The sequence below is a fragment of the Chanodichthys erythropterus genome, chromosome 23 (genome assembly GCF_024489055.1).
Source record: "Chanodichthys erythropterus isolate Z2021 chromosome 23, ASM2448905v1, whole genome shotgun sequence".
Classification (NCBI taxonomy): Eukaryota; Metazoa; Chordata; class Actinopteri; order Cypriniformes; family Xenocyprididae; genus Chanodichthys; species Chanodichthys erythropterus.
The window spans coordinates 31,804,882-31,949,060 of NC_090243.1; the positions used below are offsets into that span (position 1 = coordinate 31,804,882).

A 144,179-nucleotide genomic window follows, 5' to 3' on the forward strand; every position below is an offset into this window, starting at 1 on the left:
TTCTTCTTTTTTACTGAATCAGATCTTAATTTAGAAGATATAAATTTGAATTCAGATGTATATCGTTGACTTCTGAAAAGTCACTATTTTTTGCCTAATGTATTCAAACATAATTTTATATATATATACATACATACATATATATATATATATATATATATATATATATATATATATACATACATACATATATATATAAATTCAATGTTAATCATGTTGTTAATCACTGTTGTAACTGTTAATTATCATCAAATCAGTTAGTCATCAAATCCTCACTGTTATTTCACTGTCTGCAGACTTTATAGGCATGCTTTATTCCATCACAGACCTATGGATGAACTCATATGATTATTTTGGCATTATTCCCACACATCACATCATGCTACGGAATCTCAGTGAGAACACAATGATCTCAAAAGAAGGCGGAAAAGAGATGCTGCCTCCCTCTGCATTATTATCCATTGGAGTCGCCATTTGACAGTGTTACATTAAGAAAGTTGTGATTTACTTTATTAAATTTTATAACAATCTCACATTTATTTTTGTACTGTCAGTTATTTTTATTACAGTTATTACAGTTATTTTCTCATCCAATTTTCATGGACCCCCTTCAATGGACCCTTGATTCTAGACAAATTGTGTGCGTTGTTTTGAAAGGTGGATGTGTCACTTTGTGTCTTTTGTTTTTATTGGCAGTATTTGGGTTAATGAAAGTATATGTTAATAAATGTGTGCTGCAGAGGATGCGCTAGTAGCACCTCTAGTCCATCAGTAAAGCGTGCACACTTTGAGTGATGACTTTCCTACAGGAACCAACAGCTGTATGTGCAAATCATGCATATAAATCAATTACCAGAGCCTATGTACTTTAAATGCACCCATTAATTAAGCAATGTCAGATACAATGGAGCGTGAAGTTCATTACATTTTTAGCATTCACGCGCAGGATTATTTGAAGAGAAGACGGTTTTACCTAATGATCAGTGCCACAAAGACATGCTGCTGCCAGAGACAGAGAGAGAGAGTGAGCGTTTTGATGGGACAAGTATAACAGCGGTAGGACAAACATTGAGCTTTTTTTTTTTTTTCTTCTTCTTTTTTTTTTTTTTGGGGTGAAAAGCCTGCGAGGGATGGATGCACCTCCATCAGGTTTATTCTGATGCACTGGTGCATTTGCTCTTACTTGAGCCGTGTGTGTGTGTGTGTGTGTGTGTGTGTGTGTGTGTGTGTGTGTGTGTGTGTGTGTGTGAGGTTGTGGGTCTCTGCCTTCACTATGCCTCACTGCAATTCTGTTTTAATGGCAGGAAAGTAGCTATAAGACAGCGGCCTACATTAGGCATTGACCTCTGCTTAATGAAATACGAGAGAATGTTTCTCGCCACTACAAGTTCAGCGTTGTGACAAGATTTGCATATTCATTTATTTTTTTCTTCCTCTCCTTGCAAATATTTTTTCGTTCTCAGTGAACAGGACATCTGCCTCTGCCACTCCAGAAATAAATAAATAAGACAGGGAATAAACGAGCAAAATCCACATGAAACATCCAGATGTTCATAGTGTGATGAGACACAAGATTGTAGCATTTCCTGTTTGTGCAGCAGACCTCACTGAGAGCAAGACACAGCCACCTCACTGGACAAACATTAATGTCATGTTTCTTCACATGAGAAAAGCATCTCTTATGAATGCAAAACAAATAATCGCTTTTTTTTTTGTCTTTTGTTTTTTTACTTTAATAACCAACAATGTTTGCAATTTTTCAGTTCTACTTCTCAAATAACGAAAGGATCTTTTTTTTAATGGTATTATTAAAAGCACTGAAAAGCTTAAAGGCAGGAACACACCAGGCCGTTGCCAACGAACTAGTGGTGACGAAAGCAGACTGCGGGGTTGGCTCATGTCGGCAGCGTCTGGGTCCAAAGTTGCCCTGACACACCAAACTGATGCTCGACGGCCAAGTAGCACGTCCATTCTGCACCTGCGTAAGATGAAATGCCTTTCCGTACCAGCAGGTGGCAGTATCTGAACAGCCAATCAGAATGATCAGATGGCCTGACGGACCAACGAGTTCCGACGCTGATTCAACATGTCAAATTGGCTGGAAAAAAGCCGACGAGGACCAACTTCAGCCGACGGTGCGGAACACACTGAGAAAACTTAGTCGGCCGACGAACAAAAACTGCCTGACGGCCGACTGTCGGCTTGGTGTGTTCCTGCCTAAAAGGGTTAGTTCACCAAAAAATGAATTTTTACTCACCCTCATGTCATTCCACACCCGTAAGACCTTTGTTCATCTTCAGAACACAAATTAAGATATTTTTGCTAAAATCTGATGGCTCAGTGAGGCCTGCATTGACAGCAAGTTAATTTACACTTTGAAACATCCAGAAAGGTACTAAAGTTAAAACAGTTAATGTGAGTGTTTCAACCTTAATGTTATGAAGCAACGAAAATACTTTTTGTGGGCCAAAAAAACAAAACAAAACTACTTTATTCAACAATAGCCGATTTCAAAACACTGCTTCATGAAGCTTCGAAACTTTACAAATCTTTAGTTTCGAATCAGTGGTTCGGAGCGCCAAAGTCATGTGATTTCAGTAAATGAGGCTTCGTTACATCATAACTGTTTCGAAATTTCAATGGTTCACGTGACCTCACTGAGCCATAGGATTTTATCAAAAATATCTTTGTGTTCCGAAGATGAATGAAGGTGGAATGACACCTTAAGTAATTAATGACAGAATTTTCATTTTTGAGTGAACTAACCCTTTAACAGTCATAAAATCAGTGACGCACATTGCCTCGAGTCGCTGACTGTTTTTATCTCTTCTCCTACACACAGTTAATGTTTTTGGGACCTAAAACGGGGTTTATGCAGTAATTGATCAAAATCTGATGATGTTTAAAACCATTCTTACGAGTATACCTAAATTCCCTCTACACATATTCTCCTGACATAGTATAAATCTTAATGCATTTTTTAAAAAGTTCTTCAGCTGACATATCTTAAATAGAAAGTGCAAAGAGCTCCTAAAGTCAAATCTGAAAATTTGAAAAGGCTTTGTGTAGTTTAATTCAACTAAGCAAAGTCAGAGCACAATAATGCAGCCTGCAGAATGGCCTCTATCATACCCACTGCACCAATCATCTTCTCTATATATTCAATACCAGCAGGGCTGGTTAAATATTGAATTACACAAAGTGTTTCCTTTTCATGTTTCCCTCCAAGTACCAGCAGGACTGTGTAGATGCAAGAAAATACTTCAAAAAGTTGCAGTTCCTATATCATGGTTTGACTTCTCTTTTCACTGAAATCAGCAAATACACAGAACAGAGAACCCGCCGGCATCTTTCACAGAAATAACTGCTGCTGGGAAGCCATTTGAATTTTAAATCAAAATGAAACAGTATTTGTCATTAGCAATCAAATATTTGAAGTGCTGGTATACCTTCTGACATATGGAAGGAACGCCACTCTCAGAACAACTTTATTATTATTATTTATAGTACAAAGGTCATCATCATAGAAGAGAATTCAGACATTCATACACCACCTATTAAAATGTTGTGGTCAGTAAGATTATTATGCTCAAAACTTATGATTCTTTAATCAAAAATACAGTCAAAATATTGTGAAATATTACTTAAATTGAAAATAGATGTTTTCTATTTTAATATATTTTAAAAGTGTATTTATTCCTGTAGTGGCCAATTATCATCCATTAGTCCATTCTTCGGTATCACATGATCCTTCAGAAAGCGTTCTAATATAGTGATTTGATGATCAAAATTATACACAATTGTAAATTGTTGTGTCCTTTTTTGTAGGATTTTTTTTTTTCCCAATCAGAATGTTTAAAGTTTTCAAACAGAAGAGCATTTATTTAAAATATATATATTTTTTGTAACATTATAAATTACCTGATTGTAATTTTTGATACATTTAATGCATATATTCTAAACAAAAGTAACAACTTATTTTCAAATATATAATTTGAAAAGTTTTATATATATATATATATATATATATATATATATATATATATATATATATATATATATATATATATATATATTTTTTTTTTTTTTTTTATTAAATATTATATTAATAATTTCTAAATACATAAATAATAGTGACCCCAAACTTTTAAATGGTAGCTTGTATAAACTTCCTATACAACCTGAATATTTCCCCTTAATAAGTTATTTAACTTATTTCCCCAGACCACATAATGGTTTTGTTTTTATTAGGGATATCAATTTAACATATTACTGTACATTGATAAGATTAAACTAAACTACATGTCCACGGTGAGACATTTTTAAAATGAAAAATAATTCCATGTAGTATTCTTAGTATTCTAATTTTCTATAATCAATAATAATTTCAAAAGAAATATAAACAAATTGTTTAGTATATAGTACATATCGCTCATCCACTATCCGTTGTAATAAAATGCAATAATGCATGATGGATATGAATGAGTTTAATGGACTGAATGTGTGTTTCTGATGCTGGTCAGGGAAGAAACTCAAACTGTACACACAGACACACACACAGAGAGAGAAATAGAGAAATAGAGAGAGAGAGAGAGAGAGAGAGACAGATGAAGGCTCATCTCAGCTGGGCTGTTCTGAGCTAAAAGCCCTCTGGTCACTACTCACTGATGCTCTCTCGTCGCATAAAAGACAGAAAGTTCAATGAGCACACGAGAGTCATAAGCGCTGAGGTGCTGAGAGTCCCAAACAGCTTTTCCCTAAACAGCCGCAACTTTGGACCATAATGGCCGCCCATAAAGAAAATCATCATCAATGAAAATGACAGGTTATTAAGATCTGATATTAAGCAATGGGGTTTAATAATGATAGGTTATCTATAAAACCTTTACAACCTGGCTCCGTACGAACAGATTCAATCTCACCCGGCCGCCACCGCTGACACATGTTAATAAGCCCACAACCTTTAATTAAGCAGTATATATAAGTAGGGCCCCATTAAGGGCTGATTTGTGGGCGAGTTCATTACGTCAAGCACCGGGCAGCAGACACATACTCAATACAAATCAAGGCAGACAGAATATTATCCTGCTTAATGTGGCCCCAATATTGATATTTTATCACTGTGTCTTGATAAGTGACTTTTAGAATCATCATTTTTCATGGTGTTGAAGCAGCAGTGAAGACCAAACGACCCGCGTTCATGTCTTCATGGAACTTTTACTTTACATTGTTTTCTGGGTGATGAACTGCCTTGCTTTTATGTATTGCACTTTTCTTTGACGTCTGGCATTGGTTTTCTACTTCTGTCCTTAGAGATCTGACACAAAAACCTGAAAATATGAAAGCCACAATATTTTTTTTATTTTTTTTTTTTTTTGTTCTTTTTATTACTGTAGGTAAAGTTGCATTCAAATATTCATTGAAATCCATGGTTGTGAAAGTTTCATTGTAGAACATCAGCTTACATTAAATCTTTCTTAATTAAAATGTTTTGTTAATATATCTGTTATATTATATATGAAGATTATCTGTTACAATAGTCTTCATTGTTAAATGATTTTGCTACCATTTTTTATTGTTTTTTTTATTATTATTATTTCTAGGCATACTGTATGTAAGGGTTATGTTTAGTTTAGTTGCCATTTTGCCTTTCTGTTGTCTATATTTAATTTAAGGGGGCGTGCAAGTTTTTGTTTTTGTGTAAACTACAAAAACATGAATTTGTGAAAACAGTGACGTCATGTTAAATGCTTATTACATGTTCAGTCTATAGGTGCGTAGTGTTTTGTTTTTTTTTTTTTGTTTTTTTACAAAGTGACATCGCCAACTACTGGCCTGGCATGCATAATACAGCAATATTTTTTAGTTGTTTTCATGGATCCGTGTGAACGGGATAGTTTTCACAACGTTGTTGTCTATATGCGTACAAAATCAAAGGGAATTCTTTTTTTATTTTTTCTGAGTACATCATTGTTGCGTAAACATATCCTCAGTTTAGTTCTTTATCACGGCATGTTAGTTGTCTTAGTTACCAATTAGTCAAACCTGTTTATCATTTAGTTGCCTGTGTTCACCCCTTGCATGTATGGCCATTTTTTTCAGTTGTGTTTGTCGGTTCCCTTCTTTACATGTGTTTTGTATCTCCTGTAATGTATGTTTTGGTTTTCATTATTAAATATTTTTGATTATTGAAAATCCACTGGTCTTCATTGTGTGTGATTGACTACCCCACAATGTGGCAGTATACAGTATTACAAAAAAATAGTTAGACACTTAAGTCACACTTGTCTAAATGTCATCAGGGTTCCTACACATTTTCCATTCCACCATATTTAACAAATTGTTCACACAGCATTATTTTCAGCTTTATATTAGCATCTTTAAACATTTTTATTTTTTCAGGGTTTTTTTCATTGACTTTCTCAAAGTGACAACATACAGATCCCCTAAAATAAAAAAAAATAAAATAAAAAATATACAGACTCTTGCATGCAAGCAACTTTCTCGTGCCCTCGAGAAATGATTCAAATGCGCATAGGCATTTTTGCATGCTTGCGCATTACAATTTCTAGTTTTATATATACACTTATAGGCCTAACCTATTTCCTTTGTGTGTCACTGCCATCATACTATGAAGAAAATGAGAGTGTGGATGCATATGAATTAATAGAGATCTATTTGCTCAAAATTTGGCTTTTCTTAGGGTAGTAACTTTATTATCAAGGCCTAATGTCTAATTTAACACATCCTCTGTGTGGCCAAGAAACAACACCACAAAATGGGCTGATGGCACTATAGGTGGCTCAGTGTGCATTGTCCTATATGCTAAGTTTAATGGTTTCTCGTTTGCACAAGACAGTCTATATATTTTTAATTTGTGCAAAGGTCCTTTTAGAGTGCTAAGAATGTCATGAGAAGAAACCCAAAAAGCTTATAACCTGCATTTTTGCATAATGAAAAGTGCACCTTGAATTCATTCAGTTGTGTTTGACAATCACTAAAGATTCACTACACAGCTGCCATGAAAACACACTTCTTGTATGATACATTTATTTTCATTAAATTCTTAATTTTCTATTATATAAAAGTAAATAGGGGCAATAGTCTGGAAATGCAAATATTTTTCCATACTCTGCTTTCTTTTTCCATACTTTTCCAGACCTGGAAATTACTCAAATCCAAACTTTTCCAAACTGCGTAGGAACACAGCAAAATCTCAAGAGTTAAATCAGCTCTGCTTAGAGTACATATGATCCCTCTCTAAATAGTGTTAAAATAACACTAAAGCAGAGTTAAAGTTAATGAGATAATTAAGCAATTAATTAAATAATGGTTGTGCATTAGTGATGAACACCTGCTGTTAACAAGCAGAATCACTGAAGAAAAGAGAAACACAAGAACTACAACTGACTTCAGTCACAGCCTTATTAATCGCCCAATTATCTCATTAACTCTGATTCAGTGTTACTTTAACACTATTTAGAGAGGGACCATATGTACTCTGAGCAGAGCTGATTTAACTCTGGGGATTTTACTGTGAACCCTGTGTCACTGCATTTAGTACAAAATATCAAGTAGAAACTGCAAACAAATGCTGTCAAAGTTTTTTTTTTTTCTTCGAATTGTATTTGAAAATTACTTTAAATCTGGTGCTTTGTAGAGTTTTAGTCAGTTCCCCTCAAGTTTACATGTGTCCTAACAGAGAAACATAGGTGTATATATGCAAATGTACTGTAAAGCACCCTTGGGTTTAGAAAGCCATTTAATTTATTTATTATTGTGTGTGGTTACTTGAGGTTATGGGCTGGGCTCTTTAATTCTATTACTTGAGTCACAGGCACTTCCTCCAAGAGGCTCAACCCTGTGCGATCCTTTAAAACACAAACGATAACAATTTTAAAAAACATATAACAACTTCCATCACCATTATATATAACGGTTTATCTTAATCCACATCCATTTGCATCTTGGTTTGGTGTTGTTACTCACGCCAGGCAGCTTTTTTCCTCTTCCTCACTCTGAGATGTGTCACACTCTTCATCCTCTCATGTTCCTCATGCAACTCTGACTTCTGAAACTCTTTACTGTCAGAATCATCCATCACCTGTAACAACACAACAAACAAAATTTTCAAACAAATTATTCAGATTTGCTTTGTAATTTCATCTCAATGTAAGAAAACGAATTTATCAAAAGTTATTCAAAACTATTTAAGTTATTTATTATTTTTCCACAATTACCATGTATCCACATTGAAAGTGCAAGGACTACAGTGTCATCTGCTTCCAGTTATTTTACATTTATTACAGTCCATTATGCTGCTTGATTTTGCAAACTGGTTTTTGTTTTCATATTACAGCTTATTATAGTAAACAAACACACTGGCTTGTAGTACAGATAGTTTTACCATTTACTGCACATTGTTCTTCATAGTAATTTGCCTACAGTGGCTAATGAATCAGAAGTCTCACACATTCACAGGAAAGTTTTACTTCATTGTTGTAAAATAAGCTGGATATTTTGTCAAAAGTTGGATTGTTGTTGGATAGAATTTAACTAATTTCAATACTTACAATTTTAATTATGTAGACCTTTAAACTAACCTTTAAGCTACAGGAAACTGTATTAGTTAAACATAGCAGCCAGAGTGGTGGAAACAATAATGGGCAACAAACAGAATTATGTAACATTAAAAAAATATATAAAATAAATTGACACATACAACAAAATGATCTTTTGACAATTTTGGGCCGTATCATACACCCGGCGCAGTGTTTTTTTTGCTAGTATCAGCCCGACGCAGTTTTCATTTTCACGTCATGCACCACGTTGTTTAAATAGCAAATGCATTTGCACCCATTTGTGCTCCCATGGGCGTGCTGGTCTGAAAACGAGGTGCGTTCAGGCGCATTGTTGGCGTACTGTTATTTTGAGGCAACTGAAATAGACTGTACCATTGACCAGTTGAAACCTGGTCTAAAGTTAATGGTGCAGTATAAATAAATATACCCCATTTGAAAAGTAACATTTTAAACAATATCACAATGAACACAAAAACAATTTCCAAAATGTTGACAAGACTAAGTTTAATATCTGTTTAACATATAACATGAAAGTGAGGTTAATAATATAACTTGGATTACACATTTTCCAGTTTTACTCAAATTAAAGTGATGCAAAAATTAGTACACCGCACAACAAAAACTAGTACATCTAGTACTTTGTATGGCCTCCATGATTTTTAATGACAGCACCAAGTCTTCTAGGCATGGAATGAACAAGTTGGTGACATTTTGCAACATCTATCTTTTTCCATTCTTCAAGAATGACCTCTTTTAGAGACTCGATGCTGGATGGAGAGTGATGCTTGTCCCTTCAGAATTCCTCATAGGTGTTCGATTGGGTTCAGATCAGGAGCCACTGAATCACTTTCACCCTGTTTTTCTTCAGAAATCCAACAGTGGCCTTAGATGTGTGTTTAGGATCATTGTCATGTTGGAAAAGTGCACAACCACCAAGGGCACGGAGTGATGGTAGCATCTTCTCTTTAAGTATAGAGCAGTACATCTGTGAATTCATGATACCATATTGATGGCATTATGCAGCTCCCTGACACCAGCAGCACTCATGCAGCCCCACATAAGGACACTGCCACCACCACCATGTTTCGCTGTAGGCACCATGCATTTTTCTTTGTATTCCTCACCTTTGCGACACCATACAGTTTTGACCATCAGTTCCAAAAACATTTATCTTGGTCTTATTACTCCAGAGTATAAAGTACCAGTCTCTAGGTGGGCTTTTTTGTGCCTGGGCTTTAGGAAAGTCTTCTTTTGTGGATGGCACCCATGCATGCCATTCCTCTGCAGTCTGCGCCATATTGTGTCACGGAAAATAGTCACCCCAGTTTGGCTTTCTACTTTAGATAACTGCAGTGAACTTGCATGCCGAATTTCTTCATCCCTTCTTATCAGAAGACGCTCCTGTTGAGGTGTTAACTTCCGTGGATGACTTGGACGTCTCTGTGAGATGGTTGCAGTTCTATCTTTAAATTTTTGTACCACTTTTGCTACAGTATCGTGTTCGTGTAATTTCGTGTTCATTGAGATATTGTTTAAAATGTTATTTTTCAAAGGGGGTGTAGTCATTTACGCTGAGCACACACATATATATATATATATATATATATATATATATATATATATATAGTTATTTAAAAGAGCGCGTTAGTTATACATGCCTATAGGCAGGTGCACAACGTGTGTATACTCGGCTTATTACACAGAGAAGGACACACAGCAGCACACAAACATGCCAAGTATTAAAAATAAAAGGATTACAATGTAAAAGATTATTATTATTATTATTATTATTATTGTTATTATTATTATGTGCATAAAGATAAAAATGCTTTGGTGGAATCTGGCTTGTCCCGTAGATGGTCTGCTCGCACATAAGCAGTTCTGTTTGTTTGCTAGAGAAGCGTTCAGTTTTTGCGCTTGCAAATTCCGCCATGTATATAGTGAATCCGCCATTGACATGTTATGCCCAAAACACACCCATAACTCATTAAAAGAATAGGGACAACCCTTTTAGACCATACGGCAACCATTTTTCCCGTCCTTAAACAAGCAATTGGATTCGGACATGCCCTAAGTGCACTTGCACTGTACGCTTTAGACCATGCACTTAGATCGTTAAAATAGGGCCCTTAGTTTCACAGGGGAGTGCAGTTCAGCACTGCACAAATAGAAACTAAGAGAATAGCAACTTGTTCCTTATTGTGGCTGGTTAGGACAACATCTCAAATGAAATAACTTTTATCACATCACAACTGGCTAGAACACTGTGCAAGATAACTGTTCAATTCACATAAGTAAGGACATGTATGCAATATATTTGAACGATGTAGCCCAGTTAAACGAGAACAAAAAGTTAAATTTGATTAGTATGGTTCTTTTTTTTTCCTACTTTTGCAGTTGACTTCATGGCATATGAGACATAGTCAAACAAACAAAGTACAGTGATTATAAGCAGACACGAGAGGAGGAACTGAGGTCATTTGTCAATGATTCTAGCTGCAGGATTATTTTAAAGGTTAAATATTTAATATTCAAATGCTAATCTGGGTCAATGTGGCTTCAGTTGGCTGTCCTTAGCTCTGACTCATAAATGTGAGCTCAACAGAAGGACTTTAATGGAGAATCTGATACACTATTATCCAAATGAAGATATGACACATAAAATGTCACGATTCTTACCTCATTGCCTGCACTGGGAGCAAATGATCACCCCAGGTTAGAGAAGAGGTCTCTGGAAATGCCTTGGTTCAATAGCACACTAATAACACACTGAATTAATGGTACAGGGGTGACTGGGATGGACTAGATGTCATAAATGCTATACTTCAGGTTGTGAATCAAAAGTTCAGTTAAATAAATGGTTGTTTTCTCTAGCAATATTACTAATGAGTCGTAGTCAGTAATTGGGACATTTATTTATTTTTATTTTTTTATAAAATTTAACTTATGAAACTCCAATACCATCATGCAAATACGGTAAAACTGCATTACATCATACATTACAACACAAGTCTATATATCCTTATAAAAATTTTAGATTTTAACTGAAAGGTTGAACTAGGGTATTTAAAGGGACAGTTCATCCCAAAACGAAAATTCTGTTATCGTGTATTTATTCAGTCACTTTAATCAGTCCTCTGAAGATACACAATCTCTTTATATGATGAACAGATTTAATTTAGCCTTTTATTCACATATAAACATTGATCAAGACACATACATAGAGCTAAATAAATATGGTAATTGGAAGCTCAACCTTACTAGCTTGACATGCGAGAACAAAACTTCTTGGTTCTCATGCATCAAACAATCACATTTACCTTTCATTTACCATATTTGATGTGTTCAATGTATGCGCGTTGATCAATGTTTATATGTGAATAAAAGCCTAAATTAAATCTGTTCATCATATAAATAAACCACTTTGGATTTATTTGGATTTCTTTAGACATCTCTTTATGAACTTTTTGAACAGTCAAAGTTTATGTGGAATTGACTTTCAATAGAGGGACATAAATCACTTAGATTTCATTAAAACATTTTCATTTGTGTTTCAAAGATGAACGGAAGTCTCATGGGCTTGGAATGGCATGAGTGTTAGTAAGTAATGACAGTTATCAACGCTTTAAAAACAAACTAAATTGTTTTAAATGTTGTAATTTTATATAATTAATTCATAATTAATTCATTCTTGTCACATTTTCCATTTTTGCTGTTTTATGAATTGTTTCACTGATAAAGTAAACGTTTTGCTGAGAAGCTATTAATACAAGCCTATAATACAATTTAACTTTACAAAATAACTTAAAAAAAAAAAAAAAAAGTACTCCGATCTGTGTCAATAAACAGCATCATACACAGTCTGCCCCGCTATACTAATGTGTTATATAACATTATTATATAAACTTTTTTTTTTTTTTCTGCGGGAAAAAGGGCACTGTTCAATAGTTTTTCTGAATTCAAGACTTTAAGGTTTGTGTCATTTCACTTGAAAAGAAAATGACCCTGAAAATTTTCATAGGAGTAACAACTAACTCCTGTTTCTTTAAGGTGCATAATAACCACTGTGACACTAAATGTATCTGTGTTGTTAGGCAAAAGTAACTAGCATTCAATCATTAGCACCTTTCGATACCAGATGATTGTCACACGGCATCTATTTAAAGAGTTAGCTGCATTCAAGGACAAACAAAAGACACACAGAAACACAAACAGTGCCGCATGCTTCAAAACCTCAAAAGCCACATGATAAAAACAGGCTGGCAAAAGTGAGTGTGTTTAATGCGTGCTGGGTGCTCATCAGCGGTTTTGCCGAGCATTAATAATTTGTGCAGAGGTAATACTCAAGCTGTTGGAGCTGTAGTTGTGCATTTTTAATGGAAGTTTTACAGAAGTGGCGGCAGGCTTCACATATGCTGCAGACGGCATATGGGAACAAGAGATGATGCAGCACAGTTGGCCAGAGCGCCGCTTTCTTAGGCCGCAGACACTTAAACACTAGCCCGAGAGAAAAGACACACGCTCACGCACATAAACCTACTGCCGTTTTAGCACGCGCCCTAATGAATCCACACACGTTTATGTCCAACGCCATCTTGTTTCCACATATGAGGCGGATGTTGGCCCAATCGGAACTGAAGAAGTTATTGGTGCTGCATTCAAATCTGAGCTATTATCTGCCCAATTTGTAGTTACTCAGAGAGCGGTAAACATCTGCTTAAGTAACGTTTGCTTTTAAAGCATCTCTAACTTTAATAGAAACATCACAAGAGCCTCATAAAGTTGTGGTAAAATTGCAACTGATTTAACTGCATTCTTTTCTGTTGCATGCTGACAAAGCTTATCTTCATTGAAACCTAAATCCCCTGCAGTGATGGGTTTGTGCATAGAAATATATTTGGATCTAATCAACTTCAATGGTGTAATACAATTTGTAAATAAAATGTCTAAAGAAATAATGAGTAGATGACTCCAATCCAGTGGCGTGGACATGGGCCCACCCAATCAAAATTTGGTCATTTTCCAAATAGATGTATGAAATTATTTAATAAACAATAATAATTATTATAATAAATGTCTATTCACGCTATAACTGTATTTATTTAGTAAAAAAGAATGATTAAATGGAAGTTTTCATGGTCCTGCGGTTTACTAGTTTTCGCTCTCCCTATAGTTGCATATGCCTGTCAAAATGAAATGTTAAATATGATTTGTCAGTTTATGTCCACAATGTTATCTTTATGACGTAAGGTTGTAAAACTTGTAATAGTAAGATTTGTGCATTTGTGGAGTTTGAACATGGCGAAGCCAATATCAATCAGTTGATACTTCAAAAAGCCTCAATTGGATATCCCAATTGCACTGCTGCAAGAAACCAAGTCTAGCAATGAATCCGGGCGGTTCTTTTAATGCAAACTCACAGATACACTTGATTATGATGAGATGATCTCCATTTTTAACTAGAAGTTCCAACATCCAATATTGCAGGAGGATATGTATAGGTAAGTACAAACATTTTCTTAATGTTTATAGTTAAAAATTCTAAACATTAGTTCATATAATGTTTATAGTGACATACTTGATAGAAAATCAGAAGATATAGAATATTCAACTTGATTTTTTAAAAGTCAATTTTAATATAATTTACTGTAATTTAAAATGACTTGTGCAGCCAATTTGATTATTTTTGATTAATTTGATTTATTTTAAAGCAGCAACAGAACTTAAGTTTTTAAGTTGAAATAAGTGGAATTTTGTGTTGTTTTGAAACTTTGAACTTGAAACTGTGCTGCTTTATATTTTTTTCTTGTTAATTTGGCATGCAGTTTTCATACTCTATGCTTTGCCCACACCCTTGAACATTTCTGCCCTTGGCCCTTCTCCTATATCACTGTTTTAGAAAAAGCTGTTTTATTTCAATTCAGCAGCAGATATTTTGTGTGGTTGTTCGACTGCTTATTATACACTTAAGCCCCTTTCAGACTGTCAGTCTAAATCTGATTTTTGTGCATATTTGATTGAAAATCGATCAGATTTAGTAAGTGTGAACGGCAAAAAATGCAACAATGTGGACAGTCAATAATTTTATATCAAATTCCCAATCAGATACACAAATAATCAGATTTTGACTGACAGTGTGAACGGAGCCATACTGTAGCTGTTTCTGATTTAGGTCATGATGACATGCAAAACATACTTATAAAACTTTTTTTCTTGTAAATATTCAAATATTCAGATATTTCAGTACAAATTTCAATAAAACTTGAGTAAAAAAGTACAAATTCCCAAAAAATAATACTAAAGTGCATACTGAAATATTTTAAACCCCCGCTCATATCCCAGTGTCCAACAGCTTGAGTTTTTCTGTGCTCAAGTATATTTGTGAGAGCTTCTACTGTACATGTGTAGCTGTATCTGTAAATCTTCATGTCACTTTGTATACTAGACCTTACTTCTAGATGAATTTTCAGAACATCAAATAAAACTGATTTCAATTTATTTTATATTCTAGATGTTATTAAATTACATTATATACATTGAGAATTAGTAGATCCACAGTGCTGTCTGGGTGCTGGCATGGCTGTCGCATGTGCCCTGGGGTGGGCGGCACTGATGCTATCAGCTTCTTTCGTGTGTCAGCCTGCCCACCGCCACACCCATCACACACTCCAGATATGGCCTGACACTTCCCTCTGCTGAGCCAGCCACAAACACTATACACAACCCCCTCCTAAAATAATCAAAGTCACTCAGTGTGGAAGTCCACATGAAATCAAATAAATAAATAAATAAACAAATACTTTCTTAATACGCACTCTTATTGTGCAAAATAATCATTAACATTTCATTATTATTCATTAACATTCAATATTATTATTGTTATTATTAATATACTGTTTATAAATTATGTAAAAAAAATGCCACCATGTGCTGAATTAACTGCTTTTGTACGGAAAATTCATATAATGCATCAACGGCCTGAATGCTAACATTTAACATGAATTAATGAATAAACGAATGAGTGAACAAACAAATGAATTAATACATGCATGCATACATAAATATATAAACAAATGTTTCACATTACAGCAGTAAAATTGGTTAGGAATAAAGCTTCCATTAATTAAAACCAAAGACTGATTCTGCTACATTTTTGGGCCTACAGATGTTTTTTGGTCAAAATCACAACACCTTTGCAAAAGTGATTTTTAAATCTGGCATATACAGAATTGCTATTTTTCAATGCTGGTATACAGAATTTGGTCTTCAAAACATTGACAAAGTTCAGGAATTTTTGACAGCTTCTCAAGTCTGTTGTTTAGTATCATCACTGATGTGTTTGTGTTTGCAGCTCTTCAGGGCCACCCCTCAGACTGATAAATATGTGGCGCATTCGGTGGTGCTCTCATCAGTCACAAAACAGCTCAGGACGCCATTAACCGACCGCACTGCCTGCAAGCGAGCTGTTGACACGCATGCAGCATAAATCTGCTGTTTTTGACACGGAAGTTCTAAAATATTAATTTTGTTAGGATGATCCAGGTTGTTCTCGGGGGGGATGGGAGTTAATTCATGTGCTTGCAGTTGTTACCAAGCAGAATCAGTGGTACATTTAATTAGACAGCAATCTGGACGGCAGTCTGCGCCCTGCTGTTCCACTGCATTTAATAACGTGTAAAGCCATGGGCGGAGGTTAGCGAATATATCCCATTATAGATTCCTAGATTATCCAAAGTAAGAAAGAATTAGCACCTAGTCCAGGTGTGAGGGATACATTCATTAGCGATATGCATTGTCTGCCTGTGGTGAAGGTGACAATACCCTATTCTTTACACTCTTTAGCTCAGTACTAAAACCAAGTGAGAGGCAAATTTTTTAGGCATCATTAAACACACTCGGACAAGAAGACTTTTTCACAAGGTACACAGTAAAAATGATTTTTCGAAGTTGTAAATAAAACAAATATTATATGGATACATTTTACAAGAAAACACCATTTCAGTTTTTTTCTAATTCAAAATTTCAAGTTCAGTTCATTGTGTTACTTGCTGTTGTAATTGTTTGTGATATTTAGTAGCAATTTCTGAGTGAAAATAGTTTCCACACCAAAACAGTATGCTGGCATTTTAGATTGTTTTGGCTAAAACCAAAGGAAGAATTGTTTGTATCCATCACAGGTAAGACAATACCAGAACGTATTGTAATGAACAGTGAGATGCTGGGTGGTCTAGAAAAAATATATATTCATTTAATACTGAAAAGAAAATGTTATGTATTTTTCTGTATTATGTTGTTAGCCAACAAAACATGCTAATGTCAGGCTCAATTGTGAAATGATTCTTAAGAGACCGCAACATGAGGAGCTACATTTGTGTTTTGTGCATATAGAGCATTCTGAGTTTGTCATTTAAAGGATTTGTTCACTTTCAAATTAAAATTTCCCGATAATTTACTCACCCTCATGTCATCCAAGATGTCCATGTCCTTCTTTCTTCAGTCGACAAGAAATGAAGGTTTTTGAAGAAAACATTCCAGGATTTTTCTCCATATAGTGGACTTCAATGGACCCCAAAAGGTCAAAATTACAGTTTCAGTGTAGCTTCAAAGCGTTCTACACGATCCCAGACGAGGAATAAGGGTCTTATCTAGAGAAACCATCGCTCATTTTCTAAAAAAAAAATAATAAATTATATACGTTTTAATCATAAATGCTCATCTTGAACTAAGTTCTCTTCTTCTTCTCTATTAGATTTCCAGCAGTGTAGACGCTGCTAAGTGTATTACTGTCCTCCACAGGTCAAAGTTTGAACTAATTGTTATATACTTGCACTAACATATTGTCGCATTATCGCATAGAATGCTTTGAAGCTGCACTGAAACTGTAATTTTGACCTTCAACCGTTTGGGGTCCATTGAAGTCCACTATAAGGAGAAAAATCCTGGAATGTTTTCATCAAAAACCTTAATTTCTTTTTGACAGAAGAAAGAAAGACATGAACATCTTGGATGACATGGGGGTGAGAAAATTTTCAGGAAATTTTAATTTGAAGTTTAGGTTTAAGATTCTGCCATAGAAGATGCCCACCTCTATAATAGCTCCATCAGGTTGTCTTAGGAAGTGTCTGTAATGTTGGCGCAGGCCGCTCAAGTGCAGTGTGTAGATGGATATATGGGTGCTTGTCTCACATCCTGTAACGGGCATGCCTACAGGTGGTGCCAATCCTCCCAAAGGCTCCTCCTCTGTCCAGACGTAGTCATACACTGCCACCTAAGGAGACACATACACCACCCACACATACACACATCTTATTAGAGATGACTAAGGTATATATACTGTATTGTGGTACCAAGTACTAACACAATTTGCTGAGTTAAAACAACACTGGACCCCATTGATTTTCAACTGTTCTGCAAAAAAAAAATATATATATAAAATATATATATTAATATTTTTTTTTATATATATATATATATATATATATATATATATATAGACAAAACATCTTTTGTCTTCCACAAAAGAAAGAACGCTATACAATTTTTTAAGGACATCAAGGTGATTTTCAATTTTGGGTGAACTATTTCTTTGATGTAAAATTGGTTGTCTTACATTTTTATGCTGCATGCATTGTCAACTCAACCAACATTACCAACCAACATTATTTTGTTATTTATAAACTACTCCCTGAACTATGCACTCCACAAAGACATACATATGTGCATTTCAAAATATGTTTTAATTTCAACAGTTTTACATTGTGGATTATTTAAATTCAGGGGTGCAAGAGTGACAATATTTTTGGCCATGACCGTAAATGAATGAAAAACAGCTGGGAGAAAGAAGAAGAAGAAAAAAAAAAAAGATTTTTGTCAAAATATCTAATTGGTGCATTATGACTTGCAGTGTAAATGCATGCTATGCCACTGTCATTAATAACAGTCAAAAAACTAAAAAGTTGACAAGAAAAAAAAAAAAACTGCTCTTAATTTATTTCTGTTCTTTACTAAGCATTTAATTGCATAATTACTTGACACCATTGTTTTAATACAGTTTGTTCATTTGCATATTCCCTTTAAATAATTATATTTCAATTAAAGAGTGTTGAGTGACATATGTTTTGCTGTGATATCATATATCATATATCATGTGATATCAGGATTCCTGTTATCAGGATTCATGATATTTTACTGGACAACGCTAATGGAAAGAAAGCAAAAGATACACTACGACCGCACACTCATGTAGCTGCATGTGTTTGTGTGTGTGTGTTCAGATCAAGGGTGTATCTGAGTGCAACTGCATGCTTGCACGAATGCTTACCCTGACGCAATTACCTGCCCTACCTGCGGCCACAGTTCAGCGCTCACTGAGATGAATGCAAACCCAGATAGTTGACAGTAATGGCCTGTAATTTACAGCTGTGCTTGTGAAGTGATGAGCTCTGGCTGAGAGACACAGGAATGCAGCGTGTCAGGTTTCTGCATGACTCACACAGCCTCTGACCCTGACACGACACTAACACACAGCAGTCTATAATAACCTGCTTCAGCCTAATCCTTAAACGAGGGAAAGGAAAAACAGAGAAACTACTGGCCCGTATCACTCATTAATACTGGTGTTAAAGGCTATGCTTGGAAAAGCATGCTATTTGTACTATTTTTGCACAGTATGCAAATTTTCTCTATGCATGGAATACTCTGAAGATCTACTACATTACTACAGAGTGCTCAACTTGACCTTGCATTTCCAGTAGCGTGAATGGAACCAGAAGTGATATCACCCACAAACTGTGGATCCTGTTTACTTTGTGCAAATATATGTATATATTTGCAAGAAAAAAGTATGTAATCTGTGAAAATGTGAATAATTTTAAAATTTAGCTCTCTCTAAAATAAGAGAGATCAAACAAAAAACATGTTATTTTTTATTTAGTACTGTCCTGAATGAGATATTTCACATAAAAGTGTACATATAATCCACAAGATAAAACAAAAATAGCTGAATTTATTAAGCTGAATTGATGATCCACAACTGTTTTTTTTTGTTTTGTTTTGTTTTGTATTTTTGTGATGGTTGTTCTTGAGTCCCTTGTTTGTTCTAAGTAGTTAAAACTGAGCTCTGTACTCCAGGTCCCAAAAATTCATCTTTTCACACTGAGGACAGTTGAGGTACTCAGACACAACTATTAAAAAAGGTTCAAAACTTTTTGAATTTGAAGATCAAGGTAAATTGTAGATATTTAAACAAAATAAGAACAATTTGGACATCTTTGTCCTGTTCAAAAGTTTTCACACCCCCGAATCTTAATGCATTGTGTTTCCTTTTGGAGCATCAGTGAATGTTTGAACCTTTTAATAGTTGTGTTTGAGGTCCTCAATTGTCCTCACTGTGAAAAGATGGGTCTCAAAATCACAGTCACTGCTGGAAAGGGTTCAAATATGCAAAAGATGCTGGAAAAGGATTTTTCTGAAGAATATTGGGCAGTTTAACTGTTCAGGACAAACAAAAATAACCATCACATAACAAAAAAAACAAAAAAAAAAAACAGTTGTGGATCATCCAGGTAACGACACACAGCATCGGCAGATTATGCATCGTGTTAGTTTTCTTTATTTTGCAAAAAGCACAACATTTTGTTTTTACTGTGAGTGCACACAAATAAAAGTAGACATTCTATAGTTTCAATTGATGTATTACTTTTGTCTGTATGACAAAAAATGACAGAGTATTTTAAGTCGATTTTGCTGCTATGTAAAGAAAATCCAGCAAAACGTGTGCATTTCCCGATCCCTGAGTGTTAAGAAACAATGTTTCATAAACTTTTAAACGGGGTCATTTTAATAAATTCAGCTATTTTTTTTGTCTTTCAGATTATATGTAAACATCTTTTATGTAAAATATCTTAATCAGGACAGTAATAAATAAAATGTAACATGCATTTTGTATGATCTCTCTATTTTTATTAAAATTAAAATTATTCTAATTTTCTGCAAGTGGTTCACATACTTTCTCTTGCACCTGTATATATATGACCCTGGACCACAAAACCAGTCGTAAGAGTCAATATTTTGAAATTGAGATTTATTCATCATCTGAAAGCTGAATAAATACACTTTCCACTGATGTGTGGTTTGTTAGGATAGGACAATATTTGGCCGAGATACAATTTGAAAATATGGAATCTGAGGGCGCAAAATATCAAAATATTGAGAAAATCGCCTTTAAAGTTGTCCAAATGAAGTCCTTAGCAATGCATATCCACTCACAAAAATAATGTTTTTTATATATTTATGGTAGGGAATTTATAAAATATCTTCATGGAACATGATCTTTACTTAATATCCTAATGATTTCTGGCATAAAAGAAAAATCGATAATTTTGACCCATACAATGTATTGTTGGCTACTGCTACAAATATATCCATGTGACTTATGACTGGTTTTGTGGTCCAGGGTTGTGTGTGTGTGTATTCATAATACTGTAACATAATATTCATAATATATTATTAGTAATATAATATTCATAATACAGTATTCATAATAGTGTTTATTGATCGATGCATACACCATCCTGTTCCACATACTTTTTTATTAACAAATTGCAGGCAGTGTACAGTACTACACACTATGCAGTAAACAGTAGGCTAGAGTTTCGTTCTGAACACAGGCAGAGCTTTGAACATCAAAGGCTCGTGGGAGATTAGCTAGATGCAACAGACACAAACATACAAAATAAAAAATAAATAAATACTAGATGAAAAAAAAAATCAGATGTAGTGATTAAATCAGATCTTAAGTGTCTCAGCAGGTCTTATGTCATGAGGGATGGCTCTGATCCGTGTGTACGGGTCCCTTGTGTGTGTTGTACCTGTAATGCACTGCCCTGCTCTATTAGAGGAACACAGGAGACAAGCAGAGCGTGTAACATGCTATATAGGTCATGGATCTCAGACGCATTGGTGTGTGAAGATCACAGCGCCTCTCACCCAACTGGGCCAGCTTCACACTAGTGTCAGCACTGCTACACACACCCCCCTCTGACCTCAAACACACACGCACACTATACATATACTCATCATTTCTCAAACATATGTGTGAATGCGCTGTCACAGCACGTTACGTGCAAAGACTCACCATTCTTTTTAGGTCTGAATTCACTAACAAAAATATTAACATGCACTTTGTAGTGTCATGTATTATTTATTTATTTATTTATTTTTTATTTTTTTTAACATGAATATCATTCAGATAGACAGAATATATCAAAGTGCCACAATATTAGTGTTATTTATTTAACAAAAAAATATATAATATATTTAATATTACTATTTATTAGGTGCACTGAAAGGAATAATATTAATATACATCATCTGTGCACGAGGTAGGGCCTTAAAAACATCAGCCAATCGTTTACGCGATGATTGCCCCTCTGGCTTGTCAATCACTGCCATGACGTTCCTTGTGAGAGACGAGCGCGGTTGCGCGCTGCAGTAACTTTCCACACTCCACAGGCGCCGCATGCAATGTTTTTGTCAGGAGACAGGAGTAACAACTGCAGATTATGAGTTACCTGCGCTGAGTCCGACATAATGAATCCATGTTTTGGGAGGCGTTCCTTCAAAGGAGGGGGGTTGTTCTTATGCATGCGCTCATTTCAAAAACTCAGTAACAGTCTTTGGTTTCTGAGTCCTTTAACCTTTAACAACAGAGCCCAAACTATTAAATTCAGTTGCTATTTATTTTTAGATATAATAATAATCACTAAAGTGAACTAATATACTGTGGACACTAGATGACTGAGGTATGCCTGAGGTAAATGTAATGCTAAGTGAGATATTTTCAAGCCGTTTTATTGATGTCTTTCCGCGGTTGAAACACTGGTTGAGAGATTACATGTAAACATATTTATGCATAGATCATCTGTTCTTCTTCTGTGCTTTTTCCTGTTGTGGCAGTTAGCAAACAGCATTGCATTACCGTGTATGCCGATTCGGGACAAATACATTACACCTCTAATATATATATATATATTAGAGGGGTTGCACTACCACTGATTTCTGCTAGTCTATTTCTTATCAAAACAATACTCAAGTTACTCGAATACTCGTGGTTCATGCTACTGTAAGTGAAAACACATAGTTCTTATCAATAAATGGTTATTTATTCATAGCCTAATGCAACAATTACATAAATAAACTCTCAAAACATTATAATTATGATATTACATATTTTAATTTTCATGTAACAGAGTAAAGCCAAATAAATAGCTGCACGCAACATTTTAATCCTAACATTTGCGTCGTATATGCACACTACGGGCCCTATTTTAACGATCTAAACGCAAAGTGTGAAGCGCACGGCGCAGGTGCACTCAGGGCGTGTCCAAATCCACTTGAAATGGGTTGTCCATATTCTCTTAATGAGTAATGGGCGTAACGTTCAATAAACTAAGAGCGAGATGCACTCGCGCCTTGGCGGATTGCTATTTACATGCCGGAATTTGTTGGCGGAAAAGCTGAACGCTTTTCAAGCGAAGAAACTGATCTGCTCATGCACGAAGTTAAAGAGCGCGAGCAGATCATCTACGGGACAAACAGGATATAACATTATATATATTATATAATTATATATTATATAACATATAACATTATAAAATACACTGACTTATTAAACACACCGATTCAACTGAGGAGTTCAACGAGTGATATTTTGCTGAAATTACCTGTTAAGTGGCCAGTCAATCTTTCAGTCGTCTGCGTTGGATGCAGGCTTTCAAATAGCTCCGCGCGATCAGTCAGTTAATATGTGTGTGTATTGGCAAGATTGTTCAATTAATTAGCCAGTTTCGTTCATCATTATAAGTAGTAATAGGCTGAATTGAAAATAGGTATCCTAATTCTAATACACACAATGACTATTCATCATTACATTTTTATATTTATGTAGCCTATACACAATAATATTCTTTTACACTGTAATCCTTTTGTTTTTAATATTTGGCATATTTGTGTGATGCGTATCCCTGTGTGTAATAAGCAAAGTCAACGCGCACTGTGGACGCGCCCAGAGGTGCAGTTTCTACCAACGCGCTCTAACAAAAAAATATTGCGCCATTGACTTTAGACTTTAGACCAGGTTTGAGTTGGTCTATGGCGCAGTCTATTTTCAGCTCCTTAAAATAGCAATGTGCCGGCAATGCGCCTGAACACACCTCTTTTTTAGACCAGCACGCCCATGGGCGCACTAACTGGCGCAAATGCATTTACTAATTTAAGGACGTGGCGCTGAACGGGAAAACGCGAGCGGCGCCGGACACAAACTAGCAAACACACTTGCGCTGCGCCTTGCGTCGCATTGCGCCGGGTGTATTATAGGGCCCTACATGTGCATGGCTGCATGCATACAGTAATTTAATAATAACTTTTAATAATAACTTTAATACTTACCAAGTTTTAATAACAAGAACGAATAGAATCTTACTTCAATCAGCTTGAAAGTTTATAGACTAACACAAATCATCACCGCTATCGTCCTCTCCACACACGCAATCTTTGGTCGTGCTCATGGATCGCTGGTTTACATTTAGAAATTCAAGCGCATCGATATATATATATATATATATATATATATATATAATATATATATATACACGTATATATTACTATGTTGTACGCACAATTTACTTAAAATCAGGGAACAAATTAGTAAAACATGCTGACGTATTAGTAAGTCGTGGGAACTAATTTTTAATTGCTGGCCAATACCTTTTTTTCCCCCACGTCATGTGCAAGGCTCCATACGAGAATCAGGGTGATGCTAACATCAAGGTTATCCTACAAAAATATATCATCTCTGCAGTGATGTAGTGGACAATTTGGGCTGTTAAAAGCGCAATGAATACTCAGTCCAGCAGGTCTGGATGACCAATAAGACAAATGCTGAGAAGAAAACAGGACCTCATCCTCTGAGACTGCAAACACTTTGAGGGGTGTTTGGAAGAAGTCAACAGGCTCAGACAGGCCTGAATCCAGATTACCACATGACTCACTTTCTCTCTGTTTCTCTTTTCCCTCTTTCAGCAGGAAGTTTTTCAGGCCACAGCCGAGTTTATAAACTCAAGGTGACCCCTTAATTGGCTCTGTAATTACGACTCCTCTGGAAAAACATAGGTCTTGTCAGGCAGGGTCAGAGCGAAGGAGAACTTTAATTTTGTCGTGTACCCACGTCTTGATTTTCCAACTACTTAAGACTGTTGGCTAAACACAGGTCGGAAATTGAGAGTCATTACTGCACGTAATTAGACACATCTTAAATACAGAGTGCCTGGAGAGAAGGTCTGCAGTGAGCATTGTCACAGGACACATCAAACGTCATCGGAAAGACATCAGCGAGCAAATTGCAAACACTCGAAGTCTGTTCTCTGAACGATTCATGTGTGGTCTGGACAGATACTGAAGGCTCTGTTGTTTAGTGCTTCATATTACGTGACATTTCAAGTGCTCCTCTTTGTCGCTTTAGCAACATCTCGTCTTGGTTGTTTGCACCGAGTGGGGTTAATCTGCATGTGTAATTCCACTGTCAGAAATCACAAAGTCTGTATTCTGAGCGTTTCATGCACTGCATCATGGTTATTCCTTTGAACCTTTTCTTAAATGCAAGAATACTTGGCGGACGATTTTCTCCAGCACCGTCTTCACACTGGCGGTAAGTGCTTGACTCACACTCAATGCCTGGCTGTTCTCAGGAAACCCATCTGTGGGTTAAGCAGATAGCATTCAAGTGAGCTAACCTAATTCTAACCAATCAAGCTTCGATTTATTGTGGACGTCTGTATTCAGAAATCTGATAGAGTCCATATCAGTCTCTTTATTTGAATCTGGAGAGACAGCCATTGCTTCTTTGAGGACTATAAACATCAAACCATGTCTCCCAGCCGCAACATAAATTCAGATTTTGCAGGCGTTACGGCAAACGGACAGACAGGCGGGGGTCCGGGAAGTGAAAATGCGGGCTGGAGCTCCATTCCTCTCCAAATGAGCCTGTGCCTGTGCCCAAGCAAATGAGATTACACATCTCCATATTTGTAAAAATGGATATCCGAAATTTGATAAGCGCATTATTTAAGTGCGGGTGCATCCTCACGACAACCCTAATATGCTGGCCAGTGTGTACGAAAGCTGCTGTTTAATGGAGTAATAACTGCAGTGCCGAGTCATAGTCAGATGAGAGCTGCTTTTTAAATACTGACATAAAGAGCCAAATGTATTCAGTGATTGTAAATGGACCCAATTGTTCTTGTGTAAAACAAAATGCAACTAATTATACTGTAAAAAGTACATGTTCTATAGGGTGAACAAACAGTCTAACAACAAAATAAATGCAACCAGATAAAATCCACTGCTTACAAACATGTAAATATGCAAAGGAAATTCCAATATTCTACATCTTTCAGTAGTTTTGTGCAATTGGGTATTTTTCTCAATTATTGCAGATGAAAAAAAAAAAAAAAAAGAAAGAAAAAAAAATGGAAAAAGAAAGTTCTGCCCTAGTGTGTAAAATGCATTGCAACAAGCTCAGTAAAAAAATAAAAAATAAAAAAAATAATAAACAGGCTGATCCAATTAAAATGCAATATTTTACCCAAAATTGTACTGTGTATTTTAAGCTTATTAGAATATACCACTGTTAGCTTAGCAACATGCTAATGTCACATTCAGAAGTGCTATTTGTCCGGCATAGAGTTGCTACTGAAAAGCACTTCAAATTAGGCATTTGTGAAATTCTTTTTTCCTTTTGCAATGCAGCTTTAGACAGTAAGGCTTACTTTGTTTTGGATCTATTTCCTTCTGTTGTTCAGTGCATTGCGGTGACACATAATACAGCAAAGGCACATGATGCAAATAATGTTAATATATTTCAGTCAGTTTAACATATCCAGGTTCAGCTTTAATGATCACAGACAGTAAAATAAGGTGATGTTTGAGTACCAAACTACAAATTGAAACTAATATTTGGTAATACTTTATTTTGATGGTTCCGTTTGATTCTGTTGACTATAAGTAACTTTGCAACCTCATGTCAACTAACTCTCATTAGAGAATTATTAGACTGTCTGCTCAATATCTGCTAACTCTTTATTGTGATGGTTCCCCAACAGACATTCTACTAACAATAAGTAACTTCGCAACTACATGTCAACTTATTCTAACCCTAACACTACCAATCTACTAATACTCTCCCCTAAACACTTGAGTTAGTAGACATGTAGGTGCAATGTTACCTAAAGTCAACAGAATGTGTTAAAGGGACCATCAAAATAAAGTGAAACCTAATATTTTATTCTTTTTAAGCTGTATTTTGTGTACTTTTTTTTGTTCAAATGTAAAGCTGTCACCCTGTGAATCTCATTATTTTATAAATAATGCTCTGAATATGTATAATTAAAGACCTGAAAAGATATTGCCTCTCTAAATAGTTTCAATGTATTTACTGTAGATATTTTTCATAAGTAGCTTGTAGTGTAGCTCACTGCTTCTTAAACAATGTAGCTGAATTTCTTTAAATTAAAAGTGGCTTGTAGCCTGGCAGACACACAGGTTCAAAGTAGCTTTCCCAACGTAGATTTTAAGCTTCCTCTACCACTAGCATCTCTACTGTTTTTCTCTTGTGTTATCAAGACAAAACACAGCTGACCTTCCTCTTGCGCTCTACCCACCCGTCTCCCTGAGAGCAGTTTATATATAGTGCCGCTCCACCGCTGGAATCTGCAGCTTCTCAGTTCTGTCCCACTTGGCTTTAATTTACAGTGGGAAAATAATTAGAATCTCACTTTTGCGAAGAGTGGAGTGAAAATGTAAACAATGCTTCCCTGCGGGCGAGTGCTTCATCAAGTTGACAGGTGCATTTGAATGAGCCTGTGCGTGCGTGTGTGTGTGTGTGGCGGACAGCCTGGGTTATTTATGTGGCAGTTGCACATGGCAGGCCTGGTACAGTATGATGTGATGGGCAGATTACAGCAGAGGATCATGGGAGAGAGTAAGGCAGAGCTGCAGCTGGGGTTTGAACTGTAGGGTGAAAGTGGGGCCAAGTGAGGGCATCCAGGGGACAAGATACTGATATACTGGGTAAATCTGCTTTACAATACAAAAATAGAAAGTGGATGGCTGAGCTGTATAGCCTTACTATTTTCCAAAAATGAGTGAACTGTCCAATTAAAAAACTTTTAGGTGCACTTCAGATGTGAAAGGGTTAGTTCACCCAAAAATTAAAATTCGGTAACACTTATACCACTTATATAGTATAGGGAACACATATTCACTATTAACTATGACTTTTCCCTCAATAAACTCCTAATTTACTGCTTACTAATAGTTAGTAAGGTAGTTGTTAGGTATTGGATAGGATTAAGAATGTAGAATAAGGTCATGCAGAACAAGGCATTAATATGTGCTTAACAAGAACTAATAAACAGGCAATATTCTGGTAATATGCATGCTAATAAGCAACTAGTTAAGAGACCCTATAATAAAGTGTTACCGAAAATTCTGTTATTTATTACTCACCCTCATGTCGTTCCACATCCATAAGACCTTCATTCATCTCTGGAACACAAATTCAGATCTTTTTGATGAAGTCTGAGAGGTTTCTGTCTCTCCATAGAGATTCAATGCAACTCCCAATCCAAGGTCCAGAAAGGTAGGAAAAAGACATCATTAAAGTACTCCATGTGACTCCGGTGGTTGCGTTCTGAAGATGAACGAAGGTCTTACAGATGTGGAACGACGAGAGGGTGAGTAATAAATGACAGAATTTTCATTGTTGGGTGAACTAACCCGATATGAAGAATGTTCCAAATGGTAGGCAGCAAAAGTGTTATGTAGTAGTAGTTCTCAAGTGGTTGGGCCATGGGAGTCATATTTTCCTATGGTCATTAAGCCGCAACCCAATTTTTTAGGAATTTGACCCAATTCCCAACAATTTATATAATTAAAGTTCTGTAAAACATTTAATTTTATGCTAAACAAAATAAAGGGACAAGATGTGAGTCACCCAAATGAGTGTCGCATCTGTCTTTTTGAGTGGATAAAAGCCTGATGCCTTGCATAAAAAGCATGATTTTATTTGTAAGGATACTTAAATATGTACTCAAAGCTGTTCACTGTTTGTTTATGGGCAGGTTGTGGAGTCAGTCACAGCCTATTTCAGTTAGCAGTTCCCTCGCCGAACATAATTCAAACTCTGGCATATATATTTGCTTTTTTTTTTACAAATAAAATTGCCTTGCCTTGCCTTGCCTTGCCTTGCCTTTTAAAATCCAAGCAAATTTAATTAACAAAAATGGATACTTAAAGGGTTAGTTCACCCAAAAATGAAAGTTCTGTCATTTATTACTTACCCTCATGCCGTTCCACACCCGTAAGACCTTTGTTAATCTTCGGAAAACAAATTAAGATATTTTAGTTGAAATCTGATGGCTCCGTGAGGCCTCCATAGGGAGCAATGACACTTTCTCTCTCAAGATACTAAAAGGTACTAAAAACATATTTAAATCGGTTCATGTGAGTACAGTGGTTCAATATTAATATTATAAAGCGACAAGAATATTTTTGGTGTGCCAAAAAAAAATAAAAAATTGCCAGTCAACTTATTTAGTGATGGCCGATTTAAAAACACTGCTTCAGGAAGATTCAGAGCATAAATGAATCAGTGTATCGAATCTGCTGTTCGGAGCACCAAAGTCACATGATTTCAGCCGTTAGCAGTTTGACACACAATCTGAATCATGATTGGATACACTGATTCATTTGTGCTCCGAATCTTCCTGAAGCAGTGTTTTGAAATCGGCCATCACTAAATAATTCTAACTATTAATTCTAATATTTATTTTTTTTTGGCGCACCAAAAATATTCTCATCGCTTTATAATATTAATATTGAACCACTGTACTCACATGAACCGTTTTAAATATGTTTTTAGTACCTTTATGGATCTTGAGAGAGGAAATGTCATTGCTCCCTATGGAGGCCTCCCGGAGCAATCGGATGTCAACTAAAATATCTTAATTTGTGTTCCGAAGATTAACAAAGGTTTTATGGGTGTGGAATGACATGAGGGTAAGTAATAAATGACATAATTTTCATTTTTGGGTGAACTAACCCTTTAACATATACTGTTTATTCATTCAGTATTAGTCATATTCTTACAATTTATGTATAAGGTAAAACATGTAAACTTCTCCTGATTAACAGAATGGACATCATACCTGCACGCAAATCCTTCCCAGCTAACAAACAATGCTTGTAGTTTCTTATGCGCTTTATTTATAATGAAGTGATATACAGCGCACGCCATTGCACTTGCGCATACAATTGAAGAGTGTTCACTAACAGCACAGTATAGCGGCTGACAGGACAAGAAATTTAGTCTTTCTGAGGTGAGAGACTAAGATAATAATAACTATAATAACTTTAGAATAATGGCCTGGCAACATCTCACCTGACCGCAGATACTCAATCAGGACAACACATTTTTTTTTAGGAACTCTTTACTTAAACTGCAGCTGTGTTCTAATTCAGAGGCTGCATCCTGAGAAGGCTGCATTCGAAGGCTGATTGCATCACCGCGGTGTGATGAAGGCTGTCACAATTCGAAGGGTCCTTTAAATGCGGCTTCCAAATGTGACCGTCTTTTCCCGTGAAATGAAGGATACAACAGATGGATCCTTTGCAGTCTTGCCTACCCCAGAAGTCATTGTGCACCAGTGACGAAATTGCCAAACTACAATTTAAACGCAAGTAAATACTAATGATACAAATGTAATAATACAAAAACACATTTAAAGCAGTTCAAATGTTGACTTATATTCTACTAGGATGCGATTACACATAGTTTATATTCTTTATTACATAGAGAAATGGACCATGGTGTACATATTTAGAGTTTGTGAATCATGTTTTGCTTTAAGAAAGTTTAAAGTTTTTAAAGGAACACTCCACTTTTTTTTGAAAATAGGCTCATTTTCCAACTCCCCTAGAGTTAAACAGTTGAGACTTTTAGCATAGCTTAGCATAGTTCATTGAATCTGATTAGACCGTTAGCATCGCGCTTAAAAATGACCAAAGTTTTGATATTTTTCCTATTTAAAACTTGACTCTTCTGTAGTTAAATCGTGTACTAAGACTGACGGAAAATGAAAAGTTGCGATCTTCTAGGCTGATATGGCTAGGAACTATACTCTCATTCAGGCATAATAATCAAGGAACTTTGCTGCCGTATCATGGCTGCAGCAGTGCAATGATATTACGCAGCGTCTCTCACATACGTCTCCATGGTTGCAAGGCACGTTCCCTGTGCAAGCAGGGGCTCACGGGCGCTGCGTAATATCATTGCACTGCTGCAGCCATGGAACGGCAGCAAAGTTCCTTGATTATTACGCCTGAATGAGAGTATAGTTCCTAGCCATATCAGCCTAGAAAATCGCAACTTTTTATTTTCCGTCGGTCTTAGTACACGATTTAACTACAGAAGAGTCAAGTTTTAAATAGGAAAAATATCAAAACTCTTTGGTCATTTTTAAGCGCGATGCTAACGGTCTAATCAGATTCAATGAACTATGCTAAGCTATGCTAAAAGTGGTACCGCCAGAACCAGAGATCGGCTGAATGGATTCGAAAACGGTAAAACTCAACTGTTTAACTCTAGGGGAGTTGGAAAATTAGCCTATTTTCAAAAAAAGTGGAGTGTTCCTTTAAACTTTAGTCAGTGTATAATGTTGCTGTTTAAGCATAAACAACATCTGCAAAGTTACAATGCTCAAAGCAAAGGGAGATATTTTCTTTTAAAGGATGCTCTGTTTAAGGACTACAACAAACGGCTGGTAGGGACTACAACAAGCTTCTTCCCAGGTTGGTGAAATCACTAACCCTAAAATTTACATAAAGCCTGCCCCCGAGAACACGCAGCAAAGGGGTGAGGCCATGTTATTGCAATACAGTACATAAGACAAATGCAATAGCATGTCATAAAAGCAAGATGACAACATAAGTTATAACCATAATTAAGCTAAACTATACCTGTTCTATCTTCATGCAGCATATATTCTCTGACTCTGTAGGCATCTTACAACAGTTCCCACAGGAGCGATTTATATATTATCATGACAGAATATGCTAATGAATGACTTTAAGATATCCCACATCAGCTACATAAATTAAGCAACTAACCATTCAGAAACATCCTGTTGCATTCTACATGTTGACACTTCTTCTTGAGTCTCTCCATTGTCCATTGGTTTGAACATAAAAGGCTGAACAGTTTCTGACATTGTCAGTGAGTCTGTGTGAGGTAATTGGAGCTGCTGCTGCTGCTAATATGAGTTCTTGAAACTCCGCCCTCTTTTTGAGAGCAGCAGCTCATTTGCATTTAAAGGGACACTCACCAAAACAGAGCATTTTTGCTCACCCTCAAAAAGTGACAAATTTAACATGCTATGAAAAAATGATCTGTGGGGTTCTGTGAGCTAAAACTTCACAAACACACTCTGGGGACATCAGAGACTTATTTTACATCTTGTAAAATTGGCATTATATGACCCCTTAAACTTTCAAAAAAGTCCAGTACAAACATTACTGCCACTCATCAACTGCAAGAACAATCCTCTGTAGGCTAGACCGTCCCATTTAAACAACACTCGGTCTGACCTTCGCGGCCTTTGAAGGATGCAGCCTATGAAGTCCGAGTCCTTCAAAAGATGCAGCCGCTGAATTGTGACACAGCTTGCATCTGACACAAGTGTCAAAAGCTTTCACGCACGTCTTTCAAAATGAAAGTCTCGCATCAGAAACACATTTAGAAGTACGTTTGTTGTTTTTTGTTGTTTCCATTCTAAATGGTTAAATTTCAAGAAGTGCATGTATTCTTCAGAGAGAAAGCAATTACATAATGCATTGTAGCGCTCAGTGCAACAAAAAATAAATAAATAATTCCAGATAAAGTCAAGAGAAATACCACTCAATTTAGCTAAAATTATAATGACCTAGTTACATCTAATTCTAATAATAATAATAAAATAACTATTTCACATAATATTTGTATGTGGTATTATTGTTTGTGATTAATATAGTTCGTTTTTGCAACATGTGCTAACTTATGAATTTTAGTTAGGATGTTCCCTTAGTAAACACCCCCCATGCAAATACATGTCAACTTATTCTACTAACACTAACAGTCTACTAATACTCAAATAATGCTCTACTGAGAGATAGTTGACATGTAGGTGCAGTGTCTTTTTATAGTCAACAGAACATCTAAAGGGGACCATCAAAATAAAATTTAACCTTCCCCTATTTGGGACTACTTTCAGAAACCGACTGTTGCACTCTATAGTATACAGTACTGAGGTGATATTGACTCCATGTAATTTTTCTGAATAGGTATCTCTGGCTGCATGTTTATTTCATGTAGAAATGGCAACACATTTCAAGCAGAGACTTCTGGATTACTCAGATATCTCCTGCACGTAGAACAAACATAGCTGCGCATTATCAACGCATACATGGTGGAGAATGTTGTTTTTGTAATTAGGGCAGCATAAATGTGCCTGTGGAATGGCTCTATATCTGCCCTACCGCTCCCAAAGAAATGACAAGCAACTGCTGAACATCAGAATGGGCAAAGTGAGTCATCTCAAGACCATTTGTATTATTTATTTAATGCTTGTTAGCAGTGGACAGTGAGCGCTCTTTTGACAGCATAACTCATTTACCTCAGTAAACCCATGCTAATGTAACACCAATCTACTGTGACGTGTGCTTGACTGAAACTGGGCTGGTAGAGAGAATTATAAACTAAACGGGCATGAATATTTAACTTCAGACTCCAAGCAGAGACAGATAAAGAGGAGATAGTATCTGAGCTCAGGATAATCTGCCCCATGCATCTGCATAATTCACTGTTACTAATCTGCTTTTATAAATGCTTAAAAAGCCAATTTAATCCATAAACATCTCCGGAAAGGAGATGGCGACTTGCATGAAGCACTGATGCCTGGAAGTTAAACTTTTTCGAGGTTTGTTTGGAGGGGAGAGAATCAAGGATATTTACACTCATACTAATCCGGTTTTGCATACACCAATCTGCTCATACAGTGACTTAAGCATCAGCACAGACACTAGTTAAAAACCTAGGCCGATCAGAGTTCATTTGGGTTAGATTCATTTGGGTTTCAATTTACTGATTGGATCATCAACAAACAAAAGTGAGAATTTTACAATTTTATAAAAACAATTTTTATAATTTTACAAATGTATATGCATTTGTATGATGTGACTCGTTCAGAAATATATGATTAGAAAAAACAACATAAGCATGAAGTAGGGCTGGGCGATATATCGAATGCTTTTGTCACACACATTTCGATCTGAATCGCCGTCGATATTGAACGCGATATTGCGTGGCTTGTCAGTTAACTACGGCTCTGTCTATTAAATGCCGCTCCATTTGAAAGCAGGTGATGGCGATTTAGCGGTAATCAAGGAACCGGCTTTACTGACGAAATGCGCGTGACAAAAGCATTCGATATATCGCCCAGCCCTAGCATGAAGGTCCAATCCTAAACTTAACTGTCAGTGGGACACGCAGATGAGGCTGCACAAATTCATACAAATTAGCCACCAATATGCCAAAGCTTAGTTATGAAGAGTATGCAGAATATTCTCCTAACTAATTTATAAATATTTTTATCCTTTCAGAAAGCATTGACATGTAACTTTACTTTGTGTGGTAAGAAATTCCATAAGCACATTGTTAAAGCAATGGCTGTGATTTTACTACAGGCTGGTTTTAGATTTTGTTATTTTAGTGGCAACAGCAATATGGTAAAAGAAATCAGTGTCTCTCTTTATTCCTGGTTTCAGCTTGTTCCAGTATGAAAATTCTTGTCACCTACAACGCGGTACAGGCAAAGGTTCTTACAAATCAACTGGTTTCAGCTAAAACTTATTCTTAGATTGTTATGAAATTTAGTCAAATGGAATATTCTCGATTTGTGAGAATATTTATAAAATATTTAAGAACTTTGAAATATACATTTTTGCCCACTTCTAGTTGACTATTGTGTTATTTACCAACACACAATCTCCGTTCTCAGGCTCTGTTGGGAGATACAGTCAGTTGAAGTTGTTGCCTGAAAACAATTTCATTTTGCTTGGTCACAGAGGAAAAAAAAAAAAAAAAGATATTAAAAATCTGATATTCTCACAAATCCCTGTTGTGCTGCATTTTTAAACAATGTTCACTGACTTTCTGACCATCCAATTTGTTCCTTCTGTTTTACATTATGAGCGAACGATAGAGATAGAGAGAGAGAGAGTCAGAGAGACAGAAAGAGACAGAGAGAGAGAGATTACAGGATCTATATGAGTTTAAACATGTGGACTCAATTTCAAGCTCCCAGCTGCAATTGTTTTGACAGCTGACCGTGTGCAATATGTTCGGATAAATTTAAAAGAAACGTCCATCTCTGATAAAACCAACGTCCAGCCTGGTATGTGGAAAACAAGCGCTGTATAAAAACAATCATGCTGCTGCCATGTTTTCAGAGCGTGTGACCAAACTAACTCTTGCTCACTTTCTAAGATAATGTTTTTACTGATTACCCATCCATCACAGAATCCTGACTTAATCATGACCATAAAAATGTGACCAAACTGAAGACGTTGACTGAGATACGAGTTTTATAAACCCATCAAAGCAATAAATTAGCCAAGAACAATCTGAAGGGCTTCCACAGTCTTCACAAATCCAGACTAGATTCTCTCTCTCTCTTCTCTAACCATTGTGCGACTGCAACACTTTCACACATTGCTGCCCACCAAAAGTCGTTGACCTTTTCTGCATGGCAGGCGTGTCCCCTCTGCAGTCATGTCGTATTGAGCTCTGTTGTGCGGTTCTGTGCCGCTGTAGCCCGGGGCCCTGCAGCCTCTGTGCACTGTCCACTAATAGCCTCCTGTAATTGAAGAAGCAGCTTTTAGAACTAATGCAAGCAAACAGGCCGACGGAGTGGAGGGGGGAGGGCTGCAGGTGCCTTCCTGTGACCCTTCCCATATCAGGGCAGATTCTGAGCATCTTCCCCCTTCGTTCCAGTGTTTATGTTCCTGTTTTGGGTGTTTTTCCAGGGTTTTTTTCAGGCCCATTGTTGTCTGACAGTGTCTCCGGAGCTTGCCGGTCATGGGCCGCTAGTCAGCAGGTGAGCTTTTATAGGTGTGAACTAAAGCTGAGAATCTGGGGAAAATCTGTATGTGGGACTAAAATCGTAAAACAAATGATTAATTCTCTAAATGATCAAAACATGGAGCTATCAATGCCAAAGACATGGGCTTGATTTCAAGGAAACGCAAGATTTTTTGAACTGTGACACTCAAAATAATCATCAACATTCTCCTTAGTTCTCAACCAGGGGCCGGGGCCCACTAGGTGGCCTCAACAAACTTCCAAGACTTCTCAAGATGACTTAAAATTATTTAAAATATGACAAAACAAGCATGAAAATAAGATAAAACCACAAAAAATCTAAATATAAGTCTTTCTAGTTATGACAACCTTTAAAAAATAGAATTTGCTTTTTTATTTTAATACTGCAATGTATACTACTATTCCAAAGTTTGGGGTCATTACTTTTATACTTGTTTTGAAAGAAGTCTCTTATGCTTACCAAGCATTTATGCATTTATTTGTTTATACGATTATAAAATTACAGTAGAAGCAGTAATATTGTGAAATAGTATTACAATATAAAATAAATTTGATCTGTTTTAATATATTTTAAAATTAAATTTATATCAGTGATGTCAAAGTTGAATTTTCAGCAGTCATTACTCTAGTCTTCAGTGTTACATGAACCTTCAGAAATCATTCTAATATGCTGATTTGGTGCTTAAATAATTCTTATTACCAGTGTTGAAAGCAGCTGCTTAATATTTTTGATAAATGGAAAGTTCATTTTTATTAATGTAATGATATTCAGATCCTTGCTGAATAAAAGTATTGATTTATTAATTACAGTAGGGTTTATTTATTTATTGATTTATTTTTAAATGTTTTGTTTAATTGTAATGTAAATAATAGATATCAAAAAATAAAAGTAGGTCTCATTTAAAAAAAAAAACAAAAAAAAACATATAATTTGTTATACTTTCATTTAAATTTGGAAATAAATTTGACCCGAAGATGTTCTTGACAGGTTATTTCACCCATTTCCTAATTAAAGGTATATACCGAACACTCCGTACTTTGAAGAAAAGCCGATGCCAAAAGAATGAATACAATATTATCAGGGTTTTCTGACTTTTAAATATAACATATAGTTGACAATATTTCATCATGTGAACAAAGGCAACTTGAAGTTTGGAGCGAGTTCTTTGATGAATTTGCTGTCAAAGAGTTGGACTAAAGCAACAGCATGAAAAGGTCCCACGTAACTCCGTCTTAATAATTACAGACGGAGAGACAGAGAGATGAGTGGTGGGGGGTGCACAGGAAGAGAGCGGCAGTCTGCTCGTCATTAGATCTTCAATGCGTGTGTTCCCTTTCCTGCGACAGGTTGGGCCCCCTGTCAGTTGTTTTGCAAAGCACCTTGGGTGTTCCCTAAATTCAGCCCGTGGAAAGACATTACTGAGACATGTGGAGACAAATAGCACGACAGAGCGCAAATCTCGATGCGATTCAGTAGCGAAAACATCTCCAGGGCTATCAGCAGCCATTAGCGTAACGTTCTGGTGAATTACGGTGAAGATTACAGCGACGCCGGACTCCTCTGTCACTGTCACACAGCCGGTGACAAAACAGTTTGCGTTACCTGCTTAAGCACGGCAGACATTAGCACCTCCCTTCCAGGTACAGTAATCAAGAAGGTGACGGCACGCAATTAATGAGGTCCATCTGCAGCAGTGCCTATACATAATTAATGAGCTCATTATCTGCACACTTTGACTTTAGGCCCCTTTGCTAGATATACACACTATAGGAGTGCAGTTAGAACATAAAGTCTATGCGGCTGTAATCACCATCAAAGAAATGTATAGTTTCATGCTAAAAAGACCCACAATCCACAATTTAGCCAACCATACTATGTGTGTTTGTGAAATGCAAATGCTTATTTTTTTTTTTTTTTTATTCAGTTGCTGCTTAATACTAGTATGACAATGTGTTAATAATGTAATAATGGTGATCACATGGCCTGGAAGAAAATAAACCATAATATGAAGTTAATTAAAGAGTAAAAAATCAGATTAGTTTTTATGACCGCCCCATGAAACGTAGAGAATTTGATCATGATAAAACCAAGCCACTTGCAGAATTATTTATTGTGGATTGTTTTATTGTTGTAGTGCTCGGAAGAAGAAACTTACATTAATGATGAATTACCTATGACTGTTTTACTGTCAGAATAGTTCCTTTATTTTATAAAGAAGAATGTGCTTCATATCAAGTAGGAATCAAGTTACTTAAAATGGGCAAATTATTAGCTTTAATAATCTTATACCTAACGGCTAGATGACAGATTACATGGACACAGATTTTAGGTTAAAATGTATATGTATGTTTATTTTAGGTCAGGGATTCAGCGTATCCACCTTTTTTTGCAATGCAGAAGTAAGCTATTTTATTTGAATGTGCGAGACATCCAATGACTTTCATTGGTCACTAAGGGGAAATAACTAGAAGAATAACAAAGTGCAGTACACAGTAAAACTATTTGCGCTAAAAACCAGTATGTTTATGATTATGATAATAAATTTGTTATTTTATGAAAATAAAATAACTAGAAACAAATGACACTGGAAGCCTTGGCACATTCAAGTAAAAAATAAATAAATATAACGTGCCCACTCTTGCGTTAAAAATAAGCTGGATTGTGACTATTTTTTTGCAGTCCACTTCCATGTTCTGTGGTCTGAAAAATACATTTTTAAAAGTACATAATATTTTATGTAGTATCTTAATTAATATGAGCTCATAAAATCTGCATGTATAATAATTGTAGAAGCATTAGAAAAATAATTTTAAATAAAGTACAGCGTGACACACTGCAAGACATTTGAAATACTACCAAATACTCGCATTATATAAAATAAACAGATCTTTCTATGATAATAAATGATATTTATTTTAATGATGTATTTAGTAAATATAATTTCCCCCAGGGCTTTTGGAAACCCTGAGTTGAGGCCAAGACAAAGTACGTCAATCTTTGCAACATTGTAATATTCATTCGTAATGATCAGCACATGTATTGGCCACAGGCATTCAAACTAGCTGCTAAAACTTTATCTGTACCTGTAAATGTTTTCTACGCTCTCTCCACCCCCATTCTCTGCTAATGAAGGCCTTGTGGCCTCTTGTTATTAAAATCACGCCTCTTTCTGCGATATTAATTGGGTCCATAATAAGGAATGTGCCGGATTCATTATTTAATTGTGAGGGAACATTTGGAATACAGTTTCTGAAATCTATTTTTAATGAAAACTACTACATCCTGACCTAATCATATCAAGCATATTCTATCTAATTAAGGATGCAAAAAATCATTAGAGTTGCAAAATATTAGTTTCAGCTTGTCTGGCTGCTCCCTCCCCTCCAACATATATTTTTTTTCTACTATGTTGATAAATAGTTAATGAGGGAAAAATGACAAAAATTTGCAAGTAGGCAAATTAGTTTAATAGGGATATGTCTTTGCTGAGTTGGGAAAGTGACCCTTTTTTGCATAGAGAAATTGCCACAATAATTATGAAATAATGGCCTAGCCCGTCTTATTTAAATGAAAAATCGTCAGCCTGAATAATGTAAAAATTGTGAAATGCAATAACCCTAAATTTTCATCATGCTGGCAAATGTGTTTAATGTGTTAGCATTTTATCAGTTCAATAACGGCAAATTAGGGCCAATATGAGAGAGGAGGTTATGACTGCAGTTCTAGAATGGAGACCGCTCTAGTTGAAAAAGATTCTGCAAGTGTGTTGGCTAAACGATGCTGTTTTCTTAATTGCAATCTAAACAACTGCATCCAATTAGTAGCACCTTCATTACTAATATTGCCACAGCTGTAGCAGTACTTTAGGAATCTAAAACATAAACAGGGTCATTGCAAAGGGCAGCAAAAATAACGTGATTGGCAAAGGTCTACGATTTGAGCTAGGAATTACAGAATGCCTTTTTAATGACTTGCTTGACAGCCAATAACATTTCTTCATCAAGAGCACTAAAAGAGGAGTTGCCACCCAAGTTGTGAACCCAGTGTGTATGTGTGTGTGTGTGTGTGTGTGTCTCCTCATGCGTCCCTCTGTTGATTGAGCGGTCTTTTTTCTTAATGAAATATTGCTGGAAATTGATTTCCGTGGATTAATCAAGCCGAATTCCTTTTTGGATAATTAGCCCCAACTAATTAGACTAGCTAAAAACCTCTGTGACAAATTTTTGGCATTCATAAATGTAACTAAAGAAAACAGAATGATTTGAAATAATAATGTTATATCCTTTGATTCCATTTTATGTTAATTATAATGCATATTAGAAAAGCTCAGTGAGCAGTTCAACATGACAGTCCATTTCTGAAAACCATCACAAAGGCTTTCTTACTCATAAATGCTAGCGGGCATCTACAAGCCATCAGACAGACAGAAATCTTTTGCAGAGGCAATCTGATGGATTAGTATCAACTACCATTTTGCCCATCTTCTTTAAAACAGCCATTAATCCAATTAAGCGCCTAAGACTTGAGTAGAGCTTTGCAACAGTCAAGTGTTGTGTGGCAATGCAGCCCATGGCAGCTGGATCGCCTTCATGCAAGAAGATATTCTCTTTGAAGCCTATCACTGGCCCAGTGTTCAGTGCTGGTTGTTACCACTATAAACAGAACTTCCTCAGACTCACCTTGCGTCGCTCTCCATTGAAGCCTCTCCATTGCTCTGCCTTCTTTACAATGTAATAGAGCTCCTGGTTGGAGACCTCCATATCATGTGGAACAAAGAATGCTCCCTCAGTGCTGTGGAGCCGCTGATAGATATCTAAGAGCCTCCCATCATTGTGAAGTCTGTAAAAAAAAAAAAAAAGTTAACGCTTAACTTAAAAATGGCAGAATGTATGTTGTTGCTATTGAAATGCATAAATTGACTTTGTTGTAGAAAAACCTGTCATCATGTCATTCCAAAAAAAGAAACATAAAAACACCTTGTATTGCATCCTAATCTGTCATGAGACATAAAAGAACCAATGGCATTCACTGTTGTTGGCGTAAATCCTGCCGTTTTTTTAATTGAGCAGAAGTGTGAATGATATTTGAGAGCCCCCAGTGGATATCAACTTAATTTCCGATCTGTTCCTCACATAACACTGTTGGAATATAGCAACTATTAGGGGGTTGGAATGACATGGGAGCATGTAAATGATAAAGTCATGATCAACAAACTATTTCTTGGTTTGTTGCAAAGTTGCAGGAGAGAAGTTCAGAGTTCAAACGGGTTTTATGCCACCTTGTCACATCCTGGTCATTTTGCTGTCAAGGCTGTTAACGTCTGACGAACAGCTCATCTGACCTTTCCAACACAGTGAAATTCTGATGAGCTTCAGCTCGGCAGAGAAGCAGGCCTGACCTGTCAATGTCAACCAGCAGAACAGAAGTGCCTCTAGTCTACGGTAGGAGGTTCGCATAACTGAAAAGGTTGGACACATTTGTTAACTAATTCTGGTATTTTGTATCTACTCAGGCAAAAGTCTTGGACCTCTAAAAACTCTAAAGCATATCAAATAAAGCCTTCTCTCACTCTTCACAGAGGTGGTTCCATGAGTGACTTGGGGAGTATGCTAGATTCTACAAGTAGTGTAGGAGGCTTGTTTGCTTGTGTTTTTGTGGGAAGGTTGCCTCTTCAGATCATACAATGATCCTAACGTTTTTTTTTTGTTTTTTTTTAAAGAAGCTCATAGATGTATCTGAATCTCTGTCTGGTGATAAAGTCTTGAATCATATGACCACTACAGTGTGGTTATTGATATTAAGACTCCTCAGACATCTCCAATACTAAGTGCATGAATCAACAGCCGTAAAAACACACAGCTTGGCTTCTCTTCAAAATGCCTTGACCCTCTACCGTGGAAAAGCGATTCTTCTTGTTCAAAGGGTAATAAGCTCTCCAGAAACATTTACCATGCAAAGTATAAAAGATGAAAAGCAGTAGAGATAAAAATCTCTAAATATAATGAGAAACATAATTGAAATGTTTTGTGGAATATATTGATCCATTAGTCTGTCATGGGAAAGAAGCGTGTGATGACTGCTTTGCTCTGGCATTTGCATATGACCTAAGCATGCATGAATATATAAAGATAACCCATTCATGCATGATCAAAATGAATAATTGCCAGAGTACACATATTCTGTTACATACTTAATACACATATGTGAACTAATATGCATCCAATCGTATTTCCATTTTAAATTATGCCAGAGTTTTATTGTAGACAGAGTAGGACCAGTGATGATGCTTTCAGTATTTGAAATAAAGATGCAAAACAATAATTGGCTTAAGATGCCTAAGACAAGTTGAAAAATAGAAATAATATGCTTGCAGCAATATTTGATTGCTGTGGAAGGTTTTCCTAACACTGTGTTTCTGGGATGGTGATAGGAGGCCCATGGTCATGGATCCTTCTTCTCAGGTCCAGAACCAGATATGCCTCCAACTTTTTCACTCCCTGAAAGAGTCTTCTATAAACTCTATAATAACAGGGGTGTCCAAACTCGGTCCTGGAGGGCCATTGTCCGATAGAGTTTAGCTCCAACTTGCCTCAACACACCTACCTGGAATTTTCTAGTATGCCTAGTCAGACCTTGATTATCTGGTTCAGGTGTGTTTAATTGGGGTTGGAGCTAAACTCTACAGGACAGTGGCCCTCCAGGAGCAGGATTGGACACCCTTGCTCTAAAAGCATATTCATTGGCTTGCAGAAAAAAGGTCAGTTTGACAGCCTCAACCAAACTCTAAGGATAATGGCATTTTCTGCACTCTTTGTAGTCTTTCTGCTTCTGGAAAGCTGCCCTGAACCTCCCTCTGACACTCCATTGCCACTGGACATCCAAATCTGGACTTCAGGCAAATTAAAGTGAAAAATGTCCATTGCTATTCATCAGATATTTCTAGATGTGCTGTCTGGACATGGCTTGCAGCCCTGCTCTTAGCCACCTGCTCAAAATGTGAGTCTGGACCTGGGACTGCAACAGGACTGAATCAAAAGGCAACAACAATCCAAAAGGAGGGACATCCAAAGACACAATTCATAGAATCTGTATAAGGGTGATTGTGCCTAGTCAATGTGACCTTAATGGCATTGGAATGTTAAAATACATTTCATGTGAACCTTTCAAGGATACATTAAAGGCAGGAACACACCAAGCCGGCGGTCAGCCATCGGGCAGTTTTCCTTTGTCGGCCGATTAAGTTTTCTCAGTGTGTTCCACACCGTCGGCTGAAGTTGGTCCTCGACGGCTTTTTTCCGGCCGATTCGAAATGTTGAATCGGCGTCTGAGCTCGTCGGGCCATCGGGCCATCTGATAATTCTGATTGGCTGTTCAGATACTGCCACCTGCTGGTACGGAAAGGCATTTCATCTCACGCAGGCGCAGAACTGACGTGCTACTTGGCTGTCGGCAGTTGAGCGTCAGTTTGGTGTGTCAGGGCAACTTTGGACACAGACGCTGCCGACGTGAGCCAACCCCGCAGTCTGTTGTCGTCACCACTAGTTCGTTGGCATCTCCTTGGTGTGTTCTGGCATTAAGACACTCGAATAAATCTTAATATCAGATGTACAAGCAGTCCATTGATGTCCTGAAAATGTAGGCTACATCCAGTCGTTTAATCTAACTAACAGTTAAAGAACTGTTCCAAGGTTAAATTAAGCTATAAATGGGAAACCAAGACACCCCATAAACCAGTGGTGCTCCTGAAGATCTACCTTTAAAGCATCAAACAAGAAAATAAGGATTTGGTGTTTATGTTTTAGATACTAAACTCTGCAGAAAGGTAGGAGCAGGATTGATAAATCCCATCATTAACCATTTGAAACTATCCATAATAACATATTCCTGTCAAAATTTCAGTACAAAGAAATGTAGGGATCAGCAATTATACAAAGACCCAGGGAGAACTAGCACATTCTCGCAGCAGTCTGCCTCTCAACCAATGATATTGTCAACTTGAAAGCCTCTCAACCAACCAGATGTTGAGCAGGAGAACCGTTCATTCACTGTTCAGTGCTTTAAAACAGACACTTCAGTTGTGCCACTATTCTCCTCTTATTTTAATTTTCACCAATGGTCCCACATCAAATGTCTGATTGTGTTTATATATTTTTCAACAAATAGAATGATAAGATGCAAAACATGCCCCTTTCCGGCTTTGCAAGGAGTGAATCAGGGCTTGCTAAAATGTAATTAAAAACGGATAACAGTTCATTCTATCTATACGTGTAGCCTCAGGCGTTATTTTAGAAATAGGTCAGGCACTGTGTCAGTGCTTCTCTCCACACAGTGAATAGAAGCAGATAACCCATAAAAACGCACAAGCCTACTCACAATCAGACTGCTGGCCTACATTCACACAGCACAGCCACTCTTCAGCTTTAGCCCACGTTACATGCGCCAACCCTGCCATCCTAGAGATCCCGGCTGACACTTAACGTCGTCCATCCAGTGTGGGATATAAGCCCAGCCATTGAGACACAAGATGAAAGCTCTTTCTCTAAGACCTTTCTACACTGATTAGTGGAAAATCAGGTTGTTACAGTTTTGGGTCCTTTGTTTTATTTCCAGACCTTAAAGCTACAGTGTGTGATTACAGACCTAAATATTCAAACATGAAAAGTGATCCATGAACAGTCAATGCCCTATCTATATCTTACATGTGTATTTCCTGACTCCTTGGTCCAAATTTAGCCTTAAAATCAAAGGTTTTCCATTTTTGTTAATATGATTTTGTGCATCATTCTCTTGCCCAGTAGCAGCAATTCGAACAATGAAAATCCAAAAGAACTCAAAATTGAACCTATTCATTTTCTTAATGCTTGTTTCTGGATTTATTATGCATGATCCTTAGTGGACATTATAAAAAAAAAAAATAAAAAAAAAATGGACATTTCAAGAAGGCAGTAAAGCTAAAACACGAACAAATTTGGTGCCTGGCAATATAATCGGAAACCCCAATGTTCATTGCGTCTGTCATGCATATTAACAGACCCTGTGAAGGTGATTTGAGCTCATCTTCATGTCATTTCTCTGATTATACATTCTTTAATTTCATGAGAGTTTTAAATCAAATTGCATTACATCAACACTTGGCTGTCAGATGGTAATGAGCAGAAAGCTCTTGATAGGGCCTGTGTATGATGCTTATGTGCTGGTGGACAGGACTTCATTGGCTGGATGTCCCTAAGGGGTTCCCTGTCCAAAAATACACTGCCATAATCTCAGACTCTGAATAGTGTGGACTGCAGTGTTGTGACACTTTTGACACTTCCACCAGGAAGGTCACACATAAACTTTCAAATTGACAGCAAAGAACAACGGCAAAGAAAAAAATGCAATTTGGTTCTTATTGTGAAATTTCGTTTCCGGAGATATAAATCATTTATTGCTTGGAGGTAAAAAAAAAAAAGGAAAAGAAAAAATCTTCAGCCAAAACACAAAAACACAGTTTCATCCTTAAAGGAAAAAAAAAATACCCTGACGAAGGCAAAACCAGCCGCAACGCGTAGGTGTGCAGTCTGTACATGTCACCTGTTTTTAAGATTTAGCCAAGATGAAATAAAGGCTTTTTAAAAATAGTTTCTCTACATGATTCGAGTGCCTTGGATCATCCTTAAGTTTACAGTCTCATCCTTCTTCCATCCATCTTTTTCATCTTCACATCTTTTCTCTCAACATCAGCACTTCCCTGTACTAAATACAAACACGAAAAGATGCTGTTAACTAGATCAATAAATGTTGATTACTTTCATAAGACATGTTTGTTGCTTTCTGTTAAATGTAAATGTGTGGTGTATATGATAATATATCAATCTGCTCAGTAGCTTGGCTGCACTGCAAGCAGCCTTGTGTTTTCTCTCTCCCTCTTGTACAATTAAAAATGGCAAATGAAGAACGCCTCGTCAAGGTCAGGTGAGTTCCCCTATAAAATGAATGCCCTGTTCAGAGAACAGGATCTTCTTGCACACTTGTTATCAGGCATTTTTGTCTCTCCCACTTAACTTTGCTCATTATTAAACCACCTACTCTGAATTATCAATGTATATGTCATTGCCTGTTTATGTTATCTCTGGCTGTGGATTAATGTAATATAATTTGGGGCTCATCCAAGATTACACTCCTAGAGAAAGTTATATTCCTAGACCAAAATGTATCTAGAAATCATTTCATTTAGTTAGCGTTTAACTTCCAGTACTACAAAAAATAAAATCCTGCAGTGAGATTCAGAACTAGTTGTGTTTACACAGCCAGTTGGTTTAATTCAAAGTTTATATTTTGATTTCGCTATTGGACAATTTTCTGAAATGCCTTTGGAGGAAATGATTGGGAAAAAAGTCTGCAGAACCAAGGTTGCTTCAAAAGTGAGTGCTCACAGTTAAGCAAAACGATATGTTGTGGCATGAGGGCACGAGACAAATGAAACAGACATTCTTTACTTAAAGTCGATCCACTGGGATAACTCCAGAACAACTTGACAAACTTTTTATTTTGTGTTTGTTTGATTGCTTTTAAGGTACTGTACCTGAGGAAGTAAACATAAAGAAAAGTGAAGGAGAGGATGCAGTGGACGCCATACAGGAAGAGTGTGATGATGATGCCTGCTGTACCCGACTGCTCCGTCCGAAAGAAATGCCAGTAAAGCTTGGCAGCATCCGCTAACGGTTCCTCTGCACTGTAGGACAGCCGCTGACCAAAGAAAATCAAAAAACATTTTACAAAATCACAACTGTCTCACAAATATAAAATGTAAATATATAACTCTCTGACTGACAAATTTTAAAGGGGGGTATCACACACAGTTTCTGCCAATCTCATGCTAATCTTAAGTACCTATAGAGTAGTATAGCATCCTTCATATCGCTGAAAAGTCTTTAGTTGTATCATATTTATAAAAGATATATACGCTGTACCGTTTCTTTTTTCGAAAACAGCCGAGTGCCTGAAGGCGTGTCGTTGTGAGCGGAGATAGAGTGACGAGCTGTCACAAGCATGCGCAGCTTTTGTGTAGAGATCGGCTGCAAGCCAATAGCGAAGGTCAGCTAAATTTAAACACACGCAATACACCATCGCAAATTCACTATGTCCGTATTGTTTACATTATATGCACTTAGGCGTCTATTGCCATCATTATTGGCAATAGACATTATTACTGTGACCACTCCATCTTTCAGTTTCAAACGATCTGTAAGTTTTGTGAAGTCCTGTGACCTGTACAGCGCTGCCGACGACTTCCGTAAAGCCAAACGCACATTGATGGGCGTGCTCTTGCTCTCTCTCTGGTTGACGTGTGCGTGTGTACAAGGAATTCCGCCCCTGTACATCACTCATAAATGACTGCATTGAATATAAATGGGAAACATAGTGGAACAACATAAACAAAATCTTACTGAAAGCTCATTTTTTGGGACATCAAGCTCAAATTTGCAAAACAACTTGTTTAGATTTATGGCCTTGATTTTCTCACATTTTTAAAGTAAAATGTGTAAAATGAGTAAAAATTGAAAAAAAAATTTTGTGCATTTTTCATAATAAGTGTAAAAAAAGAAGAAAAAAAGAGAAAATGTAAAATTCTAAAATTTTAAGTTCACTTTTTAAAACTTTATTTAGTTCAGCAATAATCTGCCAAGTTACGTCATTATGACGTCAGTTTAATTTGGAAATTTAATTTTCAAGTCTATGCTCAAAAAGTGAATAAATGCATTACTGCATGAATATAATTTAGTACCATAAAATCCCCTGAAAACACAAAATATTAAATAAACAATATTAAACTAAAATTTAGTAGATAGTAGACAAATTTAATTGAAATAATAATAATGATGATGATGATTTTTTTATCACCATACAAAGAGCACCAGAGGGTTAGACCCATAATTTGCAAAAGGAAAACAATTCTGCCATTTTTCAAATTGCCCATCTTAGGCACAAATTCTGACAAATCCAGGCAAAGTTCTGTAGCGCAGCACTGAGCACACCCCTCACAGCTCTCCACTTTTCTGTTCACCACAAGTGTTTTAACGGATTTCTTTACAATCTCTCTGTACATAATTCAATTCAAATCTGTATAGTGCTTTTCACAATACATATTGTTTCAAAGCAGCTTTACAGAAAATTCATGTTCCTACATTACAATTTAGAGTTATCTGTTATCAGAGGTGACTGATAACAGATCTTTTTTTGACATAAGATGGCGTGGGTGGATGTAGGCTTGCTGCAGTATTCAGTGTTCTGCCATACACTTATATTACTTGGCCACTGCAACACCGTTATTTTGCTTTTTTACATAAATAAATACCATTTAGTTCAGTTGGACAACTGTGGTGCACTGGGATAACGTGTATCGTTAATACGCAAGAACAAAAACATATGCTACAATTATAAACAGAAAGCTTCTACTCTCCATATAGCATGAGCTCCATATAGCATGAGCTGCAGAGTTGCAGCACAGTGCAACAGAAGTCAGATTTCACTTATCACGTTATGAGAGTAAGCAGAATAGACCTGCACCTTGATGGCGGATGATTTGGTGCGCAACGGATTCTGAGAGTCATTGACTCTTGTCTTGTAAAATGTGAGGTCAGTACCTCCACTTCCTATACGTGGAGTAGCCTATTCATGATGGTGAATTAGAAAATGAGTTAAATCAAGCGTGATTAGAAAGCAATTGCAATACCCCGCATATTGATAGAGGCTCACTGAATCCTTGAAAATATAGGCCTATGTATGCATGATCACACATTTATAGGCGAAAGTGAAAAGCGAACGCACAATCAAAAGTATGACACCGCCCAACGGTGTTATCGGTAATACTGGTGTAAAAATTGAATAGGTGGATGTTGCTCAAAAAAACGTACAATACAGGTTATATACACTGCAGTTAAAATCATAAACAAGTACTTTGTTTCTTTAATTGTTAGTCAATTAATTAAAATAGGTGCTCTTCTTTAAATCATGACAAAAAATAGTTTTGTAAATGTACTTTAAAGTAAAATTTTTAATTTGACATAACTACAAAGTCCACTCTTTAAAAGTGTACTTTATGAAAGTGTACTTTCTTTAAGTAGGCCTACACTATCTATCAAGTAGTTTATTAACATTATATTATATTATATAAGTACAGTCTTCTTTAGAAAAAAAAAAAAAAAAAAAAAAAAAAAACCTGAAAAATTAAAAGAGATGGGTATATAATATTTCCATAAACTGAAATTAAGGGGTTAGTGTTTGGAACAGCCACAGTTTTTTTAGTGATGCCACATCTTCATTGGTTCTTCATCATTATTCTGTATATTCATAATATCACAATATATTCTGACAATATATTACAATTTAAAATTTTTCTTCTTATGTTTGGATCTTCATGTCTCTAAACTTCTGAATGTACAGTGTATTATCATATGTAAATTCCCCCAAAAAATGCTCCTAAAATCCTAAATAATCTTATCTCTCTACAGTCTGTCTATCACATCCTTGCTCTCACATTCAGTTTTATTTGTAAAGTGACTTTGCTAAGATAATGTGAAACTTCTATTTACAGTCCAGAAGTGTCCACGTTATTTTAAGTGACTTACCCCCAGGACGGCATCCACAGCGAAGACCGCCAGAGGGTCCAGCACTGTCCACACTGCCGCAGCCATGATAAACTTTGACAGGAAGGAGGGCGGTGAGCCAAACGCTAGCTGACAGCCCCATCTGATCAGGAGCAGCAGTAGCGTAGCTGCATTCAAGGTCAGGGGGCCCAGCAGCACCAGCAGAACCTCCTCCAGGGTAGATAGCAGCGAACCCTGATAGACCAGATCCACCGTGTGCACACCCAACCCAAATCTGCCCAGAGAAACACATGACAGGAAATTGATTTAGCAAGATAATCAAATAAAAAAAAAATTAAAAAAAAAGAGAAATTTGTAAAAAAAAAAATTCTAAATTAAATCAATTCTAAGTTATGTGGTGTTAAAAAGAAAATGTTCCTAAAGTGATTTTTTTTTTTTTTTTTTTTGACCGATAAGACTATTTTGGGTTCCCCCAAATACCTTTTAATGAATAGGTCTAAAAATAACACACACACATATACATATATACATATATATATATATATATATATATATATATATATATATATATATATATATATATATATATATATATATATATATATATATAAAATGTAAATAATATTTTAATAATTTAAAGAACCTTTTTGCTATACATGCATAGCAATAATTAAATTTGAAAACAATTGAAAATCAAACAACAGCACAAAATAAAGCAAAATATCTTACACTGATATGTAGTGTTTTTACACAAAGTTTCATGTCTTTCCTAATCTACCATCGTCTCTCTGCTCATTAATCCCTCTCTAATGTTACCTGAGAATCTCTTCCACTCTTCATTTCACCTACTCGGCCCATTTCTGCTGCTCACATTCGCCACTCCGGCTGTTCTACTCTCAAGCATTTTTCAATACTTACTGTAGATTATGTCTTTCTAATTTTAATTTTTAAGATGATATTTTAGATTTATAGTCACACTCAAGTCGATTTAATTCAACTCAATTCAAAGGTTCGACTTCATTCAGTTTTGTTATATTATTCAGTCTGAGATTCAACTTGAATCCACTGCATTTGAGTTTCAATTTGATTTGATCTGCATATTCTGTATATGATACAATCACAGATTTGATTCTATTCCATTGTCAAATATGAAACGCACACTTCATGTTTGTTTTAGGATGCTTTGCTGTAAATTACATCAACAGATCTAGCCACCTAACACAGCTCACTCCAGCATTTACAACAGGACCTGTGTTGGTAATGAAGAGTTTTTCCACATGCTTTTGGTGCAATAAAATCCACAGAACACATGTTGTTGTGTAGACGGGTGGGACTCATTTGGCACTGCAAGGTTGTGTGCTGATTTTGGAGTGTGTTTGAGTGTGTAGGAGTGGAGGGGGGTGGTATTTGTGAGAATGCTGGGGGTAATGAAATGTGCGTGGGGTAGAGTGAGAGAGAGACACTAATGACTGCGGGGCGTGCAAGCGTGTGTATGTGTGTGCTGTCAGTTTGCAGCTGATCTCTGACCGCTACTGTGGTCACCAGCCCTGTAGAGAAACGCTCGCAGCGGACAAACGGACAGACATGTGGAACATGTCATGAGCCTATGACCCCAGCTCTGTGTTTTCCACTTGTTTCTCCCTCATCTGTCCTTCTTTACATTCCTCTCATCTTCTGTCAGTCGTTTTCCATTATTTAATGATCGGATTTGTTTGGCAACAACACAACTTGGTGCGTAAGAATTTTCACTGAGTGACTTCTGGATGATAAATTAAATTAACACCACATGCAAAATAGAACCACACTGCGGTATCACACAGGGTTTATGATGAAACATTGTCCACACAATAGGAGAAGATAAATTCTTTCCAAATAATGGACACTTAAAGGCCGTACCACCGCATGTTAAAATCAACTGAATTTCCCCTCATGAGCTTGTTAAAGTTCAGACAAGCCTTGTAAAAGATGCATGTGTATGCGTTTGTTTGCATGCATATAAATGTACACGCACGACATATGACAACAGCGCACGAATCACCTGCCTGCATATTTTTTTGCATGTGAGTGTGTGTTTCCAGTGAATTATTGTAAGCAGACATTTGTAAAGGTCAGCATATCCTCTCCTGGAATATTTCTGCATGTATTTGTGTGTTTGGAATAATGATGAGCTTGACACTGTTTGTTTGTGAATGATTGTTCTGTGCGGGTGGTCATGCATGTCTCACCTGTTGATAGGGATTTGTTGAACCTGCAGAAAGAGCCACTGGCTGCAGTAATGCAGGTACAAACGGGGAAACCACATTACACTGAACAGGAAAATGCTCAAACTGATCTGAGACAGATGAGGACGTGGACGGCAGGACAGGTCGAGCAGTGACGGTAGGAGACGCACTGCAAGGCGTGTTCTCTCGGCCGTCCCGCAACACACAGGGGCAGACCTGTGCAAACTGTGTCGGTGAGATCTGGGGACGACACATATGATTCTATAAGCTTAAGCTGTGAACATATGAAGAGTCACCGTGGATGACTATGAATTAATAAATATGAAAAACAACAAAAAAAAAAAACGTTCCATTTTGATTTAACATGTCTGACTGAAATCATTGCAAATTTAGTTTGTGGAGACAAAATTTAAATCACATTATAAAGACCATGTTAACAGCTGTGGCTAGCAAGTCCAAATTGTCCAAATATCATTAAAGCAACAGTTTTGTTAGTTGTGATTTTGACAATGTGATCTGGTAATGATACATTTCTAAAAGGAGCAAAAGTTATTATTAGTTATTAAATATTTAAATAGTGATGTTTCCTGTGATGAGTAGGGTTAGGCAATAGAATATACAGTTTGTCCAGTATAAGAATCATTATGTCTATGGAAAGTCCCCATAAAATATGAAAAAAATAAATAAATAACTATGTTTTTAATACATTTAAAATGTTATTTATTCTTGTGATGATAAATCTGAATTTTCAGAAGCCATTACTCCTGTCTTCAGATACATGAAATCATTCTAATATGCCAATTTTCTGCTCAAGAAACATTTCTTATTATTATCAATGCTGAAACCATGATGCAATAAGTTCTAAAGAAAATCATTTATTTGAAATTTTCTAACATTAGGCTAAAAATGTCTTTACTGCAACGTTCAATTTAATGTGTTCTTGCTAAATAAAAGTATTAATTTCTTAAAAAAAAAAAAAAAAAAATACTGACCCCAAACTTTTGAACAGTAATGCAACAATCAAGCAATCACAGCCGACTAAGATATGAAAGATCACATCTACAATACTACATCTACACAAAAACATCTTTCTGTAAATCCACAACACCCTAGACAGAGTTAATGTGTCAGGGATGCTTCCCCTGTCAAGCCGCATTACGCCACAGCGGCAAATAAATTCTGACTTGCATCCCCTCTCTAATGAACGTATCAATGATATATGAACAGATGTATTTTTAGCCGCCTGCGCAGACTAGCTTTTCAAGAGAGAATGTCTAATGCAATGTGAAATCTGTTATTGCCACAAAACTGATTTTTATTGCTATAGCTCCACTTCTTGAGGTTTCTTTTAAAAAAAGTGTGATGTTAGAGCATGCAAATGTGAGGCAGAAAAAAGGTAATGTGTTACAGTCATCTGTGTTGTTACATTCAGACTTTGTACCATTACTGTCGTCCACAGACAGGGTAAGTGATTTGAACAAACCTCTAATTACACTTTGTAACTCATCCTGCAATGTTTGTGCTACAGTATATGGACATAAGTGATATCACAAATCATATTGTTAAAAATATATCTAAATAAACTGTCCCACTTTATATTAGGTGGCCTTAAGTACTATGTACTTACATCAAAAAATAAGTGCAATGTACTTATTGGGTTCAGATTGAATTGCAAAATACTTTTGCTGCTATTGAGGTGGGATACGGGTAAAGTTAGGGAAAGCTTTGGTGGTATAGGTAGGTTTAAGGGTAGGCGTAAGGTGTAAGGGATGGGTCAACAGTGTAATTATAATGTAATTACAGAAATTAATTACAGATGTAATTGCATGCAGGTGTTTTTTAAAACATAACTACAATGTAAAAACATGTATGTACTGTACACAATAAGTGCATTGTATCAAATAATTAATTTAAATGTAAGTACATAGTAGTTAAGGCCACTTAATATAAAGTGGGACCAAATAATCTAATGTTTGTCTGAATTACCAATTACTCAAAAAACTAATTGCATCCACTCTTTTCTAATACAGATTACAGGAAAACTTTAGAATTATTACAAGTAGTGTGAAGTGTGGCGTAGGTGCAGGTCATGACGTGTGTTGGCAGGAAAGATGGGCAGTGAGGTGGGATTGATTTATGGCCTAATGCCTGTGAGGCAAAGCACAGCAACCCTGAGAACTCTGCCTTCAGTTACTGCTTCAAATCTGGAGTCATTTAAAAGCTGGACGTCTTTTTCTATTTGCAGAATTAAGTTATTTGCTTTCACTTTTTCTGTTTTGGACTAAAGGCATTGTTTTGTAAACGTGCCAGAGCCACTTTTTACTCCCTCCATCAGAGAAGATTTTGAGTCACCCAAAGTGCTAAAGAGGGTCAAATATGAAACCAGAGGTGAGGGAGTAAAAGAATGAAAGCAGAGCTTATTTTAAAAAAGAAGACAGAAACATTATGCTGACTTCTACAATAACCTGCATAAGGCATCATCGTATGGTTCCTTCATAAATAAGCCGATGCCAAAATGCAAATACTGAACAAATGTACAAGTTAATTAAAATGTACCATTTTGCCCAATATCATATGTTCCTATTAGTTTGTTTTTTGTTTATTTATTTACTTATTTATTTGTTTAATATATATAACATGCTGTTGTCAAATCTTATTGGAACAAGAGTCTAGTCTCTTGTCCGCTTTACACAAGGAGCTCTATTTGTGTTTCAAATCAGTCACTTTTGGGTATCATTTAGTTAGGATACTCCCTTAGAAAGTAGCAGATTTGGACAGTGGCCAGCAAGGGAAACCACTAGTTGGCTTACAACCCAGGATCATAAGAAATGCATGACTGCATGCCTACATTTCTGCAAAACAGCAAAAACATGTTACACAGACATTTTCAGCAGAAATAAACACTATAGGGAGTGAAATGCCAACAATTGCCAAAAATCAGCGGAACTGATGGAGGGAGGAGCAAGGGTGGAGCCAGGAATTCAATGGAGTGAGGAGGAGTCGGGAAGGGTGGAGACCCAAGTGGAGCCGAGGAGACAAAGACCCCGGCTGACACCATAGGCCTGGAGGGCCATGGCAGAGCCACAGGTCTGTCGGGCTGAGGTGGAGACAGGGGCTCAGCAGACTGGGGTAGAGCCGTTGGGAGTGAGAACAATAGTGGAGCAGGAAGGAAGGGGGAGCCTGCCGAAGGCCCGGAGGTCCATGGTGCAATCAGGGTGATGACTGATCAAGGTGAAGCCGGAGGAACAAGGGAGCCCGGCGCAGCTTGAGGGCTGATGGACCACGGTAGAGGTGAGGGAGAATGGAGCCAAGGTGAAGCCGATGGGTCAGATGGCCGAGGTGGAGTCCAGTGCTTAGAGACTCGAGGTGAAGCCAGAGGATCATCACACCAGAGTGAAGTGATAGCAGATCCGAGTAGCTGGATAGGGTCACTGAAGGAGTTGTTGGAGGGCTGAAGGGAGCCAGTGGAGGAAGGGCCAAGGAACTGAATGGCATTGTCAGAGGAGGGAGTGGGAGGCTAGGCAGGACCAGCAGTGACAAAGGAGACTTTAGGCTGGGTGGGACCAACGGCAACAAAGGAGATAGGAGACTGGGTGGAACCAGCAAGTCCATTATACTGTCCGTGCTCGTAGGGAGCAAATCAAAATTGGGGCAGGACCCAACTCCACTAAAATTCCCACTGTGTGCCATGAGTGTGGCTTCAGGCTCTAGCTCCGGGGTGAACTTCTCCATCAGTGGAGGGTCCTTGGCGACCCAAAATGATAGCACCAAATTGATGATTTGTAAACTAATACATTTTGACATTTTCATCACATAACCAGTGCCATATGTGTGGCATTTTTTACATAATAAACATGTTTGGTAGTTTACTTGATACAGCACTGCACTCGCAATGCGAAACACTCGGCTATGAGTACTGTAACACTCCATAGAAAGTTCAAAGCCTTGTAGAAGCAAGCTAAAATAACATTGTTACTTCAGCAAATGCATTGATTCCTCACATTTGCTTTTGTTAATTCTATCGGTTAGGTTTAGTGTAGGGTTTAGTGTAGTCGGTAGGTTAATATTAGCGTCACACTGGACATTTCATTTACGAACTGCTGTGATTCATACAACCAACATAAAAAATGTTGTTTCAGAGGAAACTGAACATGCTATTTAGCACAAGTCACTGGACATTTCACTCTGAAAGTGCCATGAAGCATGCTACAAGCAACGAAATATGTGAAAATGTAAAATGTAACCCACAGGTACAGGTAATGGAGAAAAAAAAAAAAAAAAAATACCGCTTATAGCGCCTCTTGTAGACATGTCACCTGAAAAGCACAGTGAAAGCTACCCGGAGCAATGCATTTCAGGTTTTGGAGAGATGTAGGCAGAGTCACATATTTCCAATGAGCTTGCACAATGTGTGCCTGCACTACTACACTGAGATCTCCACAGATCTTAGTAGAATCATTCTACTGATTAACCTTCCCCTGCATATTTATTTAATAATAATGTCAAATTCAGTACATTTTTATTATTTACATATTATTATTACTATTTTGTTAAACCCACTTTCTAATATAAGCTTCAAATCAATAAACCTATGACATCACATAGACCTTTGATTCTTTTCATTTGATGCATGTTTACGTCCATCCTAAAACTGCTCTATATGAGTCTGATGTTTCTGTGTTCTAATAGTAGCATTAATACAGAAATGAACACAGTGATCCAGCCCGAGAGAGAGACTATATTTTACCCCAGCTGAACTTAAAGTCAGTGGAGTGTGTAAGTGCATTTGTCTGTATGTGTGATAGGTTAAAAAAAACAAAAAAAAACTATGCATGGTGATTGATAGCATAGAATTAAGATGTGGTATAGACAAAGTGTATATATTAATAATCCTTTACACAAGGTTGAGTTTTACACAACTGATCCCAAGCAGATAACGTTCACTTTACAGTCAGCAGTGAGAAGCGCAGCTTTGATGTCAGTTGATCTAAAGCAATGCGTAAGTGAAGAGAGACAGCAGGGCTTTATTCTGAATGTTAAGAGTTATCATAGAGAAGAGAAATACAGACATGTAAGAACATTCAAACTTCATCTCAATATGCACAGCAAAATCTGTGGCTACACGTTTTCATAATGAACTACATGTAACTTTTGAATTTTGTAAAAAAAAAAAAAAAAAAATGCCTCAGCAACATCAGTTAGATTGACGGTAACTTGATGCTTTAGCGTGCCAACAATGGGATGTGATGTAATCAAATTTAAATCTTAAAATGCCCCCAGCACATAATAAATAGCATAATAATCAATAATCATTGTTTTGTTTAAACCAACAGTCCCCAGATGCTGTTTAAACCAACAGTATCTTTTCCCACAAAGCCACAGATCATTTCAGCGCAATTTGGATATCATTCTCTTTGGCCACTTGCATCCTGTTTTCCACAAATATTTTACAATACAATGTAGATTTATATCTTGCCTTGTTTTTCCATAATTATCTTCACATCTCGAGCTTTTATAAGAAAGCCCATTTCCCTGTTTCTGGCAGGGTGAGATGCACATAAACGTGTTTCATTGAGAAAAAGGCAGCAAGAGGAGATTCGGGGTGTAGTAAAAGAGAATTACTGCCACAGAATTAGAATACGGCTCATAATTAGAATAGGAATTTTGCCACTGCCAAATTATCAGAATTATTTGCAGCTGAGAGCAGAGAGGAGATGGGAGCTGGGGTACTTTAACCTAATCGAAAGCAGAAAAAAATGTGTTCCACTTAATTAGCGGATCTCGTTTGACTAATAGCTAACTGCTCCTTTTTTAATGCAGTGAAGTTCCTACATATGAGAAAAGCGCTTGAGTCTCTATAAAAACAGAAACATGGAGTATGTGTGTTCTGCCGGTGTTCTGGCTCTTACGTCCAAACACTCTTCCACACCCCATGTACGCGAGGAAGCCGAGTTCAAGCCAGCGCAACATGTGTGTGTTTATAGGCTGGTTGCGTCTGTCGGTAGGGAATCTCACATGGTAATGCCCAGACCCACTGAGTCTAATAAACACAGTGGAAACATGAAGTCTATGAATGCACCTGGGATCCTCTGAGAGCGATTATGAGCAGGTTATTCAGCAAAACCTGGGCATAAACTTTCTTACTTTCATAGCAAAAGTTCAACGCTTCCCAGCACAGCATTGGTGGATTTTAGCAGGAAATGAGTCATCAATTAACGTGATCTTGAATATCCACATAACTGAAATAGGCAAGTAAACAAACTAAAGCATGCCCAGAATCTGCAAATCTTCTGCCAATTCTTTAAATTGAGATCTATTTTGCATGCAACTAGGCCATAAACCATACCTAAGATAAAATAAACACTGTAACCAAGAAATGATGTAGTTTATGTATTTGGATTATCCTAACAAAAAGCAGGCAAACATTTAAACTTTCAGTTAATTATAGTTACAAATACACCATAATTATACACAAAATGAAAGTTTGCAAAATCATTGTAAAAAAAAAAAAAAAAAAATCTTGCAGGTTTGGAACAAAAGACTTAGCCTTAAAACAGCATTATAACTTGTTTTTACATAACCAAATGTTTACAAGACATTTTTTACATACTGCTACAAAATCTACACAAAACTGTACACCCTACTAACTAGAGTTGTCGTTATTTTATTATTTTAGTAGTTACGACCAATACCAGGAAGGTTCTGTGGTTATCGGTACCAATTTTGGTACCAGAGTAAAAACTGTTGAATTAAGTACTTTAAAAAATGTCAATTTTTGTCTAGTCTGTTGGTTATCATTGTCAATTACTACAGTTTCTGAAAAAAATTAAATACGGTTGACAATCCATAAACTTTGCAGTGTGCTTAGCAGCATGAAAAACTAAACTTAAATAATAAACAGAGCAAGAAAAGAGCCCTCACTTTATAATCATTCAGGCTGCCAATCTCTAAAGCACAAGCTCACTGAATTCTGCAGTCACACAAAAACTCCCGTTAAAACAACAACAACAAAAAAAGCTGTCTTTAAAAGGTTAGTTTACCCAAAAATGAAATTTCTGTCATTAGGTACTCACTTGTTCCAAACCCGTAAGACCTTCTTTCATCTTCAGAAGTCAAATTAAGATATTTTTAATTAAATCCAAGAGGGTTTTTTTTTTTTTTTTTATCCCCCTATAGAAAGCAGCATAATTACCATCATTCAAGGTATTAAAGACATTGTTAAAATAGTCCATGTGATCCATTGTATCTATCGGCCAATATTGAGCCAGCATTCAGATGTAAACACAGAAGCCTGCACTGCATAGAGACTGACAGGGTAGAGAAGAAATTGTTGAATAAATTTGTTATTTTTGTTGATTTTGCGCACAAAAAGTACTCTCGTGGCTTCATAACCTTAAGGTTGAACCACTGTAGTCACGTTGACTATTTTAACCATGTCTTTATTACTTTTCTGGACCTTGAATAGCAGTAATTATGTTGCTTTCTATGGGGGATAAAAATACATAAATAAATAAAAAAACCTTTGAATTTCATCAAAAATATCTTAAGCTGCTTTTCCACTGAAATTACCCAGAACAATGTGTCCCAGGAACTTTTTTTCCCCCGGACCTATGGCTGTCTGCATTTCCATCGCGATCTACAAGTATCTTACGCAGTTTGGAAAAGTTTGGATTTGAGTAATTTCCAGGTCTGGAAAAGTATTGAAATACGAAAGCAGAGTATGGAAAAATATTTGCACTTCCAGACTATTGCCCCTATTTACTTTTATATAATAGAAAATTAAGAATTTAATGAAAATAAATTTATCATACAAGAAGTGTTTTTTCATGGCAGCTGTGTAGTGAATCTTTAGTGATTGTCAAACAACTGAATTAATTCAAGGTGCACTTTTCATTATGCAAAAATGCAGGTTATAAGCTTTTTGGGTTTCTTCTCATGACATTCTTAGCACTCTAAAAGGACCTTTGCACAAATTAAAAATATATAGACTTTCGTGTGCACACGAGAAACCATTTAACTTAGCATATAGGACAATGCACATTGAGCCACCTATAGTGCCATCAGCCCATTTTGTGGTGTGGTTTCTTGGCCGCCACAGAGTTTCTGTTAAAGCAGACCTAAGGCCTTGAAATATGACGTAATTCCTTAACAAAAGCCAAATTTTGAAAAATTGTTTACAGTACCAGTCTTTTTTTATAGACCCTTGAACTTGGCAAATAGGACAATGCACACAGTCGTATTGTGTCATCAGCCCATTTCATGTCATGGTTTCTCCGCCGCCACAGTGAATGTGTTAAATTAGACATTAGGCCTTGATGTTAAAGTAAGAAAAGCCAAATTTTGAGCAAATAGAACTCTATTAATTCATATGCATCCACGCTCTCATTTTCTTCATAGTAAAATGGCAGTGACACACAAAGGAAATAGGTTAGGCCTATAGTATATATATATAAAACTAGAAATTGTAATGCGCAAAGCATGCAAAAATTCCCATGCGCATGTGAATAATTTCTCGAGGGCACGAAAAAGTTGCTTGCATGCAAGAGTCTGTATATTTTTTTATTTTTTTTTTATTTTAGGGGATCTGTATGTTGTCACTTTGAGAAAATTAATGAAAAAACCCTGAAAATTAAAAATGTTTACAGATGACTGTTCTCTATTCCAAATATAAAGCTAAAATTTGTGTTCTGAAGATGAACAAAGGTCTTATGGGTTTGGAACGACATGAAGGTGAGTACTTAGTTCACCCAAAAATTAAATTTCTGTCATTAACCCTAAAATTGTACAATGAATTTCATATTTACATCGTATTTATCGTATTTTTTGTGAGAGTGCGGCTCGTGTTGAACAAAAACAAAGCTGACAACTACCAATCACAGATAATTGTAACTTATTTTATTAAACCTGATATTATGATCTTCTTAATGGTACTTTTAATGGTATAGTTACTTTTGGACCAAGTAAATGTTTCTTAATATTAAAAGACGGCATATAAATTTAGTTATTAGATTATAGATTTATGAAGGAAAATGTAAAAATAATAAAATTTTAAACAGAAAATCAATAAATAATTGAAAAAAAAAAATTCCCCTGGTGCCGGTAGTTGTCATGCTTTAGTTACAGTGACATGTTAAATTCACCACCCTACAATAACGTACTACATTTCTTTATTATATCCAGTCACGCAGTGTTTATACAATGCAGGCATTTATTCATTAGTTTTAATTTATTTCAACATGTCATGCTAACCTGTTAACTTAAGCCACTCAATGAGACCTGAACCCAGCACACCGCAAATGCATGATCTCTTTTTCAAACAGAACCATGTGCCCTTGTACATGAGAGCAGTCACCTAACAGAAGCCTCAACACAGATACACAAGACAGGACAGGAAGGACATTCAGAGGGACATCAGAATGAAAAAAAAAAGCTGCAGGTTTTGACCCACTATTCACTGAATAAATCTGTACAGACTGCTGTCGCTGCAAATCCTGCTCCATACTACAAAATCCAAACCCACTGTGGACCACAAGAACATCAGCAAACATTAAACAATTTCAGCACCAAGATTTGTTCACGTATAGTGGCCACAAAACGTATTTGGATGCTTAAGTCACACTAAAAATGTCTGAATGTCAATGCAATAGAAAATATTAAACAAGTGTCTTTTATTTTAAAAGCACAGGCACACATTTCATGCTATTTTTTTAAATGTTTATTAGATTATACTGTAAATGCTAAAACAATCTACACACTACTCATGTGGGTATTGTGACACTTTGTGATTGTGGAACTTTACCTAAACATGTTCACAGGTGTTGTGATGAACACCTGTGGTTATCTTATCTTTTTTTTTTTTTTTGGTTTAATGTGTTGCGACCCAAGAAGAAATGAGCTCTGTTATGATCTCTTGTTGTCATGCTTACTGTTGCTTGATGTATGCACCCAATTCCTAAGAAATTATACTAAATCTGTCTTTCAATCTGTGAGAAATGTTTAACTAACTGTACATGTACTGTATGAAATGTATATCATTTATACATTTAGTATATATTTTTTTTCTCTAGTTAATGAATTAATCATTTTAGAATGTTTGTCTTAAAAGCCTTATAGCAACAAAATACTGTCAGACTCTTTAGGTTGTGGAATTTCTACTTGTTTTATGTATCTTTGTCTAAAGATAAATAAAAAGAAATTACAGTTGGTTACATACAGCAATCTCAATACAGCTGGTCTTGTAAATAACTCAGATTATGACTGGAAAAACAAATCCTTGGCCTTCTTGTTACAGCATAATCATAAGTCTAATCATAGATAAAAAAATAAATAAATAAAATAAATAAAAAATCAAGCATCAGCTAAGAGAAACTTGTCCAATCCACATTAGTCAATCATTATAGTCATTCAAGAGAAAATGTTTAATTCTACAAACCCAGCAAAATAACAGACACAAACCTGAGCATGAGAAACTAAAGGACCACACCACCTAAACTGGCCTGTGACAAGTGACAGCTCCATCACACTTTGCATCATGGGTAATTCAAACTGTGATAAAATCTGCTGTCAGCTAACCGCTTCATAGACCCAGACATATTAATTTATTTACACAGGCAAGAAATACTACTTTAAAATTGTACTGCATGCTTATGTTGGCACTAAATACATATACACGAAAACTTATTTCTTTTTCAAGGCTCTATCATGGAAACATGTCTCAGATACATGTTTATTTTTGAATACAATTTTAAGGAAAACAATTATATATTAATCTGAGTTGTCCGGTTATTTATTAGTGCAGCAATCTCTTGAGACTTTCTGAACATGCTGTTGGAAGTCCATAAAAACATAACATTGACTATTCTGTCCATGGCCTTCTATTCAGTTGGACACCTCATTCTATGAAGTGCACTATGGGAAAATACACAACACAAACACACCATGATTCAGCCGCCCACCATACCATGACCGGTCAGCCGCTCTCAGGCCAACAGCTCGTCAGATTTGACAGCTCTGATTTCTGTGAAGTCAGAGGCCATCTATACAAACCTGGCCATGGAAGTCTAGCGTGTGTGTGTGTGGAGTTTTGATGGTTCCCATGAGCCTCTCAGCACAGGAAAGGGCCCATCAGCCCCTGAGGTGACTCTACACACCTCCAGACAAAACTACCCACAGTATTACATCAGAATTGATTGACCTGTGACTCGAAGATGGAGGAACGTGGGATGTGAAACTTCAGGCATGCTCTTCTTATGCATGGCTACCTCAGCGCTCACAATGAACAGCCGTAAGATAATTATTAAGATCTACAATTAGCAGGCATAACCAAAAATGACTTACGGTTGATATTTGTGAAATAACATTGAGTTAAAGTGGAATGTTCTTTAAAGTCAATGCCACTGCAAATGCCATTTGCAACCTATTGTACTTGCATAATCTTTACCACCTGCAACCAACTAGCCATAGAAAATGTTAGGGTTATTGGCTGTTTAAAAGCACCCTAGTAAAAAAGAAGTGCACTTAAATTAAGTGAATGTAATGTACTTCAAATATAAAAAGTAAACAACTGCACTTGCAGATAACATTAGTTAAACAATAGGCAACTAAAGTTTAGGTAAAGAGTACACGCTCATTACAGTTTCTTAAGGCAATTAACTTTTTCCCTGCTACTGACGGAAATTTCCGCTTCCCTGCTATTGAAGGAATTTTCTGGCAATCCATGTTTTCACTGTTATATGGTAAGGGCCGCTATTACTCATCATCTGAAAAAGTACAGAATCTCCAGATCAAAACATGGGCAAAAAAGATGCAGAAACAAGAGATAAAAGCATTGTTTATGCACATGTAAAATAACATGATCATCAAACATTATACAGCATATAAATCAAAACGAATTAAATGTTAACACAGGACGAATGGGGTGTCAATCTATGTTTCGATCATCCTTAGTGAATCCAATCTGGACGTAGTCTTTGACAAAAATGCAATTTTCTCAGCTTTTTGTTAAAAATGTTGCTTTTCTTAATGAAAAGGAATGCATGAAGCTAGAATATTATATATGTATATAATATATAATATAATATAATATAATATAATATATATATATATATATATATATATATATATATATATATATATATATATATATATATATATATATATATATATATATATTGTATGGTATTGTTTTGATGTGTAATACTAACATACTTGATTATAATTTTAACTATTGTGTTATTCTGCATTATACTTAATTAACATCTTTTCAATGTACTAAATTGCAACTTCATCTTTACAAATGTGTAATTACAATTCTTCAATAGAAATTACATTAAAGTATACCTTAGTTTACCATAAATGTTTGTCAGTAGATTCAGCAGTACAACCATATTTCAAAGACAATAAAAGTAGTTTATATATAAGTCCTACTTAAAGGTGCCATCGAACGTTTTTTTTTTCGATGTAATATCGAAGATGTAATATAAGTCTAAGGTGTCCCCTGAATGTGTCTGTGAAGTTTCAGCTCAAAATACCCCATAGATTTTTTTTAATACATTTTTTAACTGCCTATTTTGGGGCATCATTAAATATGAGCCGATTTATGCTGCTGCCCCTTTAATTCTCATGCTCTCCGCCCACGGAGCTTGCGCTTGCCTTAAACAGTGCATAAAGTTTACACAGCTAATATTACCCTCAAATGGATCTTTACAAAGTGTTCGGATTATGTGAGTATTGTATACTGTTATATTGTTTACATTTGATTCTGAATTAATTTGAGGCTGTGCTCCGTGGCTAATGGCTAATGCTACACTGTTGGAGAGATTTATAAAGAATGAAGTTGTGTTTATGAATTATACAGTGTGCAAGTGTTTAAGAATGAAAATAGCGACCGCTCTTGTCTCCGTGAATAAAGTAAGAAACTATGGTAACTTTAACCACATCTTTTCCATGTACTGGACTCTTGTTATTTAACTATGCCGAGGTAAATTCAATTTTTGAATTTAGGGCACCTTTAAGTGCGTCAAAAACACTCAAAAGTTCATCTAATTGCATATATTATAAATTTAAACTACAAATAATCCAAATGTATTTGCAATTAACATGCAGTTAAGTGCCGAAAACCTTACATTCAATTCGCACATGTATTATTTTAGTAATTATTTTGTATGCTAAACTTTGCTTCTTTTTCACAAGGGAACACAGGAAAGAAAACTGATGTGATAAAGTAATTTAATAGAAATTGATAGACATATTCAGCGTGTATGTGGCCAATGAGAAACCACACAACATACACACAAGGTAAAGAGAAAGAAAAAAATTGGAACACAAACCGTGAAGGAAGCCATAGTAAAGGATGGAAAGGAGTTTTGTGAAAGGAGATGAACAATTTGAGAGATTTTGGAAGCATTGCTCATCCTCAGGAGGAAACACAGACCCTTTATCATCCTCTTTTTAGGACAGGAAAAGTCACAGATATAATTGATATGAGATTTGGGGGGTATATTTCAGTGTAATTAGAGTCTTGGTAATTGGGCTAATTAGATATAATTGTTGTGTGAGACTGAGTTTGATTAAAACAGGTTTCCCCAAAACGAGAAAAAAGGGAAAAATATTTAGTTGACAGGATGACATCAGCGCAACATAAATATGTGCAGTTATTAATGAACAAACACAGGGATGCAATGGAAATGATTCCTAGGAAACTTAAACCCACACATGCGGATAATAAACATTCAATCTCCCGCTCACTGAGATGGGAATCTTCGACAAGAGTTTTCTGCAGAGAAACTGCAGAACGATTTCTCGACACAACATTCATAGGAAAATAATAAGACATAAACTTCTGTCACAGTATAAATAAGTCATTAACAATAGCTGCCTCTCTGTAGGAAGAGGCCTTCTAAAGCAGCACCCTTACCAACATGAAACAAAGTGACCGATTTGATATAATCTACATCACAACTGTCAAAAGTTTGGAATAATTAATTGGATCAAAAATAATAATAAAAAAAAATATTATTGTGAAATATTATTAAAATTTAAAATAACTGTTCCCTATTTTAATATATTTTAAAATTCAATGTATTCCTGTTATGGCAAAGCTGAATTTTCAGTATCCTTTAATCCAGTCTACAGTGTTATATGATCCTTTGGAAATTATTCTAATATGCTGATTTGGTGCTTAAGAAACATTTCTTTTTATTATCAGTGTTGAAAACAGTTTTTGCTGCTTAATATTTTGGTGGAATTTGCGATACACTACCATTCAAAAGTTTATAGTAAGATATAAAAAAGAGAAAGAAATTAAAGGGTTAGTTCACTTAAAAATTTAATTTCTGTCTTTAAGTACTCACCCTCATGTCGTCCCAAACCTGCAAGACCTACGTTTGTCTTCGATACACAAAATAAGATATTTTTGTTGAAATCTAAGTGTATCTGATCCACACAGCAATGACATCTACACTATTTGAGGTCCAGAAAGGTATTAAAGACATCGATAAAGTATCTATAAAGTAAGGCGATCATTTGTTTATATAAAGCATATACATTTACATTTTTTTCCGAAAATGACAGATCATTTCGCTAGATAAGACCCTTATTCCTCATCTGGTATCCTTTAAAGCCCTTTGAAGCTGCACTGAAACTGTAATTTTGACCTTCAACCGTTTGGAGGCCACTGAAGTCCACTATAAGGAGAATAATCCTGGAATGTTTTCATCAAAAACCTTAATTTCTTTTTGACTGAAGAAAGAAAGACATGAACATCTTGGATGACATGGGGGTGAGTAAATTATCAGGAAAATTTTATTTGAAAGTGAACTAATCCTTTAAGCAAACAAAAGACTTGACAAGTGATTCCAGTAGACTTTGATGTTAGCATGTTGCTAAGGTCATAATACAATACTCAAGTTAAAAAAAAATAAAAAATAAAAAATAAAAAATAAACGTAAAACAGATTATAAATATTGGGTAAAATGGTTGATGTTTAATGAGACTGCACTTAATTTTTAGCACTGAATTAAAAATTATTTTTACAATCAACATTTCTCTCAACTTAGTGACATGATGTATTCTGGTATTGCTGTATGTGTGAAGGAAAAATGTGACAATGCCTTAGATTTTGGCCAAACATCATGACATATTTTCTTGGCTCAACTAGCATTTTTCCTTTAATTCACTTTTCTTCCCTATTGTGACGTAAAGCCACGTGAAACGGCTTCTCGAAAGAGAGAGAAAAAAATGTAGGGTGGGACTTGATTTTGTCCATCGGGAACTGATTGATTTTTTTGATTTAATGGTGACTTTACTTTTCTAATCTCTATCTCGGAAAAAAAGATGACTGACAAACAAGCACATCAAATAAGGTGGAAGGTCTTAAAAACTCTTTTTGTTATACTTTCTACACTCTTTTCATTCGAAAAGTCATTGAGTGCTCTTATCAATACTTGCGCTTTGATGCATTTTGTTTGTTCTTTGAAATTGTAATGTGTGGTTTAAGGTTATTACTCTGGCAAAGGTGTTTGATATGTAAATCTGGGAGAGGATCAAATGAGGAGAATAATAGAAGTCAAAGAGAAAGAACAAGAGCAGCTCTGCCCATTCAGATAAACAGCTCTCTGAGCGATACCCCGCATCCCCTGCTCTCAGTTCACTGAAAACCACTAGCCTTGAGACAAGCGTTTTTGTCTGTGCTGTTTTAGAGTTGTGGTGGTCATGACTTTTTCACTGTGCCTACACCAGATGTATATTGCAGAAATCATAACATTATAATGTTAATGACAATGTATGAATATTAATACCACTTCATTTCCACTGTGTACACATATTCTTTTTGCTGTTTGCCACATCCAGATTTTCCAGAAGTTTAAAGTTTGGGAACAATGTGGAACAATGTGTGTATATATATGTAAAACTTAAAAAGCACAGAAAACTCTGGTCATTCTATTCGTCATTCCCTTGCTGGACATCTGACCTTCTTCATTTTTCTGAAGTTTTTCATTATTACAATTTTAGTTTTGTAAAATTAATATGCACAATTTATTAAACTTATGTCAAGAATTCAAGCCTTTAATTTTTTTTTTTTTTTTTTTTTAACATATATATATATATAAAAAATCATAAAAATAAAAAATCAGTCAAATGTGTCCAAATATGCAAGTGCCAATGCACAAGTCATTACATACATTACCCATCAGGGCACTACTCTATCAATGTGTTAAATATCAACAAGCTAATACTCAAGTAATACTTTACAAATATAATAATAGAGATAAATATTGATTTCATTGATTAGTTGTCAAGAAAAAACTCACATTTCATTATGTACAGTTTACTTAGTAATACAGCATGCTCAACACTGTTTGTTTGGAGTATTAGTCAGCACACATTGTACTTTCAGAGGTCAGTCAAGCGGGCTGAGCACCAACTCATACGGATTTTCCATGCAAACAAATGGGACAGCAGTTATCAATAAACTGTGGCTGTGAACTGTCAACACCCCTGTCTGAGCCAAACGCATTTCACAGCAGAAAAAAAAAAAAAAAAAAAATCAAATGTAACATAAGAGTCTCTGGTGATTCTCTAGATGGCAGTAATATGCCTCACTCATTCACATGTCACAATATAACTGTACATAAAGACAGCATGTTAACACGTGAGGGAGGTGGGGGTTATGTCTGATCTGTCATGCTCAGGTACATTCAGATGATTCTTCAAATTCAGTTTAGACTTTAAATCTCACAAAATGAAACCACTCAAACTGTTCAAACATTTACAAGTATAGCATGTACTGGGAAAAAAAATAATACAAAAATAAAGGGCCCTATTTTAACGATCTAAACACAAAGTGTGAAGCGCACGGCGCAGGTGCACTCAGGGCGTGTCCAAATCCACTTTTGCTATTTTAACGACGGAAAAACGGTCCGTGCGCCGGGGCGCATTTTTGAAATGGGTTGTCCCTATTCTCTTAATGAGTAATGGGCGTAACGTTCAATAAACCAATCAGAGTGTCATCTCCCATTCCCTTTAAGAGCGAGATGCACTCGCGCCATGGCGGATTGCTATTTACATGGCGGAATTTGTTGGCGGAAAAGCTGAACGTTTTTCAAGCGAAGTAACTGATCTGCTCGCGCGCTTTAACTTTGCGCACGAGCAGATAAGTTTCTTCGCTTGAAAAGCGTTCAGCTTTTCCGCCAACAATCATCTACGGGACAAGCAGGATATAACATTATATATATTATATAATTATATATTATATAACATATAACATTATAAAATACACTGACTTATTAAACACACCGATTCAACTGAGGAGTTCAACGAGTGATGTTTTGCTGAAATTACCTGTTAAGTGGCCAGTCAATCTTTCAGTCGTCTGCGTTGGATGCAGGCTTTCAAATAGCTCCGCGCGATCAGTCAGTTAATATGTGTGTGTATTGGCAAGATTGTTCAATTAATTAGCCAGTTTCGTTCATCATTATAAGTAGTAATGGGCTGAATTGAAAATAGGTATCCTAATTCTAATACACACAATGACTATTCATCATTACATTTTTATATTTATGTAGCCTATACACAATAATATTCTTTTACACTGTAATCCTTTTGTTTTTAATATTTGGCATATTGTGCGATGCGTATCCCTGTGTGTAATAAGCAAAGTCAACGCGCACTGTGGACGCGCCCAGAGGTGCAGTTTCTACCAACGCGCTCTAACAAAAAAATATTGCGCCATTGACTTTAGACTTTAGACCAGGTTTGAGTTGGTCTATGGCGCAGTCTATTTTCAGTTCCTTAAAATAGCAATGCGCCGGCAATGCGCCTGAACACACCTCTTTTTTAGACCAGCACACCCATGGGCGCACTAACTGGTGCAAATGCATTTACTAATTTAAGGACGTGGCGCTGAACGGGAAAACGCGAACTGCGCCGGACGCAAACTAGCAAACACACTTGCGCTGCGCCTTGCGTCGCATTGCGCCGGGTGTATTATAGGGCCCAAGGGGTTATTTCACCCAAAAATGAAAATTCTGTCATTAATTACTCACCCTCATGTCATTCCACACCCATAAGATCTTCGGAACACAAATTAAGATATTTTTCATAAAATCTGATGGCTCAGTGAGGCCTGCACTGCCAGCAAGACAATTAACACTTTTCAAAGCCCAGAAAGCTACTAAAGACTTATTTAAAACAGTTTATGTGCTACAGTGGTTCAACCTTAAATGTTATGAAGCGATAAGGATACTTTTTGTGCACCAAAAAAACAAAATAACGACTTTATTCAACAATATCTAGTGATGGGCGATTTCAAAACACTTATCAAACACGTATCAAACTGCCAAAGTCACCCTCAGTGGTGAACCATTGAAATTTCGAAACACTTATGACGTAACGAAGCCTCGTTTACTGAAATCACGTGACTTTGGCAGTTTGATGCGCGCTTCGAACCACTAATTGGAAACAAAAGATTCGTAAAGCTTCAAAGCTTCATGAAGTGGTGTTTTGAAATCACCCATCACTAGATATTGTTGAATAAAGTCGTTATTTTGTTTTCTGAGCAATCTGATTTCATCAAAAATATCTTAATTTGTGTTCCGAAGATGAACAAAGGTCTTACGGGTGTGGAACGACATGAGTCATTAATGACAGAATTTTCATTTTTGGGTGAACTAACCCTTTAAAGCTGCTATAACCCTTAATTGTAATTGCATATGTTAATGTATTCATTTTTTTAAAAAAGCATACATAATATACATATGATAGACACAAATAAATGCATTTTATATAATGAATTGTATATGTAATTACAGTTGTTGTTTTTTTTTTGTTTGTTTGTTTTTTTGTTTTGTTTTTTTTTAAATCATCGTAGGGGACAGAAAAGTAACCCTTTTTGAAGAATCACCCATGTACCAGCACCTACCTGCACACATGCACACGTTTACAACCTAATGATGGTGTAACACAGTTTGCATCCAGTGAAATGAATAAAAGAGTTTCCTCTAAAATCAGTATGATCTCCTCAGGATTTGGTTACGTGAGAACTACAAGGATTTTAAAAAATGCGTTTTGCATTTCAAAACAATGTGAATAAACAAAGAAACAGTCGATTGAATTGTATTTCAGACTGCTTGCATGAAAGACAGCAAGGCTAAACTGTGCCTGTCGATGTCTGGCATTACTTTTTGAAGTCCTTTATCGTGCTTTAGGTTAGTAGTTGTGCTCCAGCCCCTCTCTTCTCTGATGTGTGGCCTGAGTTTCATTTGATTTTCTCTCATACTTACAGCAGCACAGCTTCTGATCTTGTTTAATACTAGTCCAGCGGCAACAAATTACCAATTTTCTGAAATGAGCAGAGGTAGGCAGCTCTAAATCCTATAAAACGAGTCGCTCTTTCTTTCTTCTCAGAGAAATGTACAGCGTTGGCAATAATTCGGGCAAAATCAAAATAAAAACACACCTCAATTTTTCCCTCTGTGGATTTAGGCGAGCGGCTTTCATCGCAGGCACGTGCAGTGAAATTTAGGTAAGTGTTTTGTGAAATGCAATTTGACGAGGCCGTTTATAAGATTTGTTCAGTGCTGCTGTTTGTGTCGGTGTGTTTTCACTCCTGTTTTCTCATTAATATCAAATGCTGTAAGCCACAATAAAACGGAGAAAACACTCATTCGTAGGCCTGCTTGTGCACTTTGCATCACCAGAGAAAAAGCAATTATCCACAGCACAAGGTTTTATGTGTTGTCGATGTTAACGTTACCTTGATCCCTTCAATAAAAACACACATTGAGTTTGACAATAAAACGACATTCATATTGCGGACAGCGACATTCATATTGAGCCTCAAATAAATCATGCAAGTGGATGAGTGTTAATATATGCACTGAGAAATAGCTGCGGTATTACAACTCAACAATAACAATTTTCAAAAAATATTGGAAAATTAGGTGGTGTGATTTATGTATAATCTCAGAATAAAAGATGAAATATTCAAAATATTAGGTTTGTGTGTGCGCGTTTATATATATGTATATAGGCCTTTAATGTTTATCCACACACTGACACAGTATACTACTGTAGTGTGTGCACTACTTCTGCAGTATGCTGTGCACAGCATATGCAAATTTTGCAGATGCACGAAATTGCCAAATGCACTAATACATTTGCCAAAAAAACGGCATACTGTTGTAACACTGTATTCCACAATGCAATGCAACTAACTTGAACTTGTATTTTCAGTGTGCCAAGGCATAAAAAGGACATAATATGTTTTAATTATTATTTTCAAAACGGCAACTTTATGCCAGCTGCTGAATTAAAAGTCATGCAGGTCATGTGATGACAAAGAGATTTATGTTTAAAATTTTTAGCATGGCATAATGCCTACTGTTCAACATGCACAGTATGTAGTAAATATGCCATTATTCCATTACTGAACATATCTATATATACCTATAGACATGAAATTGGCCTTGAGAAATGACACTTACCGCACAGAGAAGGTGAACTGGTCCAGCTGATTATTAGGGAGAGGTTTGAGCGCCTCACTGTTTCTCTCGATTATCTTCTTCTGCCTGCCGCTCTGATCGGAGAGACACATGTGCATGTCATTTGTAATCAGAGCAGGAAACAGTTGCAGTGATTTATCTTGGGAATACAATGATAGCAGTACACTTCACCCTGACATCATCTCTCAAACACACACACACACAAAACAATCAGCACAGGAAACAAATGACATTCACATTACAGACAACATTTAATCAAAGTTGTGGCAAAGACAGAGATAGGAATAAATGAAAAGAAAGACAGTCACAAAAAAAAAAAAAATAAAGACAAAAACATGAAATTATATGTTTAAAACAGCACACCTGGTATACACAAACTACTGAAATCAACTAGTAATTATGACTCATTATGGGAATCTATAAAAAGTATATTGAGTTTGCTTCCAACACAGGTTATTCCAAAAGAAAGGCATCATATTAATGCTGCCTCACATTTTGTCCATGTCTTACAACTAAATCAATAAAATAAATAACTTTTTCTTTTTTTTTTCTTTTTTTTTGGTCTGACTCTCGCAGTTGTGGAAATGGTTAGAGTGTCGGACTGGTAACCCGGATGTTACGAGTTCAATTCTCAATACCGGCAGGAATTGACTGAGGTGCCCTTGAGCAAAGCACCTAGCCCCAATCGCTCCCTGGGCGCCACAGTAAAAATGGCTGCCCATTGTGTTGCTGCCTATTGTGTTGTTAGCTTAGCAACATGCTAACAATAAACTATTCAGCTGAGTCGAGTCTCCCATGAGTTTCTGCATATGTAGTATGTTCCTAATTGGTCATTTATGAGGTTCTATGGAAGGTAGTTAGATCTCTGGGTTTTGGAACACGTCTTTTGGATGCTGTGTAAACTTTGAAAAAGTGTGAAAAAAAGCATTTCATATAATTTATATGTAATTTTATGAAGGGCTGCCCTACAGTCACAACAAATATTGCATGCAATTAAATCAAATCACTATATTCATAGAATAAATGTAAAACATGGACTGGCAACAAACAAGATCTTCTTCTCTAAAAATGGGTATAATGCTTCATTCAACAACATGATCTGCCACAAAACATCTCCAGACTGGTCTGCTGAAAATCTGAAGAGGAAAGTCTTAAAGCTGCTGGAAGCCTTCTTTTTTTTTTTTTTTTTTTACCACTCATAAAATCTTACCACTATTTAGAAGGTGTCAGGTTTTTCAGTGAGTCAGGGGAACTAGCCAATCAGAAACTCTCAGAATTCTGCCTGTCAATCATTTTGATCATTTTAATATGATTTTGCCGATGTGTTTTTGGAGGGTGGGATTGAGAAGCATGTGGTTGGAATTAGAAAAATAGCAAAAGTTAGCCAAATGGCTGAAATCACTTAAAGCACAGAAGAGTCGTATGCAATAAAAAGGAAAATCAGAGAGATAAAATAAATACGAGTTAAAATGGACATTTTGGACCCAGTTATATTTATAAAACTGCAGATTGTGACAGACAACAACCAGAATCAATATCTGCAGAATTAGCCAGCTATCCTCTCATAATGAATCACACTTGTGGCTTTTAAATCAACAATAAAATCAACACCACTCAATACATTTCAACTGAAAACCCAACTGTGTCAGCAGGTTATTAAACTCTATAACTGTGTTCTGAAACTTCCAGCATCAGGGCCATAACCACTATAGACATTGAGGGTATATGGTCAAGTCCCTCCCAATAATCAGATTGGGTCCATGCCAAATTGTGCCGCCAGTAAATGATATTCTTGTAGCTGCTCTACTGCACTCCATTTAGCACCACTCTGTTTGTTGTTAGGTTTCTTGTCATATTTCGCCTTTTTGAATTGAACATTTTCCTTTATCATTTATGTAATTCATCATGCAATGTATTTCATACCTAATTAAATGTGACGAGATAAACATTAACGTAGCCGTTTTTCAGCATATTAGCCCCCACATCCCAGACCGGCATATAGTCTCTCTTCAACACACTGATGTAAACAGAGGTGTACTTTCTTGAAGTAGTAAAATCATTTATATGCATTTAAAAATAGATTCCAAAGTTTTCAAACTGGATAATGACAAACATATTCAAATTCAAATTTTTGTTCTCTTTCAGGCCAGTCGCTTAACTTCACTGGGCTGGACCAAATTTTTCTGGAACCCCTAAAGTACTAAAGCACTAGAGTTTGGCAATATAATAATTTTATTACAGTCCCTCTAATACAGCACTATTCACTCAGAAACAGGGGTAGATAGGACAAAACAAGGCAACAAATAGGGGTTTAATTCTGATAGACCCCACAGAGCTTAAGCAAACAGCGGTCTTGAGCTGAGTATTACAGCAGTCTTGTCGAAAAAGGAGTCATTCTGAGCTATAGCAGAGAAGAACACTGGGTGCTAATATTGCTCATTAGTCTGACATTCTAGCACTAGGCCCTTGAGTTGGCTCAGACGCGCTGTTGCAGCACAGATACTGCTTGCATCTACATATCAATAATTTCCCCATATGAAGGATCACTGTCAAACTATATACAGTATGTCACTATGTTGAATTTAATGGCTAGCTTTCAGGTTTAGGCAGGTATGACATTATTCACATCACTATAGTGGTGAAGATTGGCTGACTTTAATAATATGAGAAATCAAAAACAGGCAGGAATACAAATATTACATAAAAAGTAAAATGTGTTCCAGTAATCCAGTAAGTATTTAAGGAATATCCTCTTGAAACTGAATACTTTCATTTAAGCCTTTCAAATGATCAGTTATTTATTATACAAAATGGTAACAGAGCTGACAATTTAAGATCATCCCCTCTGGATAAAATTCATTAACTTGAAGAGTTCACTTCATGAAAGGATGACACTGTCAAAAAAAAAAAGTTAATAATATTTATTATGGAATAGTTACGTTAAAGCAGTGGAGGACAGTAACAAATTATTTTACTTTGTTACTGTACTTTAGCACATTTTTCAAGTGTGTGTACTTTATCACTTTTATTTTGGAAAACTTTTACTTTTACTCCACTACATTTCATGAAAACATGTCATTACTCGTTATTTTCAACTGAAAAAAAAAAAAAATTGTCAACTGTTCCGAGACGCAATAGTCACCAATTTGTGGAAGAGCTGATACTTTTCGATTAACCTGTTAAATCAGTTTGCAAATTGCACTGAATGATTAATTTGTGAATTGGACCAATTGGATTGCATCTGTTCTCGAGTCAACAACTCACTGATTCAGATGATCTGTTCAGAGGCACACAGCTGGCCTCGGGGCCTACGCAAGTATGCGTTTTCCCCAGTGAGCTTTCTCATACAGACACTGTGCAATGTTAGGGAGGATGAGGAGCAGATCCCAATTAGTCTGACGTAACGTTGAACGTGACTGACTGAAAGGGAACATCTCGGTTACTATTCTATCCCTTGTTCCCTAAAGGAGGGAACAGAGTAGTCACGTCCTGACGCTGCAATTGCCGTACCACTGCTGAACGGCCAGGACACACCATCTCAGCTTCTCAGTGTAAAACTTGAATTCCGAATACAAGCGCGCTTCCTTGTATGCCCACTTCACGGGGCGAAGCACGCAATGCAAATCTTGCACAGCTCAGTGAGTCCACAAGCCCTGCCTCAGCTGGATGCCTGCGGTCTTTCGTCTTCCTCAGTGATGCCTTGCAGCGACGTGAAGCCTCAGGTCATGCAATCACCAGCCTTGCCTTGGCTCCGCCTCCAGCCTCTGATCCCTCCACTCCACCTCGACCCTTTGACCTGTCGGCTCCGCTTTGGCTCCTCCAACCACTCCGCTCCATCAGACACTCTGAGCCCTGAGGCTCCACCGGGTTCCTTAGTCCCACCAGCTCCACCCATCACTCTTATGTCACGGACTTACGAGCCTTCCACTGCACTCAACCTCTCCACCCCTACGGCTCCAGTGGGTTCCTCCTTCCCTCCAGCTCCACCTCTGTCTTCGCACTGCAGAGTGCGAAGACAGAGGTGGAGCTGGAGGGAAGGAGGAACCCACTGGAGCCGTAGGGGTGGAGAGGTTGAGTGCAGTGGAAGGCTCGTAAGTCCGTGACATAAGAGTGATGGGTGGAGCTGGTGGGACTAAGGAACCCGGTCTGGCTCTGCCTCAGACGCTCATCGCTGTGACTCCGCTCAGGTCTCCAGTACCAGTGGGGTAGCTCAGTACTATCAACTCTTTCTCTGCACTCTGGAATCCATCGGCTCCTCCTTCTCCTTCGGTTGTCCCCCGGATGTTGTCAGCTGCATCACCATCATGGCTCCTCTTGCCGTCGACTCCACCGTTTCTGTTACTGTGGTATTTTGGATCATAGGCACGGATCCTGAGGGTGCTCGAGGGCTCAAGAACTTGCTACTTGCTCTTTCTTTAGAATTGAAAAAAAAAAAAAAGAAACTTTCAACCACCAGACTTTCACGATTGACTGGTGAAATAACGGAGTGTACTTTTAAATTTGCCATTTTCAATCTGATTTTAGGCACCCAGTTCTCTAGTTGTTCCCATTCAGTCGGTCACGTTCGACGTACGTCGGACAGACCGACGAATAGGAATCTCGCTAGAGAGGCCAATCTACTTCGAGTGTAACTAAAACGAGCCAATGCACATTGGCATGCAATCATATGCATCAGCTGCTCGCCTCGCAGTGCGGGTATATAATGAGCAGCAGGTGCGTTGCATCTTCAGCTTTTCGCTTCGGAGCCGAACGGTGTTTGTTCCTGTTCTCTGCAAGCGAGTGTCTGCTAGAAGACGAGTCAAGCTTTTTGGTTGAACTTCTCTTTTTTTCCGAGTGCGGGCAAACAGCAGCAGGGTCGAAGTCCTCTCTTTTTCTGTTTTTATTTTGTTTGCCGTTTTTGAGCAAATAGCTGTTTGACAGCATCAGAAGGCTGTTCTCACGGCCGGTACGGTGCGCTTTTGAGCGCTGAAAAGCCGTTTTTACGGCTGGTAAGAGTGAGCACCTTCAAAGAGAGAGAGAGAGCACACGACAGGCTGCACACAATCCCTGTCTGTGTTGCGGTGGCCGTTCCCCTGCGTGCTTCAGCACTTCTAAAAGAGTAAAGTCCCTGAAAGAGCTTACACAAGTAGATTTGCGTCTTTTTAAAGATGACATCCTACTTGTGTTTCTGGATGCGGTCGTTCCTGTCCTCACTGACGGCCACGATCACCGTTTCACACGTCTGGGCGCGTGCTGAAATGATGTTCGTGGGTGTTCATGTTTTCATATGAGATCATGATCACGTCGACACGCCGGTCGTGACTCCTCTTTCTCCGGGAAGCTTGAGTCCCCTCTGTTGTTGGCCAGCTGCCGCTTGTGTGTAAAAGCACAGCCGCGGGTCTGCCCGACACTCTGGGAGACCGTGGAGATCAACGAGAGCAAACCTCTCGCTCCTCTGTCGTGTTGTGTGCCATCGAGCTGCAGCGCGGGTTGTCACGGCAACCCAGCACTCGCTCTGTGCTCTAGATGCACGGTTCCCTAGCATAATCTCCATTGTAGCGCCCTCTCTGGTGCACCAGAAGAGGTCTACTTTGCTGATATGGCTTGGGTGACATGAGGTTGAGGGGTTCCTTCGGGGAACCAACCCCCTAGGGCCCCTCCCTCTCTAGCGCATTGCAAGCTGTGCAGTTTCTGGATTGGATTGCTGGTCCTTCTCATAGGGGAACCTAGCATTTCATTCAGAGCTCCAGCTGAGGGACAGACGTCGATTGCAGCATCGGAGAGAGTGCTGTAATGCTCTGGAAATGAGGGTGATGCTGCCCACTGTAATGGTGTGTGATTATGCTGACTCAGATTTGGAGTTTAAAGCCATGCTTTCCTGGGTCTTCCAGATGTGCATGGAAAACTTGGCAGTATGGGGGTTTATTGGTGCCATAAATATGGAATGCCAAAGGTGCCAAAATCTGCATAAGTTTTTCCTCTCTCACTACCCTCTTGGATGGGGTGGCTGTACACAGACCACACCCACCCTGCATGTGAGGCCAAGGCACTCTTTTTGCATGAGGGTAGTTCTGTGCTGGGGTTGAGCTGCGTTTGTTGACTAACCGTGATCAAAGTCACAGCGCAGGCCCTCAGCCAGACGATGTCCACCTCAGTGGTCCAGAAGTGCCCCCTTGCTTACCTTGTGAGGTGTGAGAGGTTGTCAAGCTAAATGCTTTCTCAATGATCCCATCTTACGAGGTGGCCTTTTCGGTGACACTGTCGAGGACTGAGCCCAGCGGTTCTCCTCAGTTAGTAGCGGACCGGGGAGCTTCCCATGACAAACCATTGAGTTCCTCTTGGGCCGCCCCTCAGTCTGCTCGTCGCCAAGGGTGTCATCCCCTGCAAGAAACTCCGGCCCAGCAGGCTCTGCTGTGTCCATTGTGGGGAGATGACGCCTCCCGTCTCTGCAGCTGTTTAAGTGGTTGGTGAGAATCACCCCTGAGACGGGCGACCCAGAGATGGGTGGGGCTGCTCTTCCACCCCTGGAGGAGGGCCGGGTGGTAAATCCTTTTATTGGGTTTGTTTCTGTTCCGCCACTGACCCAAGAGGCAGCGGTACCCAAATTTAAAAGAGCAGTTCCTCCATTTCCAGGTCTGAAGAGGGTTTGGAGAGCAGTGGGAGGAGAAAAACCTCACCACTCTCATCCCTCTCTTCTGTCGCCAGCGGACAGCAGCGAGCAGCGGGCAGCCAAAGCCTCGACTGCTCCCTCTGTCCATCCGTGGAGCCAGGTAAGTGTTGCCTAGCACACTGTGACGCCGCTTCGGGCCGCCTCACAAAGAGAGCCCCCCGAGCCGCGTCCCTGTGTTCCACCTCGCTGCCCTGCTGCGGGTACACCGGTGGTCCCTTTGGTCCCGCTTGTACGGTCTCTGCGAGCCTGGTTAGCGCCCCCCAGTCCGTCTCGCTGGCTCCTTCGGACCATCATGTTCGGCTTTGCGATTCAGTTCGCCCGGCATCCCCCCCAAGTTCAGGGACGTCCTCTTCACTACAGTGAAAGATGCCGATGCCCCTGTCCTGTGTGCGGAGATCGCAGTCCTACTGGCGAAGGACGCGATAGAGCCGGCCCCTCCAGCTGATTTGAGGTCGGGGTTCTACAGCCCCTACTTCATTGTACCCAAGAAAAGCGGCGGGTTACGACCGATCTTGGACCTGCGAGTTTTGAATCGGAGCCTCCACAAGCTACCGTTCAAAATGCTCACGCAGAAACGCATTTTCGAGTGCATCCGTCCCCGAGATTGGTTTGCAGCGATCGACCTGAAGGACGCGTACTTCCATGTTTCGATTCTTCCGCGACACAGGCCATTCCTGAGATTCGCGTTCGAAGGTCGAGCATATCAGTACAGAGTCCTACCCTTCGGGCTGGCCCTGTCTCCCCACGTCTTCACGAAAGTCGTGGAGGGAGCCCTTGTTCCCATGAGAGAACAGGGTGTTCGCATTCTCAACTATCTAGACGACTGGCTCATTCTAGCACAGTCTCGGAATCAGTTGTGCAAACACAGGGACTTGGTGCTCAGTCACCTCAGCCAGTTGGGGCTTCGGGTCAACTGGGAAAAGAGCAAACTCGCCCCAGTGCAGAGGATCTCTTTTCTCGGTATGGAGTTGGATTCGGTCGAACAGATAGCACGCCTCACAGAGGAACGCGCTCGGTCGGTGTTGAACTGCCTGAATACGTTCAACGGCTGGACAGCGGTCCCACTGAAGTTCTTTCAGAGGCTCCTGGGGCATATGGCGGCTGCAGCGGCTGTAACACCGCTCGGTCTGCTTCATATGACACCGCTTCAGCACTGGCTTCACGGCCGAGTTCCGAGATGGGCGTGGCAGTGCGGCACGTTCCGGGTGCCAGTCACTCAGGAGTGCCGCCAAACCTTCAGTCCGTGGTCGGACCCTTTGTTTCTCCGGGCAGGTGTGCCCCTAGAACAAGTGTCCCGGCATGCTGTGGTTTTCACAGATGCTTCTGCCACCAGCTGGGGTGCCACGTACAACGGGCATGCAGTCTCAGGGGTTTGGACGGGACCCCATCTGCATTGGCACATCAATTGCCTCAAGTTGCTGGCAGTACGCCTTGCTCTGAGCCGCCTCAAAGGCCTGCTTCGATGTACTGGTCCGTACGGACAACACTGCGACCGTTGCGTACATCAACCGTCAAGGTGGTCTACGCTCCCGTTGCATGTCGCAACTTGCCCGCCATCTCCTCCTGTGGAGTCGGAAGCATCTGAGGTCGCTTCGCGCCATTCATGTTCCCGGTGTGCTCAACCGTGTGGCCGACGAGCTATCACGAGCTGCGCTGCCAGGAGAGTGGCGACTCCACCCCCAGGTGGTTCAGCTGATCTAGAGAGAATTCGGAGAGGCTCAGGTAGACCTGTTTGCCTCACCAGAAACCTCCCACTGCCAGTTGTTTTACTCTCTGACCGAGGGGACACTCGGGACAGATGCACTGGCTCACAGCTGGCCCCGGGGCCTGCGCAAATATGCGTTTCCCCCAGTGAGCCTACTTTCACAGACCCTGTGCAAAGTCAGGGAGGACGAGGAGCAGGTCTTGTTAGTTGCGCCTTATTGGCCCAACCGGACCTGGTTCCCAGAACTATCACTCCTCGCGACAGCCCCTCCCTGGCCCAACCCTCTGAGGAAAGACCTTCTTTCTCAAAAACGGGGAACTCTTTGGCACCCGCGTCCAGACCTCTGGAAACTCCATGTCTGGTCCCTTGGACGGGATGCGGAGGTTCTAGGTGACTTACCCCCTGAGGTACTTAACACCATCACTTTGGCATGTGCACTGTCTACAAGACGTGCTTACGCCTCGAAGTGGAACCTGTTCGTCGAGTGGTGCTCTTCTCGCCGGGAAGACCCCCGAAGATGCTCGATCAGAGTCGTGCATTCCTTCTTGCAGCAAGGGTTGGAGCGTAGGCTGTCCCCCTCCACCCTCAAAGTCCATACTGCTGCTATATCCGCTTACCACAACCACATAGATGGCAAATCTGTTGGTCAGCACGACCTGGTCATCAGGTTCCTTAGGGGGGCGAGACGGTTAAATCCTCCTCGTCCCCCCTCCATACCCTCTTGGGACCTCATTTTGGTGCTGAAAGCCTCAGGACCTCAGACCAGTTCTTTGTCTGTTATGGAGGCCAGCAGAAGGGAAAGGCTGTCTCCAAGCAGAGGATGGCCCACTGGATAGTGGATGCCATCGCCCTGGCTTACCAAGCTCAGGGCGTGCCCTGCCCGCTCAGGTTGCATGCTCACTCCACGAGAGGTGTCGCATCCTCCTGGGCGCTGGCTCGTGGCGCCTCGCTGACAGACATTTGTAGAGCTGCGGGCTGGGCGACACTTAACACGTTCGCTAGATACTATAGCCTTCGTGTCGAGCCAGTCTCCTCCCGTGTTCTCGCCACAGGTCAGAGGCACGGAGAGGCCCCGGCTTAGTGTCGGCTTGCTGCGCTACATGCGCTTCTTTTCTCCAGAGAGTCCCTACAAGGCAGACCCTGTCGAGTCCACCGATATCCCTTCGGCAGCCGACGTGGTGGAGCGTCTGACGCCAGGCCTATACTACGTTGTATCCTTGAGAACCGGGTTTAGGCTGGGTTCCATATGTGTGACCCTACGGGGATCCCATATGGTTGGTTCCACGGTTGCTCCTAAACGAAGCCCGTGTCTTTCCCTCTGGGAGAACTTACCCTTCATCGGGTTGGAGTCACCCCAGCTCTTCCATATGTAGCACAGCCCTACAGGGTTAGTCCATATGTACTTCTCCACATAACTCCTTCGGGGAAGGATGTGGCTTCCGAAGCGTTCCTTTCCCAGCAAAAGGGTACGCTTTCCCAGCGTTATCCAATAGTCTCACTGAATGGATTTTGGGGAACAGCAGTGATAGACTCTCTCTGTGTTAGCCCTGTCCCACCATCCTCAGGCAAGGGGGTTCAGGTCGCTTACAACAGAGGGGGCTATGGAGTGTGTTACCCACATGTACCCACTGGCAGAAACATAAATTGGCGCCTATTAGGGCTGCATGATATATCGCATGAGATTGTCACGCGCATTTCGTCAGTAAAGCCGGTTCCCTGATTACCGCTAAATCGACATCACCTGCTTTGAAATGGAGCGGCATTTAATGCACAGAGCCATAGTTCACCGACAAACCACGCAATATCGTGTTCATTATCGAAGGCGATTCATCTGCAGCTCCATTTCAAAGCAGGTGATGGTGATTTAGTGGTAATCAGAGAACCGGCTTTACTGACGAAATGCGCGTGACAATCGCATGCGATATATCGTGCAGCCCTAGCGCCTATGTTTTGGATTATAATTAAAACTTTATTCTTGAACTTTTTCCTCATCTTAGTCTGTTTGTGCAACACCATTGTGACAATAACACTGAAATAATGCAAATTAAAGTCTGTGTAAATTCAATTCTGAGAATCGAAACACTGAGAACTGAGAATCCAAACACATTATAAATATAACAACATATTGCTGAAACACATCACAAAGACTGTGAACTATGATGTAATGAATTGTGGAGTTAGACAGTGCAGCCATTTTTTCTTTTTAGTTGTAGTTGTGGTTGTTTCAGTTGAGACACTTTCCTTGCTATGATACGGAATATCCACGGAAGTGTTACTAGTATCTAATTTCACAGATATTTTGTTTCTGTACTGTTTCTATATAAAATACAATGTAAAGTATTTGCTCTGGCTCTTGTGTTAAATTATTTTGTTCCGTTATTATGCATGTTGTTGTAATCTGTCTACATTGTACAAGCAGAATGTGGCGATTGGTCGGTGTTGTATCTGTCCCACCCCTCCTCCACTCTGATTGGACTTCAATGGACTTCAACTTGAGGCGACAGAAAATGCAGAGCACTCAGAACCTTCAGCGTGAAAAAGATGTTCAGCGCTTCATTACGCTCCAGGTGTTTAAAAAATGCAGCATTCCCATTGAAAACAATTGGAAAATTAAGCCAGCCACTGTAAAAAATGCTTTGGTGGACACGCGGTTCTACAATATAATAACTACAGCCAGTTAGAGACTTGCCCGCTGAATTGCAAATTACATTACCGTTAGTTACTACAGCCTACATTTTGCTATCCAGCTATGCCTGGCTACGCAAATGCATATTACCTCGTTGCAATAATATACAAAACAGCTCAGTCTCCTTATTTAAATTTCCTAAAAAAATAATAATAATAAAATTTATAAAAAGTAAAAATGCATTAAAAACAAATACTTTGCACTTTTTTGTAGAACCCATTTTCTTTACCTGAAAATCAAACCCACGATTTGTGCACTGAAACTTATTTCAATAAACAGATTTAATTGTTGATCATGACATAGTATGGATAATGAGGATAATTTCTAATACAATGTGCACAAGTCAATTTCTGTAATTAATCTGCAGATGCATGTAGTAAACAGGAATGAGTTTGAAAGTTCCTGGCACCTCATGGCAACAATAACAACACAAAAAGTGGCACAAGAGAACACTATGCATGGCTATGCAACATAAGACAGCAGCACCAGATCATCACTGAGAATTCATTCTGCAATTACCACTTCAAAGTGTGGCAGATAATGCCACAGCTTTGATTCATTTAGCTTAAGTCCTGTGGAGCACGGGAAAAGGCATGTTGGGAGTGGTTGGAGAGAGAGAGTGCGCCGGGCTGGCACTGCTGATTTCACAGAATCTGAGCTGTTTTGGCTTGTCGAGCACATCAAAACCAGCTTTGAAGAATGAAAAATACCTGTTAGTGTGAAATGTATTTTGACAAATCTCAGATAATAAGGGGAGTATAGGGAGGCAAGAGGGAGGAGCAGCAGGGGCGACGTGCACCTTTTATTTTTATTTATTTTATTTTTTTGAGGGGGCACCAGTGGAGGTCCTGGCTCACTTGGTGCCTTAGGCTATAAGACATGACTAAAGGAAAAAATAAATACAAATAATAATAATAAAAAACATGTAATGTAATTACCCAAGATAAACCGTGTGTGTGTGTTATTATTTGATTTTAAATAGTTTCATGAGATTCCATGGATATAGACAATTTTCACTGTGTGCAGTATACATACTATGCCAAAAATAATATGGTAGTACAGAAGAATGAGTAAAACATTTGTTAACAATTTATATTTACAATTTTCTTTATTAACAAATTATAGTACTTGTTTTGCACTCTTTTATTTCTACCCCACTAAATGTTAAGGGGCACGTGTCCTAAGTTTGAATGGCCATGATGCCTCTAAGGAGAAGTGAGAAAGATGGTCCATATTCAAGGTTAGAATGTCTCCTCAGACACAAAGTTACCTTGCTATGAATTCCGGCCTTGGTTTTCTCAGTGACGGGTTGGTTTGTCTGGTTGCAGGGCTCAGAGGCTGACACAGCTCCGGTGGGGCTCTTACCTGCAATAACATTACAAACGTCCCTTTATTCATGTAAGACAAAATATAACTTATGATCTATGATTTATGGTTTGATTAATTAAACGAGGATTGCATAATCTAATATCTTAGCTGACAAAGCAAAGCAAAAAAATAAATAAATAAATAAAACCTTTATATGGTACACCTTTGACGCAAGTTAAAATAACGAAATAAAAATAAAAGAAGCAAATTTAAATGCATAATTTTGGCTTCTTTTTTAAACAACAACAAAAAAAAAAACTGAAATAAGTGAAAACAAAAGGATATAAATGATATGCCACATACATAAAGCAGAAAGATGACAAGAACACTAAATGTCTGTAGACGTTCAACAACAAACAAAAAAAATGTAAGGCTAAAGAAAAAGTGATGAAACTTTCTCTTCACATATATTCTGTTCTTCCTCTCTCACACATCATCAACATCTCTGAGCCCAACCTCTCCTTTTTTCATTGCTCTAATGCACACAATTAGACATGATGAAAAATCGAAAAAAAATTAAATTTAGTTGTAATACATTTTGCCATTCTTCCTTCCTTTGGAAAATTACTTTTGAAGTGTTTTCTCTCGCTCTCCGTCTGTAATTTAAATGGTAAGCTGCCAGATGTGTGTCTCATGCTTGAAGTGCAGGAGCTTTGCATTATTTAGCATATTAACATTCACAGAATTTAAAAAGAGGGTTCCTGCATTGCCTGGAGCTTCCAATTAAGTAAACCTTAGCTTGATACATGTAAAAATTTTACCATGAGAAACTTTTTCATTGCATTTTTCTCTTCGCCTCAGCCAGTCACATCTATATAATAAATATGGAAACTTCCCAGATGATATAATTTTTCTCTTGCTGCGGGATTAAATATATCAGTAATAATAACTTTAAATATAGGCAACATATCAGGAAGGCTTCAGAAGACTCAAATAGGTTTTAATAGCAGGAGCGTTCAGGGCTGGTATGTCCTCTGTGCTGTTTTTGAACTGATATTACTCTTAATCTCAACACAGATGTAAGTTTTAATTACAAGTTTCTAGTAAACATTTGAGATGCCTACAGGTAAAAGCATTACATCTGCCCTACCTTAACATAAATATGGGTGGTTATTTCATTATAATGAATGCATAATCATGTTCACTTGGATGGCTTACCTCTGATGCGCTGTCTTTTCACTGTAGTGACAAGCCTTAAAAAATACCGTACGAAATGGAAACAAATTATAGGCATTTACTACTGCTGAAGTCAAAAAGTGTGGGAAGGGAAATTTGTCTTCTACGGAAGACGTGTCAGTCTGTTTTCTCTTGGAAGAGACACAGTTAATGACCCACGAAACCATATGGAGTTATATTTTAAAAAAGGTTTATTCAAAACCTTCAAGTTATGAGACCGACCCCAGTGGCTCGCTGCCATTCAACATCAGTATGTCTGATTCATAATGGTTTTGTAATAATTTTTTTCACATGGTTGCTTCCAACAGTTCATTCCAATGTACCAGGGGAGTCAATAGCCCATTTTCTTTTCAATGCTTAAACTTTCGGCACTTTATTATTATTTTGTCCAACATGTTGCTCATTAAAGAGTCTGGATGGCAACAATGCATTAATTAGCTTTGACACTGATGTTACATCTCCAAGGTAAAAGGTAACCAATACAAATGCTGACAACTACGTAAAAGTTTAGTACCATACAACAATCTATAGCTTTTTACATGTAATATATCACTTAAATCAATCACAGAATGTAACAATTTGCAATCAAATAAAACTCCCCCCAACGATACTTTAGACATGCAGCACCAGAAATAATAATAAAAAAAAAAGATACTGACACAATAATAAAGATATTAGCCTTACATAAACTGAAGACCCCTGTCTCTGCCGTGTGCAGTGCATGAAATTTTTCTAAGCTTTCGCCTGTTCCAATCTACGGCCTGCAGCAATGTGGAGCAAAAGCCTGCCCTCCACCTCTGTTCTGTGTCCAGAGACTGTAATCCCTGTCAGCAGAGCATTCTGCCTGCCTTTACGCCACAATCATGCATGTTTTAATGGGCCAGCCAACACAACTTTGCAACTTTGCCTTTAATTATCCTTCCTCCAGCCTGATGCTCAGATGGTGTCGGGTCTGAATTAGTGCAGCGTTGACAGCTGTAGGCTATGTCCATGAACTTGGAGTGCTGCAGCCACAACCCACGTTCTCCCAGGGTGAACAAGAGAGGCTTGTTATCCTCTACTTACCATGAACGCAGAGAGAGTAGGAACTGGGCCTGAAGGGTTGGGTGACCGACGGGGACCTGTGCGCTCACCTAGGTTTCTAATTGCCCTGGTGTCGGTTCCAGAGTTGCCGAAAATCAAAGGTCAGTGAATTATTGATTACCCATGAGCATAATCCATGATTCTCATAATTACCCAAAGTAATCTGAATAATCAAAACAAAGGGATGTAAAACAGAACACATTTTTAAATAAATGATGGACAATTACTTTCTTTAATATTGTGTAAGGGTTTTTTAAAATCATTGCTCTAACAAGGAGGAACTTATGTCTGACTGAATATTTACGGTTGATAAGCGTAACTAAAAATGTATATTCACTATAGAAACCCTAACCCTACAGTAAGTACATGTAGTTAATTATTATTACTCAGTACTTAAATGTATAATTACACAGACACCTTAAAATAAAGAATTTATTTATTATATTATATTATATTATATTATATTATATTATATTATATTATATTATATTATATTATATTATATTATATTATATTATATTATATTATATTATATTATATTATATTATATTATATTATATTATATTATATTATATTTTATATGACTGTGGAAATCCTGAGGTTCTTTTTCTTCAAATATTTGACAATTAGCAAATATCTGCACAATTACAATGATATCATGTTCAAAAAAATTTGCATTATACAAGGCTTGTCACTTCAAAGCAGTTTGTTTTTCTTCACATAAGCTAAGCAGCCTTTGGGAATGTCTGTCTGACTCCATCACACTCACCACATGAGGCTACATTTTCTCATCTGCTAAAAAACAAGTTTGATGTAAGCAAGGTTAATTCATCCATTTAAAGATGGGCAGTGGTAAATTAATTGGGGTAAGAATGCAGTGTGATTTAGTGAGTGTGATCCTGTATTAGGGTTATCCGCTGTGACCGGGACTGGCCCCTCAGCGACAATGATATAAAAGAGCACGGCCGTATTCCAGAAACACTCTAAGAGAAAATCTTGGAAACTGTCATCATGCTGAAGGGCCCAGTGTACTATGATGCATTTACTTAAGGGGCAGGATGCAATCAAACATAGCTTCCAAAAGCCCAGCCCACTGCATGCAGTTACAGATCCACTAAGGGTGATCAGAGCAGAAAGGCCTAATTTAATTAGTCATTTGAATTCAAACAGACCTAGTGTAACCGGATCGTTCACTTAATGTGAAAGGTCAGTTAACACATAATGCCTGCAGCTATGTCATATGTTGCAATGAAGATAGAATTCTCCATGGTTTTAAATGAGGTAAAAAAAATAAAAATAAATAAAATAAAATATTAGCTGTCAGTGCTGCTATTTGAGTATTACAGAAATACCCAAGAATGAGAAGGAATGTGCCTGTATCCTCACTGGATTATTGAAGAGAAAAGGTCTGGAATGGACTGACATAACTACAGTGCACAGGGTTTAATGTTAGAATTATTAATTTATTATAATTATTATTATCATTATACATATCTAGGTACACAAAGACATATTTCTGAAAAGCATTGTTGAGGAAGGTATATTAAAACCATCTTACTACAATCATGCAATCCTTATATATATATATATATATATATATATATATATATATATATATATACACACACACGTATTAGTTGTTTCACGACTTTTGGTTAGGTACTCAACACTGCAGAAAAGACACGTGATAAAACACGTTAGTCCGGCAATGGAGCCAAAGTTGGATGTTCTCTATTTGCACTTTTTCCTCACTGAATTTGATTTTCATTTCAGAGTAATGCGAGGTTGTCAGCCCAATCCCGCTCTCTCGCTTGATGGGAATCCTCCATCTGAATATCATAAGAGTGTGTAGCAGTAATGCAACCTGAACTGATCCTTATGCTAACGTCATCTCTGCTCAGCGGTTTGATGCCATGATGTCCAGTGAGGGACACCTTTTGATCACTTATTCAAGTCAGATTGAGTTTACCTCTGTTTGTCTGCGAACCTGCTTCTTTTTCATCCTATTCTTTCCTTCCTCCTTTTTTTGGCATATATAGTAAATGGAACACAACTCTCCCAGAGTGCCATAGCATGGGGACACTTCCCATGTGGGGTGTTAGGAGCACAGTGGGAGGTCAAAGTTCACAGCAGAGAGGAAGTGACAAGCTGTGAAATGTAAAAGACCAATTTCTTCCACATGTTGCGGCGCTCTGAGAACAGCGCCAAGCTGTCAGCTAGCATCACGCTTAAAATGGGACAGGTTGCTACCCAGCAGACCTGTCACAACTCATTTGTAATTAAAAAGCCTATGTGATGTTTAAAGCTGAGCACCCCAGAAACTTTCTTCTTGTTCTGTTCTGTTAAATAAAGATGAGTACTGCCAACAAAAAAGAAAAAAAAGAAAAGAAAAAAGAAAAAAATTAATAACAGAACAATGGTCTTTGCACTAGATCAATACCAAATGAGACTGCGTTGGGTTAGTTCAGTGGCGTCAGAATGTTCCGTGACCCAAGTCAGGACAGAACGCTCGGAGACAGGAAGGTGTGCCCGGGAAAGGCGCACTTATCGAAGTAAAACTGCTCTAGAAAGGAAACTGCTTATTTGCCTCTTTCCTGTCCAATCTAATCTTTATGCAATAGGAGTGCTGGCTACTTTAGAGCATAAATTACACTTTTAACTTTTTCTTTTTTTTTTTTTCTTTTTTTTTTTTACATTTTCTGAAGAAACCTAGAAGTGGTGCTTATCTGGAAAACTCACCAGCATAATGCTAGGGTGTGGGAAGTTGCCAGGGCATTGGTGGTTGCTATGATAGGGTATTGTCGGTATCAGGTAAACTGGTAGAGCATGGTGCTTGCAACAAGGTACATGAGGACAAACACACTGATCATATAACTTCACTGTAATCATTTGGGATAAAATCTACCAAATGCGTTAATGTAAATGTTAAGGTATGGCATTGCTATGCAGAGCGTTGCTTTTTCCAGAGTGTTGTAGGTAGGTTGCCAGGACAGTACTAAATTCATTACTATGTTATTCTGAGTGGTTTTCAATGGATGTGCAGTTGTTCATTTGTTCTGAGTGGTTTTAGCACATTCCTCTGTGATTGTTAAGCCTGGTTTATACTTGCCGTGTCCGGACGAGCGAGAAGGTGCGCACGGCAAAAATGTTTGAATGACTTCGATTCAACTCTGGCCAAGCAGGTACATCTGCACCAGCTTCTTACCAGCAACCATTGTGGTTTGTCTAAATGAATTGCTTATATTTACAAAGTAAGTCTACAATTCATAGTTTTTAGTCACGTGACTGGCACGAAGACCAGCCAGGCAAAACATCCATAGAGCTGCATTACAGGACTACCAATTTCCATCTCAAAAGAAGGAAAACAAAAATGTGTGAATAAAATGCAAGTTTTGGGCACCCGTGATCCATATCCAGCACCTGCTGCAGTATTTTAGTCACTAGAAACAGTGAGGCATTCTAAAAACGCTTAATATGAAAAACACTTAAAGTGCCTTAATTCAGTGTTTCCCAACCTCCTTCTTGCCACGGCACAGTTTTGATAAGTAAAAAATGCCACAGCACACCACTATGCATAAAAACAACAAGATTGCACAAACATGTATTGCATATTAAAACTGGATATTAAAAGTAGTACTCACATTTAATGTGAAACTTGAGCTTAAGTCAGGACGGAACACAATAAGGTCATATATAGGTAGCTAAATTCTGTTGTTGTGATGATGATAAAACAACAAATTTACATATTGTCGCTGTTGGGCGGAAACCTCATAACCACTCAGTTTTTCTTGTTGTTGAATACATTTGGACAAAATCTCATGATATAATAGATGAAGTGGGATATTTAAAACACAAGTTATGAGGAGTTTTTTGAGTTATGAGGTTTGACTGACAGTTTGAGGATCCAATGGAGTTATGGGGTTTTGTCACAAGCTCTTTTAAATCCTTTTCATTGGTTAAAAAGTAGTAAACCCCACATACAGGTGTAAAGGGTGACCAATAGCATTGGTTTATAAAAAAAAAACTATATAAAAGACTATATAAAATATAGAGATGTGAGACATCACCTGACAGTGATGATATATTCTTAACTGTATAGCATTTATTTTATTTATTTATTTATTGGCATTTTGCATTTGTAAATATAAGCAATTCATATTTAGACCAACACAAACTGGTTGCTGGTAAGTTGAATCAAAGTCATTCAAACTTTTTTGCCATGCACACCTTCTCGCTCATCCGGACATGGCACTTAAAGGGATACTCCACCTTTTTTTTCATATTAAACTATGTTATTCCCTTAACTAAGACGAGTTGATACATACCTCTCTCGTCTCAGTGCGTGCACTAAATCGCTCTGTCTTGCGGCAAAACTTTGTTAGCACTTAGCTTAGCCCAGTTCATTCAATAGGGGCCAAGCAGAGAAGCTACCAAACACCTCCACGTTTTCCCTATTTAAATACAGTTACTCGAGTAGTGTAACTCGACCTAGGACGGTGACACAAAACAAAACGTTGTGCTTTTCTAAGCGTGTAAAATGGATAACTATATTGTATGGCGGAATACCATAGCAAGTGCTCGGGAGCACTTTGACTTGGCGCAATAATATCTTCACTCGTGAAAAGTCCTCTCACCGGCCCCCGCTCCCGCTCCTCCTCTCTCTCATTTCCGTCAATAGAACCAACGTGACTTTTACAGGAGAGGGAGCGTCAGTAGTCAGGAGTCAGTAGGTGGCGCTTATGGAACAGCAGAAATAGAGCTGTGACCCCAGTAACCTCAGTAAACAATTAGCAGCACTGCTTATAAACACTGTGCGTTACACGGAGGGAAGATGAAAAGAAAATGCCATCAAAATTTTTATCAAGTCAGTCAGTTCCCTTCAGAGGTACATTCATAGAATTCATTTATACTTTAATTCATATAATATCATATAATTTCCTTCAGAACTCACATGTAAATGCTGTAAAACTTCTCCTTCTTTCTGTCATTTTTTAAACAAAATGAAACCTACTCTAGGCCTATATGCCTGTTGCTTACTTCCATCATTTTAATAATGATAAAAATATTAAACTGTGATATACTAACTGTCAGAAATTGCCTCATGGTTTATATGATGTTTTAGATCATTTAAGCACCTGTAAGCTTATCAGTTTGACAGAATTTTCTACTTCAGTGTGCCATAAGAAGTCAAACTATAACATTTTCCTTTTTTTATCATAGCATGTTATGAAAAATTGAAATAGAAACAATAGCTACAACATGTCACAATTGTGATATAAACCTAGTGAAAATATAGCCTACATGTATTCCCTTAATAGATTATAAATTCTACAAGTTAGCCAAATTTGCCACAAATAATACATTAAACATGATAAATTCAAGGGTGGGTCATGAATAGTTTAAAAAGCTTTCTAATAAATGTTGGCGCAAGATGATGTTTTTCCATCTTTTCATCAGTGTTTTGTTCATTTTGTTCATCAGTGTGTCCTTCTCTATAGCGTTTTAAAGTGTTTAACTCAAAAAAATTCAAATGGATCGCAAATTTTATCATCAAGAGTCATGATAGGAATAGCTCGTGGAAATCTTATCACACTTTTGGAGCGTGATAACATTCAGAGTATGCTTATGATTCACGCGCCACTGATGCATTAAATAAACCGGGTTTCAGTTGCGCTGATGGTCTTTTCAGTTCGTACGGGGGAAAAAGCTCCGAATGCATGATGTATATAATTAATAATTCGCTCACCACATTTCTCAAGCCATTTCCGCTGCAGTGAGAGATCTGTGCTCAATGCACTGCTCAAAAAACGGAGTTCTCTCACTGCAGCGCAAACACGCACCGTCAAGCCTGCAGTCGATGATGGGCGGGAAAAGGTAGAATGATGAAGTGCTAATGCACCAATTACAACAAAGAATCATGAGTTTACCCAACAGCATTGGACGTACATTGAAAGGGGAAGCTAATGACAATAGATTATAGACTTTCAAAGCAAAAAAACAAAACAAAAAACAAGTGGGTATACGCAAATACTGATCCTTATAAGTCGTAATACGCAAACATCCCTGGGCAAAAAGTAAGTATACGGCGTATACGTGCGTATGGCCCCGACTACACCACTGGTCATGGCACAGTGGTTGGGAAAACTGACTTAATGTACTAAAACAGTGATATTAAAATACCAAATTCAGTATACACCTTATTAATGATGAATACTATATACAGGTGAGATGAGCCCAGAATATGAACCAATGTGTTAAATGGTTAAGCATTTTCATTATAATGGTTTTCTATGGAACAACGATTTAAGAGAAACTGTGTTCCTTTTATATTCTGGGTTCATCAGCTTGCCTGTACATAGTATGCATCATCAAAAAGGTGTATATTGAATTATGTATTTTAATATTACTGTCTTGCTTCATTAGTACTTTGTTCAAACCTGGTAAAAATAACTGCCAGGCACTTGAGGAAAGCCTTGTTTTGCCCTCCAGGTGGGTGTTCCTATAAGTGTGTGATGTCATGTGAAAACTATGAATAGCAGATATAAGCCTTTTTAATGAAAATAAAGGTCCATGATTAATAAAAAATTTTCATGAAATTAAATGAAAATATTTAAAGAAATTAGAAAATATTTAAGAGATTGTATTTTAATTTAGTTTTATATATACAGTACTGTCTTAGGCTAAAGTGGCAAGTATTTAGTGACCTCCTCTTTCACTTGAGGAGCAATAGCAGGAACCTGGCTCTCCTAAACCTAAATGGAACGGAAAAGGACTGGAAGGACAAGAAAACTTCCAAAATATGATGAGAAGTTTCTCAGATTTTTTTTTTTCTTTATTTACATTTTGTGCACATATTTCCTGTATTTTCTGTTTGTATCATAATAAAGACCAAAAAAATAAATATGGATGGTCATAAAAACATTACTAAAACAACATAGCTGGTGGTGGCCTAAGACTTTTGCACAGTTCTGTATGTTCTCATATCTATATTTTGTTCTAATGTCACAAGTAATAATCTCAAGGTTTAGTGGATTTTACATGATTCTTTGATTCTTTTGTAGTGCGGGTTTAGTGAAGTGTACTAAAAACAAACATTGTCACGTGCGTATCGTACTTCTAATCACCGCTGCTTCCTGGCGGTTTAGAGCCCTGTCATTTCAAAGAATATTAAATCGGCAAGCGTATCAAGTATAAACTCCTCGTCTATCAGGCGAAAGTATAAACAAGGCATTAAGGTGTTCTGAGGTGCATTTCCAGAAAACATCATTAGCCGACTATGGTCCCAAGTTCCATCATTACTAATCAACAAGTCGCCATTTCCTGAAACAATAGTTCCAATGAACATTTGCAAACAGCATCACAAACTTGTGAGGTTGAAACTATAGCTCTCGACCTGTGGTTAGAATCATAGTTTATTGTTAGTATGACATGTGGGCTTGCATAGATAATGCTCTTGGACAATAAGCAAGCTAACATGCATTAAAGACATTCCATATCTTTCAATCCATTTAAATATACTGTATACACATTTTAATTTTAGCATGTCAACAATCAGCGCTATTTTTAAGAGCGTGCATGTGCATAAATGCATAAGGGAACCTCAGAGTTTGAAGTAAGAGGGAACCCACAATTAATCAAACATCAAATAATTGAAACAACAGGGATCAAAAATAGCAAAGTAGTCCTAAGGTGTCAAGTTCATAACAGCAGCATTTTGGAGATTATGTTGTAGAGAAAGCTGCAGATAGAATGAACCGCATATATGCAGTAGCCGACAGAAGCGTACACCAGTTAGAAATTGCATGTTAATAGTGATCAAAAAACTGAACTTCTTTCTGTTGTTTTGTGAACTATAAAATCTGACAATAATTGAGTTCTTGAATCGATTAATTAGTAATAGTTATTACTGTTCCTCCTGCAAGTGAAGTCATTAACGTCAGTCCTATATTGTTGAACCAATGCGGTTCAAACGATGGAGGTGCAAACATGTTACTATGGTTTCAGGAAACGTTGTGACTAGCTAGTTGATTTCTCCAATGATGCATAGTACTGATGTAGCTAATCCAAGTTTTGTCATTGTACGGGTGGTTGCTAGGCAATTGAAGGGTGGTTGCTTAATAGATAGAGTCAAAAGTGATCTCTAGATTGCTCGGATACCACCTAAAGTCTAATAGATATATTTCCTCCCATTTTATCATCATCCAAACAAAAATTTGTGTGGCTAAATGCTTATAATAAGTAATTGCATGACTCTTTCTCAATAAGTCACACAATTTGAGGTTTCATTCAAGGCCAAAGCACAAGAAGATTAAGTCTGATGTTTGAAAATGTGGGAGCTTATGACAAAAGTATTGAAACACCATCAAAAGACTGAGGCATATACATGCTGTCTACATAATTTATAAACAAAGTAAATGCAACAAAGATGAAATCATCTAAAAGAATTACGCAAACAACAACACAGGCAAAAGGGCCTCATTGACGTAACGTGAAAACAACGTACAACCTGCTTGATTTGCTTCATTTGTTTCAATGTGACTGTGAAGATCTTCAATAGTGTTCAGCACACAAACATATGCCGAGCATTTTAAAAGCTTTAATCTCTACGTGCACCGTTCCAGAATCATCTGCTATTTCCCAAACAAACGGCAAACAATGAACACTGAAAAAAAATCAATAAGCTAATGGAGGCGCACACAAGTGAATGAGCTCTATTAGAGATCTCGCTATTACCCCATCCTGCTTACGTTGACTGCTCACGGTTCAACACAGCAATGAGAGCCGGCTTCCGGCTGAGAGTTTTGATTAGAGGAAATATGTGCCATTCGCTAACGCAGCAATGGATGATGATGATGATGATCATAGCATTCAGTGAGAATTGTCAATCATGTGTAAAGCCGAGTGTCTTATGTTAGTGAGCTTCATTTACAGTGAAAACAATTTGGCCTAAATGGCATGTATGTGCTGCACAAATTGGTTGTGCTTTACTCTGAACGCAGAAGGTTCATTTTCTCTGCATGAATGCCCCACCAGATTCTAACTGGCAGCTGCCATTCTGTTTCTGTGTGGGAGTTTGTGGCGGGCCATGACATTCGTTGGCATTTCTTCCTGTCGGGGGGTGCAGAAGTCCTACCTGGCAGAGAGGCAGAGGAGCGGGTGGAGGTGTCCGGGTGGGGAGGAAGCCCCTGGCTGGCGCTCAGCTGGGGGTGAGAGGGGATCTGCAGGGTGAAGCTGCGCTCCGGCACCCTGGTGCTGCCCCGCGGGAGTCTCTTCACCTGCACAGAGGGATGTCGTCTGATTGACAAAGACTGATTATGAAAGACATTATGAGAGTTGGCAAATAGATATTGTAGAGCAGTGGCTCTCGACTGGTTTTGCTTCAGGACCCAGATAATTCAGGAACCCTGATTTAATTTAGTTTGATTGGACAAGGCCTTTGACATCTGCAACAAAGCATATGTAAGTGTTTCTCTTCCCTTTTAAATACTGATAAGCTCATTTATTTTGCTACCATTCCTCTGCATAAAAATGCTTACTTGCATTTTATTTTTTCATTTAGTGTTGTTTTCTCTCTCCCTGCTGTCTGTAACCCATCCAAAACAGACCTGTCATTTTGGGGGTCAGAAAGTACACCTCTGCTCTTTATTTTGACTTCATGCATGTATGTATGTATGTATGTATTCATTTATTGGCCATTTTAGGACAGTGGAGAAGTGACAGGAAATTACAGTTAGAATAGGAATGGAATGGCAAAATGATTTAATCCGGATTCAGTCCAGAGCATGCATACTAAGTGCCAGTACAAGTTGACTACCTTGGCAATTTCTAACTACTACAAAATCTGTTTCACTCCCAGATGAAATCTGATTTTGGGCACATTCTGTACTGATTTAGGGATACATCTTCAAATTTATGTTGACTTGATTTATACATGGCAAAATGTGTTAAACTTTTACCATGTATAAATCAAAGCTGAACAATAAAGTTGAAAGCATTTTCAAAGTAAAGTAGCTACTAAAGCTGAAAGTATTTTCAAAGTATATATTTTTCAACAAGCATGGGGTTGGGGATGTATTTTAAGGACTTTTTGTGGAGTGCAGATTCCATGTGGACCTATTAATTGGTTACACACACTATTTCCCTTTTTTATGAATGCATTAGATTGAGATAAGCCATTGCTTTGCTTTTTAACTTCATTAAGCTGTTAAGTAACAGGATCAATGCTTCTCCTCAAATGTATCTGGATCTGTTTAGTAAAGATGTGGTTTGTTTACAACCTGGCTCCAATTTCCAATTTTCTTGCTAGAGCCATTTACACTCTCTATCTCTCTCACACACACATATACAAAACAGGTCTTTTTCTCCCAGAACTGACTTCATTTACAGAGTTCAGTCAGGGTAACTACTAGGGCTGGGTTAAAAATATTGATTTCTCAATTTTAATCGATTCTCATTTTGAAGAACTGACATTGATTCTTAAATCCAGAGAATCAATCTTTTAGTCTATGCTTTTAGTCTATTTCAGTTGATGAATGAACAAAGTGTGTAGCGTGCCTCCCATCCAATAAATCACAAAAAGCTTTGTGCTTTGTTAATAATGACATGAAACAAAGTATCAGCTTTCAAATTCTGTCAATTTTATTATGAAATTCAAACATTAAATACTAGGGATGCACCAATCGGCCATTGATTGATTCTTTAAAACAGCTGATGATCAGGGCCGATTATATACCTTGTATTGGTTAAGAGAGATTGTTTTTCCTTAAGAAAATCAAACTATCGGAATCGGTAACACTGTAGCGCCTCAGGTCAAGTGAAAAGTTAACCGTATGAAATAAACATGAATAAACATCAGAAGGTATGATGTAAAAATCTGTATCATGTCTCATGTAATCGCTCAATCAGTGCTTCAACCGTAGAAAGACATTAATAAAATAGTTTGCAAACAATGACACATAATGTTACATTTACCTCGGAAAATCCATTCAATGTCCAAAAACGTATTACTCAGCTAGAAAAAAATAACCCTGGAGAGGAGCATATTTCTAAATGTATGCACAATGTAATGCATATTCATTGTATTTTTACTTAACTTGTTCAGTCTTTTTTTTTTCCTTTCTTTTTTTTTTTTTTGACAGCCACCATTTAAATGTTTATATTTCAGTAGTTCTATGTTGTAACATTATTATTATAAAAAGTCCTTATGTGTAATTTAAATGCAAGTAGCCTACAAATCAGTGAACTTTAACCTTTAATATTATAATGATATATCAAATGGGGTTCCCTGTATAGTTTACAGAATTAGCTAAGAGATTTTTTTTTTTTTTGATGAAATTTGCCATGTACTGTACCTGGTAGGCACAGATTAATCGATATTGAATCTATTTGGTATTGAATCGAAATCTAATCGTGAAATCTGTGTCAATGTCTAGCCCTAGTAACTACAGAGGTTTATTAGCTTAAGCAATTACAACATGAGTAACTAAATTATTATTATTATTATTATTATTATTAATTATAGTATGAATTATTACATTGATGCGTGTCTTCAAAAAACTAAATGTTCAGCACATTTTAAAGGTGTACCTGGAAGTAGAGATTGCATAGCCAGTGGTCCAGGTCAGTGGAGAGTAGATGCTCAATTTTGCGGAATTGGTTGAGTGAGGAGTTTGGCCTGCCACGCAAGAGAGGGGTCTTGAACTTGCCCTTGAAGAGCTGAAGGGAGCAGTCGCAGATGGGAAATGCACCCCAGCCCACCACAGAACTCACATGACTGTGATCACCAGGCAAAGATAACAGCTTGAACACTAGCACACTGGATGGCAACAGATCACATGATGCAGGTAAGACCTGAGAGAGACAGAGAGGGGTTTCTGAGAACAACTCCTAAATCTAAAATCTATAATCTAAAACAAATGAAAATGATAATCTATTTTAAACAAGTTCAAAGTCAAAATGACTTATAAAGCACTTTAAACACAGAGTAGACCTAAGCAAGACTGAACTAATTTACATAATACATTTAAAAAACATTTATATAAACACACACACACATATATCTAAATGGAAACATTCCATAGACTTCTATTGTTTTTATATACAGCTAGCTACAGATACTGTAACCTAACCCAAACCCACACCCTAACTGAAAACCTTTTTTTTCTTTTCTTTATTTTTACTGTTTTTACAAATAAGGACTTCTCAAAAAGGAGCTTTTGTTAGGTTTAACTCACTTCTAGGTACAAATTTGTCCCTGAAATAAGGTTAAGCAGGATATACACACACAATTGCATTTATTCAGCACACAATGACCATTATGTACAAGTGCATCTTATAATATAGATAGGTTTGAAATATATTTATAGAAGTGTAGTATACAAGCTGCTTCTTTATGATGATGTCACACCACAAAACAATAGGACATCAAAAAATCAACTGGATATTTTGTACAGCACAGCAAGAAAAATGTAATCTAATTTTCCATTTGTTTGTTTGTTTGTTGGAAATTGTTACTCACCTACTCACCTAACCTATCATTAATCCAAAATTTGGGTTGTAGTTATTCATACAGTAAATGTTTATTCATAATTGCCATAATTTTTTTCCATACAATATATCTTTCATTAATGTTTTTTTTTTTTTTTTCCTTTTTTTTTTTTTAAATAAATACAAAATAAAAGAAAAATCACACAAGCTTTTCAAACTGTAGGAGGTTAAGCAATATTCGTTGATACTGTGTTGAAAAATAACACATTTTTGGAGTCGTTTATATTTTCTTGTAAAAGTCTACATCATTTCCTCTCTAGCTAAAGATGTAAATGTCTTTAATATGATCTAAAGTTTGAACCTAGATGATGAAACATCGGAATGTGATTACGGCTGGTTTCAGGAAGCCATCTCAGCAGGGGCGCCAGCATGTGACGATCCCAACATGACAGCCGTGACATCACTAGAACATATGTAAACCAGGCACATTTAAGGGAAAATGTGGTATATCAGGAGAACATGGCATGAGGAATACCAGCGTTTAACTCGCAGAGATCCTTATTTACCCATCAAGCAAGAGACAGGCCTTTAAAAAATGAACTGACAGAAAGAAGCGCTTGACTTCATCAATCACTCCCGGAATATTCCATCCCTCCATTAGGAGTAATGGAAAACGGAGAAGACTTGTTTTATCACATTCATCATGTGTTTCTCTTCTAATCGCTTTGTGCTCGCACCTAAAAAAATGGCACAGATTCCCTGTGTCAGGCCTCAAATTCATGCCATAATCTCCTGCATTAAACATATTGAAAAATATTTCAGGCGCTTAATTTACTAAAAAATAAGCAAGAACACTGCTGACTGTATCAATTGGCAGGGGGGAGAAAGATTAAAAAAAGAGAGTGAAAACACAATGAAATGACTGAGACATTGTGTTTCAGGCCTATGTCAGTTCTCAGGTGGAACTGCTGCATGCTGGGAATCTATTAAAGCATCACAGCGATCACATTTCATTCAAAACAGACCTGTGCTTACTGAGCAAACTCCACAAGAGAAAGAGGGAAAAAGAGAGAACGCAAACACGTGAAGGCATAAACTGCAAAAAAAGAAAAAGAAGAAAAAAAAAGAGCTTCACAGTCATGCTCACTGAATTTGTGAAGAATTGATTGTGTGAAGAATCTCTTTTTTTTTTTCAGCATACAGGTTTAAAGCGACATGTGGTGAGTAAATAACAACAGCATTTTCATTTGGGATGAACTATTCTTTTATGTGGGCTTCCCTCATGGACTGCTGGTCTAATTCTGATTTTAAACATATTGAATAACTGTTTTTGCTTTAGATGGAAGCGCTATGAAACAATGGAATGAAGAGATGAAAAAATGAGACTAAGACTTCAGATTGGCAAAGAAGTGAAAGATTCTTCTTATCTTCCGTTTCCTTGCCTGGACCATCACGGCTTTCACATCCCACTTGAAGGAAAGACTCAAATCTGCAAGATGGATCAAACCAGAGCAACTCTAAGTACCAGCCAGAGACACTCAAGAAAAACATGATGAGCTGTAGCTTTCCTCCTACTATCGCTAATTCCTCGTTTCCTCTGCGAAAGCTGTGAGGAAAACAGACGAGGCGAGAGTGCACGGTAATGTGGGCAATAGCGAAAAGCAAATGAGCCAATTACAGACAAATCTGATGGAAATCTTCAAAACATAAACATCAACAGCAACAGGATTGGCTATAAATAAGAGCTGGTAGAGGATAGAGGAGACTGACACTAGACAATCTCAATGGAGCGCTAAACGATTGCCTGCCAAATCAGAGCCCACGGTTTTGGACGAGAGAGGAGGAGTATTCAGTTAAAGCGGCCCACTTTATTTTCTTTGTGTCAGATGCTTCTGTCTGCAGATAGGCCTGACTACACAAGCGTACGATAGATTTGGGGCTTTAATTATTGAACTTGATCACATTTTTAGGTTCTTTATTTACAGTGTTTGCAAGGCACTGCTAAACAAACATTCTGGTTAGGGTTTGGTCTAAACTTATAAAACTAATTCAACCCAAAACAACCTAACGTAGGTCTCTATCATTCAAACTTCCTTTTGGAAATTATTTAGGTGAGTATGACAGCCATTTGGAGCCATGTCAAAATAAATAAATAAAACATTTAAAAATGATTTTGAGGAAAAAGTCATAACATTAAAAGAATACAATCACAATAATTTTAATAATAATTCAATGATAGGCTATTTACAAGAATACATTTATGAGAATAAAGTAAGGTTACAAGATTCAAGTAGCAGTTTTTGAATAAAGTATTAGTATTTTTAAAATATATCTGCACTTTAATCTCATAATATTACAGCTTTATTGTTGAAACGTCATCACTTTATTCTCGTAAAGAGTGTATTATGAGATTATTCTTGTTTTTTCTTAGGTGTGCTTTTTTACATCTCTCATTGACTTGACTGATCCTTCATTGGTTTTCTTTCTTACAGTTGATCAATCTACAATCTGAATAATAATCAGTTCTTATATTAGTATATTCAGATTTTCTCCACACAGTGACTGTACTGATTCTCATACACAGTTGACAGAAAACAAGAAGCATGCTAAAGGAGCATGACCGAAACTAACCTAAAACCTTATCAGTATTATTATTTTGCTCTGAATGGCACTAATATTTTATTAAATACACATGTAGTTATTTATTTTTCTTATTTGTCTCAGTAGTTTTACTTGAATTCTGACACTGCTGAAATTCAGGTTTCAAAGCAATTCTACTCCATTTTTATCCCAATAAACCGTCAGCTCTTGTATAATGAATTATAAATTTGATTTACGTTCACACACTAAATGTCATGTTAGAAAAGCAGCTGTTTTATTCACAGTGACTGTCCCTCAAGTCAAACCTTGAGCTTTCAGCAGCGGTTTTTAATACAGTCTCTTTCCACTTCCATACACACGCTCACTGTTTAATATCACATTTCATAAGTCTCATTCTGACTCTATATTCAACAGCTCAAGTAAAACTGCAGTGAGAATAACTGGTGCGGTTCTGTTTTGGAGTTTAGTCCTATCTGATAAGGGACACATTAGATTTTTGCTGGATTAAAGATCACTGAAAAGTGCAGAAGACACAACATATCAGAAGCATTTTCCTGTCCTTGTGTGTATGTTCTGCACAAACCCAAAGCTAACATTGTGCAGAATGCAGTGAATCTGCACAATGTATTTTTTATTACATGGCTCTCTGAAATACCTGATTGTGATTGGTAAATGGCAACATTCTATGGTCAAATGTTTTGTATAATTGTCTTAAAAGTGTGAGTTAATTTTTGTAATGCTTTTCGGCACCACTGCATGCTTTGTTGCATATATTAATATTGCAATAAAATATACTCTACTGATATATACTCTAAGGTTTAGGGTCAGTAAGTTGTTTTTTTTAATTTTTTTTTTTTTTTTAGTATGGACATATACAACTGATCTAAAGTGATAAACATTTATTACAAAAGATCACTATTAAAAAAAAAAATGCTGTTCGTGTGAACTGTTTTCAACATTGATAATTATAAGAAATGTTTCTTTAGCACCAAATCAGCATATTATAACAACTTCTGGAGGACCTTATTAAAGTAATAATGTATTAAAGTTCAATTAAAGCTAATGAACTAAAGTTTTATTAACATTACTTTGGTATGAAGCATGGCAGGTCAGAGAGAGCGTGGGACATTTTATGTTGCTTCTTATTATTTTTTTAATGCTTACATGCCGCAGTCGGCCACTGCCGCTCCTTTCGTTTTGTTGTTTATGTTTATTTTACACTTAAATTTACATTTAACATCCGTCTCCTTCTTCCCTGAACTTGAACTTTGTTACAGTTATATTTGATCTCTTAAATTCACATTATTTAATTGCATTTATAGCTGCTGCAATCATGTTTATACTTATTATAAAATTTATTTTGTGTGTTGTGTTGCTGTTAGTGTACTGTATGTATACTGCTGTCTACATGAAGAATTGCCTTCAAGGACAATAAAGTAAAGAAAAAAAAGGTAAAAAGAAATAGCCGCAAGTGCTGAATTGCTACTCATACAGGTCATTTGACACATTAAAATTATGGGGTAATGCAGCGTTGTTTTACATGGTAAAATCAATCATACTAAATATACAGTTTAGCTATGTTATAACGTTACACTGTGCATCAGGTGGCTGGTATGAGACACTTGCTGCATACTGCAGAAAGCTAGATCGATATTAGAATATCATATTAATAAAAGTTGAATGGCTTGTGTTGGTAAATGGCATGCAATTATTTTTTTAAGTATATTGTATGGTGTAGAAAATTACTGTTACTACAAATAAAGCTTTTTCCGATTACGCTATGTTAGCCACTTGACAAAATAATGTTGTCTCTGATGCATGGTACAAGAGTAACGCAGATATGATGTCATTGACAGGCGACACAATGACACAGGCTGGTACACTTAAAATTGCTGAATTTTCTGTATTTAAATTTTGGAAACATTTGAGATAATTTAAGTACACGAGTTAACGAATATAACATTGTTATAGTGGTTCTTGGATATTTTAAATCCAAAAATCTTAAATATTGTACCATTAATTTAATTGAAGAAAGTTTTTACACAATTTATTTCATTTAAATTAAACCAGTTTAGTTGGGTTAACACAATTTAGTTGGATTAGGTCAAATTAAATTTACTGTAGTATGTAAAACTTAACTTTGTAACATTTGTCAAACAAATTTTTTGTATGTTGGCACAACTTATTTATTTTTTTATTAATTTACAGAGGTTTAATTAATTTACAGACTGTACTAACATTACCATAGTTATTACTCACTGAGTGAAGCAACTAAACTTCCAGCGTGTCCATCATATAGTGCCCAGAGCCAAAGCACACGCACTACTCTTCAGTACAATGGTAATCACAAAATTCAAAAACATTACAGAAACTCTTATAAACATCCAACATAACATGTCTTTCCCTTTACAGAAAAACACATAAAATAACAATTAATCCCTAAATTTAATCTCCTAATGCACTACAGATCCACTGCCGAGTTTTTTTTTTTTTGTTAGTTTTTTTTTTTTTTTTTAATATACATTTGCCCTTGGTGGGCTGAAAATACAGAATAATTCTTAATGGGGGGTTGGACTCATTATTTCTGCCAAAAACATGACAAATGCCCTCAGTGTTGTATGTTAGATGACAGACGGCCCCTCTAAGCAGTGCCCATGATTGATAGTAGTAAAATATCGCACAATTTTTAACGTAAAGGTGATGAGGTTTGATTGCTGTGCTCTTTAATGTAGCATGAATCCACTCACATCAACAAACATCAAATCGGTTCCATGAACATCAACCTTCTTGTTGCTGGGGTTAAATAAACGGCAGTTCTGCGGGTGTCTCAGGAGGGCAGTTTGCTGGGGTTTTCTTACCATGTAGAGGCTCTGGTTAATGTTGAGTTCTGTGTCACAGTATCGGCCCTGGTGTTCCATGGGTTCTGTGCTTCCAGCCCACTGCTGCTCCTGCAAACGGGACCAGCGCAGCATGCAGCCACCCAGTTGAGTCTGAAGAGACACGCTTAGTGAGTACAGACCTCTGGGCAGCTTCTCTCTCACGGCCCTCAGACACAAAACAAGCACCTCTATGGGCTGCGGAGTCCGAGTCCATTCCACCTACACAAAAAGAAAGAGCGAAAGAAACACTTCACTATTTAAAAAAAAAAAAAAAAAAAAAAAGATTTGTAGAGAGTAAAAGAAAAAAAAAAATTACAGAAAATAATTTCACTTACATTGAACATTTTATTCTCTGCTACTCTTTAGTACTGAATATTTACACCAAATTTGTCAACGTTTGTAATCTCTTCCAAGATCTACATTTTGAGATTTGTTTTGGAATAAATTAAATTTGAATGGAATAAGTTGGCTATTCATAATATTAGAAGGATACACACAGACTATGACCATAATGGAATACTGGCTTAAAATTTATTGAATACTGCACAGTATACACTGTTGTATACTATTTAAAAAAATTGTGAGGCATTATTTGACAAGTTTCAAACTGTAGTATGCAAAATTGTTGTCACACCTCATCACGTAGCATGTGAGTGGCATTAGTTATCATCTGATATGGAAGGTCAAGTCGAGCACACTGCATTGTGTATCTATCCTGTGCAGTGTGTTCTGATGTATCTTGCACATTTTGGAAAATGTAGTATGTCATGCAGTAAAATAGAACATTTGCATTCTGTGCACATTATACATATACATACTGCAGCAACAGTAAAAGTACTATGCGATTCAAAACATAGCCAGATTTCCAGGAAATAAAGGTGAGGAGGACGTTGCATTTACTCCAGCTGCAACATAACAGTCGCCTAGATGACATCAAAGCAGCTCGCCAGATCCTTTACACTTCTCATCCCTCACTTTCTGGCACGCAGGCCGGCTTTCGCTGAAACCTCACTGACAGATCGACAAAACACACTGCAAACCGGAACCCCCCCCCTCTAAAAAAAAAAAAAAAAAAAAAACACACTCATGCGTACACACACAAAAACTTATTTTCTTTCTAAGTATAGCCTAATATTCCAAGATTAAGCTTTCTCCTTAATTATTTTCATTTTAATTAGTAAATCTTAATTAACAATGAACATTTACCCTTAAAATTTTTGGCGTGAGAACGAAGGAGGGTGGGGGGGGGGAGCTAGTGAATAAATATGACAATCTTTTTGAGTCCTGAAGGCAGGATTACCGATGCAGGCAGGCTTAGTTATTAAACACGTTCTAAATTAAATGCCTCCATGAATTTTGTACAGAAATATATTTTCATAGTTTTGCATGCCAAATGTGACATTTTATATTTGAGATTCATCTGCCACTGTAATTTTGGAAATGTCATATAAACAAAGATTTTGTCATTTACCAATGAAATTACTATGCGTGGCAGGTCGACCATTGCTTTTCTGGCTGTGCGGGTTGTTTCAAGTCAGCAAGCCATAAAATATCTTTATCTCTCTGAAACACAGCAATTTGAGAGATAATGGAACAGTGACTGGGGGGCACGGATGCCAGGCTGAGGAATTATACTACAATCTCACTGCGTTTACTGCCTCCCTCAAAGCTGACGCTCTGTCTGCAAACTGAGGCTGCTGCTACTGTTGAGGCCCTCATTACAACGCAAAACCTCGCTGCAACAATGACATGCATGCAACTGAACAATCTGCTTTGGCTGCTGTCCTCTTCCTTTAGTTTTGGTTAAGTCAGAAGACTTAGGTGCGGATACCTGTTCTCATACACTTTCATTCCTTGCTTATTCTCAGGAAATGTGTAATATGTGTGCCCCCATGACTGATATCATTAACAGGATACTGAACCTAATCACATTATTTGATTCAGCTCTATAGCATATAACTCAAAAGAACATTTAAAAAAAAATTCATGTTATTTCTACCTTTGTATTCTTTAATTATAATATCAGCCAATTTGCATGTGCCCATTTAACAGCATTACATTTAAATGGGTTCAAATAGAATTTGTGCTTTCACCAAAATGCAGGATTTGTACAAGCTGTTCAACCTTTTTATGTTGTGACATTTCTGCCTTTTAAATAATGGTTTGATCTTTCTGACATCAGATTTAAGGGAGTGACATCATCAGTCTTTTACGACCACATGGTTCAAACCGAGGCAGGTTTCTCCTGCAGTCTTTTACAGTATTAAGCAAAGAATGCTATCTGTAAATAATGTGCAACATTTGCTACTGTGCTGTTTCGATAGTTGGCAATTACACAATTTGCAATACCTTCAAGCCTGTTTTATAGTGTGTAATTTACTGTAATGCACACTAAAACTGGTGATACTACCAGATTTTAATTATTTATTTATTTATATAAGATGTCCACTGCCAGAGAGAAGGTGTGTGTGTGTGCTTTTGTTTATATTACATTGTGGGGACCAAATGTCCCCATGATGTAATATAAACCTGAGTTCACCTACATCGTGGGGACCAGCCAGCGGTCCCCACAATGTAAATGGGTTTATAAATCATATAGAATGAGTTTTTGTGAAAAAGTAAAAGTTTGCACAGTTTCCTGTGAGGGTTAGGTTTAGGGGTAGGGGCAGGGTAGGGGGATAGAATGTACAGTTTGTTCAGTGTAAAATGCATTGAAGTCTATGGAAAGTCCCCACAATTCACAAAAACAAACATGTGTGTGTGTGTGTGTGTGTGTGTGTGTGTGTGTGTGTGTGTGTGTGTGTGTGTGTGTGTGTGTGTGTGTGTGTGTGTGTGTGTGTGTGTGTGTGTGTGTGTGTGTGTGTGTGGGTACCTGCCAGTGGAGGTCAGATTCGATGCCCAGTGGCTCTGTGTTTTCTGCCTCTTCAATAATTTCTCCATATTGGTCGATGATCTCAGCCTGGTGTTGACGCAAAGAATTCAGCAAGCGATTCTCCGCCCTGACAATATCCATACAGACACATACTGTAGGTAACACTTTACAATAAGGTTCATTAGTTAACATTAATGTATTAACTAACATGAACTAAGCATAAGCAATACATTTTTTTACTGTATTTGTTAGTCTTTGTTAACATTAGTTAATAAAAATACAGTCGTTCATAGTTTGTTCATGTTACTTCACAGTGCATTAACTAATGTTGACAAATACAACTCATGATTTTAACAATGTATTAGTAAATGTTGAAATTAACATGAACAAACATTAATAAATGCTGTAGAAGTGCTGTTCATGATTAGTTCATGTTAACTAATGTAGTTATCTAATGTTAACTAATGAAAAGTGTTACCGACATGTTTACTTTGCTATGAGGACATACCATCAAATTTTAAAATAAATAAATACATTTCTTTAAATCACCTTCCAATAAAGGATGTCAACAGAAGTACTTCTATGTAAACCCAAATGTTAAGCAATTAGTACAACATCAGCCAAACTATTTAAAAAATAAATAAATAAAATTTGTAATTATTCTTTAAAATATAGTAATTTACAGACATTTACACCACAATAGATGATAGATTCTACAATACTGTCACTGAAAGTGCTACAAATGTGGGAAAAAAAAAAAAATGATGTCAACTAATCGTTTGGTGAATGTGGGTGGTGTGGCCTTGATCTGATACAGACGTCTCATCTGACTAACAGCCACCCAGCACTGATATGAGAGGACATGGAGAGGGTCATCTAACAAACCTCTGCACCAGTGTCCAACTAACATCCCTGATTTCATTAGATCAGTCTGTGTGGTGCTGTACAATTATTAAAAACTTAAACACAGCCGAGCCTGCAGGCCTGACACTCAGAAACAGAGAGAGCAAGAAAGAGAGAGAGAGAGAGAGAGAGGGCTGCAGACTGAAGTGAACAGGATGAAATTGATGCTACTTTGCGTCCAATGACACGGACAGATTTCCTCGCCTTTGGCAACTTACCCAGAATGCACTGGTAGAGACAATACAATGTGGAGTATATTACATCCCCTCACAAATGTCAGCAAAATGTAAATGGCTTTGGAAACACAGATTAATGATTATTTCACATCAGATTGGATGTAGAGAAATTCACGCACCGCTGGAACACAGCGTAGAGTCTGTCCTGCAGAACAGCTTCCTCCTCATCTATGTGCCTGATCTGCAGAAGCAATACACATTCAAATGTTACAAAAACTTTCTGAACAAAAAAATCTATATTATGAAGAAAGCAATTTTTAAAATGTTACACAGCACAGCAACTTTAACAGTGATCCATGTTATACTAGAACATGTCGCAGTAAAAATTATAACAGAGTAAAACCAAACATTTCATTTACTAGCAGTGCTTGCAATGCATCGAAAGAATAATGTTAAGATTTTAGGTAAATTTAAGCTTTGCTGTTGTTATGACACTCAGCATGTGTCTTTCTTTCTGTCAACTGCCCAAATAAAAGAACACAATAGTTATGTTTGGAATGGAATACTACTTCATAGCTTACAAAATTGTTATTTATAAAATAGTATGCAAAACAGTATGCGTTATGCATAAATGTTTCAAACAGTAGTAAATCTACACTAAACATATTAGCAACAATCATCTGGAAATTCTGTGCATAATGAAACTCTGCAAACTATTAACAGTAAACATATTATATACTTCAGAAACAGTAAGATTAGCATGGTAGTATGCTATTTAAAAAAATAAAAAAAACATCCAAGATTGAAAAAAATCTGCAAAAGGTTTGAAAGGTGTGAAAGTAGTTAGTTCTGTCTACACACACACACACACACACACACACACACACACACACACACACACACACACACAGTGTTTACATGTGTGCATGTATTTTATTAAGAAAGCATACTATTTATACATGTTCTATAGTATATAATTGTATAGCATTGTCCATATTAGCCTGTGTGTTTGAGTGATAGTACAGTGTGATTGATGGGGAAAGACAGCAGAAGGTCTCAGCAGCAGCTCCTGTACCTCAGGAAATCTCATTTGACATACCTACAGTAATCTTTCCTTTTTCTGGACACACATCAGTACCTTTGAATTTCCCCTTAAGAGCGACATTACTCTCTGCTTCCTCGCCCACACCTTTTCCTCTGTCTTCCCTCGCTCTGAACGCTCTTCCTGCCAAAAAGGAAAATCCATGTTCTTGTTTAGGACCAACAGACTGCATTCTGCCGCTGTACATGCAGCTAACTTGAATTCAGAACATCTAAAGAGACGTGTTAATACAATCTGCAGGCAAACCCTACAGACACACACCGCAGAATTCAGTCAGCACGTTTAAGAGGCTTTATACTCGCTGACTGACAGCGGTACATCCTGTGCTGCTTAAACACACATTATTGTGAAATAGCTGTGGAGTGTGGTAGGAATAATGTTGTGTTTTCTGAACAGTTGGAGAGCAGGATAAAGCTCTCATCTGCAGTCGCACACAAACCAAGAGTGATTATTCAACACACGCCATGACTCAAACATAACCATTACATCCCATCCGCTCCTTATGCATTCATTTCTCACTTCAACTTCACATTCTCTATTTAATGTGCAACTCTTCATTTGCATTTCAGTCATAACAAGTTGCCAAGATTGATTACAGTTTAAATATGTTGGCTAATTCTGGTGTTGTTCAATGTAATTTTGCATTTTTGACAATTTACATTCAGCTGAAGATTGAAGCGTGTTGAATATGACCTGCAAAATCTAAGATTAGCTGACAAGCTCCAGATTTTTCAGTTTTGGTTTCAAATGAAAAACAAAACAATGAATACTATGCAGACATTAATAACATGAACTTATAGTGCATTATATTACCTATAATGTACATTCACAGAGGGTTTTCACCATAAACAATAAATCTGGGCCACATAAAACAAATAAATATTTACCAAATACAAAAAAAAGATATTCAGCACCAATCCAATAACAAAAAGGCTGTATAAATTATATTACAAAAAAGTAAAATGTCACATTTTAAGGCATGGACACACTCCTGACTCTTTCAAAAGATGGGCAGTAAGGTTATGTTGTTCTGTAAGACAACTCAAGCTCAGTGAAAAACAAATTCAGCAAAGACAGTGAATGGAATAAGAAATGTTGATTGCTTAGCAACATGCTAATTTACAGTTAAACTTTGTTGAAAAATGAATCTAACTCATTTTAGTTAGGATGCTGCAAGGTAGCTGCCTATACAGTACAAAAAAAAAAAAAAAACACTACAAAAAACCTACCAGCTTGCCAAGTTTTGAAATATTACTAATGTCTTAGCAGTTAGCACGTGTTCATTACATTTTAAGTTGAGCTGGTTGTGCGGTTGGTTTGATTCCAAACTGTGTCATGTCTCAATCCCATTCCCTCCATTTGTCGATAAAATTGGCAAAACACCCAAAATAACACAAATTAAAGCATAAAAACTGAGAGTGCTGGAAGAGCAGTACGTTCAGAACAAACCCAATCAGCAGTCGGCTTCAAGAACAGAAACTAGTTTCATTAGTCTGAAAGAAAATCAGTGTGAGGGCACATTTATATAACAATAATGGAGTGGTGCAACATGACTAAAACAAAACTAGGAAGTTCCCATTATAATCCACAATGTTAGCCATGTTGATTAAAAATAGAAAAGTTTATTGCGTCAACTCTCACAATCTGCAGACAGAGTGTAAACTGGGTGTCAGTCAGGCTGTGACATGATGACTTCAGAGCATTGATCATTGGCCAGCAGAGACTTATGGGCTTATATATAACTGACCTGTTCCAGCACGGGTTTGCCTATTGGGATCATGTCTTTCTGCACACGCTCTCTGAGCTGCTCCACATACTGAGGGATGACCTCCGCTCTCCTCTCCAGCAGCTCAGCCCTCCTTCGATCCCTCCATCCAAACTCAGCCACTGGTTCAACATCCTCAACACACTCAGATGCCACCATACCTATCATAGACACGAACTATGGTTATACATCGATGACACAACAAACACAAATCTGAAAAGTCAATGATAGTGATGTTAAACCCAGCTCAGAGGTTTAGACACATTCCTCATCTGAACCAAATTACACAGAAGCACAATTTAATTAAACCAGTAAGTTAATCAAACAGAGTAGTGCTAATGAAGCCCTAATGTGATTGTGCTAGCTTCACAGTGCTACATGACACACCGATAGGGAAACACCTGGATCAAGCCCTGTCAAAGTGCAAAGATACATGTTAGCTTTGTTAAAAAACCTAGAGAGCTGCCTACTTGGACAGCATTTTAAGGCATCACAGGCACTCTGCTGATGTGATGGCTGTTTCAAAAGATAGATACCTTCTTTTGGCCCAATTCTAAGGTAGCACGGCATGTATCCTTCATGCATAAGGCAATCTCATAATGCATTATGACAGGCTCAGTGAAAGCATTCATCCAAGATGGCAGAAGAAGCAAGATGCTGATAATAAATGTAATTTATTCATTACCAAAAAGTATTGATAAAAATAGTTTAATTCAGTCTAAATAAAAACTGACTTTTATATAGTCCAATATTTGAGTTTGTTGTGTATTTTTAGCATATAGCATTGTTAGCTTAGCAACTTACTAACATTTAACTCTTATGAAATCAACTGCTCTCTATTTATATTACACATATTATTTGTTCCAAATCAGGTTTCATTTTAGTTAAGGAGCAATCGTATTTACCATTATTCTGTGAATTTTCGCAGACAAAATCCAGTTATTATAATAAAAATCCAAACAATCAGGAATTTTGTGTGAAGACAAATTTCCCATATTTCACACATATTTTACATCGAATTCAGTTGGTCATGCAAATTTGCATACACTGACCAACAGAAAGCTGCTTGGTTTGAAAGTGCCTCCTGTGTGAGCTGTGCTTCATACATGCCATTGACAATCAATAATGGGCCATTTTTGTTCACGAAATTCTGCCGAAATTTAGGAAATATGACCTCACCAAGGTGGCAATCTAGGTTTTGGAACAGAGAACCTCAAGTGTTGGTCACATTGAGTCAAGATGTTTTGTCTGCCACTGGAAAGAACATTTGAAGCGTCAAATGTGTTCCCCTGGAGTTTTACACATTGCAATACTGGACTGTGTCCATTCTACTAATGATGCTCCAAACCCCTTTAAGTGTGCTAGAAGTGTGGAGATATTTAGAGAATTACCAGACTTTGGACTACTAGGAGGTGGAGTTGAAGAAGGTTTGCGGGCAATTGTCTCTAGTCTATTGTGACAGTGTTAAAGCCTCATGGATGGATGCTACCCATGATCGTCCTCCTCCTTCTACTGTGTGTGTGTTAATCCTGTATCCTCTTTCCTTCTGTTTCTTTGAAGGATTTTATGAGCATTCTAAGACAATAGTGAAGAGGCTAATCTATATACTCCAGCTAAATCCACAACAATCCAGTTGAGTGTTAGACAGCTAACACCGTATTCGTGTGTACCGTGAGGCCTAAACCCAATGACGGTCTGGCAAACCAATTACAACTGCTGTGCAGTACCTCAACCGATCCACTGAGAGCATTTTACACCAAGACAAAAGCAGCATAAGCCCGACACTCTACTTGGGAGAGAGTCTTAATCCGACCCTCTGCTAATGGGACAAACACTGGAATCACACACAACAATAGCTCTCGCACAGGAAGTTGAGCTCAGTGCCTACCTGAGAGCTCAATGCTTTGTTGGGGAATTACAACAAAGCATCCTGCTGGGTAACAACATCCTACATGTAAAATTATGAGCATCTCATAATGGAATTAAATAGCAATATTTTTATAAACCAGGCCGGTGTAATTTATTTCCACAACATTTACATGATGTCACCACAGAACAGGGCCTTGTTATAGGTTGAGCCCAGTGGTAAATTCTACTGCTCAGTGGATGCTCTTTCAAAGTTCATATGATTAATATTTAATTTAAGTATAAACTTTATTTCAGAGGTGTCTCCTAAAATTCCTAATGATAAGAACAGACACAAATGATGGAAGATAAACCTAACCCTCAAAGGCAAGTCTTAGATTAAGCCAGGATTAGGCCTTAGTTCAATTAGGACATTTAAGTAGCTTTTATACATGTGCCTTAGAAAAAACATTACTGGTGTGCATCTTGAGACAAAACAATGGCACTGACATATTTTAAGATTTGTCAGTGCAAGTTGCTTTCAGTTAAAACAGCTCAAACATGCATTTTAGTCTGGGACTAGGCTTAAGCCTTGTCTGTGAAACCGGGCATAGAAGAGACACTTTTGAGACTAGCGAGTTAATTTTCTCACGAGAAATGTCTGATAATCAGGAGACCTAAGCAAAGTTTCTATTTGTTCCCATTGATGTCTGGGAGAAACAACTGAGATATTAAAGACATGCTTTTCTTCACAAAAGTTCAAAAATTCTTTACCTGGTAAATCTATGACAGTGGAGGCGTCTTCTTCCTGAAACATTTCGGAAAGTTTCTCATAAAGGTTGATCTCATCTTCATTCATAAATTCTGGGAAGAAAAATCAAACTTAAGTAATATTTCAGCTTGACGGATGGTACATTTTATCGTTGTGCTCTCAAATACATCTCACTGACTGATTTTGCATGGATTGCAAAGTCCATATGAAACATAAAGGAGCATACGGCATGAATTTCCAACAACTGACACTAATTCCTGACCTTCATTTACATTAAATGATTATAGCTCAGAGCTAATAATAACATGCGAGTAAGTCCAATGTAAGTCGTTTGACAGCGATGAAATTTATGCAAAATATCATTTGAAGGTGTCCCCACCTCTGGAGTGTCATTATCAAAGGTTTGTAGGTTTGTGAGGATTGTGGAATATTACAGGATGGCGATGTCCAACAGATACAGTCAAAATGGCTTTTCTGTTAATAGCCATGTTTCATTATAACATGCATATGACTTTGCTCCCCAGAGCATGCTTTTAATAGACGCGCTGAGGTGCACATAGCGGTATTGGAAGGAACCCCCTTCATTTAAAGGAAGTTAAGGAAAGCATAGGGATCGGAAATGGAACTGACCAATGATAGGTGACCTTCGGCAATGACAGTCACAGCACCGCCCAATCTTGTGACCCATTGGTAAAAGTATTTACATAGACCGGCCCGCCCAACGCTCTGACTGGCTGTGAGTGATCTCCCTCACCCCTCTTTAATGAACTGAGACGGCCTATTACGAGAAAAAATGGCATACTTAATTCCAGCTCATCTCTGCCTCCGACCCCAGACATCCTGCACCGCCTAGGGTCACCCTCCGCCGCCGACGAGGGGTCAAAGTAATTTTGGGCACCTTCATTTCCTGTGGAAAGTCCAGGCGGGCAAAAGAGAGAAAAGAGAAAGTGAGGGGGGCTGATGGTTGGTGGGCCGGGTGAGGTTAGTGATTATTAGAAGCACATGAAGTGAAAATGTTAATTTTGAAAGTCCACACCGCTCTTGCCGGCTGGCACAGGCTACCTGATAAGGCCCCGCTCGGTCACGTTTCCCTAAGTTGCGCTCACGAGGGCCCGACGCTGCTCAGGGGCCTAATTAGCATGCTAGGAAAGGTCAGAGCAGGCAATCTTTTAAACACAACCTGCCATATGTTACCTGTGTTCAAAAGAACTAATAAGAAACGTGTATAAGTAAAGGAGCCCTGAATTTCAAAGACAATACCCTAACACTGCTCCGGGGTCACCGGTCAGAGAAAGAGGGAGAGAAAGTGAGAGAAGGGGCGACAAAGCAAATGCTGTATCCCATTGACTTCTTATTAGCAATCGCTGACCTTTGGGCATCAAAGCGTCTTGCCAGAGTTTTATAGAAAGCCAGCAGCTAGAGGGGTTATTCCTGTTAAACAGTCACTGCTCTCTGCTCTTCACTACTCAACACCTACATATCTCAACCACAGGTTTGTCATCTTGAAAAAGGCTTGAAAAGCTGTGAAAGATGCATCCAAGCTAACCTCAGCTATAAAACAGCTATGCTTAGAATTTCATTTATACGACAAATTAGCAGAACTGATGGCAGTTAACGAAAAAGCAACCTGAAGTAATTGTTTTTCAATGAGAGAAGTCAATTATTTCGAATCTGCAATTAAATCTGTAATAAATTTGACTTCTAAAAAAAAAAAGTCAAAATAATGCTAAAACTTTTTTTCAGGCTGATTCTGCTAATGCATAATGCTACTACCTGGGTCTTTAAGCTCAAAGCTGGGACTTTCATTCGTACTACAGCCATAGTGAGAACTGCAATTTCTCCCATCAATTTATCTAAAAGTATATCCTCCTACTCATGCTGTCTCTGTTTCTGGCGTCATGAGCAAAAGCGACCTTTGGCAATGCAACAAAGTTGAGTTGACTTCATGCAAATGAGCAGCGATGTGAGGCTGCAACTACCAATGGGAGTACACACAGCGATCCCCCGCCTGATACAGTTCGACCTCAAGCGATTTAAACGTCAGTGTGAACACCACTTTTGACTGACATTCACCCATCAAATAAATTGAAGTGACTTGAGTCTTAAAGTGAAGCACTTTCCACGGTAAACACAGTTTGGCTTCCATTACTGTTTTTGTTGGAAGGGGCTGAACATTCACATTTGCATAACGTTGGCGGTCTTTGAAATTATGTCTTTGAATTATATCTTTGATTTAACTACACGGCCTGGCCATCTTCCAGTGTTTCTCATCCTTAATCAAACTCTCCTCTGTTCTTCATGCACACTATCAATAATGCAGCGCTGCAATGCAGTCTGACGCTGCTAGAATAACACTGATTTGTCAGGGAGCCTGCTTATAGATTTAGGGTGGGGAAAACATGCAATTTTCGTATATATATATAAGTAAATACATTCTCAACTACAAGCTGACAGAATTTACAAAAACAGCCAAAAGACAGCTTCTCTTAGGACAAAATGATCTGTCCTTTTTTTTTTTCTTTTGCAGTGTGAAATGAAAGTTGATGTAGTATTTATCAAAGGAATTGAACACAGCGGTTTTACTTTTGAAATTATGCATAGGCAAAAGCTAAGGTTTGATCTCAGCTTGAATTTGATAATCATTTGAATTATTTACATGCGGGAATATGCCTGCCAGCTAAAACACTCTATGTTCGTTCCAGTGCTCTGTGAGCTTTCACAACACACACAAAGACGGGAGCCGTCTGAAATTTAAACTCCACTCCAACTTTCTCTTCTTCTGTTTTTTTGTTTTTTACTTGTTTTGTTGCCTATTTTGTGGTTTCAGTTTTTCTATGTATGTAAATATATGAAATCTCCATTATTAGCAATAAAAATAAATAAACAGATAAATAAATGTTGTCATTGTAAGTATCTCACCTACAAATATCTGTTTTTTAAACAATTATTAATTAATGTATGGTATCGTAACACCCAGTATCCAATTATATGAATACATAGATATTTCTTGATGTCTATTGCTTACATGCACTTGCATTTTAACTTTATCTACGTAATTATCTTTACGAATGAAAAGATAATCGCTGTCAGTCTCTCAGCTGACAGTCATGGGTCATGTGAATGTGTTTACTTTAAAAAACTGTCTAAATTTAATGATTACTGATTACCAAACTTAACAAAATTATTGATGAAAACTATTTAAGCTGAAGTGTGTAATTATGCACCACTAGTACCACCAAATGAAATCTAATGTTTTCAAGCATATTTCCTAAACATCAACTCAAAAAGGCCAGTGTTTGAGTCGAAAGTCCACACATTATGATTCGCTTGAACAAGATTAACATTTTGAAAGTACTGTAAGGCTGCAATGTTTTAGGAAGTCAACCAACCAATGGCTTACTTTTCGTTGACGTTGAACAATAAACAGGATTACAAGAAAGTATTTGAACAATTATACACTTTCAAACTAGACAAATGATTCATAACCTGCTATGACAGGAGGGCGTATGTTCCCGGTCTAGGTCTAAACTGGATTCGTCTAGATGATGAGCAGTGTGATTAGCACAACATGATGATCTAGCACATACACATTTTTTTTCTGCAACATCTGTAGATGCACCTATGCCGTAGATACTTGTTGGGACAGGCTGCACTGGAATGTAAGGCCGTGCCTGCGTTACAGAGGGTGGGACAGCGTGAAGCTTCACCTCGTGCCATAGCCGAGGCCTGCAGCCCCACGCGTTGTCGCCGAGCTACAAGCGTGCTATCGCCACCTCTCATCTCACTCTCTTCCTCTGAGTCCTCCTGGAATGCAGGATTCACGGCGCCCTCCATCAAGTCTCTTTCTGCTGAGGACATATATGAAAATAAAAAAGAGAAGGTCAGAGTGGCACATTATTCCACAGCACATTTAATCACAACCGAAAATTCCTCCCTCTTAAAATGACACAGAAACACAACGAGGTTAAAATTAAACCCAAATCACGAAGAGGATAAAAGAGGGAAAGAGAGAAGACGAAGAAGATGAAGGAGAAGAAGAAGAAGAAATGATTAAAATAATTACAAATTGCGCCCTGACAAGCAAGAGCAAAATTTAGCCCAGAGCCATTTGTCTGTAATTAGTTAATTAATCCTTACACAAATTATGAGCAATAACTCATCACGCGGGACTCACCCATCAGAAATTCAGCCGACTTGGATTTCTTCTGCTCAGGTTGCTCCACAGCCTTCTGCTGCAACTTCTGGAGGGAAATTGTTAAATGAATAAATTAGCTGCAGAATGAAGATCATCATTTCTGATCCGCAACTAACGCAGTATTTTAAATATGGGACGACACGGAAATGTCATTTAATTTACAACGCCGCTAAAGGGGTCAAGCGCTAATTGAACAACAGAGTGGAAGAAACTGGAATCATAAATAGATAAGTTGACATGAATGCCTGATGAAGGTCACATTAAAATACTTACAATGTCCAACCCCCACCCTCCCAAATCCCACCCCAACCCAAGAAAAACAACGTTTTCTCCTCCAAAAAAAAAGATGCATTTTCATGCACACTACGTGAAAATGTTGGAGGCTTGCCGTGCATATGAATATGCAAATCATCATAAACACATTGCAAGCAGCATGAAGGCTCAAACACACAAGAAAATAGGACGAAAGCCCTCGCACCAAATTAAAAACATAAAATAGGTTTCTCACACTGTTTACCAGACTCTTGAACCTTGAAATCTGAAACTTTAACATGTTGTGAAGGAATATGAACAAAGGCTGAACATTTAAAATAAAAGTTGTGTCCTAAAATATTTGTAGGAGGCATTTGTGGCCCTAGTTGCATTTCTTAGCATCATATACTGCATAGGCGGTGAAATAAATAATTGTTTATACAAGTACAACATTAACGTAATAACTGTACACAACAAAACTCTCTTTTGTGTTTAAAAAAAAAAAAAACTTGAAATATCTGTTTTATATCTGACTGTTTAATCTTTTATCTGTTGTATGACTGACATAGTTATATAGCAGGACAGTGACCAGGGCTAGTTGCCCCAATAACCGTACACCCTTTCTGTGAATACCATCATCATCATCATTTCATTGTAGCTTTTGAGTAAACTCAACACAATAACAGCAAACTAGAATAAATGATTTATGCATTGTTTGTGTTTTTCTACATGTTTTGCTGTTTAAATTTTTCTGAAAAGCCTAAAAACCAGTCTAAAAAATGGTAGGATCCATTCAGAACATAGGTTCAGTGTGTTCAACTTTATCTTTTATCGTGGGCAATAACAATGGAAATGTTCAATGGGTTCTTTGAGTCAAGTTTCATACAAATGACTTTAAAAATAAACCAACCACAAGGAGTAATTACTGGAGTAAAATTTAGATTATTATTATTATTATTTTTTTTTTTTTTTTTTTTTTTTTGGTGAAATCCAAGATTTGTGACTGCAGTACTTAAATCTTGAATATGTAAATGAGCCATCAATGGCACAGATTACAGCGATAAACACTGCAATACATATGAACAGAGCGTACAAATGCGCAAAACATAAGACATCATCTTAAAGACAGCAGTTTAAGTGGGAAATGTTTTTCATCTTACATGACAGAGCAATTAAAGTTGAGCAGGACACACTCCAATCTGGAGCAGAGTTTAGAAATCTGCTTTAACATCCAACAAGCCCTAAAGCCACACATTCATTTGCACCGCTGAGATTAATGCTAATCTAATTGTAACTTATTTAAAAACCATTTGCTTTTTCCCCCACTGTCTTCAAATCAATTTCTCCAACAGGAAGATGGTAAGACTGACCAGAAATTTTAAATGTGTCAATTAAGTATCTTTTTTTCCTCCAATCTTTTTTATGTATAGTCATTCTAGCATGACTGCAACTTTATTGTTGGATTTTTTTTTTTTTTTTTTTTACACATTTTGGTGCATGTCCCACATGGAAATTTACAAGTGATAATTGGGCCACCACTTGAGAAATAAGCAAATAATGATTTTGCCAAAAGCAGAATGACACATAATTATCCTCACCAATTCAACATTTCATATTATCCGTCCAGCGCTCCCTTACACTGGTGGATTTCAATTATCTCCCAGTAACAAATCTCTTTAATTACTTTCTGAAGTTGTCACACCAGCATTGTCATATTTCTGTATTTTTCCCTGATGAATTTCTGCACATGTACACATGAACATCCATGACTTTGTATGCATTATAAACCACATTTAGTGTTATAAGCTTGACTAACACAATTAATAAAGCTTTGTTGAGAATATCTTGTTTTAATCTGCACTGTTTGGTGCTACTACTGCAAACAGCTGAGACAAACACAAATAAGTGTAACAACTTTGTTTTAGAAATTATTGCAATAATTATTATTATATGCTGTTTATGTTTTGATCTGTACAATGAGTACAAATTATATACAAATACAAGAGTATTTGTATATACAGGAGATCTGTTTCTCTCAAATGTATGCCTTGCTTTGCTAAAACAGCAAACTGAATTCTACAGAATTATGTACCACATTTATTTCACTAAATATTCAATTGTACTCATCTCTCTGTTGGGATGCAAACACAGAAACATGCTCTGAGATCAGCAGTCTTCTGTTTAACATCTAAACGCATCAACCTTACTGTGATAAAAGAAGGTAATGATCATTATTCATCAGCGGGGCCCTGTGCCAAACTCTGTTACCATACACTGAGCAACTGCCACATGCTTTTAATATCATAAATACTTAAATATACATGGCCAGTGCATCAGTAATTCAGTGTCAGGCTAGTATAAGGTGCCAAGTAATCCTGCTGATATCTGCCTTAAACGCACTATATAACAAAAAATGGCCCCACTGACATCCGGAGGCATCCAGTCTGCTGTTAGAAATGAAAATTCTGCCTTTTCTTTCAATGAACACTAACAAGATGTCACTATGTGCTGCACACTGGACAAAGAAGAGCAAGAAATCCTCTCTAATGATGACAAGAGAAATGTATGAGCTTTATAAAAGAATGTGATTGTTGTCGAAAGGAATTGGGAACACGGATGCCTTCTCCAGCCTGGGATCCGTTCGGCTGGGCGTAAGGCTGGTGGGCATAGACCAGTTCCAGAGTGAATTTTGCATACTGTACGGATCATTGCCCAGTTCAGAGCAGTCACATTGAATCTGCCTTCAACCAATTGTGCTTCATGAAACCGTCAACCCTCATTTACGTCTGACTGTTTTCTTCTGCTGGCTGCGGTAAACAAGCCCTATGACAATCTCTCTCTCTCTCTCTCTCTCGCCCTGTTGATGTGCTGACAGCCTCTGTCCTCTATGTTACAGCTTTAACCTTAAACTTAAACACACACACACACACACACAAACCCAAAATCCAGGACTATAAAGCATCTACATTACAAGAATGGTCTCTAATCCCTATCTTAATGATCTTATAAAAAGATGCACACTAACATGAGTACTTTGTTACTCATCTCTCATAAACAGTGACCAGCCAGTTCTGTTCAAAGAAGCTGCTTTCTTTGTCTGCTGTAAACAGAAAATAAAGAATTAGGTGTCCATAATAACCTACATTTGAGGTAAAACCTTGTTTTTTAATTCAAGGAAACATTTGGGCCATTATCTCTCTGTTTTATATATCACCACTAATCTGTAAGAGTGAACAATTATGCAATAAGCAGTGAGAGGCTGTTACAGTGATTTTAAAACCAGTAAAAGTAAGTGATCTTCCTAGGCACAATGCAAAGTGGGACCTCAGAGCATGGTAAAATCACTGTAACTCACTGCCTCAAATGGGTTACTGCTTTTGTTAAATGGCGGCGACAGCCATATCATAATAGTCACAGATGTTTAGTATATATTTACTAATATTAATCATTGGAATAAACCATTCTTCTGCCAAGTAGTATAGCTCATTAGGCTAAATGAAGGCTTTTTACGGATGTCACGCAATGTAGCAATTTGCATTAATATAGACTGTGCAGTCACAGATGTGATTATATAGTGATTTGACAAGCTTCAAAGCTGCTTCATTCAATGAGAATTCAGAACTGTAACTATCAATTTTATAATCAGCTTTATAATACTACCCAGAAAAGGCACAGGTCTGCATCCTTCAATGTCACACATGTGTGACTGTTTCACAAACACTGCAATAGGATCTGGATATTTTAAATTCATATTTTGTCTATAAATGAACTGAAACAAAGACTCATCAAAGTGCTAACTCGCTTTGTACAAACCCTCACTGCAGCTCTATCTTCATGTATTTTTAGAGCATGCTTTTTCACAAAATACTAATTGTTATTAAACTAATAGCTTTATGTTGAACAACAACCATGTCAGTTGGTGAAAACAGGAAAACATAATTAGAATTCAGACTTAATTAATCTACGCTGGCCCCTTTAAGTGAATTAGCCAATTATTTATGCATGTGTGCCCCTTTGATGCTAACTGATTAAGAGGGAAAAACAGAACCTTGAAAAATTACAGAACTTTCTTTGTCGTTTAAAAAATGCCACTAAAAATGTGTGTGTGTGGGGGGAATGGGGGGTTGCAAACATTTGATATGAGATGATATTTTCAGAATAGCTAGCTTACTTAAAAATAGCTAGTTTTGTCTAGCTTACTACTATATCTAAACTATGTTCTAATTATACACACACTGAAAGTCTAGCCATTATTTCACAATAAATATTTCAAACAGTTCATTGTTGTCACAGGAACTCATCACATTTCATGTGAGTGGTGTCTAATTATTCTCTTAAATGGCAGTCTAACCAAAATTTTTTTTTAAAAAAAAGTGAACACAGCATCTATAATTATTTCCGTTTCATCGCATGGAAGGTCAATTCGGGCACACTGCATTGTGTACAGTATGTCTGGACAATGTTTTCTGGTATGTATTGCACATTTTAGGGTAGGGCTGCAACCATCTAACTAACAATTATTAAAAATGATTAATCGACTGTTTGTCAATTATTTCACCAATTAATCAGTAGGTTTTGATCGATTAATCAGCTTTTGCAATTAGTCAAAATATTGAGTTATACCTATTCTAACTAATAAATAAAATGAAATGTCTTTTTAATGAACTTTGAACCAATTGAATAGACCGATTAATTTCAGGTGTTCTGTCCTCCTCAGAAGATATGTACTCAATTTGATTTTATATCGATTCATTTTGGATATACATCAGTACATTCATTTTTTCAAGGAAAAACAAATCTCTCAACTAATGCTGTAAATTATAGACAGCTGGAATGCTACTATATTAAAGGTTAAAATTAACAACTGATTGTACAATTACATATACTGCAGTTTAACAATAATGTTATAATATCTTTTTATTATGAGTAAAATATGAATATGAAATATAGTGTTGTTGTTTTTTTAAATGCTCTTTTATTTTCATTTTTTTTTCTCACTGGCTATCAGTTTATGGTCACTGACTAACATTTTATGAGGTAAAAGTAGTTACATGACATATTGTTTACATGCTGTTTTAATGACTTCTTTCCGAGGTTGAACACTGATTGAGCAATTACATGAGCCATGAAACATTTGAGTAAGTTGTACTGTTTCTTTCAACATACCTTGTGATGCCCATTCATGCTTATTTCGTATTATAACTAACGTTAACTTAGTAGTAAAGATTAAGAGATGATCGGTTCACATGCCGCTTGAGGCATTACATCGAACTGTCATGCCACATTAAAGAGTGACAGAACCACATTTACTGTTTTAATTTCATAGTAAAACTGACAGAATTTAAAAGCTGAGACTGTTTCACATTAAAAGGAACCTGTTCTGTCTTGTCTGTTGACGCATTGTTAGTGTCCTCTTCTCATCGCGATATATTTTACACTGTGAGAAAATGGTCTTGTGGCGTGCAGTGTCAGTTGCCTGAGTCCGAGGGTTAGCAGCCCTGCAATATGGCAGTTGTTGTTTTTTTTGCACCATGGTTCACCTCAATCCCAAATAATATAATGTGAACACAGTCCAGTGGGGGAAGGGGGGAGCAATTGAACTCCGGTTCGGACCAGGCAATCGAACCAAGTGTGTAAGCACCCTTAGTAAATGTAGTAGGACATCTGGGTATTCCATGCAGAAAATTTGCATGCTGTGAAAAGTATACATGCAACTACTTTAGATTTAAGCACTACAATATAGCTGAAGTATGAAAAGTATAATAAACATTTCAATATGTACTGTTTTTGTGTGTAAAACCAAGAAGTGGCAGTCCAGCCCAGCTGAATGAGGGGCCAGGTCGGGATCATGGGAACTCTTCGGGATTTTAAATAGGTTTTTTGTTCAGCTACTTGAGAATTCCTCAGCTTTCTGTTATGCCTTTTCCTTCACTCAATTCCCAGCTGACCTCTCACAGGCCACTGCAGCAAATGTTAAATGTGAATGGTAAGTCTGCCTTTGACTTAATAGAAAACTGTAAGCTAAAGGCTCTGACCCTGTATTGAAAGCATACTCACATCCATCGCCACAGAGGGTACGTTTTACTGCTCCTTGTGTGTTGACTTTTGTCCTTTACCTGCAGATACAGAATTACAGGTTATTAGTGTCATTTGGCTACCTATGTTTATCAAGTATGTACAAGCATGTGTCTGTGTTTTCAATTTTGCTCATTCAAGAAAATTTTAAGATGAAATTGAATCCCTTGCCTTTTTGAGCTAATGCATCATCACTACGTCGTTTAAATTCTGCTTGAATTAATATATAGCTCTATTTAACTAGCTTGAAATTATGTAAAAATATATGTATACAGTATATATGTGTGTGTGTGTGTGTGTGTGTGTGTGTGTGTGTGTGTGTGTGTGTGTGTGTGTGTGTGTGTGTGTGTGTGTGTGTGTGTGTGTGTGTGTGTGTGTGTGTGTGTATATATATATATATTCAAATTTCTACAGGACAAGTGAAAATAGTGCCAGTGCAGTTGAAAATCTGAAATACTGATGCATCTGAGCCATACGAAGAAGAAAAAAGTGCTGTTGTATTGTTGAGCCGTGATAAGGTGTTGCAACCAATATACATAATCTACTCTACATATTCTGTCCTTGGTTCAAACGTTATTTTCCTGGCTGTGCAGGGGTAGATTTGTGTGGTTAATTCTTTGTAATGCATCCTGATAAATGACAATATAAGAAAAATTTATTTATCATTAAAGGTAACAAATTATTTTCCCTTATTGTTTAAGTCCTGTTTATTCATTTATATCAGATACGGCCTGTTTAGTATTTCTATCTGCTCTCTCCATGGTAATTCACATGGCCTGCACAAGTTTTTGCAGAAATAGCAAAACAAACCCCAGGCAAAATGTGAAAGATTATCCCATACTATGCGGGTTACAGTGAAACACTATACTTTTTCACACTAAACGCTGTTCCACCGGGTGCGATTGTAAAACATGTTAAGCTATTGAATCTGCACTTTGTATATATGGGGAGAACTGTGTGTAGTAACAAGTGAGCCGGTGTTTTGGTAATTGTTTCAAATTACATTGTGTGCAATAACAGAGGAAAAGCTATCCGCCACCTCTCCTGCAAAGGCAAACATAAAGAGCGCAGGATATCCCTCTGCCTCACACCTCAGACATGCCAACTCACTCAAATAAATAGGCAGGAACAGAGAAAGGCTCACTCCTGCCGAATCACTGTCTTTGTGCTTCAATTCATTCTGTTAGTCAGCTCAGCGCTCACAGCACCTATTATAATTCTCTCTGATGAAGCACTGGGTCGCTGCGGTTTCTCCACATGTGCATCTTATTGGAATACGGATGGATTTTCAAACCAGTGTTTCTCATTTGCTGATTTGTTTTCAGTAACTAATAAGTTAGGGAGGATGAATATTTTATAGGGGCCATAAAATGCAATACAGCAAAAAGGCCAGACGATTGGTAGTAAAAGCTGCTACTTTCTATAAGCCAAATGTTGGTAAAAATAACATGCATGCCAGCAGCTTTTCAACCACACAAACGCCTGCTGACTCACTGCTGCTCTCTTCCAAAACAGTTTGTGAAGCATTAAAGTCAAAGACTTGCAGCACAACAAATGATCATCAGTGAGTGTATTTAAGCAATCAGGTACAAGAGGCTGTGTTGGACTATAATATAGTCATGGCTAAAGGCCTTTGGAGTGATGCACAGCAGTGTTGTGACGTATAGCTAACCTTGCAAGTCACGGAAAACTTTAACTTTGCACCATGACTACACAAATTAGTCTGATCATTTAAACCATTTTCAGTAAAATGCAAGTTTTTAATACAGAGCCTTTTAATATGGAGTTCAAGTCAACATGAGACATATGGTTGTATAATTTTGGTTTAGTGTGCAATGTTCCTAGGTTCAAATCCCCATCTAATTAGTTTTTAACTAAACTTGACAGCCAGTGATCATCACTAATCACCATGCACTTTCATGGATTACAAATGAATTTTCAGTCCGCTTTGTACACATAAAGGGAAAAGGGGTGTGGAACGGCATGAGGGTGAGTAATAAATGACATTATTTTCATTTTTGGGTGAACTAACCCTTTAACTACTTTGCCTTTATTATGCTGATAAGAAAAAGTAACCTCTTTGAAATAATCATTTCTGATTGGCTAAACATGACAATTTCCAGTCCAATATTTATCATGCCTGGAAATTTGAAATAAAACTAATAGAAAAGGGATGGAAAGAAGGCATGGCAGTTTTACAACATAATAATATTAAGCAAATTATGTGCTAAGTGCCTTCTGAAGTAACTGAACCATACAGTTGCGAAATACATTCTTTAAAAAAAGAAATGTTAGGCTTGTTCAAGATAGATCGGCACTGAGCAGACCGATCGGCGTATGACATCAATGAACCGTGAGGGCAATTGGAGAGCAAACGACTCCTTATGCCTTTGAATCCCTCTCGAGGTACTTTGATGTCATATGCCGATCGGTCTGCGCAGCACCGATGCATCTCAAACAAACCTGTTGATGACGATGATGATGTCCTACTGTACCTGCCTGTCAACATATGTATTTCCATACCTCTGCGCACCCTGCCCGCGCAGACATCACACTTCATGAGTACGTTCCATAAGGATATGCATAGTTGTACACAGGCAGTCACCAAGTGCTGTAAAATAGCAGCCGCCTTTTACAGTTCCTCCTGAACCAAAACACGGAGCTTATGCTGTGTTCACGCCATGTCATAACCAGAGATCTGTAAATTGTTTACGTTCATTATTATTGTATTGTTATGTGCTTTGAAACATGAGGTAATTTAAATGGGACATATTATGCAAAATTCACTTTTATAACGTGTTTGAACAGATGTTTGTGTCCACAGTGTATGTAAACAACCAGCCTATAATGGTAAAAATCTACACAATACATTTTTTTTTTAATCCCTATTTATCGTTTTCAATCTGTTTCAATCTCTCAGAAAATGCTGTTTTATAGAGCGACACGCGTCATAATCTGAAAACCACGCCCACCGGGAGGGAAAACAATCCTACCCTCTCCATTGAGTTTGTATTGCATGAGGCTGCCTCCTTGTCTTTTCTGACTTATTACAAAAAAATAGAACAATGTCTAAAAGCTGCTGTGTGACAAGGTGTACAGCTAACAAACTAAAAAACCCAGAAATAAGTTTTAATAAGATGTCGATCCCAAAAAACGAATGTTTAAGGACACAAAGGTGGATACAGGCAGTGAGACAGAGCGGAAAGGGTCATGATTACTTTAAGAAATACACTTGAGGGGGTCGTAATCGGCGACAACATATGCTAAACAAACCAACAAAAACAAACCATTCATTATTTTTTACCATGTCAAAGAATTATTTCACCTGTCGCCGATTACGTTCCCCTCCAAAGCATTGACGCGTTGCTCTCTGTCTCTGCCTGTATCCACTTTTATGTCCTTAAACATTCGTTTTTTGGGGTCGACAGCTTATAAAAACCTATTTCTGGGTTTTTTTTTTTTTTTTAGTTTGTTAGCTGTACACCTTGTCACACAGCAGCTTTTAGATTGTTCTATTTTTTGTAATAAGTCAGAAAAGACAAGGAGGCAGCCTCACGCAATACAAAGTCAATGGAGACGGTTGGATTGTTCCCCCCCGTGGGGCGTGGTTTTCAGATTAACATAAACGCGCTCTGTCTCTATGTAAGAGTAGGGAATCCCCACCCATGACTGGTGATGACCTGCCCTTTTAGCATAGACACACCCTTGAGTGAGAAGCAACTCCGCCATTTCTGTTTACTCGCTGTATCCGTTAGCTAGAGGATTACAATGTCTGCACAAAACAACAACAACAACAGAAACATTCACGTTACAAATATTCTGTTGTTGGATGTACAGGAAATGTGCCGGAGAATGGCGGTAAAATATTATATAACTTATTTGTCAAATCATTTTACGCATGACTGCTTCACCAACGAGTCAGTACAACTCTGGATCATAGCTCTGGATTTGCGAAAATGTTGTTTCTGAAGGATGGGTAAATACCAACGCTTTGGCTCTAACTTCATATCCAGAACAAGTAAGTATGACACTTCATATTTTGCTTTCTGAATAAGCTTTCTAGAATGTTGTACGGCTAATGTAGCTAAAGTTACCATAGTCTCTGTCTGACTGTTGTATTCACAGAGACTAACTTAGAGCTGTGTCGTTACTTTCATCCCAAAAACGCTCACCGTCTGCGTAATTCATAAACGCACATTTATTATGCAAGACCCCCCTAGTTTTGAAAAGACAGAAATCGACCCCCGCACTTTTGATAAGGGCTGCTTCAATCAGTCACAATATATCATCTTTTAACTTAGGATATTTTCTTTCAAATGAGACCATTTTCACGTTTCTGTGAGCTTTTGTTCGTAAATAATCAACTGTTTTTTCGCAGATGTGAACAAGAAATGCGCTCTCGAACGGAGAAACACGCGATCTCCAAGCAATCGATCACAGCGTGCTAATGTTTTAGGACAGGTCAATGGTATATAAAGAAACCGAGAAATTTGACACTTTAAAGGGATAGTTCACCCAAAAATGAAAATTTGATGTTTATCTGCTTACCCCCAGCGCATCCAAGGTGTTGGTGACTTTGTTTCTTCAGTAGAACACAAATGATGATTTTTAACGCCAACCGTTGCCGTCTGTCAGTCAGATAATTCTAGTGGATGGGAACTTCTACTATAAGAGTAAATAAAACTTGCATAGACAAGTCCAAATTAAACCCTGCGGCTCGTGACGACACATTAATGTCCTAAGACACGAAACGACCGGTTTGTGCGAGAAATTGAACAGTATAATATAATTTTTTACCTCCAATACACCACTATGTCCAACTACATTCATCACTCGATTCGATTGGTCTGATCAGACATTAATAACGAGTGCTGCACGCGGTTGGACATAGTGGTGTATTAAAGTTAAAAAATGATATAAATACTGTTCGGTTTATCGCACAAACCGATCGTTTCGTGTCTTAGGACATCAATGTGTCGTCACGAGCCGCAGGGTTTAATTTGGACTTGTCTATGCAAGTTTTATTTACTCTTATAGTAGAAGTTCCCATCCACTAGCATTATTTGACTGACAGACGATAACGGTTGGAGTTAAAAATCATCATTTGTGTTCTACTGAAGAAACAAAGTCACCTACATCTTGGATGCACTGGGGGTAAGCAGGTAAACATCAAATTTTCATTTTTGGGGAACTGTCCCTTTAAGGTAAGGAGGCTGATCTCTCAGAGAGCTGGCTTGACTGAAGTTTTCGTGAGGATTTGTAGTTTATGGACTGTTTTGATTTCGGTAATTACATATAGAAAGTTAAAAGCATTGATGGCATCTAAATATCTAAAAGCGAAACTAAAGTTATTGCCTCGACCGGCGAGTGGGGAGGATGCACGAGAGGAGACCTGCGCGTTTAATTGGTATACTGTAATACTGCATTTACAAAGCTTATCAGTGGAATGCACTTTGATCGCGAAAGTGAAAGTGCCCTTTCGCATCGCGGTTCCCATTTCTCTCGATGTGAACCGTGAGCTCCAGTCCATTACAACTTAGGGCCCTGGTGTACTTCATTTCCCGCATTCCGCGCCCCTGCACAATGCAAATGCCATGGCATGTCATAAAAGACATAAGTAAACTATGTAAATTATAACCATAATTAAACAAAACGATACCTGCTCTATCTCCATGTAGCATATATTCTCTGCGGGCATCCTACATCCTACTACAGTACCCACACGAGCACCTATACAACAGTTATAGATTAACATGATGGTATATGCTAGATGGTAAGTTGAATCAATGTAACTCCACAACGTAAATGTATTCAGTAACCATTCAGAAACGTCCAGTTGCAGTCTAAAAGTTGCACTTGCAACCTCTTCCTGAGTCTCTCCATCAGTGTCCGACTCCAGTTCAAACATGTAAGGCTGTACTCCACAACTGGTTATTACTGACATTTTGGCTGGGTGAGATTCACCTGTTTTGTTGATGGAGTTTACGAAGCATACTTCCGCCCTCTTCTGGAAGGAGGATGGGGAGCCGCAGCTCATTTAAATATTTTAGACATGTCAGGATGGTTTTTGTTGGAAATTGCATATGTAACTCACCCCTGCGTGTCTTGTCATATCCGTATAGAGAAATGTTGCTCCGGCTACTAGGGCTGGGCGATATATCGCATGCAATTGTCACGCGCATTTCGTCAGTAAAGCCGGTTCCCTGATTGCCGCTAAATCACCATCACCTGCTTTCAAATGGAGCGGCATTTAATAGACAGAGCTCACTGACGGATCTGTGAACAGATGAATCGCCTTCGACAATGAATGTGATATTGTGTGGCTTGTCAGTGAACTACGGCTCTGTCTATTAAATGCCGCTCCATTTGAAAGCAGGTGATGGTGATTTAGCGGCAATCAGGGAACCGGCTTTACTGACGAAGAATATTTTTGGTACGCCAAAAAAACAAAATAATGACTTATTTAGTGATGGCTGATTTCAAAACACTGCTTGAGGAAACTTCGGAGCGTTATGATTCTTCTGTGTCGAATCATGATTCGGATCGCATGTCAAACCGTCAACGCCGAATCGCTGATTCGACATGCTGATTTATAATGCTCCGAAGCTTCCTGAAGCAGTGTTTTCAAATCGGCCATCACTATACAAGTCGTTATTTAGTTGTTTTTTTTGGTGTACAAAAAATATTCTTGTCGCTTTATAATATTAATATTGAACCACTGTACTCACATGAACTGATTTAAATATGTTTTTAGTACATTAATGGATCTTGAGAGAGGAAATGTCATTGCTCCCTATGCAGGTCTCATTGAGCCATCGGATTTCAACAAAAATATCTTAATTTGCGAAGATTAGCGAAGGTCTTACGGGTGTGGAACAGCATGAGGGTGAGTAATAAATGACAGATTTTTTTATTTTTTGGTGAACTAACCCTTTAAGTGTATTACTGTTTGTGTAGACATGCACACTTATCAACAGTAGTGCACAACACAAAAGTGGTAACAATCAAATTACAGATAACACGATAAGGCTTAAAAAAACAACAACAGATTGGTAATACTGACAAAAGCAAATAAAATCAGCAAATAAAACTAGAGAATAAAAAAGTAAAGCAACTGTATAATTTATTCATGTGCAATGCACTCTGGGAGTCAGCATATAGTATTTGTAGCTCAGAATACAGGCGTTTTGTCTATGAAACCGGGTATCAGAGTTTTGTAAGTGAGACTTCTAGTTAAGTTGATTTAATTAGTGCGAAGTAACAGTGAACTAACAGTAAAACTAGTTTGCATATTTTTGGGTATAGGCTAAACAAAATAGTTTTACAGTGTACTACAGTGTACAAGGTATATCCAAAAAAAAGTATTAATATCATAGAGCTTTTTATTTGTATGAAAAAAAGTGTCAAATATTAGAAAACATAAAGAACTCTAATGTGATCCTGCTTCAGCTCATCTACATTGCAGTATACTGTTTACAGTGCAATACAGTAATATTTTAGATGTTCAATAAAACAATAAAAAACAATAAAATGAAGCAATAAGTATCAAATTAGGATTTTTGTAGCATTTGTTGTAGACAAAACAACATCTCAAAATATGGCTTATATGTGGAGACAATATTAGGGTCAATAACACACACACACACACACACACACACTAACAACACTTACCTCAGTTAAGTATGAAACTCTGGAATATCATTATGAGATGCTAATGTGCTGTAAATAAAAGAGCACATTCAGTCATTTTCTTTTTTTGCTTGCAGTTGTTCAAAAGTAATACAAAGTTGATTAAACACATTTCAGGTCATACTGACATGCATTACTGATGCCTGTAAAATTATCGTGCAAAGCGTCCGTCTCTATGGTGACAGTGACGTATCCTGGGTTTCACTAAATTACAAGGGACACAACGGTGAAAGCTTACCTCATGCATATTAATTAGGTTTTCGTTGCTTGGTAACTTTCTTGTAGTGTCAAGTCATGTAATTAATATTCATGAGCCAGCCCTTCTCCATAGTAGGACATGGTTCATTTTTAGCATTCTCATATGACATACATCTATGATATGTCTATACACAATGATCTTTGAGGGAAAATGTTGAGTTTGCCAGTTTGGCTGATGAGTTAAGAGGTGCGTGTAGCAGATGGCCTATCCGGCCTATTCTAGATGATCTTTCATTATTGATGGAGATCAGAAAGTGACTTTATGTGCAAAAGAGCCCTTTGTTACCTCTCTGCATCAATTATCGTAATGAGTTCTTATCTAAGGTGAGTTTTCATGCAGCTTTGTAAACATACATTATGTAGTATGACAATTTACACAAAAGTTCCTCTTACATAATTTACAAACGTACTTCAAACAAAGCCAACCAAAGGAGCCAAACATCTGCTGTGACGGATGATAGGTGCTACACAACACACAGCTCTCCTGTAAATGACGCACCACAGCATGGTAAATGTTTGACCTCAAAAGGAACACACACACATCATGCACACAAAAATAACGAGACCAGTCACAAGATACTTAGGATAAGTACTAAGATTTTTTTTTTCCCTGGATGTTTCTGAAACTTATGTGTGGAAATATATTTGGATGACTTTTCATTTAGGGCACTTTTAACTACTTTTATTATTATTATTATTATTATTATTATTATTATTAAATTAAGTTAATTAAATGTTAAAACATTTATCACATGGCCTAAAATAAATATCCGATCATGTGATTTTGATCAAATGGATTTTGCTAATACCCATAAATATTCTTCATTGACATCTATGGTTCCATAAAGAACCTTAAACATCCATATAACCTTTCAGTTACACTTAAGGTTCTTTGTAGTGGAAAAAGGTTCCTCCAAAAAGTTCTTCACACTAAAAAAAAAAAAAAAAAACTTCACAGATTTGCAATTTCAACCCACTTTGTATTGTTACAATGTTGGTAGTACAGTATATGTAAATTATTGTTTACTCGTTCTCCATGTTACCTGGACTGAAAAATTCACTTTATTTGTCAGCAAAAGTCCACAGAATGACAGAAATAGACTTTTGACAACTTCAGGGCTTTTGTGAAACCTACAAATTATACTTCTGCACTTTTGTATCCCCACCCACAGACAGTTGGATCGGCCGAGGGTTATTAACTGAACAGCTAAGGGTAAGTTTATTACTGAAAATTGCATCGTACTATATATACTCTTAAAACAGCATTATAGTAAAAATGGAACACTATGGCAACAGTTTTCTTATTCAGACATGGAGGTTTTTTATTTTCCATCATGGCATTTTCTCCATATTTACACTGTTGTCGACTAATTTTCAGAAGTTCACTGTTAGACATTTCTGTCTAACAGACATTTCTAATTTGCACAGTCATTTGTTGTATCGCACCGAGCCGCATCCGGTGTAGACAGTATCACTGATTATAATGGGTTCTATTGTCTTATGTCGCATCTAGGCGCTTGCATTCAGGGTAGACACGGAACCAGAATGGTAATGCCGCTTGGTTTTGCCCGTGAATGGAACTCATGGGTGGAAGAGTTCTGGAGAACAGTTGTGCTGTGTATCAATATACCTTATATCGATAACATTGAGGGTGTATTCACACCTATAGATTGTTTGTTCGTTTTGTTTTGATACAGGGACTTAATTTGTTACAATGTTGCATTTTCTGCTTGGTTCAGTTCGCTTTCACAAGGCAACATTTCAAAGTGTGCAAAGATGTGTTCACGCAAGTCACATGCAAGTACAACTGTCCTTTTATTTGTCAGAGTTTCCTCTGTGTCATCCATACAGATGATTGCCAAGTTCGCTCCATGACTGTGAGCTTATTGTGGCTTTATTTGTAATTGTCAAGAACACTATACGAATGTAGCCTTCATTCCAGCTGTTAAATTATATACTACATTCGTATTAATTAAACACTCTCTCTCTGGATCTCTCAGCAATGTGTTGTAGGCTAACTGTGTCGAGACACATGCGAACCCTATACGGATATTAAAAAGAAGTGCAGTTATCGTTTGGTTTGTTGGTCCGTTGGTTGGAATTGCTTTCCCATCTCAAGCGAACCGCCCCAGAGTTAATTTACATTCGGGCCGAGACCACCTCATTAAAGCGATCTCAGAGTGACCGTTTTGGTGTGGATCCGAGTGTGACTGCCACATTCACATATGCCTAAACGAACCGAATTAAGAGAGAAAATGCACCAGGTTCCAAAACAAACGCTTCAGTTTGAAAGCACCCTAAGTTAACTAATGTGACATTCTGTTCAGAATGTAGTTATCATTGGCCAATATCCTAGTTGAAAAAATAACATTGTATGTTAGCTAGTACAACAAAAAAACTTTCATGTTTTAGCTTTTTTTTTATTTTTTTATGGAATTTAAGATTTAGTGCCTCTGCAACAACGCATCAAGAAAGACACGAGCATGCCAAGACTGATAATTTGACTGATGATACTTGATAAGAGAAGATTTGCCTATGATTTTGAGAGGTTTGTGTATTCCATATGGGGTATGCCTTTTAAAAGTGTGTAATTTCTCTTTTTCAGGGAACACATTTCTCTCTGTAAAAAAGAAGATGGTGAGCAAAGGTAGCCTACATTTTGGAGCAGCACCTGGGTTTTTCCTTGTATGTATTCTTTGGCAGCTTATATATATTTTTTCACATTAATTTTCAGTTGCCTAAAATTTCTTTGTGAGGATAAATCCACAGCATACAACATAATGCACCGCAAAAAGGTGTAATACAGTAAAAATTGTGAAGATGCACTGTCCAGCACTGTGTAGCAGACTTTGTATTTTTAAGCTTTATATATGCAATTTTTAAATGATTTTTGACAAAAAAAAAAAAGAAAAAAAAGTTTGTCTTCACAGCTGATATCACTCACAATGCACTTTTGCAGTCACGTAAACAGACCATTTGTTTTGACTGTGACGGAGTTGTGATTATGTGACAGAGAAAATGTGTGCACTTTAGTGTTTGAGTTAACAACTTATAAAAAGTTTCTAAACATTGCCAAATACCCTTTAAAAGTATCTAAATTTGTTGCTTGGTGCTTTTTGAAAAAAAGTTGCTAAATCTAGCAACATAATTGCTAAATTGGCATCACCAAACATATCCATAGTAGAATGGTGGGAGTGGCCTTGTACAGCAACATGCCCTGTGCATAATGGGTGTGGAAGTTCTCCTACCTGTTTGGCAAAAGTGAAGCCTGTTTTCTCAGGCAGCACACATTTCAAATTGTTAGCCTTTCTACTGTATTGGCAGCCAAGCCCATTTTGCCAGAAGTTAAGTACCTTTAAGAGCTGTTCTATGAAAGGTTCCCTAATTGGTCATTTAATGGCATTGCTGCAAAAAAAAAAAAAAAAAAAAAAAAATTATACCTTTTGGTACCTTTATTTTTAAGAGTGTCAATGTGCCTTAAGCTAATATTTCCTCAAATACTCTTAGGGGACAGACAGTTTCAGCAATTCACCCTCCACCGGGAGTTTGACTTCATTTGATTGACAAGCGATCTGACCAATCGTAATGGTGAATCTGCCATTTTGTTTGACAAACAAGAGCCACAAAACAGTATTTATTGTTATTGTTAACAATATTAATTTGAAAGCTGAGACTTTGTTTCATACCAAAAAGTAACCTGCTCTGTCTTGTCTGTCGGCACTTTGTCAGTGTCCTCTCTGCTTCACAATGTATTTTTCACTGTGTGAGAACATTATGTGAGAGTGCCATAGCTTGTTGATCATAGCAACAGTAACTAAGGGGGGCGGGTCTTTGCGAAGGGTCAATTGAAGAATCATATGGCATAAGTCATTACGGAGTTAATAATATCAATGTACAAATCAATAACAATAATTGAAGTGCCTTCCTATCTTAACTCAAATCATGGATTGATTGATGTTCCTCAAAGACATTTTCAGACATGGTTCTATTAAACCACACTTCATCACGTCTTTGTGCTTTGACTAATTACTTAATATTATGATAAGCACATCAAACTGCCCATGATGTCTTTTTTGCAGATGCTGCCACTGTCACACTGCTATTGTTCCACTTTACTGATTCATTATTGTAAAGTATGCCATTAGTGTCCATGTGCTTATTAGGCAGGTTGTTAGAGAATCTAAATAAGACATCTTGTGACGTGGCCGGCGTCTTTCTTCCATTACTCCCTTTGATTGTTCACATGATTACATATAGACCTGAATCCAGCCCTAGCTTATCCAATTAATTCCATGTGTAGGGATGAAAGAGGTTGATGATGTTATCTTACCTAATTAACCTGCGTATAGCTCCGACTGGAGGACAGGCCCAATCATCCCTCATCTAAGTGTTCATTACTATCATTAGCGTAAGGGGACTAAACCTTGGGATGCTAGGGCACCATTAATTTATATTGAGTCCCTTTTTACCTCATTTTGCAGTCATTTGTCAAAACTGAGACCAACCACGTCTGGAGCTAAAGCTGGCTGAAGAGTTGGCTATTTATTTAATCAGTCTGTAATGAGAAGAGAACATACACATCTGGTAAATGTAGAGGCTTGTAACTTGCCGTAACTTGCTTTATGCTTTGTGTTCTTCCGTTCACACATGCTTATTTTCCATTACACAAGACATTGCCAAGTGCTGATGGGTAATAAAATATTGAGTTTGAGTCTCTGAAAGTTTGAAGATAATGAAAAGAAAAAAATTAAAACACATTTGTCAGGTTCTTAAAAAAATTATATTTGTGTTCATGTTGCTTTTTAGAAACCTTTTCAGCCATTTTCAACAAAAGTTTTGATTCACTGATACAAAATCAAAATAGTGATGTAACCATTAAGAAAAAAGTAATGAATTAGTTTCCTTAGCTTGAACATATTTGAGTGTACACTTAATATTAATTCTTATCTTCTATTCTTATATTTTTCCTTTTTTTTTTTTCTTACAAAATATTTGAGTTTGGTGTGGTTCGGTGGATAAAGGTTTAATATCAATAGTAATTTGAATAATAATGAAAATAATAATAATAATTCATTAATAATTATTAGAAATGGACTGTTTTATTTTTATTTAAACAAAAAAAACTACAATAAGATTCCATTTGTTAACATTAGTTAACTGCGTCTGTTAGTTACATTATTTTGTCATGAACTAACAATGAAAAATATTTCTAAAGCATACATATATAAAGACTGAAACAGTATTTTAAAATGTACACCATTAATCTTTGTTTTATTTACCACTTCAAAAAAATAAAAAAAAAAAATAAAAAAATACAGTGTAATTAATATTAACATTTACCTATGTATTATTTATTAGTTGCATCTGTTAATATTATTTAATGGACCTGAGCTAACATTAACAATGAATTTTTATTATAATAAAATTATAACAAATGCACTGCTCTTTGTTAATATTAGTCAATGCATTAACATTAATTATTTAAACATTAAAACAAGATTTAATTCACTTTAAAAAAAATCTTAAATTAAGAATTAAAAAATTCTCAAGAATATTATACTTTCATCTAGATTCTCATTCTTGTTTGTTACAGTATATCTAGATATTTGAATTTATGCCCCCATAAACAAATCAAAATTTAAATTTATATATTGAAAATATGCTCACCGTAGAAGAGTTCAAGCCTTTGTTTGCCATAAACATGAATAACAATTCAAATGTAAATCACATTAAATTATTAGATACAGCCAAAAACAAAGTCACATCATTGCCAATTAAATTAAAATTATTGAGTCTTAGTTTGGTAGTTTTGTGTAAACTGTGTAAGTAAGCAGGTTTCTCTCTGACATTAGACAGGCCTTTCTGTCAAAGCGAATCAACAAGCTTTTGGAGAGAAATGACTTTCCTCTGTTTTGTCAGCTTTTCAGTTTGTTAGGAGGCTTCAGCTTATTAATGCTGTGAAATGCAGGCAGATCAATAGCATTCATAGGGCAATGTGTCATTTGTTAATCGGGTATTGATGAGAATATCGACAGGAGGCTAATTAATCGTAGACCACGAGAAGCCTTCCATGTGTTTCCTTAATTATGTTCTTAATCTTAGTCTGAACTCACACCGGATGAAGTTCGTAAGCAAAGTTCACTGTCCGCTGCCCTCAGCGCTCACAACACCTCACGTAGGAAAGAAAGGCTGCAGTCTTTCATTAATGTGAATTTCCTGAGGTGGTACATTTACAGCTTCATTAATTGCCACACTTTCTAAGTTTGTGTTTTTTTGCTTTGAGAGAGAGTTTAATCTGTCTGAGCTGATAGTGGGCATATTTAACTTTATTGTCCATCATTTATGATCCAATTTAATGAGAACTACACAACAATTTTCCTGTTTTTATGTTGGTGAAAATAGCTTTTGGTTTAATTAAGTGTGTGTTTGTGTATTACAGTATACCGAGATGTTACTGAGTACTGTTTAACTCAAATTGGCTGGGGGCCATTGCTGTGATTGACACCTCATAGGAGGGCCATTTTAACATTCAAGAACAAGAAAGCTCAAAGTTTCTGAAAATTTACTTTCCTTTGCATTATTTCTAATTTACTTCAAATTTCATTACTAAAATAGTGTCTCTATCATTGTTACATACAGTATTAGTTTTTAACAGTTAGTGCAAATATTTTAGCTTAAATAACATCAAAATCTTGCACTGAACAACACTGTACTGAACAAATGCAATCCCTGACCTGAATACATTTATACGCTATTCTATTTCATTCCAGACACCTGACAGCGCTTCTGCTCACACAGCTGAGCCACATTTGTCCAGGATGCCGTTTGAGCGTCGGAAATGTTTATTGGTAACATCGGATGCATTTTGGTGGTTTAAATCGACGCTCGCAACTTGCGCGAGTGCTTTTACTGTAATTTAGGCAAGCACGCTCATAATAGAAGCGATGTGGTCGCGATGCGCACGCGGTGCGGCACGCTCGTTTTTCCAGGCGCACCTATGCTGCGGCAAGATGGAAACATCTTTATTAGAGTGCAGTTTATGGTTGCATAGCAATGACAGACGCCACAAGAGCGAAAAAATACTGCAATGTCCATCTTTCTTGAAACTGTCTGTGTTCCTTCATCCACTTTCCTCATCCGTAAATGGCCCGCGGACTGGCAGTTTGAGACCAGTGGTTAAACTTGTTCTAGGTTCTAGGTTGGGGCAGGTTGTCACATGTGTTAATCCAATGATCAATTATACTTTCTTTTTTTTTTTCTTTTATTTATGTATTTATTTATTTATTTTTGGGGGGAGGGGCTTTTTTTTTTTTTTTTTTACTCTTTAAAACCTGAACGTCTCAGGTTAAGCAGGTAACCCAGTTAAAGGGAAAGAGATGTACAAGCTGGTGTCTGAAGCATATGTTTGGTGATTGGCTGAGTTTGAGGATGTAGCGTAGTATATACCAAAACCATAAATATGGCCATGGCAGCGTTTCGCCCGATTCTAATTTTCTGAACGTGCAGGCCCCTCTTAGGGAACCGGTTTATACGTAACCTGAGACGTTCCCTTTCAGGTGGAACTTAACACCGTGTCATAGCTTGACACTATGGGAACTTTATTGCCAATGTCGCCATGCCACTGGACAATGCCTGCCCCACAATGCTGTGTTTCTGCACAGACAGTTGTGAGCATTGGCTAAGACCGGATTAACCCTGTCCAGACTTGACCTGATGAAAGTGTGCAGAGAGGACCAGCCTACCACAACACAAACAATGGTGCACCCCTAGCAAAAGAGTTCTGGAAGACCCAACACACCAAGTGGAGTGGGCCCAAACCCCTAGAGGTGAAGCCATACCACACACCTCATAGGAGAGGAAGATCGTGTCAGTGATTCAGTGCTAGATGCGCTGCTTGGTGACCACATTCCCTCTATCGTGGCCACCAAATCAAACCAGGAGCTGAGAGGCATTACGTCACTGGTGTGAGTGGTGGGCATAGATCCTCAAAGCACAGACATACAGTACAGACTCTTGCTCTTGCATCTCAAGAGGTGGAGGGAAGAAGGCCTGCAAAACAATCTGGTCTAGGGTACAGTATAGCTTTGATATCACCTGGAGCAAAGTCTAAGCAGGAAGAGGCAACTGACAGGGTCTGCAAATCTCCTACTCTTTAGCAAGGTCAATGATATTAAGAAGGCCACCTTGAGGGGGCAGCATTTTCTCTGAATCTGACTCCAAGGGCTGAAATGGAGCTTTTTTTTTTAACACAACCAGGACCAATGCTAGGTCCCATGAAGGAGCTCATGACCTTGGATAGGCCTCAGCTGTCTGGCATCATGCAAGATCCGACACAATAGAGTATGTCTCCCAACAGAAACCTTTTCTAAAGGTATATGACAAGCTAAGATGGCAGCCACATAGACCTTTAGTGTAGACAGGGTCAACCCCGCTGACAAACGTTCTTGAAGGAACTCCAACACTGAACCGAAAGGGCAATTGACTGGTTTCAGGGGATGCTGCTCGCACCATGACACAAAGACTCACCATTTTAGTGCATATAGCTTTCTAGTGGAAAGGGTTCTAGAACTCAGAATTGTCACAGCAAGATACCAGAATCTATGAGCTGGAACCCCTCAGGGGCCACTCCCAAAGTTTTCAGATCTCCAGCTTGTGACTGTTGATGGTCCCTTGCACTTGGACAGAAGATCTTTATAAATGGGATCTCCCAGGGAATGCCATCCAGTAGAGATATCAGAATGGAGCCACTAGCAGCACTCGGTCCTGACAAACCCTTGCTGGAACAGAGGTTTCTGAGAAAAGCTGTTAAGACTCAGCCTTTGAGAGAGTCCATTTCTCCTTGGCCTTACCTGCCATATGTACTTCATATGACCCCACCCTCAGTGAGCTGTAAACAGTCCGCCATGTTTATCTCCTCACCAAAGCATTTAACAGCAGCATTCAAATAAGACATGTATTCTTTTTAAAGGTGCCATCGAATGTTTTTTTATAAGATGTAATATAAGTCTAAGGTGTCCCCTGAATGTGTCTGTGAAGTTTCAGCTCAACATACCCCATAGATTTTTTTTAAATAAATTTTTTAACTGCCTATTTTGGGGCGTAATTAGAAATGCGCCGATTCAGGTTGCGGTCCCTTTAAATCGTGCGCTCTCTGCCCCCGGAGCTTGCGCTTGCCTTAAACAGTGCATAAACGAAGTTTACACAGCTAATATAACCCTCAAAATGGATCTTTACAAAGTGTTCATCATGCATACTGCATGTATGCGTCGGATTATGTGAGTATTGTATACTGTTATATTGTTTACATTTGATTCTGAATGAATTTGAGGCTGTGATCCATGGCTAACAGCTAATGCTACACTTTTGGAGAGATTTATAAAGAATGAAGTTGTGTTTATGCATTATAATTTATGCATTAAGTGTTTAATAATGAAAATAGCAACGGCTCTTTTCTCCGTGAATACAGTAAGAAACAATGGTAACTTTAACCACATTTAACAGTACATTAGCAACTTGCTAACGAAACATTTAGAAAGACAGATTACAAATATCACTAAAAATATCATGTTATCATGGATAATGTCAGTTATTATTGCTCCATCTGCCATTTTTCGCTGTTTTCCTTGCTTGCTTACCTAGTCTGATGATTCAGCTGTGCACATCCAGACGTTCTGCCCTTGTGTAATGCCTCGATCATGGGCTGGCATATGCAAATATTGGGGGCGCACACCCCGACTGTTACGTAACAGTCTGTGTTATGTTGAGATTTGCCTGTTCTTTTGAGGTCTTTTAAACAAATGAGATTTATATAAGAAGGAGGAAACAATGGAGTTTGAGACTCACTGTATGTCATTTCCATGTACTGAACTCTTGTTATTTGACTATGCCAAGATAAATTCAATTTTTAATTCTAGGGCACCTTTAAAGTTACTATAGTTAATTCAATCAAGAGCAGCAAGTGATTTTCTGTTTTTCTTTTGTCGTTTGACTCATTTTAACAGCATATATAGCAGCAGGTACCATATATTACGCTGTTTTCACATTAATACACAGATCTAATATACACATGATTTCTTTACTTGCTGTTTACATTCGCAAACATAACCAACTGTGTTTATGTGAACTGTTGGTGAACTTTGTGCTTTTGACATATCCTTGTGTGTATTTGACAGTTTAAGTACAGTAACACTTTATACTAATAGTTTAATACTCACAGGTCACGCCGCCTGACATCCAGCTCTCTGTGCGTGTGCTTCAGTTGTGTACACACTTAGAAAACTATAAATCAGTTTAGACTTATATGGCTTTCAAAACTCATGCAGATAACAAACTTTCATGATGATTAAGAACTGCAATGTCACATGAGCGAGACTGCGATAGAGATGATAATCAAAACCAAACAGATGTTTTAGTTTTTTGGCAGAGTATTATTCAAATTGCTCACACTTGCCTGAATTGCCTGATTTTTGTGTTAGGAGCATTGCAGGGGTAAGTATCAAAGGTGAGTCTGCATCCATAGAAACAGGTACTAGAGGTCTATTGTTAATAATTGCTGAGGTTGGAGTGTCCTTCCCACATCAGCATTGAGTCAAGAATTCTATGAGCCAGACCAATCAAATTGAAAACCCATGTGCATCCCTCATTATTGATGTACCTTTGCACCTTTGTTTCTTTCATTACTTTGTGGAATTCTAGCTCATTGCAAGCACCAATGAAGTTAGTTCCACAGTCTAAGTGCAGTTGTTTTGCAGGGTCAGGCAGTTTTTGTTTGTCGGCCAACTAAGTTTTCTCAGTGTGTTCCACACCATCGGCCTTGACTGTTTTTTTTTGGCCAATTCAACATGTTGAATCAGCGTCGATCCGTCGGGCCATCTAATAATTCTGATTGGCTGTTCAGCTACTACCACCTGCTGGTACGGAAAGGCATTTCATCTTACGCAGGCGCAGAACGGATGTGCTACTTGGCCTGTTGGCTGTCGAGCGTCGGTTTGGTGTGTCAGGCCAGTTTTGGACCCAGACGCTGCCGACTTGAGCCAACCCTACAGTCTGCTTTCATCGCCACTAGTTTGTTGGCGTCGGTTTGGTGAGTTCCTGCCTTCAGAAAGACTTCATCCTTAATAGAGAATGCAGGCTTACTGTCATTCTGTTTTTTTTTTTTTTTTTTTTTTGTTTGTTTTTTTAAATAGAAGATTCTCTTTGCTCATGTTCCAGTTGGTTTCAAAGTCCTGAGTTGTATGTAAAGTTGTTAAGGTGCTGGTCATCTTTTCTTTAATGTGAATGTGACTTGTACAAGGAATAAACAGTGAGGGTCTTCCATTTTAGCATACATCAGGATTCCCCTCAGGAAAGACTTTGACAAAAATATTTTGGAGCAAGATTTTGTGGAAATGCCATGACAAACATCAGTGCAAAGGGAGCTCAGCTCTTGTGTTGTTGGAATTTCTCCTGCATCCTCCCCGCCATGCTGTAATGGACGGCTTTGGGTTTTGGGTGCCCA

At 37.4% G+C, this 144,179-nt stretch overlaps 1 protein-coding gene across 1 annotated transcript; it reads right to left on the minus strand.

Moving 5' to 3' along the window:
• Positions 1–7,797: 7,797 nt before the first annotated feature.
• ofcc1 (orofacial cleft 1 candidate 1) lies at positions 7,798–72,243 on the minus strand. The gene is made up of 9 exons (XM_067377704.1): positions 72,128–72,243; positions 51,648–51,884; positions 49,444–49,696; positions 46,398–46,561; positions 40,513–40,672; positions 17,668–17,850; positions 15,118–15,312; positions 7,990–8,104; positions 7,798–7,871 (listed from the first exon to the last, which is right to left on the minus strand). Exons 1-9 carry the CDS (start codon positions 72,241–72,243, stop codon positions 7,798–7,800), a joined length of 1,497 nt encoding a protein of 498 aa, XP_067233805.1.
• Between the last annotated feature and the right edge of the window lie 71,936 nt (positions 72,244–144,179).

Excerpts from the sequence above, each read along its gene's own strand:
- ofcc1 (XM_067377704.1), bottom strand. The coding sequence starts at position 72,243 with ATGCACATGTGTCTCTCCGATCAGAGCGGCAGGCAGAAGAAGATAATC. Across the intron at positions 40,673-46,397 it reads CTTTATGTTTACTTCCTCAG|ACTTCACAATGATGGGAGGC; the intron begins GTACAGTACCTT and ends TTTTTTTTACAG. Across the intron at positions 7,872-7,989 it reads GAGGAAAAAAGCTGCCTGGC|GATCGCACAGGGTTGAGCCT; the intron begins GTGAGTAACAAC and ends TGTGTTTTAAAG.